The sequence below is a fragment of the Netta rufina genome, assembly GCF_964035555.1.
Source record: "Netta rufina genome assembly, chromosome: 11".
NCBI classification, from domain to species: domain Eukaryota; kingdom Metazoa; phylum Chordata; class Aves; order Anseriformes; family Anatidae; genus Netta; species Netta rufina.
In genome coordinates, this window is record NC_140134.1 from 4,203,035 (window position 1) to 4,347,213 (window position 144,179).

The 144,179-nt window shown below is 38.6% G+C and overlaps 2 protein-coding genes across 3 annotated transcripts in view; both read right to left on the reverse strand.

Annotated features, from left to right (window-relative positions):
- Positions 1-534: 534 nt before the first annotated feature.
- Positions 535-79,484, reverse strand: PRTG (protogenin; the record flags this gene model as incomplete). The annotated part of the gene is made up of 20 exons (XM_084293652.1): positions 535-924; positions 1,965-2,069; positions 2,968-3,133; positions 4,071-4,191; positions 5,373-5,555; positions 9,084-9,254; positions 10,010-10,137; positions 11,607-11,793; positions 12,213-12,308; positions 35,258-35,446; positions 36,171-36,476; positions 37,521-37,685; positions 41,595-41,842; positions 42,513-42,672; positions 43,232-43,390; positions 44,522-44,659; positions 44,964-45,097; positions 46,133-46,277; positions 78,299-78,601; positions 79,418-79,484. 20 exons carry the CDS (start codon positions 79,482-79,484, stop codon positions 535-537), a joined length of 3,561 nt encoding a protein of 1,186 aa, XP_084149778.1.
- A 15,699-nt stretch (positions 79,485-95,183) lies between these two features.
- The window catches only part of NEDD4 (NEDD4 E3 ubiquitin protein ligase), a gene marked incomplete at its 5' end in the record, with an annotated part of 54,458 nt that continues 5,462 nt past the window's right edge, over positions 95,184-144,179 (reverse strand). The window contains 28 exons of one of the 2 annotated variants that reach the window (XM_084293062.1): positions 95,184-96,832; positions 96,910-96,982; positions 100,239-100,335; positions 100,963-101,070; positions 101,174-101,233; positions 101,802-101,862; positions 102,002-102,075; positions 103,160-103,255; positions 104,840-104,910; positions 105,008-105,129; positions 105,746-105,975; positions 107,430-107,495; positions 108,299-108,357; positions 108,448-108,502; positions 108,776-108,853; positions 110,007-110,213; positions 110,643-110,762; positions 111,397-111,462; positions 113,220-113,387; positions 113,529-113,646; positions 114,279-114,448; positions 115,313-115,415; positions 116,187-116,248; positions 118,979-119,029; positions 136,089-136,142; positions 137,725-137,763; positions 138,835-138,913; positions 140,616-140,689. In XM_084293062.1, the coding sequence (XP_084149188.1) occupies positions 96,730-96,832; positions 96,910-96,982; positions 100,239-100,335; positions 100,963-101,070; positions 101,174-101,233; positions 101,802-101,862; positions 102,002-102,075; positions 103,160-103,255; positions 104,840-104,910; positions 105,008-105,129; positions 105,746-105,975; positions 107,430-107,495; positions 108,299-108,357; positions 108,448-108,502; positions 108,776-108,853; positions 110,007-110,213; positions 110,643-110,762; positions 111,397-111,462; positions 113,220-113,387; positions 113,529-113,646; positions 114,279-114,448; positions 115,313-115,415; positions 116,187-116,248; positions 118,979-119,029; positions 136,089-136,142; positions 137,725-137,763; positions 138,835-138,913; positions 140,616-140,689 (2,664 nt within the window). In that variant the 3' untranslated portion in view covers positions 95,184-96,729. Of the gene's footprint in view, positions 96,833-96,909; positions 96,983-100,238; positions 100,336-100,962; positions 101,071-101,173; positions 101,234-101,801; positions 101,863-102,001; positions 102,076-103,159; positions 103,256-104,839; positions 104,911-105,007; positions 105,130-105,745; positions 105,976-107,429; positions 107,496-108,298; positions 108,358-108,447; positions 108,503-108,775; positions 108,854-110,006; positions 110,214-110,642; positions 110,763-111,396; positions 111,463-113,219; positions 113,388-113,528; positions 113,647-114,278; positions 114,449-115,312; positions 115,416-116,186; positions 116,249-118,978; positions 119,030-130,365; positions 131,924-136,088; positions 136,143-137,724; positions 137,764-138,834; positions 138,914-140,615; positions 140,690-144,179 lie in introns of those variants that run through there. The other variant, XM_084293061.1, reaches the window with a different exon arrangement.

Consider the following 144,179-nt stretch of genomic DNA (forward strand, 5'->3'; position numbering starts at 1 on the left):
TTACACTTTATACTCTGAGATTTCCTTCTTTTCAAAGACAGAGCTTCAGCTAAACAATCTTGTTCATCTACCTATACAACTCCCTGATCACTGAGCGCACACGCACACACACACACACTCATTCTACACACAACTGAAAAAAAAAGAAACCCAAAATAAAACAACACTACTAGGAAGTATCGTCAGTTCCATAGCTGAGACCAACTAGAACACAAACGAGGTAAAGCAGTTGTCATTCAGAGTTCACCTCTCGGCAAACTGAGGTAGATAGTCAGCAAAAGGGCCTAAAGCCTTCCCTTTGCTCCAGTGACATATTCTTAACTTTAGTCAGAAATCTTCACTGTCCTTTCACATTTGTTGACCACTGAACATTCAAAATGAGTGAGTTAAAATAAACAAATATAAAACATTCAACAGAAACTTGGGATCACCTGCTGGGTTTGTCAGGCTTTCCACAATAAAACTTTGGCTTCCTGTTCATTGTCCTTCGAACAGACATACACTGCAAGAATGTCTGGTGTGGTCCTAAGGATGTCAGTTTTGCACTGCAGAGTGTATCTGAAGAGGTGAGGTAGCAGTCTGGTCAGTAGTGAACGGCAGAGGAGATTCTTTGCAGTTGCTGATGGCAGGGCTCATCATGTTCGTACCCAAGTCACTGCTTACAAAATGACTGGTAGCAGGAGGGGTGGCACTTGCCACGGAGGAGAGGTGTATCTCATCATTGGACTCATGAGAAAATCTTCCAGAGTCACCAGTCTCGTGACTTCCTTCGCTGTTGGCTGAATGCTCTGTGTCGGCAGCAATACTGAATGGCACCTGGAAATTAGACTGCTGGCCAGGAGAGCTGGGGGAGTCATCCTCACTGATCAGCACAGTGGTACTTGGCTGATACAGACACACTGCCTGGACAAATCTTCTCTGAGGCTATATAAAAAGCAGAGAGGAAAAGGTTGTTCAGCCTCTGAAAAGCTGAGCTATAGTTTGAATTTTTTACTGCACTTCCAATCTCCTATTCCGCCAGAGTGCTTACAACAGCATTGGCTTAGAGTAACAGCCTGGGCTTTCCTACAGCAGGTTAAGAAGAATCAATCTCAAGCCTTGTGCATACTTTTCTCTTCCATACTAGACGAAGCAATCCCCTCTTGCCAAGCATGGCTAATCAATAATGATTTCACTAAAGAGACCTTAATGGTATTTTAACAATATACTTGATAGAGCTGTCTCCCATCTCTTCATGCATATTCTTTAAGCATTACTCCTTGGGTGGTAGCAAGTATTTTTCCCATAAAGGCATCAAAAATAAACAGCTGCTCAAGCTTTCCTATTCCTTAAACATACCAAGAGCACAATATAAGTTAGTGTTCAATAAACACCAGTCAGATGCCCCATAGATGTGAATTTGTACTACAGGGTTCAGGATTCGGTTTAACGTTTCAGTTTTGGATTGAATCCAAACAGAAATTACAGGCAGAGCAACAATTTCAAAAGCATGACAGTCTTAGCTCAGATTCTAAATTTCTTCAATACTTTGGATAAATCATTTCACTTCCCTCTTTTGGTTTCTCTTCAGCAAACATAAGGTGTTAGCTATCAGGGTAGCAAGGGATTCTTAGATGTTTATATTTAATTTGTGTTTATATGTACACAATGTCTCTGCAAATGTACTGTAGACGGTATGCACAGACTATACAGAAATCTGTTTGCTCACAGATAAAGGGCACAGGCAAGAAAGTTATCAGTTAATTGTAAAGAGTTAAAATATTTGACAACTTGGGACAGAAAATTAAAATTCCATATGACTATGCTACAATGTAGAATACTGTCAACCCTAACAAAACTGATATTATTCCATTAAAACTTAAGCTACTAATTACATTTTCCCATACATAGAAAACTAAGTATCTTCCTTTGCAAACATGGTATTACAGCAGAGATTGTGCACCTCTGCCCACTATGCCAATTACCTCCTCAGCCTTCACCTTCTTAGTATCCTGGAAGAACAGCCACCTCTTCTTGCAGTTGGCTTTTGTGACAGGCCCATAGCTGTTAATAATTAGATCAGACCCCCCCTACAATAGAAAGAGAGAGAGAGAGATTTTAACACACTACATTTCCAAGATATTTGAAAATATTTTTTTCTATTCCAACCATTGGCTCCATACTGAAAAGAAAGACAAATGAGGTTTAGCGATCAGTTAGTTTTTTATGGTCAGGTATTCATCTACCGCTTGAGACTAGTCAAGACCATTTCCACGAAATCTGGCGAGCCCACAGGCCAGACCTAACAGGTGCAATACCACAAACCCAGAGCAAACAGTTCCAATCACTGCTCCTGTTCCACCCTTTGGAATGTGACATAGTGCCTGTACTGAGGTCCATTTCCATATTTTTCCAGCTCTTCCATATGTCCTGAAGTAATAGTACAATGCAAGTTTGCAGTATGTACAGAACATGCCTTAAATCAGGATGTCTATCTGTGAAAATATGTCCAATGTGTTTTTGTCATACTAAAAGGTTCTATGCATCTACTGACACATCCTGCCATCTAGATTGATCTATAATTTGACTAAATATGAGTTTTTAAAATGTAACATTGTCTTACCAGTAAAGATAAAGAGAGATATTTTCTTTATTACTTGCTCTAGTGCCACACTTGACTAGACTGTGCATTGCACTGACTAAACTAGGTGCTTGACAAGGACTCTCTTGGCTATCTCCTGCTCTTAGAATAGAATTGCCAAAATTGGCAATCTACAGAGTAGTGTGTATTAAATCAAATCTCTAGCTGAACTTTAAAAATGAGTCTTGAAAATTTGTTCCTGGATTGCCACACTTGTGTTTGTCCATTAAACAAAACTGCTGTGAATTTGCATTGTACATATTTTAATTTTGATAGGGATTCAGATGTTGTAACAATGAATTCTAAAGAAACATTTCTGTTTTGGGAGTGAGTAAAGCTCACAGTACCTTAGCATCGATGAAGCTGTTTCCCACTATCATTGGCAACAAGGATTCTGCATTCTCTGCGATTCCTTCAATACTCTTCTCTGCCTCATTAGCGCTGGCTAATGAGATGCTGGTATGTGACAGCTGGTCAGTACTTTGCTGCACAGGTTTAGGGGCAGATGTTTTTCTACACAATGTTAAGCAGAAATAAAATTGACCCACAGGAAGAAAATACATTGAATCAAGTATAAACTTCAAGGCTATTATTAATCAAGTAATATTAGTATATTCTTAGCATCTATATTTTATTATATAATTCTCATGAAACGTGTATTATTGCTTGTCATAAAAATAACATCCGCTTCCAGTTAATCATGTGCAGTAGGCTACAAGCATATGTGCAGGCAAGAATTCCTTATGATTACTAATAATACTTGAAGGAAGTAACCGCTAATGATATTAGGACCTTCCTACTATGCTACACAGAGACTGTCTCCCAATCCATATTTTCTCCTGCATGTGTGCTAAAAAAGCCTGTTACTAAAATATACTTCCAGACAGCTTTAAAAATGTATTTATTTTTAGTAACTTATATTTGTTCAGATCCCAAAGTTATGGGCAGAGTCACTAGGGCCAGGCTGGGCCTCATAGCAGCTGATGACAAGAAAGACAGACAGCGGCTTGCACTAGTGCAAAGAAATTGTATCATAGAACTGCTTCATGTCAGAGTTCCTCTTGTCCAGCAACATCAAAGGTTTAAAGCCTTGTAAACCAGGGCTGGGCAGACTGCAGGGCTAAGCAGGAGGAAGAGATGATATAAAGCAGCATGTTTATCTGACTCAAAGGGCTTTTTTGTTTGGAAACATGCCTCATGCTTAGTTGTCAAAGCACTGCTGACCCCCTCTGTAGGTTCTTTCCTCTTTTCATTGTAGAAGGGGTTCAGGTAGAGTAGGAAGAGCCAACAAAACTAGGAACTTTGCTTCCATTTCTGGCTGAAACAGGTGAAGAGACAAAGCACTTCAAAGAACTTAGCACTATCAGAGAAGAACACATGTCCCAGGTGACTTGTGCTCATACAGAAACAGTGTTGGGAAAGATCTCACTCTTGGTGAACAAAAACATACCTGGCTTTACTGCGATAAATTAAGATCAGGATGCAGATAAGGATGCAGGTCAAGGCTATGCAAACTCCAACAACAATGCCAGTCATTGATTTCTGGTCCAGATGGTAATAGTCAGAATAAGCTATAGCAAAAAAGAACAATTAAAGGCTCAGAAAATAAGAAGAGTTACCTGAATAGGGTTACAGTCACAATCACACAGACAAATGCTTCCTTTTAATGAGATTTCTGGACCTTCTCTGTCATACATTTTGACACTTTTGAAAATAAAACTTCTAGCACAAATGGAGGACCATATGCAGCCATAGCATGGGAGGGGAAAAAGGGACAGCCCCACACTACAGCCTTTTCAGTGACACACAACATAGAGCAGAGGAGCCTGCTCTAACCCACTCCTTACAGGGTGCTACTAAATAACAAAGGGAAAAGGCTTGGAGAATTCCAGCTGCTGTCTCCTAGGAGAGTTTTTCTTCGTTACATCAAATGCCTGTTAACCTAATTCTGAGGGCACAACTTCAGTTATTTGGCCTGAAATACAGCTGGAGTCCAGGAGCGGAGAAAACCTGAACAAGATAAATCCCTGCATGAATCACAATTCAGCGTGCAGCAGCAGGGAAAGGTTAAAAGGTTCATACACCTGAATAATTACTATCTCTGGTCTCCCCAAACGACTTTAAAATCTGTGAGAAGTCACCAAGATAAATCCCTTTCTGTGACAGACAATTTGTTCTTCCATTCTTACATGGAAAAAACACTGAAGTCACCTTGGTTTCCCCAAGGTAAAGCGTATTTTTCCCTAAAGAGCTGCAGGTGGGGCTGAATTCTTTGGTGAAAACATACGGTGATATATCACTGACTAACAGGTTGATTTGGGTTGCTGGAATTCTAGAAGCCACCAAATTTCAACAGATTTATTTGAGATGCCATCTCATCTCTGCTGGAATGTCTGGTTCTAACTGACCCAGTGCTACTGGTATCTTAAGCCAAATAAAGGACTAATAGGAAATGTCTTAGCAGAGGGGCTGCCAAGATAGTACAATTCACAATAGTCATGTATTCCCAGTTGAAAAGCAAACTTCCAACTTCTGAGCAAAAGAATTAAACTAGTTCTGAGTTGCACTGAGACAGAAATTCCAAAATGGTTGCACTAAAAAAAAAAAAAAAAAAAAAAAAAGAAGCGATACTGTTAGGACTGCCTCATGTGGAATATGGTTTATCCAGAAAGCAGTTACCAGTTAAAACAAATAGGGATCTTTTTTTTTTTCTGGTATTTGTGACAGCACTAATCAAAATACTGCTACTGACTTGTGGAATCTCCTGAATCCAAGCGTTTAGGCCTCTGATTAGACTCTGATGTCTCCTTTGGCAGTACAGCAAGTTCCACCACATTTGAGAAGGGTCCTTCTCCCACTTCATTGGAGGCTGCTATTTTCACCAAGTAGACATTCCCTGCCACGAGGTTTTCCAGCAAAGCCATAGTCATTGCTCCTAGGAAAAGATGAATATACAGTTGCAGTTAGACAAAGTCTCTGGAAACAGACTGAGATTTAGACACTGGCACGTGTGCTTTCTTTCCAGTGCCACCTCCCAGTCTGGTCCGAGGACTGTGATCACTTTTACATGTTCCAGCCTACATATACAGGGTGTAGAACACTCCTGTCTTTCTCTCCATACTGCTTGAACACAGCACAGTGTGAAGTGCCAATACAGTTCAAAAACAAGAGTCAAGTATTGGCTACAATACAGAGCACACTAATCCTCAGTCTAGCACTAGCTTCATTTCGGTGCCTGACCGTGTTAACGTTGTGATTCTATCTGTGAGCAATGCTCCAATTGTTACCCAGACTTTCAGCTGCAGAAAGCAGAACATGAGACATCCCTAGTATTTGCGTGCCTCCTAGACGCTCTGTGGAAATGGCACTGTATCATGAATGTGAATTAAAAATGTCATAACAACATCATTCAGGTTTGGCTTATCGCATTCCAGGTCTATTTGGTAAAACAAACAGGACAGATTTGAAATGTACATTATATGATGCTTTTAAAATAAAATTAAACCTTATTTAGAGATGTGGAGGCTTCCTTGATTACTGTTCATCTAAGCTGTGCTACAAAAATATTACATAAAGCATCTCTCACATGTTAAGGATTCTTTTCCTAAAATCCCTGAAGGCAGGAGAAATACATTAAGAACATAAATAGGATTCACTTGCATCATCCTTAGACAGGCAAAACTCCTATCAAAATCAATGACAGTTTTGCAGGTCCGGGAACTGCAGACTGCTGCTTAAAATTCGAATTGCTTTCTAAAATGCCCGTTTCTTCCTACCATAGAAATACATTGCTTTCCTTTCCAAAAATAATGGCAGTTACAGGACCAAATCTATCCCCTGCTCTCTGTCACAAATTCCATTCACTTTCTCAGGCGTAAGTCTAAATTTCAGCCTTTCAAATCAGTTTCAGAAGTCAGAATTTATAGCATCATGGGAGCGTATGAAATATAAGGTTGTTTTGTTGACAGAAAAGATTATACATCTGGCAAAAGAGAAGCTACTTCAAAAGCTATTTCAGCTCTTCCATAAAAAACACCCATTAGCTGAAAGCATTTGAAGTAAAATGTGAGGTATCTGTAACCAAAGGAGCTGTAATATTTAGCACCAGCAAGGGCGGAAGGTCAGGTTTCGATATTAGAGGCTCTTTCCCACCAGCCCCTTGCAAATCTGTTGCAAAGCTAAAGCAAGTAAGCACTTTGTACTGATTTACTGCACCGCAAGTGTGGAAGGGCTGGAGCTTCTGAGCCACTTGAAGGGAGCTAGAGAAGAGGGGGGAGGTGGCTGGAAGCTAGCTCACACCACAAACCAGCAACAGACTGCAGTTACATCCTAAATCTGCCACGGCTAACGCAAACTCAGGCAAATTAAAGTGTTGGGTTTTTGTTTTTTAACTTGGTGGGTTGGCAGATGTTTTCATGCATAAACTAAAACCAATGTTAGGACTTTTATAGGTTTATTTCATAAATCTTCTGTAGAAGCCTGGTGTCAAAACAAAAGAATCCTCTTTACTGTACAGGGTTAGCTGATCTTGTCAGAATAAATGCATTTTAAAAAAAAAAAGTCTAACCTTGCTCCTGCCTGAAATTACCTATGAAAGGACTGGCAAGGGACTGGCTCAGTATTTGCCCAATCTTTCTTCTACATACTCATTTTCTTTCACATTTTCTCATCTGTACTTTAAGTAGGAGTATTACAGATTGTCCTGAATTCCCTGCCACCCCTCAAACCCAAATATATCTATCCAACTACGAAATTCGTGACTAACATTGATGGACACAGTAACACAGATTTATAGTTTTCCATTTGCTCATCCCATCCAACACTTCCAGTACAGGAATACGTGCCTGTGTTTATTGTTACTGCCATCCCCTAATTTCAACTAGCTATGGTAAAAAAAAATTCTGAGATGCTGTTCAGTTGCACAGTCATGGCTGAGCTGAAGGATATACCTGGAACAGCAACTCAACTGCTTTGCTGCACATAAAATATGCAGTATATTATCCCTAAAATTACAATTATTCTTCAAATAAAAGCTCTCTGTGAATTTAAAATTAAATCTGCTGCATTTTAGTAAATTAAAATTAATATTGGATTGGTCCTTTAATATGAAAACTTTTCTGTTTCCTTGAACAGTTTGTAACAACTCTATATTACTGTTTCTTTGAAACTTTTTTTTTTTGGTGGGGGAAAGGACTCAATCCCCTATAGTTACAGCTCTTGGATATTTCAAAGACCAGATATTTTTCATAAATTTTGCTTAAGATTGAGAGTCATTTCACTGCTGTTCTTCTGCTGTGTGTTCTTCTGCTGACAATTTCTGTCAGAGGTCAGCCTTAAAAAAAATACTATTCTGCTTCAGCAAAGACAAAGTGGGACTGCCACCTTTCCAAGTGGCTATCAGTCCTTTATCTTCTCTGTAGGAGCAGCACAAGGGTCAACCACCAATTTTTAACAGACAGTTCTGTCTCACTGAAATTGGAAAAAAAGAATCGTCCTCTCTGAGTGCACTTCTAAAGCCATTATGTATTGTGTATTTTCCTATAGAGAAGATTTAAGGCATCACTCTCTGCTGGCAAATAAGCTTTCAGCCACAAAACAACAACAGAACGATGAAATATAAGTCTTCCTAGGCAATCTTCTTAATTAAGCTGCTCAGCACGACTTTACTCTGTAACACTGAGGTTCTTGCTTTAGTACAATACATTATTGGAACATTATCTATTCTGAACTGCCTCTGTCTATTTTGAATACCAACATAAGAATAAATGTATTTTGCTTTGTTTTCCTGGCTATAATATAAATCTATTCGTAATGCAGCTCTTTAAATCATAGTATTATTCTGGAAAGCACCTATGAAAACGTAGACTATGTCTACGTGTATCCCCAAAGATATGACTGCAGTTCACATTACCATACCTGACATACTGTTAGATTAGCTAGCTGGGATTCAGCCGTCAAAGACAGCCAGAGAGTTAAAATCAATTTGCACAGCTATTTACTGGGAGTAGGGTAAAGTTCTTCAAGTCAAACTGAGCTAACTGGACTGGCAGTGATCAAAAGAAACATAGAAACACACAGCCACATTTGTAAATCTATTTCTGAAGAGCAAGGCATCTTGGAGACTTCAGATTTGAAAGCGCACATTCACAAAATAAAACCATCACAATCATTGTTATCCAGAACTATGATGGATGTAATTGCATTTATGAGACATTTTGGTTCACATGCACACTCTGAGCTCCAAAGCAACATAGACAACCCCTCTCCCCTCACCTTCTGAGGTATTAATTGGTTTTTAATATGTTTTCATCAGATGGGAGTAATTCTAAACTAATTGTGACTTTCATGTGAACATTTATATGAATTTCTTTCTTGCTGTAGTTCAAGGGAGCTGAAAATAATGAAGCATCTTACAAGTAGCATCACTGTTTGTCCAGTTCATACATTTATGATTTTAGTTTACCTTCTCTGTGCAACACTTGCCATTCCCCAGCAATCCAAGACTTCCTGGATGCATAGAGGATAGTATATCGTGTAACAACTGTTTCAGGACCATCAGGTGGCTTCCAGGAAACCAAAGCAGTATCATCCTCTATCAAAGTCACCTTCACTCCTACTGGAGGGCCAGATGGTGCTGTGAGAACAGTAACACAATACTATTAGGCTAACCTAATTTGCATGTAATTGAACTGCTCAAAAACAAACTGCTGTCTAGAACCAATGGCTATTGCTACATCCCAGGTAACATAAACAAATCATATTCACTGCTCTTCAACAGAAACTCTTGTGTTAACTCTGATCTGGTTAATAGCTCAGATTTTGTAAAAGCAAGTTCTGTATTTTTTCCTTCAAAGCCAAAATTTTAATAAATAAATAAATAAAGATTCCCTGTGAAGAGGTACATCCCAAACATCAAATATTGCTATGCTAAGAATGTGAAACTGAAGCTTTTGATTTTTCACTGACCAAGCTGACAGAGAAACAAACCAGCAGCTAGGGTAGTAGAAAGGAAGGTATATACGTAATTGTCTTACAGTTTCTAAAACTGTTGGATTTTAAAATACATTTTCATAATACCTGTGAATTAACTGTGCCTCTCCTATAAACATTCTTTTTTATTCAAGTTATTTCAGTGGTTGCTAGTATCACATTTTATTTTAAAATGGTTGATGGTTTTACGTAGATTTTGAAAAAAAATTTCACAGTTCCAAAAAAACGCATCTTCTTTAGAGCGTTTTTCTGTCTTCCACTGAGAAGAGCATTATCTGTACATTAGAGGAAAGTCTTTATCTCTCCTGCAGACAGCTCCAAATTAATAAGCAATTTCTCAGGTTATTTGGCTTACAAGTTTTTTTTCAGAACACTGTAGTCTTCGCCTAGTGCCCTTACCTTCCGGAAGGGTAGTATGATAGACAACTGGACTCCAGGGACTAGAGAGCTGGTCCACATGCAAACGAACTGCAAATTCATACATGGTTTTTGGTTCAAGACCTTGAACTAACATGTGAGTCTCTGACCTGTACAGATGAAGAAAAAGGAAACATAACAGCAGATGTTGACTTGAAGATCCAGAACTCAAATGATATCTCTTAGCCATGGTGAGTAGATTGCTGCTGTCAGTTCAACACAGAACAAACCAGTTCAAGTCCAGACACGTGAGCCATCTGCACTGTCTACCTAAAATGGTAATTCTACTAACCCTGGAGCTCCCTGGAGCACACACTGTTTGATATCAGTTGATTTGAGCTCAGGTTTTTACAGAGCTTAGTTGGACAGCTGATGCATAAGCAAGTCCAAGAACATCATGGCCCAGACTGCCAGCGGGTATCCCAAACTCAGCTCTTCCCATGTTCATCCATACGACACTATGCTTTAAACTGGAGTAACACAAACTACAGCCACTGCTGAAAAGGCACTTGCTGTTGGCTCCATCAGTTATTCTTGGTTCTGTTCTCAGTTCACAATATACAGGCTATGCATGAAATTCCTCCTTCCATTTATGGCCTTCTATCACCCCCACGTTTAGGGGATCTCTGTGGAATACAAATCTTCCCTACTTAAGTCTCATTTAGTGTTTTCATTTTCCATAGTGCAGTCAGTCACCAATACGTGCAATACTTTCATCTTATCACAAAAAGCAGTATTCACTGCTATGCTCCATAATATATGCCAGGGATTGTACATGGTGATTGTACTGGGTCTACGTGTTGACTCCTACAGCAGGTGATGTGTTCTTTGAAGAGAAAACAATCAATGTCAGGATGGAAGCTATCTTTTAACACAGCGTTTCTTCTCTTTAGAAGACCTGAGTAAGCCCAAATATTGAGAGAGCTACACACATATGGATTCCCTCAACAGCACCATGGCCCCCACTGTACACAGTCACAATAGAGCAAAGTCTTCTGCTTTCATATGACCAGGGCACAGAGTTGAACGTTGAGCTCAGGCAGGATTTCTTCCCTGTTCTACTGTTCTGTGGCTCACATGTTGCTTCTCTGAATAGCAAGCTATAGGTCTACTTAGCTTTCTCCTGGCAGGATGCCACATAGGAACATGGCATTCCCACAAGGACACACTCAACCCCTCAAAACTCAAGATTTTTTGCCTCCAATGTTAAAATCAGACATTGTACCAAGTCCCATTTTTGACCAGAGAAGCTAACTACAAAATAGTTTATAGTTTTTGCTTGGTTGAAGAACCAAAGAATGAGTTTAACATTAAATTCAGCTTAGCTAATAAACCTGTTAAAAATTCAAGAGCTTGTCCAGAGATCAAACACCAGGACGTCAGGAAGAGAACTCAGGTGTTCTACAAACACATCTTATACAACCAAAGAAAAAGCAGCCAACTAGCAGCCACTGGATAAAACACACAGCTTTTTGACTGCAACAACTTTTATCCCTCTTAAAGTGAATTAAAAGAGGACAGAAAAATTGGAAACTGGATCTAGAAATGGGAAATGAAGATGCAAGAGCACTGCACTTACGTTTGAAGGTAGAGAACCAGAGATGCATTCTGCAGTCCCACTGGGTTGCAACGGATGGTGTAATTAATGACCTGTGCAGATGTGAAGGCAGGCTTTCCCCAGTGAAGGTAGATAGAAGATGAAGTGTTAGCTTTGGCATAGAGATGGTGAGGGGGCGGGGGTGGTGGCACCATGCGATCACGGACAGCTTTAAAAAAAAACAAAAAACAGCAGCATACATTATTTAATGAAGCATACACAGACACTGCTAAGGTTAAGAGACAGGTCTGAACCCATAGGTTTAGGTTCATATCTGCTCCCACTCAGTATTACCTGGCATTCAGACCCAGGAATCTGGTTCAAGACATTGAACTGATAAGATATATGACACGTCACTGGTTAGATGACACAGACAATCCAACAGGGAAGGAAAATGTGTTTGGTAGCTATCTTGTTTCCTCAGCTGCAACTTATTAAAACAAGAGACTGTCTCTGACTAGAACAGTATTTGTCACACATACAACCTTTCTGGTTCTCTATTTTACATTGAATTAAGTGTTTATTTATAGATTAAAAAGAGCTGCTGGAATCCTGGAACTAAACTCTTAATACATCTACAACACTTACAGACACATCCTGGAGTGCTGACTGTTTGGTCTGCCTGATAACCTTCTTCCATATTGTTATATGCCAGCAGCCTTACGTGGTACTTTCTTCTAGGATCTGCACAAAGAGAAAATGAATAATTAGAATCAAGACAAAAAAATAAGGATTTTCAGACTTCTACAGGCAGCGAGATAACTTGAGTGTTCTGCAAATTCAATTCAAAACTTGTCTGCTATTGTCAGCAGACCAATAAAAGGGTTAGATATTTGGAAGACTGCCTTTTTTCCTCCAGTCCTATGAACTTCTGTGAATCTTTGCCTAGGCTGCACTGGAATCAGTTACATCTCCCAGTCTTGCTTCCAGTAGACTGAAATAATTTTTTTTGGAACAGATATCAGTGGGAGGGGAGTGGGATAAATATCACATTTCTATTTGAAACAAACTCACACATTCACAGCTATAGAGCTAGATTTTTTTAATAGTTTCATTCAGCATAAGTAAAAGTGCTTTCAGTCTGTAACAGAGATCTGTTGAAAAAACAGCATGAGATCCATAGAAATCAACATTTTTTTCTGGATAAACAGGCTGGAATGAAGCAGGGCAAGTAAGGCAAATGCAGAAAGACAGGATCCAGCACAGAAATGGGAAATGTTTTGGTTCAAGCTTCCTAGAGGATATATAATACCGTGAAACAACAGTCATTGTTAATAACACCTTTGACTTAAAACTACCGCTTCCATATGTTTTCCTGAAAGCTGATTCTGGCATTCTTAGAGGGTCACTGCTCCTAGCTTGAAGGGTCTCCCTGCTTCCCTTTCTCTGGCCATGTCTTTGGGTCCTCATATTACAGTTTCACAGAATCACAGAATTTCTAGGTTGGAAGAGACCTCAAGATCATCGAGTCCAACCTCTGACCTAACGCTAGCAGTCCCCACTAAACCATATCCCTAAGCTCTACATCTAAATGTCTTGCTGCTACTCTGGCCATGCCTGTGGGTTCTCATATTGCAGTTTGCTGCTTCCCTCAGTTTTGTTAGTGATACACTGGCCTTGGTCCAAGTGAAAAAATTACTACCGGGAAATAAGTTAAAAAAAAAAAAAAGGGGGGTCCTTAAGCATTTCAGAAATGAAGATGGCATGGAGTACAAACCACCAGGATGGCTGCAGTGCTAAAGCAAGCTTCTCTGCAGCCTTCTCTCTTGATATTTGTAACAAATCCCACCCATACAATGGATGATTTGCAAAGCGGTAGCATATATGAGCTCTTACAGGCACAGCTAAACTACATAGCAGCACTGATGTACGCATAATTTTCCTCTTCCACTGCAACAGCTAATGAATCTACTACTTTCTATTAATGTTTTAAGAAGGTCTAGGCAGATGTCATATGGCTGTGTTATACTTGATTTTTTCCTTGCACTAAATACCATGTTATCTCTTTTCAAAATAAGCTCTCCTCTTTCTCATTTTAGCCAAGATTTGACATGGCCTTTCTCCTGAAATAAACAGGAACCCATTTCCCTGACATTTCCTACCCACAAACTGGACTTTGGCTTACATCAGATCCTTAGCGCCCTCTGCAGTCTCTGCATAAGCAATACAAACTCAACAAAGCTGGATTTTGTTCTTCCATAGATAAGGCACAGTTGCTTCATAAAAATGCATTTTGTAAAAATGTTTTCATGCTTATTTTGAAATTTTGTGATTTAGTTACTAACATCAGCCATAATGCAATACCACTAGATACAGTTTACATCTAGGTTTATTTTTAAGATTATTTTACCAAAATCTACATCTAGGTGTAGAGCAAAATGAGCTCTTAAAATTGGATTTCAGTTATTTCTTTGACATATTTAGCATTAATGTTAGAATAGGCAAGAAAAGCCCATTCCCGTTTTCCAGGCAGACCTCAGTGTCGTGAGAAAACAATATAAATTGTAAAATGTTGGAAAATGAGTTTTTAAACATTTTTTCACTTTACAATGTTACTTTAACAACAGATGAAGTCAGTTGTTACTAGTCAGCAAAATCACAATCAGACAAAAGGAGATAGACACAAACACCAAGAGTAATGTTAAGCACAACGTAAGTGGAGATACGGAACTTTAACATGGAAAATTCAGAAGGATAGCACGATATTATATATATAAATCATTACAATCTCTTAGAAGTCAAACAAACAAAAAAAAAAAAAAAAAAAAAAGAAAAACAACTCATCTGAAGGGAAGGGGCATTTCAAAACACTGAGCCCAACCAAAAAGATAACTACTACACTTCAGAAGTACCAAGCGACTTTCACACATCCAAATGAAGTTATGGTAACTTTCTGATGTGAATTACAATGCGTGTCTCAGAAAAGCAAAAGGATCCACCTCCCCAGACTTCCTACTTAACCTGTGGTAGGAATACGTGTATTTAGTACAGAACTGCAGTCTTTGAAAACAAAGGCAAGATTAAAAACTGAGGCCATCAAAACATCTTGTGTGTGTGATCTTCAAGATCTCTTTAGGAGTATGTTTTGGAGATTGTTATACTTGATTTTCTCATCCATTCTTAAAGTAAACTTGAATTCAAGTACTATTTAGCAGACCTTTGACCTAATTCCACACAAACAGGTGGCACCCAACCAGCCCAGTGTCACAGTCTGCATCTTTTTCTTTACAAGTTCCTGCAGAAGAGGCCCCTGCTGCATTTCCACAAGACACATGATGACAAACATGACAATTTATCATCCTGCTGAGCACCTTCAAAAACTCCATGCCCTTTGAAAGTGGTCACCCAGAACTGATCATCTTCACTGTGAAATAAAGAATAGCTAAGGTCTAGTGCCCTGCTGAGCTGAATGAGGAGCCTGTGAGGTCTGTTTATCCTCATTGCTTTTTTTTTTTTTTTTTTTTTTTTCTTGAATTCCTCATTAATGCTTGATTGGGGAGAAAAAGAATGTGATGTGGAAGAGGCAAATCTAACTCCCACAGGAAAAAAATAATAATAATTCACGTCTAAGGAAAGCACTTTTTTGATCCAATGTATTTTACTTAATTCTGCACAACATTGAATACCATTCATCTTACTCTTGTAAGAAGTTTCAAAAATTCTTGCAAGAAGTTTCAAAAAATTATCTTCATATAGAAGAACCTGTTTAAAAATAAAGCCTTTCAACTAGCTTCTATCATCTAAAACCCAAGGTTATTTCCACTTCATACACAGGACATCACTGTTCAGTTGGCAGCAAGACTGGTTTAATCCAAATGGGGTGTCACAGTTTTTGAGCTGTCATACCATACAGCTTCTATGGCTGAAACAGAATCTGCTGGTGGTATCTGTAACTGAAACAGTATCTGAGCAGGGCTGCATTATGTACTGGCCTGGAAAAGTCTAAATACTACAGAAATCCAAAATGGAGAATACAAAAGAATTTTAAGAGGACAGTGTATTAAGCAGCTAAAAAAATAAAAAAATAAAAAATTATATAAAATTTGCTTGGAAAATATTGGAAAATATTTTTTGTCTATAGAAACCTCTCTTCTGTGCATTATTAACAACTATTGGTTTTGTCCACAGGCTTACGGTATGATTTACTCCACAATGGCAATCCCAACACAAATGTGGCGTAAACACTTTTATCTAGCAATTCATCAACTGGATCAAACATTCAAAGCCAGACATATCCTTAGAAAACGAACTTCAGGAGCTTTCTCATCTTTAGCCTGCATAGGTGTCCTGAATAGTTTACACATATATCACTGATAAAAGATTGTGGATGGCATGGCCACCTAGGGGTTGCCAGTCTCAAATTTAGTGTACACCATCCATGCACATTATACAGCAACAGGAGGCTGAGAGGCTCAGAAATCAGGGGAGTGAGCATTGAGGCCATCATTCACACCCATAAAAGACCCAGAAGTAACACACATCTTTCCACAGACAATCGCTGCTATTCAGAAACAAAACGGGCATGGTGATTCACTCAAACACTAAACAAAAAAAAAAAAAATCAATTTAAGTCAAATAGACAAACAAACAGCATCTCACATCAAGATTTCACCTGTGCATTTTCAAAATCTTCATGAACAGCCTGGTAATCATTTCATTTAATTCTCCTGCGATTCCAATTGTTAGCATTTGTGTAGTGGTTGAAGGTTTGTTCCCAGACAAGGGGTGAACAGGAGCAATTTTCTAGCCTACATGTATATACCAACCAGATTCATTTTGTTAAAGTTATTTTGTGCCTGTTCAACGTGTTGTTTGCTTGTTTTTTTTTTGCTCACTTGTTTGTTCCGTTTTGTTTTAATGCTGCTGGCTATGTTAGACTGTTATAAAATTAAGCATCACGGCACCCACAGCCTTTTTATGGGCATTTTTATTGTCATTACTTAAATCAGCTGGTGGAAAGGACACAAAACTACACTGTTCATACAAAGCAAGAGGCCAGCACTGATGTCAAAATAGACATGACAGAACTAATACATAGATTTTATTACAGGAGTGCCTCTGGAGTATATAGACTGTCTTTTAGAAGACATTAGAGACTGGATGTGATAAGCTGGCACAGCTTCACACAGCACAGTGGATCTGCCTCTTACAACCATTTTATATAACCAAAGCCTGGCAATATTTAAAACACATGAATAGTAGGTTCAACCAGGGTCATAAATATCACCTCTAGTAATAATATTCCTATAAAATACATTTTGGAAGAAGCTAAATATGCTTTATAATGATCAATATAAATAATTTAAAATGATCAGAAATACTGTTCCAAACATCGCTGTTTTGCCTTAAAAAAAAAAAAAAAATTAGAATCAGCCTCATTTTCTTATGACAGTTTTTGTAGGTAGGTCACAGCTCCCTAGTGATACTCCTCTGGCATCCCATATGCTGTAATTCACTCTCCCATAAAAATCTGCAGTGAGCCCTGCAGGTTCAACCCTGATATGTCTTTCAGCAGAAAGACACTTGGGGGAGCCTTCTCCTTCTTTTACAAGTCAATAGGTTTAGAAACTTCACGGTAGGACTATGGCAAAGCTAAATACTGTAAGTATGAGCTAAAAATACATTGAACTATCATTTAAAACATAGATTATAACTTGGAAAACACATTTAACATTTCAGTGGCCGAAGCTTGGTAAGAGTTCAAATGAGAACACTTCCCTATTTTATTGTCTTACTGCATCATTAAGGTGTAATTTTAGAGATTATGTTTAGCTTCTTGGCAGATAGAAAGCTCAGAGCAGTTACTGAGGCTAGTGCTGTAAAAACAGATTCAGCAAGAAAAGCTATAGTGAACTCAGATGTTCCAATCCTGATTTTATGACAAATCATTTCATTTCTCAGGATGGAGGGAGAATCAGATCCGCTTATTTATCTGGATGCAAGATACTGACAGAAACTGCAAAAACATCATGAAGAACTGACACTTAATTTCTTACCAGTTCTATTGCTCAACAGCAACAGATGTAGAGAACGGCTGTTCTTTGGAACTGCTATATTTTATTGCATCAGCTCAGTTACTATTGCCATCAGCTTTGCTTCTGTGCAATTCTCCCATTTCTTTTATTGTGCAGATAAGCAGCATTCAGAAGTCCTCATATGCATTTTTTCTCAGTTTATCTCCAAAACTTAAAATTGTAAAAAGTTCTAGTTATATACATGTATATTTCTTAGTTAGGCAAGTTTTAAATGCACAGAGACTAGTTTCCAAAGCTTGGAAAAATATAAATGGTCTAGTAAATAGACAGTGGCAGGCAAAGTTTTAGTGTGGGTGGGTGTATTAATTCCATGGAATTCCATTAAGTCAGTGTCTCAAACTTAGTATTTTAGAAGAAATGAAGAGCTTAGACAAATACACACACACACAAACATAAAACAAGCTGGGATTGTTCCACAACAAAATAAATGATGCTCCTGATGACCCTTAATGGCCTCTGAAATATATCCACTGAAAATCGAGGTTTTCTGGGTTGACTGCTATAGCAGCTATCATTATTTGGAGGAAAGGGAAAAAAAGGTTCTCTGTTTGGAAGACATTTCCCTAATGACAAAGGTGACATGCAGAGAGGAAGGAACATCTCTCTCCCACCAATGTGTTTTGGTTCCATCTGGTAGAGTTATACCTCATTACTGCCAGATGGTGTCCTCATGCACCTCCAATGAACGCAGCTGGAAAAACTAGAGGCATCAAAGATGAAATGCCTGTATTAGCAATTAAACATCTAAAAGAAAAAAAAAATGTGCTTCTAATCGCTTAGTTGCATTAAAAAGTACCTCACCAGCTGCTATCTCATTCTTAAATTATCAAGATTGCACAGACTGAACTTTTACTAAAAGTTACTAAGAACAAAGTCACTTCCATATTCAAGATGGAACAAAAAATCCATTCTTGAGACGTTCTGTTACATAATTAAAACTCTCTCAGCTTGAAGGACACCAATCAAAAATCTTAATCAATATATAATTCCATCCTCCCTCCTCAAAAAAAAAAAAAACAAAACAGAAATGCATATGTCCTGATTACATTTTAACACTATCTTCAAATCAGTTTCTGCAGAAGACCAAACAATGTTTATCCCACTGAGATTTTGATCCTTTGTCTTCGCACAATTCTTGTATTCCAAGTAAATCTACGGCATTAAAGATAGCCATAAAACATGTACCAGCAGGTTCCATCACCATATTGTATCAGCAAATACAGCTCTGTAACACCTTTGATTTAGAACTACAAGTTTGGATTCCATATAAGCTTCAGCTGAATGAACAGTTACCCAAAACGTGTCTGGTGTGTACAAACAGCCAAAATTTTGGCTTTCTGGTAAATGCTTCATAGAAAGCATCTGTTTACAGGCTACTTAGTCAAGGTTACAAGAGAGTGTAATATTGCAACCCCTAAAAGCCCCGTCATTGTTTCCTTCAGCTGCTGCATGTTTGTGAAGCTCTGAAGGCCTTGAAAGGAGGCAGAGCAGAGCCAACAGGTCAGGGCTAGATAAAATTAAGAAAGAATCCGAGGTCAGACCATGAAAGAACCCCCCCCACCTCCACCCCCTTTTCAACCCTCCAGAACAGTGAGTCCACCTCTAGCAGCCTTTCATTTGTCCTGATAAGAAGAGACAGCAATCCTCAACCTGGATTTCAGACTTTTTAAGTCCTTTCTGGGGAGAGGAAAAGATAAGGAAGCCCAAAGAAAATGGACATTTTACTACCCTTTACTGTTGACTCGTTAAGTCTGGATACTGAGCATACTTTCATACTTGTTTTGAACATCCCCACTCTCAGCACTTTAAAAGCAAAATATTGACAGAAATAAAAGTATTTGGGGCTTTGTTCTGGTTTCTAAAAGAATTAGGACTGCACAGAATTTCTAGGAAACAAGAGTTGAGCGTCTTCATGTCCTGAGTTGAGCACAGTGGATAGAAACAACTTTTTCAGCCGCATTTAACCTGGTGGTTCTGACAGGTGGGAAGGAGATAAACAAAGTATTTCTCTTTCAGTCCATCATAGGTACAAATTGTAAATACTACCTTTTTCCTTTCAATTTAAATGATCAAAACAGTACTGTACCAAGAAGGCTGACAAAACGGTTGTCCTAAGGACAAAACTTCTGCGGCCAAATGTCCATTTTTAATTTAATCTTTTGTGCCACTGGATTTTTTGTGTAACCCACAGGTCCATTGTTGGGTAGTGGTCCGGCTGGATAGCTCATTGGTCTGGCTTTCCAGGGTGAGTGCGCTGCCCCCAAGCCCATCCCTTCAACACAATAAACTCCAGATAATTATTCAAAGAAGAGGCCAGCAGCATGGGCTGCTCTGACATCGGGTCATGGCCTTTGACATCGAATCTGGGGCTAGCCGAAGTCTGCTCCAAGCAACAGAGGTCCAGGGGAATTATTAAGGGGGAAGGGTGGGAAAGGAAGAGCACTGAGAAATACTATCCTTAAAAATGTACTTTTGAAGCAAAGTAATGTAAATACAGCAGAAACTTATTAAGAAAATAAGCAAATACATTTCAAATATACTAGACAAAAGGGCCAGAGAAAGGCACATCAAGCCAAACAGTAACATAAAGCTGGGAAGTAGAAGGATGACACAAATTCAGGTCTTTTCCCCTTAAAAAAAAACAGGTATTCCCTCTCAGATTTTCAGGACTGGATTTAATTTTTTTTTTTCCCCTCAAAAAAATGCCTTTTTACATTGCTCAGGTACATATGATTAAGCAAATAAACAAATTTAGCGATCCTGTTATATTATGGCTTTTAAAATCTCGTCCAGGCTCTGGATATGTGATTTCCAAGCATTCTTACAAGTTTCAGATAATGATATTTAATGCCTTTTTTCTTTAAAGGAGTTGGAATTTAATTTGATCACACATTTTAAATAATAACTTTTTAATAGCAGATTGAAGTAGTTTCTGAAAAGTTACAAATCGCCAACATTTTACATCTATATGGCTTGTTCTTCAACTTAAAGGTAACTTTAAACAGTTAAAACAAAGCCTGTCTGTGATACTGATGTTTTCCTTTGCAAACCAAATAACTGAAGAGGAAACTAAGCAATTTGTTCTTTTTACAACATTGTGAAGGTTTATTTTGGTAGAAACCAGAACGTATGACATATATGAATTGATTCAGCTAAACGGTCTGGCTTTCCACGGCTTTGGATGGCTCTCGCTTATTTGTCTAAATGTGAAAAGGGTCTGTATCCCTTTTGTAGCTCCGCGCTATCCCCTTCGAGGGCCCCAGGACAAATAACACCTCACACCCCCTTGCAGTAAAAACATCACCTCTCCTACTGCCCACAGTCAGCAATGGCAGCGTTATACAAAGAAGTGAGGGGAGGGCCAGAGGATAAATTCCCAACATCCAGCATTTGGGCCTTTTAGAGACCACAGAAGTGACAGAAAGATTTAAATGTCCCTAATCTTTTTAAAAGAAATTAAGCAAATCTTAAGGACTTCAAATTGGCTCCATTTTTGTACGGGCCGTGTCACATTACTGCTGTGCCTGCACAGGTTTTGATCAGTCTCTGGGCTTCTCTCATGCTTTAGGGAACTGTTAAATTACACCAGCAAAAAGCTCTCTTCCAATATTATTCTAACAACACACTCTAAAACTAGCAGACATCCTTATGTTAACTAGCCTGGCTCACCATTTTCAAAGTGAGCCCTCAAAAGCTAACTTGAAAGCAATACCAGAGGCCTGGACAAACACCTAATTTTGATCTTTTGTGCTCGTCTTTTCTTCTAAGAGACCTTTTCTTTTGTTACTGCCCAGTGGAAAGCACATAGCTCATTGGTCCTGCTTTGAAAGATGAGAGCACTGCCCCTCAGTCCACCCCTCGGAGCACAATCACTTTAATGGAATTATGTAGAGAGGCCATCGCTGGAAGAAGAAAGGGAAGGAGAGGGGGAGGGAAGGAGCGTCCGAAAGAGCCAGCAGAGCCTCCAATATGCCCAGTTACTAACCCAGATATGTTCACCGAGAATTCATACGCTGCTGCAAATAGGACGTGCTACCCCATACAACAGGACCCTTACGTACAGCTGTATGTAAGACCTGTACACGAGAGACAGAACAGTTAATTGGAGACAGACGTGAGAGAGGCTGATTTAATAATAATTATAATCCTGATACAAGCACCCTGAAGAAAGGGGTGGGCTACAAATAGTTTTTTTCCATAAGACAGAGACTGAAAAGATGGTCTCCCCCTGCGAAGACTGGCCTTTCTGTGTTGCAGCAGGAAAGGAAGCATAGACAGCATGTCTGACCTTCGCACCAAGAGGAATGCTTCCTGAAAATGCATCTAAGCACAGTGCAGTGAGCAGTCTGGCAAGTTTGGCTTAACAACTGTTTAGATACCAAGCACTATAATATGTACGCACTGACTGCCTGACATCCAGCATCACCTTACAAACGACACATTTTTACACAATGACAAAGGAAATCTATTCACAGCACCCACACTTTCCCCTGAAGCTATGAAATAAATTTTCTTACAGAACCAACATTTTCTACTGATCTGTCATGGACTCCCCATGCCATTTTGACCCTTCTGAGCAGCAAAATGAAAACACTATCTATCATTACTTGCACCACAGCGACTTTCTAGGAGGTGCACAGTTTCATTGCAAAAACATCTGTGTTCTGGTGACTCATCTTGGATCTCAAGCTTTAGGAGTTGTGCTGTGGAAGCATGACTACAGCATGCAGAATTTTCAGGTAGGGCAAATAACCATCAGCCTGGAGCTCTTCCTTACCAGGGCAAGGAGGAACTACACTAAAACAGTTGCAAATTGCTATATGGAAAGCAAGTCAGTCCTAAAAGGAAAACAAGCAATGATTAAGCATAAAGTATGTAAAAGTGAAACCATTTTATTACGGCAAATATTAGCTACACAGCCCCTACCAGCTACACATATACGTAATTGGAGTCCAACCTTCAGTGGGAAGTTGTGCTTTTGCAGGCGTTGAGGGCCACACATGCTCCCGCTCTCAGAGCAATCCCCTGCATTTGTCACACACCAATACGGTGATGCAGTATGAAGACAGAGAAGAGCTCATCTCCACTTCTTGTGCACAGGATATGTGGCATGCACAGTTATTTGAGAACTGAACATTTGCTATATACAAAGTGGAAGGGCAAGTTAACCTTGAAGACTAACAAGTTTTAGAGCAAATTTGCTAAACGGATGCATTTGTCCTAGACTAACAGTCTGATATGCATTTATTGGTTCTAATATAGCAGCTCTCTTATTTACTTTGCTGAAGTTATATCCAGATGTATTAAGAATGGCTAAAGAAAAAAAAGGCTGGCATCAGGCTGCCTTCAGGAAGACAGCTAATAGCACTTGTAAAGAGTCCTCCTCACGTGCCTTAGCTCAGCAGGTAATTTCACCTTAAGTAACGAGGACACATGTCTCTGCTTCCTCAGCCACGAGATGCATTGTGGTATCTCTCTCCACATATGAACGTGTCTGTTACTTTCCCCTCGCTATCTTCTTAGCTGCCTCATTTTCTAGTCTCACTGGTTGCACGCCTTTGACATTTAACAAGGGTATTCATTTTAATTACATTTAGATTATGCTGAACAACCTCCCTAGTGGTTTGGCACAGCGGGGTTATTTTTAGCTTTCACATTTTCATACAGCGACATCCTGGACTTGTAAAACATGCCCTAAAGAAAATTTCCATTTGTAATGATCAGAGAAGTATCCAAGACCCTACGATGTCCTTGGCTCTAACATGCACTGCTGTTATATTCATTGGCACAACGGCATGAGCTATTCATCAGCAGTTTTGCAGTGGGAATTTGCAGAAAAGTTTATTAAAAGAATACAGTAAGTGACAGCTCATCTCCAGGCAATGAAGCCCAATACACTACACATTTCTATTGCTTCCTGTATGATTTCAGTGAGCATAAATTTGGTACAAATCCTCATCTTGTTTTCATGTCTTCCCAGGCCAGGACTCCGTACTTGTAAGATAATTCACCAGCAGGATTACTAAATCTATATTAGTGGCAGCAGTTGTGCCGGTTAATGCTGCTTTTAGTTAAATAGATGTTAACGGTTTATTTGAAGACTACTTAATTAAGACCAAACCTCTGGATCAGTCTTCCTGAGAGCACCACAGACTGCCCTTGCAGGTGGTGTAGAAAGAAAGGGTCTACCTGCTCATGCACATGGTGAATTTCACCCTAATATTCTCAAAAGCTCAAATGCTTTAGTAAAGAGTAATTTTTTGAACTGTGTTCTGAGTACTACTACCCTCCTACAAAATGTTGTTTGCTGTCTGTGCAAAGAAATGTTTGAACAAGAAGAGTAGCCTGAAAATTTTCAGGCTTCCTACAACTTCTGAAATTTTTTTTTGCTCTTCTGGCTGAAAACATAGCCCTACTATTTCTTTATACTTTGTGATGTTTTGTGAAGGAAAAAAAAAAGTACATGTATTTTTCCCACTTGGAAATGGATTATAAAATGTTTGAATGTAAATACTACTTACTATAGGTAAGTGTTACTGTACTTTAAAGGATGCTCAGAATAGCAATAACAACATGGAAAAGTAAATTGCATCCTCACAGGACCTGGAACAGAATTTCCACAGATTGTGTCCCTTTTTCCAAGGATGCTTTTATACATTTTAGGTATTTTCTGTAATTATATATACAGGAATTTGGCCTTAAAAATGTTTTTCTTTCTTGATTTTTTTTCCAAACAAAGTCACTTCTCATTGGAAGCAAAGTAATTGTCAAAATGTTTGACCACAAACCAGCTGTAATTTAAATCTTTCACCATACCTGCTATATTTTTTAATTAGTTAGTTTTGTGAGGAACAAGTATTGAATACATGTCAAACACTGCATTAACAAGCTGAAAGGTAGTAAATGAAAGACTGGGAGACTGCTCATAAACAAGGTTACTTTTGTTATCTTTCTTAACCCGTTCAAAATTTAAATCCAAGCTATATTGCTTTCTTGATTGAAAAGGGGAGAACAAAACAATCTTGATGTAATTCCTCTGCATATGAGGTTTATACAATACTTGGAAAATAGAAAGCAGTCTGGCTGATTGATTACTTCAGTAAAATAAACACAAAGCTACTTAACTCTTAGCTAGCTATCCTCCTTTGCACAATTAAAAGGTTTTCCCATCATTAATTCAGTTTTATAAAAGCTAAATTGAGCCTGCAGTTTGATGAGCATTTTAAAGCAACATTAGCCAACGATGCTGCTGAAAGGAGCCAGCCTGCTTCCCCTCACCCTTCGGGCACTCACTCCTGCCACAACCTCCCCTTGCTGAGTTTTCACGCAGGACAACTTCCCTTCCTGTCCTTGTGCAACCACACAAATGTTAGCGCAAGCAGAGGGTGGCAGCACAGACAGGTACATGAGGAACACGGGGTATTTTCTTCCAAAAGAGTTTTTGCTACTTTGTCGGGCTCCAAACTGCGTTCTGATGAGCTCAGAGAACGAAGTGACCGCCCAGGCGGCATAGCAGGCAGAACCCCCTTGGTACTGCCAGCTGTGGCCAGCTGGGTGGGATGCAGCGTGGTCCCTGGGAATCTCCTTCATTTTATACAGTTCGGAGAAAGCGTGAACCCCAAACCCATCCACACAAAACCCTGATGGATGGAACAGCTATGTCATGGATTATTAGTAAAAGACATTTCCCTCAAGGGGGAGCTGTTATACAATAGACTGAATGCAAAGCCAGCAATCTGGAAACGTACGGGTCAGTTCTGGCACTGCTTTGAGGAATATCGTGCCACATTCAGTTTAAAGCATCAGTACCTGCTCCAACTCCACCAAAACAGCCTTTCTCTTCCTTATGTTTCAGCACAAATAACTGACAGGGAGCACTACAGCTATGGGTTTTCCAAAGCATGTGGTTGTTGCTACTAAGGTGCTAGGGCTGATGGGAGAAAAGTTAGATAAAGGCAGGGCATGAGCAGCAAGGTGAAGACTAGAAGACACGGAGGAAAGCAAAGCCTAGGTTAGGCCAACATTAGCAAGTACCATGAAAATGAAAAGTAATACGAAAAGACCGATACAGTAGGATGTGTATTTTTGATGAACAAGTGCTGGGCTAGACTAAGACACGGAGCCAGGTCAGGCAGCCAGTAGATATCCCATTTTCCCCCTAGCATCTTGTACACAAACTTGCAAATATAGACACATAGATACAGAGCCAGGCAACAGGGTGCGAGCACACTTCTTCCCATGTCTTAAACATGGGAAGGATAAGGTGGGAACTGATGGGCAAACAGGCACGAGGCAAAGAAGCACAACACTCACCTATCTGCCTCTCTTCCCCCTTACACATCCTCCTACCATCGGCCCTGCTGCTCCTCAGCATTTCCAATTCCACCGCCTTTCTAGAAAGCTCTGGTATCTGGTGTGCAGACCACATTTTTGAGATGTATTTCTAAACAATATTTTACGTCTGCTCCCTTGTCTGAATATATAATATGGCAGTTGCACAAAGACCCACTACATGCATAAGTGGTTGCACGGAACAGACAGAAAATCCAAGTCTTCAATTGATCTACCAAACTGGATGAAAAAAATATTCCCCTGTCATAGCTTCTACAAAAACGTGCAGTAGCAAATGTCTTGATTTTGTAATTATAACCAGCTTGAGTCAAGGTACAACATTCAGCTACAAGAATGGCAATAATACTGTGGAAGCGGGTATAAATGCTGAAATATGCTTTCTAATGCAAAACTTATTTCTACTAAACTTTTTTTTTTTTTTTTTTTTTTTTTTTTATGTAGGAGAAGAGGTCTGGAAGAAAAGCTTCAGAGCAAAAGCTTCATCTTCCAACACAAGATTGCTTTTTTCCCCCCCACTTCCCACATACCCGCTCTTCATTTGCCACAAAAGCATGACTCCAGACAGCCTGAAAAAACATTGGCTTTTCCACAACTGCATCATTTCCCAAAATAGAAAAACGCTTCTATTAGCAGTAATGCCATGGCAAATACACTCTAACCAAGGTGTTACTCTGGGCAGGAAAGTTACCAGAAAGCACATTAGCTCAGCTTTAGAAGTGCACTTATTTATCACTAACACAGATTTCATAAAGAAACCCCACTGTTAACTTTCCCATACAACTTTATCAAAAGCAGTGACATAATCCCAAAAAGAAGTTAAAGAAAAAAAATCAGGAGAAAATAAAGTTAACATTTCAAGCACAACATCTGAATTTTTGCTAAACAAAGGAATAAAATAACAATAATAATAATTAAAAAAAAAAAAAAACGCAGAGGAAAAAAAAATAAGAAATGTAACTAGCCCTGTACAGCAAATGTTTTCTTCTGTCCACTCTGAAGTCTCTTTCATGTGCTAATGGTGGCATTTTTTTAAACTCTTCCCCTTTGACTTACTCAGACCTTTAAGGACCTCACACATCTAATGGTTCCTCACATTCACCAAGAACAATCAAGCAAGGTCTGGGGGTTGACATGCAGTATGATTAATGGACAATGTTGATTTAATTTCCTATAACAGGAGTTTTCTCTAAGCCTTCTCCAAGGAGCAGTTTCTTTGCAATCCAGGACTTAAGTATTTTACTAATGAAGTCCAATAAATAGCAAATTAAATAATGCTGTCTCCCAGAGACAAATCCTCCCACTTAAGAAAAAGAAAAACTACCGTATTTAAAGTTCCGTTTAGATCTAAAAAGATAGGTTGTATAACATAACGGACATAGTTGGGTGGGTTTTTTGTTGGTGGTGGTTTGTTTGTTTGTTTGTTTTTTTAAGAAACATAAGCAATTATCGGATCACGCCTGCCATTTTACCTGCTTGCTCTTTTCCTTTAAAACTGTATTTTCCAATTCCAATAAATTACTCTTTATTTATTGGTAACATTTAAAAATATATCTATTAAAAATATGTTATTACATATTGGTTGTAATAGTTAAAACATTTCAAAAGCAAATTTGGGAGTTTTTCTTTACATCAAGAAAATTGTAAATTACTTCAAATAGTGATCAGCGTGTCCTTTTCATCAAGCAAATTTTAACCTTCAGCTCAAGCAAATGAACAATGAAACACTATTTGCATACATCCTAACTGTTACTCAATCAACGTGACACAATTTCCCAACTGAATTCCCACACAGGGTTAGCTTTAAATGGTGGAATTTCTAGCCCAAGAGCACAGAGCAGCAGAGAGCATTTCCTGCAAGCATTTTCCTTTACCACCACAGAAAACTTTCCTTTGAAATACTTTGAAGAAGACATACAGTTGCTGTACTAGAAGCTGGCACATTCTCTTGCCTGATTGCAAATCACATCCCCTCCAATTTTCAGTGCTTTGCCCAGCCCCCTTGATTCCAGTTCTTAGAGTTGCAACACAATTAGTGTGATGTGCAAAATAATTAGTCTGATGTCCCGAGTGAAAACAACTGCACCCAACTCAGTGTCAGGGACAGCTGATAAAGGGAGAGTCTTCCCAAAATACAGCCAATAACCTTCCAAGCTACTGGAGCAGGCCCATGGAAGATAATCTCTGATGTTGTCTTAGTAAAGCCTTGATGTTTTTAATCTATAAAATTGTTGCAAGGCATCGTCCCATGCAACAATGAAACTTCCTTCACCCTGACAGCTCCCACTATCTCTTTAGAGAGCCAGGCTTAACTGGTCTTAACACTCTCTTTTGTTTTTTGAAGTACAGTACATTCACTCTTCAATCTTCACTTGGCTATTTCTTCCCTCACCCTGTCCCTCCCCTTTAAAGTGCGACTAACTTAGGAAGTTAAAAATGAATCACTGCAAAAGTCAAGGCATGTTCAAATGAGGATGTCAGGACTATTTTCCCAGATAAATGGATTCAAACAGAGTAGTTCAGGGAGCACATTTGAGAAGGTTACATTAAAAAAATGCTAGGCAATCCTTCCAACGCAGAATCTACCAGTTTCTGAAAGATCTTAACCATCTAAGAGAGCAAGAGTACATCTTTCTGACCCCAAATCAATCTTACCATGTAGACAAATAATTCTCCATCAGTTTTAAAACTATTTCATGACTACATTTAACTCATAGAAGCCCAGAGATTTCTCTTAATGAGTGTTTGCCCTGTTTTGTCGTATGTAACACTTTAATCGACACCTAAACAGTTATGCTGCTAATGTAGATTTTACAGATTTCAGTATTTCAGCACCCATTAAGTTTGACTGCTGTCTAAATCAGTAAACTATTGAGAGACTTGGTGGTGTAATTTCATATTGTCAAATACACTAAACATTAATGAAAGCTTTCCATTACAAATCAACTGTGTGGAAATAACATTTATTTTCAAAAACAACGCAGGCAGATGTTCTTATGAAGTAATCTAAAAAAAAAAAAAAAAAACAAAAAAACAAAAAGAGCCAATAAATCAAATTTATTTAATAAAGGTTGTAGTGTCAGAAGTAATCTCTTTTTCTGAGAACAAAAATTAAGCTGAAAGTATGTAATTATGAGACAAACGTGACAGAGCGCAGTGCAAGAGGAATATAACCACAGAACTGCACAGGAAGGCAGGCACTACATTTTTATAGATGTGGCACTTGAACTGCACAATAAGTATGCAGCATTAGCAGCTGATAGTTAACTGGCCTCTCTTGAGCAAATCTGCTCAAAAACAAGCTGATATTTATCCAGGATTCCCACTCCGTCATCTCTAGGAGTGCTTAAATAAAGTGGAGCCAGACACACAGTTGTTGTAATGGATGCCATGCCAATAAGCTCCAACAAAGGGACATACAGTAAAAGCGAGCTTCAGTTTTGCTTGGTAAAAATTCAATTTATAACCCGAGTGAATCGATTTTTCATCTGAACAGAGCAGTTTATTTTTCTTCCATAAGAGAGGCAGGAATTTAAGGAAGCGGGTCAGTCTGTGAATCTGTTTGTCTGGGCACCTCATCTCAGTGAATTTGCTCTAAAGCAGCCTCCTGCTGCTCCCAAACCGCCTTGTCCTGGCACACACCACGCTGCGCACAGACCAACAATTACTTAGTCAAAAATGCTGCACAAGACAAAGGTTTCACTCCTTGCCTGCCCCTGGCACCCAGCCTAGTTTTCACACATCCAAGAATAAACCTGAATCAAAAGGAACTCCCTGCTACAAATCTAGCTAGAGAAACTGCTAGCACTGACTGACATTTGAAACAAAATATAATGCACCAGTTTGTAAATACCAACCACAGAACAGGAAAAATAAATAAATAAATAAATAAATAATCACTATTTACACTTACAGCCCGTAAATGCAATATAGCTCTGTACATAAAAGGTACAAAAGCTAATCAAAGCAGCACTGGCTCTGATACTTTACAGGTGAAAACGACTTCCAGTGTAGCAAAGCCCCCCGCCCACCTTTGCGTCTTTTAATCATAAGGGTTTCTCCCCTGCCCCTTCTAAATCCAGAAAAAAGAAACAAGGAAAAAATGATATGCAGATATGCCATGTCTGCCTTTGGAAGGCAGGCTCATTTAAAGTGGTGACAGGTCTGCCTTTCATGACTATGAAGCAAGGAATGTGCCTCTTGTTTATTGACGTGTAGTAGAAACATATCATACCAGGACTAGCCCAAGAGTTTGGGACTGTTAAATACAAATACACAAACTGCCACGTCTGCAAAAGAGTAAGAGGCCACAGCTGAGGAAAAGGCTGCTTTAAGCACACCCAACCTACTTCTTTGGGGTTTATTACTATGCAATTCAACCAATTCCTCCTCCCCTTGCTCAGCAAATCCCTCATGTTTTAGCTGATAAGTTGTAGTAGCAAGCCTGTTACACACAATCAGGAGAATTGACAGATAAGAGGTTTAGTTTAAGGATGTAATCAGTGTGAGTAAACACTGGACTGACCCAGCTGTAAACAGTGGTAATAAATGATAATATTTGTCCTGGTCACCTACTGAGCTATTAGACACTTTTCACTACGCAACCATGTAGGTATAATGGCTACAGCATACACAGCACACAGGACTCTCATCTGCTATTGTAAGCAAAACAAAAAACGAGCTTTTAGTTGTTCTTTATTAAGAACTGACATCATTTCTGATTTTTCTTTATTTATTTTTAAAGACTGCTGCAACTTGTGCAATGTGAATGTCTGACTTGACATAGAGTATCTCAAGCAAAAATAAAGACCTGCAATACTAGAAAATACTTTATCAAATTGAATTTGAGCATAATTAACTGAATTAAAAAAAAAAATGCTGAAGTTGTAGGTTTTTTCACATCATTTCAGTAAAACATCCAAATGCTTGGTTGCTTGAAATTTGTATGTGAATCCCAAGCTAAATTTTCACAGTAACTTATAACCATACAGTAATATCAATTCCCACATATGCAATTTTGGATATCCCAAAATTTTCAGATACAAATATGCAAGGCTACGTTTTGACACAAACAAAACCTGGGATCAAACTGAAATTACACAGCCCTAGCTACCAGAAATAGCTATCTTGACACACCAATAGTCATGATCTGAAATGAAAAAATAGACAATGCTCTTAGAATATTCCTTCTCCATATTACAACATTTGCAGCTCTTAATGAGAAAGATGGCATTAAAGCTAAAGATTTTAAGATGTACACTTCCTCATGCATACACCCGCAATATGTTTGGGAGAGAAAAAAAATCAAAGCACTATGTCATATCAGACCATTATATCAACTGCTTTATGAAACTTCATAAGCACTTCTGTGAAATTACTTCAAAAGGCACTTGGGTGACATGCATCTGACAGTTCAGTTGGAGTAATTCTTTGTGCTGACTCTTCTTTTATATCTTTATTCCATTTCTATAGATTGTAGATTGACCTTGTTTTTGCTGCTCTTGATTAAAACTTAGCTACAATCATGGTTATAAAGCAATATAAATAGATCCAGGGGAAATTAAACAACTGAAGGCCAAATCTCTGGGGGAATGGTAAATGTAGTAGGGAACTTGTTAATTCTTCTGCACAAGCCCCCTGTGTTTAGAGCAGAGTGTTATGCAGGGTCACAAAACATGTCTTTGCATCATACAGACTTTGACAAATTCTTCACAAAAGCACTTAGATATTTTGTCCAAGTGAGGGGTGAAATACACTTTTCCTCATTTCTCCTCTCTGTAACTAGAAAAGGGTAGGACAAAGAAGAGTTTCAGGGAAGCAAGGAAGTTCTGCTGATCACTACTCAACTTTTTGATAACACGGAGTATATTGCATAAATGAGTCTGTCACTACATAAGTATTTTTCCAGAGGAACTGGACTGAGTAGGAGGACACCAGTAGATTATGTAAAACTGGAGTACCAGGAGAAGCAGCAAGGGATTGTGACATCCCTCATGCCACACACCTTCAGGTAACCCCGGTCAGCATAGAAGCAGCTTTCGCAGACAGAAGACTTGCAGGCTCTCCAAGCCTCACAGAAACCACCAAACAATTATTATTATTATATTTATACATACACATATGTATGTATGTGTGTGTGTGTGTGTGTATATGTGTATATATAAAACATACCCACACATATATATAAAAGAAACAGCTGGGCTCCATTTCATGGTCCTCCAGTCACCTGGCAAGCCCTGGCCAGCCCCTGCAGCCTGCAAGTGCCCCCGCCCGGGGAGCTCCTGGGGGGCTGCGGTGCCCAGCATGGATGCTCCGCTCCACAGGCTCTCCTGGGGACGGCCCTGCGCCAGGGCAAGGCCCAGGTATGTGTGCTCCCATGCTCAAGGTGTTTTCAAAGCTAACAGACCAGTTTTTCCATCCCCTAAGGTGTTTCTGTCTGAAAACGGTTATTTTGCGTGATATCTTGTATGCAACAGAAACAAGAGAGCACCTTGGGTGTACACATTTCTGCCACAACCTGCTTGCCTCCTGGTCTGCATGCATTCAGTGAGACCCTGCGTTGGCTTTGTCACCTAAGAGCAACTTTCTGAAACCCTCACTGTAACTACATCACACAAGGTGGTAGAGCTCTCAGTGAGCAACTAAAGAAGAATGAATTTGCAGAGTGAATTCTTCCTTCCCTCCCTCACTCCAAGTGTAAAAGGCACTAATGGCACAAGAACACGTTGCATTCCCCCATCACCAGAGGCATCCATTTAATTAGTAAAACTATTGCTGCTACTAGCATAAGAACTATTATTTTTCTTTAATTATAATTAATTCCAGGCAGCTTTAAGAACTGTGTTCTTGTGTTGCAGCATCATCATGGATCACATTTTCTTGAGTCTGATAAGCAAGAAGCTGCATGATTTTCATCTCTCTAGATGCAGGTTGCAGAAGGAGGTTCCCATCAGTCGTGCCACATAGTTATAAAGAGTTCCTGGCTCCAATAAACCAAATAAGCCTAAAATGGGTTCTTCAGAGCCACTGCTCGTCTTGTATAGGCTCTACCCTCCTAATGGACATATATTTGGCTGTGCAGTGAGCTGTGGCAGGCAAATAAATACCTAGTGCAACAGTGATTACTGGTGATCCTGAGGCAGGGATATATATGCACATGCTTAAAATTCCTTAAGAAAAATTGATCTGAAGACATTGAAAAGTGGGAAATGACCTTCTCTGGACACTCCCTTTGACTTTTGAAGCCACGGAAAGAAGTTTCCCAAACAAACCCTTCCACCAACCAAATTCACTTCAACTTCTGAACACACATTCTGAAACATTATCAAAACAGAACCTGTAACAGCAGATTCATCAAGTCTCGTAACGAAAGACTTGCTGCTAAGTAAAGAGTCAGAACTTTCTAGAGCAGGAAGAAGCAAAGGAATAATTAAAAATAGAGGCAAAAATGCATGGTATGCACTCAGGAGTCTGTTCCTGTGGCAAATTCAAGTGATAATGGAATTTTACACTTGTCTGGGAAATGGCCTGCTATTGAAAAATAAATGCCAAGACCTTTAACACAAACAAATGTATACGTGAAACTGTGAATACTTATTTTGAGAAAGGCAGCCCTGACACTGATCAGATCATTTAATTCTATTTACATGGTGACTATCATGCTAAATAACCCAGTTAAAAAATACACAGAAATAACTGGGGAGACATAACATTGGAGTAAGTGATCACTTTTCAAAAACATACGGTAGGAACCAACAAGAGATTAAAATGTGGCATAATATTCTTATTGATGTATTTTATGTTCAGGCAGTGTAAAATAGGTTTCAGTGACATTGCTGATTCTGATTTATCATCCTTATCTTTCCATCAGGAGTCCTGTAACCATTTGAAAGTCATTTACAGTAGTTACATCATCAATGCTACCAATCACCAATGCGAATGTCATTGTTTCCCAAACTCACTTTGCTTTCGTTTTCTCCTCTATGTGCTTAGAAGGGAAACCCAATAAAAACATACAGAATTCTTTAAAACTATATTGTAATCTGAGGAAAATTAGTATACTGAGAAAATTCACTTTTTTTTTTTTTTTTTGGGGGGGGGAAGGGTGCCACACAGTTAATGAGTTTGCCTGTGTGAAATTATTGTTTAGTAACTGCATAACAAGAAGACCAAAAAATGTATTTATGTCCTAGGACACAGACACCACATCCTTCCAACCCACTGCTCTTTTGTCTCACAGCTCGGTTAAACAGTCAGCTGCTGACAGATGCTCTGGCTAGGAATGGTCACAGATGGTCAGTTGTCCAGTTAACAGACCAGAATGCTCTCCCCTAAAATAGTATCTCGACTGTATGCAGCAGATGAGAATTATCTAAGCATGGTCAAGAGGCCATTTGACCTAGTTAAGACTGCAGGTCAATTCTGATAATTTAGTAAAGATTAATTCTCCACACTACCCCTAATAAACTATCTCAACACATTTCAAATACTAAGTGTCAAGTCCTATAATACATTTCCTGATTATATTATAGATCATATATTTTATTAAAAAAAGTCTCTTTTTTTTTTTTATATACAAACAGAAGCACCTTCTAACTAAGGGTGATATCAAGACATCTGTACTGATACACTTGGCAAGAGCTACAGAAGGAAACAGAGCCTGATGATCGATGGAAAGACTCCAGTGGGACTCAGAAAGCTCTGTACTCTAATCTTTGTGTTCAGTCCTGCAAATATTTACTAGTACCACTTAAAAAATATATATAAAAGAAATAACATTCAGAGGGACTACTAACTACCACACCATGCATGTTACTATCCCATTAATATTTTAAGATAATTGTAGTTCATTTTTACTGCAGTATCCCAGTAAAATTTTCAAGGATGTACAGTAGTGCGTCCTACAGCAATTCTGCAATGACAAACAGTGCCTGTAGAGCAGTGTAGGTGTGAAAAAGGCTACAAATAACAGAGACATAAGCTAGGAACACCAGACAAAAATCTTTGGTATTTTTTCTTCCAACTTATACAAGATTTACAAGACCTCAATATCCAAGCACTGTGCAGCATATATTTAGGGATAGGATTATTCCACCAGCAGCATAACCCAAGCTTGCAAACCTTACTGCTGGGAAAATACACGGCCATACCTAACACTGTTGCCTTACATGTCTGAACATTTAAGATCCCTAGGACATCCCTTGGTTTTGTTGTCTTCCAGAACAGTTAAGGAGTATTTTATACACTCACCTAAACCACTGACAGTATACTCCAGATCACTGGCATCCAAGAGAATTGGTCCGTTTTCCTGTTGGCCCTCCTCCTTATAATACAGCTTGTACCCTTGGATAGCTGCAGTGTCCTCAGAGTCCTGCTGCCACTGTACTGTAATGGTTGTACAGTTCATTGGCTCCAAGCGCAGCTCAGGCGACTTTGGTGCTGGTTTTAGAGAAATATACTTATCATTATTAATATGGTATTTGAGAAAAAAAATCTATGCAAAAATGTGGTCGTCCCTCACTCCTAAGTTCACTCAAGATTTTCATTCTAGTTCATTCTTCTTTATTAGGATGTTTGATTCCCTATAGCTAATCTAAAAGCATAATTTATGATAAATCAGGAAAAAGACATTTTTGAATTCAGCCTCTCCACTGTGTAATGTCCAAAATGAAGAAAAGGGTTTGACGCTGAAGAACTATGCTTTTTGATTTTCATTTTTTATTTTTTATTAAACTCATGTAGAACAGGAGAAAACTGTGTTATCATTGGAAACAAGGCTACAAGCTAAAACATTTGATTTAAAGTTTCCTGCCACTGTGTCAAATATGTTAATACCATCATGCGACAAGAATCAAAGATCAACACAAAAATAACAGCTTTTCTTCCTACTGTCGCATGTAAAGCACAAAACAGATTAGCTCCTCACCAATATTTGATCCTAAAACTATTAACTGTGTTTAATTTATTATTCTAGGAGTCAGAAGTTTGTGCAGACTACGCACAAAATCATACATAGAGCACTATTTTCTAGATCATTAGAATAAGAACATGTAATGGGAAAACCTATTTCACATTCTTGTGCTACGTGTCAGAAAAATGTGTAGCCCTCAGATGAAGCCTGCAACTGACCCCACCTCCAAGGTGCCAGTAACATAACAATTACCTTTCACACTTGTAGCTTTTGGAGTCCGGTGGGAAGTCCACAAAGATGCCTCTCCCCAGCCAATCCTTGTTGCAGCAGTGATACGAACCAAGTAGACACTGTCAGGTCTCAGGCCTTCTAGGAGATATTCATCTGTAGACCCTGGAAGCTCCAAAACTTGGATTTTGCTCTCTGTGCTGAGGCGGAAAGACAGACGGTACAGGACCACCTGACCTCTCCTGTATTTTGCAGGAATGGGCAACCAAGAGATGAGAATATCTGTAGGACTCCGGCTCGTCAAACTAATTTCAGGAGCTCTCAAGGGAACTATAAAAGTAAAGGACAAAAGCTATTGAGCGCAGGAAAAAGATGTAAAATTCCCATCCAACACCTTAACCTATGATGAGGTACTTGTAATAAAAAGAGTAAATAATCTAAAAAGTTTTGTAGAGTCTTGTTTATTTTAAGAATAGCTTGACACTACTCGTACTTCTCACCTGCATACAGCATAGACTTAGTATACAGTGTCGACTTCATACAGTATAGTCCTTTCTGTAAAGCCCTCAACATTTTCATCTCTTATGCTGCCAACAGGAATTGATGGCAATTGGCACCTTACTGCTTTGCCAAACTGACAGTCAAGGTTAGATGGAGAAGCTTAAACTAGGAATCTAGACAATCCCCTGCAGTGCTGAAGACTCTGTGCATATTCCCTTCCACCAACCGTGGTGTAAGGGTAGTATAGTAACTCCTGGCACAGCGACAGGCAGATAACTGGAATGGGCAATGTGGGCGCTGCCAAAGCTTAACACCGGCAGAATTTGTTAATCAGTTCCAATGGGATGTACTAAACAATTTGTTGTTGACATGATGTTCTGGATAGTTAGACCACTGCGCAGAAATAACTCAGTATGTTTTTTATGAAACTCAGATTCCACTAACAAGCACAGACACCACCCCCACACACACATCAAAAACTACCACCTTATTTTTTTTTTTTGGTATGTCAAATTGTTATTCCAAATTTTCCTTCAGAATTTCCAGAAGACACACTGGGTGTGCAGTTCAAAATCCTAGGCTTCCAACACATTCTCAGCACTGAGGAAGTTCTCAAAGATCTAGAACAATTACTTACTTGATTTAATGAAACATCTTTCAGTGTAAAAAAAGACACTACGTAATATATAATGCTGTCCTGTCAGAATGTTACCTTATTCTCATTCCTTTCATAAGCTAGCTCAGTCTAAGACTGCATGTATCCAGAAGTCTCACTGATGTCACTGGATCCTCAGGGGATGTTAGCACTTGATTGCACATTTCTATTCAGTGCAAATAAAAATGCTCGCTTAAAACGAGTGGTATTTGTCTTACCATCTTCTAGGGTGTGCTGAGTCACATGATCTGACATCTGACTGGCTCCCAGAGGCATATATGCCACAATATAGAAGGTATAGTTGCTTGCTGGATCCAAATCATCAATAATGTAATGGGTTGTATCATTTCCAATGACCACTTGGTACTCTTCATTGTTTAAACCTGCCATAAAACAAGGGTTAAAGAAACAAAAATTTCTGACAATCTCTAAACATCACGGTACTTGGATTTGAGATTTTACCAAGTTATTTCATGATCTTCTCCAGCCTACCTCTATTTTTTCAACCTACTAAGTAGAGTTCTTTTATGCACAGGAGTAACTGTGCCTTGCTGTGGTGTAGATTATGGTGTTTCAGGATTTTCATGAATAAGGGACACTGAATGCAACTCTAAACCCCTTTTTAGAATCAGTCACAACAAACTGTGCCCAATGTACAGTAACACAACACACGAGCTCTAATAGCCTTATCGTTCATAGCAAACTTCCAAATCTATTTGTTTAGAGTCAGGGAGGTTTTTTCAAAACCTATTTACAGAGCTTTGACTATAGCAGACTGGGAGGAATGCAAAGCCTTCACTCCATCAAAACAAAACAAACAAAAAAAATAACAAAAAACCCCGCCCCACCCCCCCCAAACAAAACCAAACAAACAGAAAGAAATTATTCAGTGAAAGGATCTTATTTTAGCCCTGCAAATTCTAGTACATTTGATTGACATTTTTTTTTCTTTTATTTGGAAAAAGGCCAATAGGAATAGCCTAGAATGAACTTCAAAAGTGTTTTGCTCTTTGATGAGTCGTTAAAAAAAGGAGAGAAAAAAAGAGACAGGAAAAAAAAATCTCAGCAATTCCCATTAAAATATGCATAGCAATGCAAGCAGCAGTCTTGTCTTTGTGGGGCTTTATTCCTATAGACGAAGGCTATAAAGTGGAATACGTGTGGTGAAGGCTGCTGTGCTAACGAACAATTCACCAAATGCACGTCAACTTAATCAAAACGCTGTAAGAGCCAGCTCCTCCTCTTCACAACTGAATTTATAAACAAAACGAAAGGCAAATTCCACCATTAAGTTTTCCCACATTTATGAATTAACTTGATAGCATTTTAATTAGACAAGATTACGAGCATCTCACAACAGACTAGTTAATGGCTTGTTAATTACGAATTGCAAGGCACGATTTCTGACCTGCCAAACAAGATCCTTGAGCTCAAATTAAAAGGACTTGTTCTCTCATTGAATGGATTGCTAGGCCTCATGCAGAGGCCCTAATGAAACAGCCATAATAGAGAACAAGGCTTGCCTTCCACCACAATCAGTGTTCCCTTTGTGCCTTTTCTGAATCCCTAACAAGGAATTAACACACTCCAACATGCACGCTCATCAGACCCTTATTCTTCTTGCTACTATGACCCCGATTTGAATGCAAAATATTCTGCTTAAAAGAAACAAAAAAAGAAAAAACAAAAAAGCAAAAAACACGACAAACCAAAAAACGCCACACCACCTGTTAGTTTATTCAACTAACTTCATTAACACCTTTTTTTTTTTTTTTAATTTAAATAAGGAAGAGGACCTGAACGTCTTTTTATAGGGAAGCAGCAAAATGCTCAAGTTGTGAAATTAAACGATGAGTGATGCTATCTTTTGTATTCAAAGCACCTACCACATTGTGAACTCTACAGAAAATTCTCAGGAACTGCATATGATTAGTGTATTGTCCAGGTTTCCTTTATGTTTCAGACTTATGGAATCATAAGCATCCGTAGGAGACTTAGCCAGCATTTTGTTATTTTTTGTAATAAAACCTTACCCACTCACACTGACAAATACGGTTCCTAAATAAACCACAGAGCAATACATAAAGAAAAAAGTTACACACATAAGAAGCTTTAAGCAAGTCAGATATGCTCCAGTTAAGTTGGAGACATCTGAGGTTCTTTTTAATATTAATTAGGGTCTGAAATTGTGAGGGTGGACTGAGGGAAGACAGGCTGAAGAAAATGATGACAGCAATACCTTGATCCAAACCACTTACACAAAGTACCCAGAATTCTTACAAAGTAAGCCAGACACGGCAATGTCAGTGAATTTTAGCAACTCTGAGCCCAGGTATTGTGTGAATGTCATCTCACTGAATCAAAAGATTATCCTTTAATTTACATTTCTTCAAATATAGTTGCCCTAAAATAGATTACAGAACTAACTAATGCGATACTTCCTCGCAAAGGCATGCTTTCTAGATTTTTAATAATGCCTCTGACGTGGGCAACATCCTCTGAAAGGTTGACAGACTACCTCTTAGAAAGTAACTATTTTTACAGGAGTGCTGTCCACTAGCCTTTGAACACAAATATATTTTCTACAATACAAAACAAGCCAAAAATGTTTTAATGCCCTGATGCAGAACTTCTGGTACCAATTAAAAAGGCACACAAATCACCCACATTTTGACTCCCAGCACTGAAATTATTCTGCATAACGTAGCCCCTCCCACTCCCCACTGGGGAGTTTTTAATGTGAAAGGATACACAACAGCCTTACGTGAAATAAACTTCACAAGGCTGTCTGGAAAGATTAACAAAATGAGTATTTGAGAAAGCAAGTTTAAATAATACAGCATTTGGTGGGTTTGGTTTTGTTTTTATTTCACAAGACACAACCTTTGTATACGCAGGACGCAGCGACTGCAGAACAATTCTGCAGAATACAAGTTTTAGATTTTTCACTACTGTGAAGGAGTATTTCCTGCACAAATACAAGCTTCCCTAAGGACAATTTCCCAGTTTTCTTTGAAGTTACCCAGTCTCTGCTCTCTACGCTGGCACCGGACATACAATTACCCAGATAGCTTATCTAGTGTGACTTTATTCATATTAGCTTTGAGTGGGGGTTGTGAGCACAATACCTCAGTGACTGAAAGTGTAGGGGGTAATTTCCCGCACCCCTTGTCCTCATTATCTTTTAAAACTCTTTCCTTCCTTCCTTCAGACAAAATTCTCTTGTGTCCTGAAAAATCCCACTTGCAAAAGCAAAGGCAGCTATTCCTGCATCAGTATTAGAGTAATTAAGCTGTCCTTCCTGTCCTCTGCTTAGCAGATGGCAGACTGGTATTCCACACAGAGCTGAGCATCTGCAGTCCTGTCCTTGAATAAACTAGTTACTGAATAGAAATTAAAAAAGAAATCAGTCCTCCTAGAAAACAGAGCTGCATTACAGCTTAGTTTAAGCCACACACCAAACAAAATTTCAGGTCCTTCGGCAGTCACTTCTCTTACTTAAGAACAATGCCTGTTTTCTATCACCCTAAAGATTTCCTTAACTTAAAGGAATCGCATAACAATAAGTGATTAAAAATGTCTAGTTATTCATTTTTCTTGTAATTATCCATTCCCTGTTACATAGGAATTTATATAATATTTAAGAGGCTACAGTAAACAGTTCACAGCTATTTCCACATATTTTGAAAGTTTGTATATTTCTCACTGTAGGAGAGCAAGGGGTGAAAGGAGAGCAAATTTTCTCACTAAGTCAATATTCTAAGCGATAATAGCTAAAGCCAATAACATGTCAATTATTCTCCTCCAAAACACATGGAAATCTGTAAAGTCACAAGAACTGGGGGATATAGACAGAAGAGCTGAATCTAGTGAAAATTTCAACTATGTAAGCCTCCAGGACTCTGGTATATGTTCTGTCCTTCCTAGCCAAGCAAACACATGGAAGAGAGCTAGGCAGAATTTCCCCCTGAGGACAAATTGAGGGAAACCTAGACATTAGTAGGGAGGTCCCAACTTTTAAAGCCCATTGGTGACTTCAAAATCTGTTCACTGGAATGATGAAACAAAGGTGAGTTGGAAGGCCAATCAGCCCCACAAACGAGATGATTTGGCTAAAGCATTTTTGCCCATGCACTTCTGTTGGTTACAATATGGATTTTTATGCTGTTATGCTCTGATGAAGCCCTGGTCATGAGCCATTCAAATTTGGCACCTCTTGGACAGACATTCAAGTTCTTACTACATGTAAGTATATAACAGTATACGGAAACACATTAAATTAAAGTGCTTACCTTCTGCTTTCATGTAATGCACAGAGTATGCAATCACTTTGTCTGAATTATACAGTGGCCTCTCCCACGCTAGCAGGATTGCTGAGCTTGACATCGTTTCAGCATGGACATTGTAAGGTGCGCTGGGTCTGTCTTCTGACATAACTACAGTAAGTCTGGCCCTGGAGAGCACTGATCCCTGACTGTTCTCAGCCATGCACTGATAAATGGCATCATCTTCAGGAATGATCTGGTTAATCACCAGTTTACTGAATCCAAAAGGAAGAAAAAAAGGAAAACAAGAAAAAAAAGAAAAAAGCTTACATCTTGAATAAATGTAGATCTATGGAATGCAACAACAGTTACGTTTCCTCTATTTCATGAGTTTAGATGATTTGTACTTCACAAACTTTTCAATTAGAAATTAACGTGCTGTTGTGAAATTTAGCAACCTATAGTGTTACTCAAAACCTGCCATGTCAGTATTCGTGTTTAGGCCTGCAAAGCCAGGCACAGTGAAAATAAGCCTGTAAATCTCTTGCTCCCTGCAAATAGCATAACCTTAGGGTTGTTATTTCTTAACCAAGTCTTTAATATGAGCTATTCGCTATACAGGAGTGAAACAGGCCTCAAACAACTTGCAAGATTCTGGTCTGTACTACACTACTGTAAATCTAGAGTAACTCCATTGTGAAACCACTTCAGTTTCCTCCCTGGTAATGTAGAGAACACAAAATCTTCATTGAGGATTTTAGGTATTGGCTAACATGCATTCCTTCTGCCTGTGCAGTGTCCATAATGTTACACTTAATTTTGTTTACATGAGTTATATCTTGTTTGGCTATATTTTGTTACTGGAATCTCATCCTTCCATAAGAACTGTATTCTTCACAGTCACATCTCTCATACACACTTCTCATGCAGCAATGGATATCTTACCTGTTGTACATTTTTATTCTGCCATTGGAGTGTATCCTCCTTCCATTTTTCAGCCATGAAATTTTGGGGGCAGGAATTCCTTCTGCCTGACAGGCAAAACGAGCAGTACCAGCTCTAGGCCTTGTTAAACTTTCTGGCCATTCCACAAATGAAGGTGGAGCTACAGGTAAGTAACAAGCAAAACAATCAAGCCCACATAAATGCCAGGACAGTCAGACTAAGAAAGAACTTTACCACACACAAGCCCCTCTCCTCAGACCACTCAAGCATAAATATACCCATGCAGAAAGCTCATTTTGTGTGAAAAAAGCATGTTTAAAAACACATACTCCCTCCACAAAAAAGCAACACTGCTACACATTTTTGATTTTGCATTTATAAATACAAACAATAAATCAAACTCCAGTCTACAACAAACTGCTAATGACTCACATAGGTGTATTACAAATTTTTACTTTGTCACTAGATTTTGTTTTGGAAGTCAGCCTTCCCAGACGAAACACTGCACCTGCCTCTCTCTAAGTGCAAATGAACTATTAGTTTATAACTCAAATGTTGAGTGCCTGGCGCATCTCACGTGAGTCAAGAGACAAAAGAATGCAGCCACAGATCTGTGATCTGTTTCACCTTGGCAACCTCCCTAAATCCAACCCCCTACAAAGCACAGCTCGAGCCAGAAGCATGATGTTGAAACAAAGCAGAAGTCAAAGCAGGCTCACCCAGCACAGTGAGAGTTGCCATTGCTACTGTGAAGTTTCGTGTGCCAGGAATAGTGGCTCGACAGACATACACGCCTGCATGCTGCACCTTCACGTCAGAGATCATGAGGTTCCCATTTCCAAGGACACGAGTATTGAAGACATCAATGGACTTATGGTCTATTTGAGACAGTGGGAGAAGTATGGTTAGGAAGTTGCTCAAATAACCCATCTGAATAACGTTGCCTAAATAGTAATGGCATGGATTTGAGTTTAAAGGTCAAAAAATGCAAAGGAAAATCACAGATGAGTTTTCAGAGATTGCCATTTTGTATTGGCTTTGCACTTAACTCTTAGTTATCTGACCATTCAGACAGTTAGGTTACTCCACTTAGTAAATTGATATATCTAATATTCTCCATCACAGCTAAAAGCTAATGCCATTTTCCCAGTTACACTCCTCATCTGTCTTGCACTAAGATTCAGTTCATCACTACTTATGGGGATCATCCACCTCCATCTGAATTATGCTGGGGATAAAATAAACATATTTGATAACCATATATTTTATTTTTCTAAGGAAAAAGTCCTTAAGCTAACTGTCACACTTTTTTTTTTTTTTTTTTTTTTAATAAAACTTGTTTGTCCACAAGAGCTGCTGAATCAACCAGGAAACACAGTTATTTCTCCCACTTCTAGAAACAGAAGGTAGGAAAACTTATAGTCTTGACTTTCCCATTTAGGTATGTATAAAGGAGACGTGAAAACACGCAATTTGCATAGCAAAAAGAGGTTCCAGTGATGAACATTCTTACTCCTATTGCATTCCCTCTCTTCTTTTCCTCTTCCAGTCAGATTACTTGGGCTCTAAGGCAATCCAGGGTCTGAACAGCCCATTAATACAAAGTCCAAATCCCATTCACATGCCGCTTCTAAGGAGAATAGGGGGAGAAACATTTACAGGATTGTTTTCTAGGATGCAGTCTCTCCAATCTGCCCTAATTTACCAGTGATTCTATTCCGATTCACAGGTTCCTGGAGGTCACTGCCCCACCCGGCACCTTGTCCATAATGTACTGGGGGCAACTCAGGACTGATAACAGAAGCAGGCAAGCCTCAGGAAACCTCAGGGGTTCTCTACAGCAGTATGGAAGTACGTGACAAAGCGTTTCACTTATCCTACCCTAACCTACAAATCATTGCTTACTACATGAAGCCTCAGAACAGTAACATAATTGCTGAAATCCTTTCTTTCCAGTTTCACTTCCTCTCCACAGGCTGAATGTTGTATGCTGTAATTTTAAGACCTACCTAACCGGCTCCATGAGATGATTGGCTTTGGATTCCCTGTGGCTACGCACTCCAGTATGACAGTTTGATGAAGAGATGCCGTAATGTTTTGAGGACCAGCTATAATAGCTGGCTTGTGAAAAGGCTTCAAATCTGAAGCTTTGGAGAAAAATAAAAATAATAAATAAAAAGAACAAAGAAAACGAGGGCAATTAAACAAAAGCTGAGTTATATATATTTTTAAAGGATGCTTAAAGTTAAATATACATCAAATACATATTTCAGTAACTGTAAAATATATATATATATATATCGAACAATATTTTGGCCACAAGATATAAGTAAAATTATGATTTTGCAGAGTGGTTCAGAGGGCAGTTACAGCCCTTCAATGCAATTAAGTGTTTTTGCTACAGTACTAGGACAACTAAAATATTGTGGAAAAATCTCACATGCTGAGTACCTGGAATAACACTCAGTGTTGCCTCAGTGCTCTTACGTCTACTGCCTATTGTTGTGGCAACACATCGGTAGTTCCCAGCATCCTTCTGTTCAACACCATAGATTTGAAGAACTCCTGTAGGTAGAGCGGTTATTCTGTCAAAGAAACAAAAAAGAAATGTAGATAAATGTTCCACCAGTGAAAGGAGTATTTGGTTTATAAATAGCCATTGCTACACTGACCTGGAACAGCAGGCTGGAGACTAAAAAACATTCTCTATACATGACTCACCTCTCTCCATTCCTCAACTACAGGCGCGATTCCCTGACTAACACCAGCATGAGAGCAGAAGAATCTGTTTTAGCCAGAAGATCTTTCTCATCCTCAAAAGTAATCATCCCAGCCTTCTTTAGCCAGCTACCATGTCCATATTATTCAAGTTGGTGGGTTTATTTGGCAGCAATTTCTGCTACTGTAGCCTAATAAACATAAAATTTCCAATAAACCCACCTATGCTTTCAACTTTTATGTTTCTCTTTTCACCTTCCTTTGCATGCTAGGTGTCTTTAACATGTTCAACAAAAGTTACATGCCAAGAAGGATGGGAGTAGGTTCAATGATCGTGGTCTGGCCAGGGAGAATACCCAGCACAGAACGGGCTATAAGCTTCAAGTTAATGAACTCAAAATACAAGTCTCCCTGAGCAGAATTTCCCTAGTATGAAGTGTTTTAACTCAGTTTTCTACATACATCGTTCTTCATAGGGTCTTAAAAAAACAAAAAGGGAAAGAAAAAAATATCCACAGGTTCAGCATCAATTCTTCTACATTGCACCTGTGAAAACAATCCCACTAATTCAAACTATCCCCACAGAAAAAGTCCTCTTTTTCTGTATCCCACAGCAATTCCCATTCCTAAGAATGACTTGCATGTAAAATTTGTGAGTAACAATTCACAGGTCAATGGACATTCTCTCATTCTATGTTTATTGCACACACAACAGCAAGTGACTGGCCTGTGCTCTTGACTCTAACCACACAACTATTACTGTCTCATTAGTAGTGAACATACTACACAGATGGAACCTTTTTAATGTACTGTCATTGCAAGTATTCAGATTTTATTCTTGTAGTAGGCCCAAAATTATCACAGAGAATAAATGACATTCTAAAACGTGTAAGTTTACTTACCTGTCCATGGCTACAGGTAAAGTTGTTCGATTCACTTCCCATGTCACAACGGCAGGAGGGTTTGCTGTTATTTTACAGACAAATCGAGCTACTCCACCTTCCTGAACCTCAGCTGAAAGTGGCTGGACTTCAAATGCAGAAATGGCTAAAAATAAAAGGAGATGTGAGTTGAAGGAGTCAAGTGGGGAAAAAACATTGGCTAAACCAAACTCCAGATCATAGGTCAACTTGAAAGAATACTCCAAAATACTTCAAATAGTCCTCTTTTCTACATGGAAAGAAAGACTGGTCTAATTACCTTATAAACTTTTCTCAACACCTGTTTTCATTGGTTGCAGGTATATTAAAAATAATTTTATTTTAACTTAATTTGGTTTAAAAATATATATATATCAACCAAAATTACCATGAATCTCTCAAATAGAATGAGGTGAACAAGTTGACTGGTGTGCAACTAAAAAGCATACCTGTTTATTAAACTATTGCAATTCACATTGATACAAGAACCTTGGGTCCCACTACACTTCATCAAAAAAAAAGTCTGACTGCAATAGAAAATTTCTGGAACAACACTTGAATCCCAGTCATACTTCAGTCATTTAATAACACTCACTTCAGTAAAAGCATTTGCAGAGTTGGACAAGTTGACTTGATTGAAGAAAAAAAAAAGAAAAAAAAAACAGAAAAACCCTACAACAATCTCAAAATTTTAACCAACACTTTCATCCCAAAGGTCCAAGTGAACACACATTCCCTATAAAATTTCAAGCACTTACGACTTCAGGAGTAAAACTGAACCAACTCAATTTTACAAAAAAAAAAAAATAAAATTTATTTATATATTAAAATATTATTAAAATTTATTAAATGTTATTAAAATTGAGCCAACTCCTTTTTGCTCCAAAAAGGAGCAAAATTGAGCCAGCTGAAATGTCAGATCAATAAATACCTGCCATCTAACAGGCACCTAAGAAATTGATCAGGAAATAAAAGCTGAAGGGAAAGGAATATAAAAGCCTCTAATTAATTGCTCTATTTACTGCTGCTCACTACATAATTAACACAAAGAGCATCTATTCAGCAGCAACTCATTTTGGATACCTCACAACATGAATAATTCCACATGCATTCACATTCCCTGTAATTGCACAGGGCACAATCTCTGTAAAAACTCCATGATACTAATTTGTTTCTAAAATCAGATTTAGAGTAAACTTCTACTCTCGTGTAAATTCTAAAACAACACAATGTAGCAGACAATATTAGTAAGTTACCCATCTCTTAACTTTCAAGTTTTGTGTTGAAAGAATTCCTCTATGTTGTTTATTAATTGAATTTGGTTTATATCATATTAGCTGTAAGGTGTTCTCAATAATGCCCTGCTGTATATGGTGCATGTCCAGCACTGATGCACACCAAGCATCTTAATGAATGCTTCCTCCCACCAGCACTACCCCACAATTTAATACTCCTGCATAGCATCAATAAATTACATTTTGGAGTGTGAAGGAAACGTGCCATCACTTGATTGCTTTCCCCTCCATGCACAAACTAACTCCTAACACTGACTTAACCATGTAAGTCAAAGATTCCTATTACTAGGATAGCTATTTCATACCCCTGGTCAGAATAAATCTTTTCTTTTTTCCCACTGCATTTTGGTAGTTCCATCAGCACTATGGGAATGAACAGTCCTAATGATACCAGCCGAATCCAAGTGTTGCAGTGTTGTGAGCAGCCCTCCCAAAAAAGCTGGCTAACAAGACTACCAAACCACCCTTTCCAGCAAAATCACCTGAAAGCACTTGCCACCACGGCCATTGGAATCCAGGCCTGGCACCTTAAATGTGATTGAGAACCAGGACACATGCAGAGATGCTCTGGTATCTGTGCTTAAGATCAGCTCCATGCTTGGCTGTGGCTTTTGGCAGCAGGTCCCCACAGCCCCAGCACAGCTGGCTACTTACCCACCTTCACCACAGAGAGAACCAGACTCACTCACCAGCAGAATTTAACCCAGTTCCCTATGTTGTGCATTCAGTTATTCCTTTCACTTTTGAGCAGTAAGAGATCCATAAACCTCACAGTTAAGTCCTAATTAACCACTTAATTAAAAAACAAACAAACAAAAAAAAGCCACAACATACCACAACATACATTAAAAGCTGCAACAGAAGCCTTACGGGTGGATGGGGTGGAGATGGGACAGGGAGAGGAAACATTGGAGCAGTTTTCTCCCTAAGTAGATATTTTCTTTTGGTTGCTAAGAAATCATCAGAATGAAAACAAAACATAAGAGTTCTTTTCTACAGACCAAAGTTCAATTTCACAGAGCTGAGATTCAGTGCAAGGCAAACTGCATGTATACCAGATTGCTTCTGTGACTCTAAACTTGGGGGATTTGCTTTCTGCTGAATTTGATGCTGTCCAACGCTACTGTAGCTTTCCACTACAGAAGAGCAAAACAAAAGCATCCAAACTCGTCTTACTTCCTCCCTTCCTCATCCATTCTAATCCCTGTAGCATAGTTCTTTGCATCCATTACCTATTTATTGAAAGCATGATGAAGCAAGCTGAGCAAGTCTGCTTAACTTTCAAAATAAAATCTCTCGGAATGTAATAAAGGTATAATAAGAACAGCACAAATCAACATAACAGCAGTCTTGGAGCCACTGTGCAGTGCAGTGCAGACGTACCACACAGCCCGTGAGGTAAGAAAGGACCGTTCTGACAAGGCAGAGAGGTCTCAGAAAAGCAAAGCTTGTACAGACTTCTAAAAGTTTTGTCTCTAGAGGAACTATAAAATCACACCAAAGATTTCCTTATAGCACTGAGATTATTTAAAAAGACAGTGTGAGAATACAAATCTAATATATGGCTTTTATTTATATATGTGTGTGTGTGTGTGCCCTATATAATAAATACTACAATATATATTATATACACATAAACATATATAATTATTTATTCCAATGCACCCTGTACATTACAGCTAAAGATTAAAGACAGAAGAGAGCTTCTCAAGAACTCCACAAAATTCAAGAAAATTAATAATACAAGAATAAAACAATGTTACAATAGCAAGTAAGAACAGACTCAACTATGTTATTTAGAAAATACAATAAAAAATTTTAGGCTAATATCTAAAGAACATTTTTCCACCTGAGCAGGACAGAGGTATTGCCTCCAAAATTTAATCTTTAATGACAGCAAAAGTCAGAATTGCAGAGAACGGCACAAAATCTTCAGAAAAAAACTCATTAACATCACTAAATGTCATTTATGAGAAAAAAAAAAACAAAAAAAAAACACTTTTGTTCATCTCCCAATCATTCTCAATTTATAAATTGTTTATCAGTTTAGCTCAATACTTGCTCCTTCTGTATCTTGTTTCCTTACGCAAAGCTGTGGTTTCTTCTTAACTCTGACTTTATTTGTGCCAGTAAAATCTGTTTTTACAAGTCTATTGCTGTCTCATGAAACCTGACCTCTTTGTAACAGACTTGTTTTCATGGCAAACGCTGATACCAACTCAGAACCCCAAGAACAAGTCATTAAAGCAGTGCTGTTAAGAGGCCAGAGCTCTATAAAATGGATAAGAAACAAAGTCTCAAGAGACTTGCGTTGTTCCTGAAAACAACCCTGCAAAACATAATAAATGTAAGTGCCTTTTTATTTGAGGTTTCCCCCTCTTCTCCAGTCTATTTAATCATTTTGTTCCCAGGTTTATAGCCGAAAAAAAACCACAAAACAATTAATGTTACTCCAAGAAGCTGGTGCTCCCACCTTTTTTTTTTTAACTTGCAGGGTACCAAATGCTGCACACAGAGGAAGAAAGCAATTATTATAAACTCAATTACTATAAACTATATTTAATTTTTAAAATTATTGCAATTTATGTAAAGGGAGCAGATGTTTGTATAGTTACTTTTGAGTACAAATATTTGTGATGGCATAAAACACCCAGTTCTGGCCAATATAGTTATCCACACAGAAGGGAATCAGAGTTCAATTCAGGTATGAGTTCCCACATTCACCACTTAGGCAAATATCCTCAGGCTCAAATGACAAATGATGACTTTTCAACACACGGTGATTAAATATTACAGAAACACTGCTTCTGTCTTCCATGACATACATGTATTGAAAACTATCCTGCACACACAGAAGAAAACTGTACTTAAATTCAGGTTTAGCTAGATTTAACAGTTATGTTCCAATAAAGTCAAAGACTTAATGAAATGCTCACCCCTCTTTTTTTTTTTTTTTTTTGTTGTGCTAAAATACAGCAGTCCTTTATTATTTTTAACAATAATAATCATTTCCTTCACTCCTAAGTGAAGGAAATCATGGAATTAAGTGAAGGCAGATTGCTCATGCAAACTCAAATCCAGATGACTTTGGATGGTCCCTTACATCCTGCACTTTCTACCTGTGTACTAAAACCAGATGCTGTGGGCAGGTCAAGGCTGCCTCGTGATCTTTATGTCCCTAAGTTTTTTTCTGAATGAGCCTTCTTGAAAGGCAAAAGAAATTCCAACAACCTACGTATTTATTACTTCTAAATCTTGCTGATTTTTTCACACATACCAGTTGATACTAGCCCAAGACTGAAGTGTAATTGTATAATAAAGAAATTGAAAGAATGGAAGACAAAACCCCTGAACTGAAACAGCAGCAGAGAATTGGGTTTCACCTAACCAGACTGCAGCAAATATTGTGAAACTCTTCAAATCAAACACTTGTGTGTTTCTCAAGAGATAATGGCCACTCAGATAGATGAGCTACTCAGGTGGAAACAAAAGTGCCTAATGGCATCATGCCATTTCTAGAACTTACGTGTTAATAGTATTGAGAATTAAACAATAGCCCTAACCTGCAAATGAAACCTTTTTTTTTTTTTTTCTTTTTTAATTCTCAGGTGAAGAGGTTTCACTTGAGAAAAATAAGCTTGTATGTTAAGAAAAAGCTACGTCTATTTCCTGAGCAATGTTTCAGGATAGCATGTGATAAATTTAATGTGTTTTTCTCCTCTTGATCTAATTTTTGTTATACTCTCTCCCTGAAACAGTTGATAAAAAATGCAACAAATACATAGTGTATTAGATTTTAGTACTGTAGCCAACTTGCACGTATTCACCTTGAGTGTAGTGTGATTCCTCCATCCTTGCAGGAGTGAGGCTTACAACTGATTACGAAAGTTTTGCCATTCCTGTTAGCTGGCTATATGGACACATATTTCCAAATGATATGTCACTCAGGTGGCCACTCTAGTCTGGATCAGGAATAACACATGAACACTGACAGATCCAGCTGTGGCAAACCTACACACATGCAGATGTCCTCCCCATTTCTGATGCAGCAGTTTGAGTACACAAAGCTGGGGCTATCACCAAGTGATCTGATGGGTGGGTCTTTGCCAAATTATCCACGAGATGTCAGTGGAAATTAAATGAAGTAGTTAGGTGTATACAGTTAAGTGTGTGTGTGCATATAAACTGTAAGTGGGTACAGTTCAGAGGTGAATTTCACACAAATGGAGCACTGTGGGTACAGTTATAAGTAACTGTATGTGAAAAGCATTCTGTATGGGCTACCACAAGCACGGTGATTTCTTACATCCACCCTTAAAATTTTGATCAAGTCTTGTTTGATCTACAATTATAATGCATAAAAATGTTAGATTTCATGACAAAATGGAACCTGACCCACAAGGAATGATTAAAAGAGCTAGGACCTCATTAGTCCTGGGAAAGGAAACCAAAGAGAGAAACAGCTGCCTTACAAGTATATAAAGGAGGTATTAGAGAGGACAGGGAACGATGACTCTCATTAATCACTAAAAACAGAAAAAGAAGAAATAGGCTTTAGCTGTAGTGGAGGAAGTTCAGATGAGTTTGATAAAGGAAAAGATATTCATGAGGTGCAGGCAGGCAAGGGAGGCAATACAACAATTACCAAAAGGGGTGGCTGGGCTGCTACCCGCCCACCCAGGGGACAGTGACACTGCTCTTACTGTACCCTCGCACTAAATGCCCTTTCCCAAAGGGTCTCACAGTAAACACCCTTTCCCAAAGCACTTTTTTTTTTTTCTCTCAGAAAACTCTGGAATCTAATAGCATGTTGCTGTTTTCCCCAGGCAAAAAGACTACTCGGAGCAGACTAGTATGAAGAGGCTCTTGAAATTTTCCATCCCTCTACCTCCTCCCACCTTCTCTTTCACTCTTCTTTGCTCTTCAGAGCATTATCAGTGTAGCACATTTTACATCAATAGGCCATAAAACCTGTGGAGATAAGATAATGAAGCTAGTACATAAACAAAAGGGTATGTAAGAAAGAGTCAGTGTCTGAAGAACCCTTCTGTAGAACCCAAGTGTCAGCCAGAGGTTCCCTAAGGTGTAAGAGACAGCTGAGGTGTGCCACAGGTTCAGCATAACTTGGACTGCCTGCAGTTGGACAACAACTTGTACACTCTTGCTATTCAACAGCTAATGTATTGGAACAGCTCTGTTAGCATCCTTCCACATCTACGTTCTTTTCAAGCCAAGAGAGTCAAAATATTTCAGAGAAAAATGTGACAAGATAATCAATAGCTACAGAAGGTAGCCTCTTTGATGTCTCAACAGCTGCTCAATTACATGGGAAAGAGGAGAATAGCCTTACTGGCTTTTAGAAGCCAACATCAACCTGCTTATTTACATTTTAAGTAAGAATTCAAGATTTGAAGTTGTTCAGTCGAAAACATACGTAGTGTCCATAAACTCATCATGTGCCTCTCCTCAAATACATTAATCAATCACCACACTGTACTCATACTATAGAGCTCTAGAGATGTTTTTTCTCGCTTACATATTTAGCAACACCTGGAGTACAAAAGGGAGGAGGAATAATGACCAACCCTGTTCCATCTGTTTGCACACACTGCACACCCCTGCAGACTTGTAGAAGAGCAGAGGGTTTGTACATTATCCTGATCTGATACCCAAGAAAGCCTTGTTTACAGGTTCAGTCCTTCAGAACAGCATCCACAGATTTGAATACACTTGGCCTAATGTAAGTCATACACAGATCCAGTACGAGAAAGGCAGTATGGCCTTAGAAATCCAATTGTCTTATAAATCTGATTGCCTTTCCAAGCATTTCAAACAAGCTTTTCCACATCATTTCACTTCCAAAGATAACATATATTATAAGAGATTATTGAATGGGTTTAAAACAACTTTAATATCTATACAGATATATAGTATGACTGGGACAGTCAGAGAAGCCACAGTCTTCAAACCATTCCACTTTACCTTACTGATACCTTGGGAATAGTTTTGCTAGAACGGCTCTTTGCACCCTTTAATCCCAAATTAAACCAATTCCTTTTTAATGTGAAACAAAGAGACTGCTTCTATTAATCCCTGGATTTTAATGACATACTAACAGCAAACAGACATGACTTTAAAGCAGTATTCCCTTGAATTGCCTGGAAATGTGCTCATCCCTGTAAAGAGTACCCTGTAAAGAGTTCCCTTTACCCTTCTGTTCTGTTTTTCACTTTCATACTTCACCTTTAATTTCTCTCTCTCCTTTATTCTATCAATCCAGTCACTAAGAACTCACTCTTAGTTCTGTAACTTGTCTTCTTCCTAAGGTAAACACTTTAGCATGAAAAATATGAACTCGAGACAAAACTAGAATCATGGATAACAAGTCATGTTTCCTCTAGTCCAAACTGAAACGAAAAGTGGTCACAGAAGTGCAAATAATGTTCCCTTTTTTAATAAGTTCTGTCTTCATTGTTGAGGAACATGCAGAACAAAAACTCTACAGGCTGCTGTGTATACTGGAAATATCAGCAAGCAGGATAACATTTAGCCTATCACTACACTATTTGTTAAACAGATTACACTGTGTATTTTCTCAGATATTTCTCAAGTTAAACATATTTCCAGGGTAAAGCTAATACACCAATTTTCTATTCCTAAAATTAAAACAGAAGAAAAGAAAATGGTCCCTTTTGACTTTACTGATATTAAAAAATTCTTACGATTACAATAGTATGAACACCATAGCAGCAGTTTTGAAGGAGACAGTTCAGAAATGTATTGGAAAAAGAATCCAGTCTCAAGCAATTACCTTAGAGCAGTACAATTAATAGGGAGGTTAAATAATACAAACTGCTGCATTGATTTGACACTATGAGTAATTGTGTGGAACACCTATTAATCTGCTTATCCCAAAGCTTTTTCTTTGAAATTTGACATTTTGAATCTCCTAGCAGGCATTTTAAAGGAGGAGGATTGGAATTACAGCTTGTACAAAATACAGTCATATTCTACAGTGATCACTGTTATTCTGGGGCTTTGCAAAAGTATCCAGAGTTGCATTTAGTTTCTTTGGAGCCACTAGCTTACTACAACTTGAGTTCCTCTTTCCTTCCTACCTTTTTTTTTTTTTTTTTTTTTTTTTTTTGTAAGTCAAAGAATAGTTCTCATCAAAATGGGATGACAAATTTTGGAGCTCCTGGCATAGTGTATTAGCATCCATGCAAGATATGTTAACAAATCCAGAAAGAGGGGATGTTTAAGACTGCTGACAAATATTCCTCCCCACAGCAACACCATTTCAATGGGCTTTGAGTCAGGGCCTTGTCTTAGAAGTAAGAGACCTTTTATTGTGAACATACTGTACCTCTAATCAATTCTCTAAGTGATGTATGTATTAATCCAGACCTATGGAACATATTACTCCATTAGGATCAGAGGGAGAGCAAAGGGGGTTGTTCTGGTTTTAGTCATCTTTTTAACTTTTTTTTTTTTTTTTAAATGAACATTAAGTATGCCACATCTTCATCAGAAAACACAAGCATAGACAAATAAAAATAAAAAAAAAAGCCAGATACTGGAAAAACAAGATTAGAAAAAGTGTGAAAGACCCAAGCACAGAGAATGAACGAGCCATGTTTGGTCACGAAATCTGACATTTTCTATAGACAAAACTGATCCTTCACACCACTTACTCCTCACGTTTCAACTCCTAGAGTAATACTGGCAGGTTGTAGGCAAGAAGCAAATCTTTCAGATGAATTAGTCTGTGAGATCCTTTCAAAATCACATTTTGAGTTTTGAAGAGACCAAAATCTGTCCTACATGTAGGGATAATTAGAGACAGCTTTCACTGATAAATACCAAGGAGACCCCTGATGAGGTAATGAGTGAGGATTTGGGCCATCTGCCTTTCTGCTATCATCAATTCATGCTCTGGTCAAATCTTCAAGTCCTAATTCCTAAGCTAATGGGTGAGCGCCACTGCACAGTTTACTGCAGTTTCACCGCCAACAAACCACCAGTCAATTACATCTAGGAAACTGTCTGCTCCTCTAAAACTTATGATCACCTTATTGTAAAAATATTTATTTCTAGGCCACCATACACTTAGCTCTACCACCAAAACTAAACAAAGAGAGGAAGGTGCAATAAAGAAAGGAACAGAAAAGGATAGAAACAATGTTATGCTTTAGTTTTTCCTTTCCTCCCTCTTACTCTTGCTAACTTGCTAGCAGGTACCTAAGTAGTGTAATTTTACACACTGATTTCCAAACTAAGATGTAGATCACTAGGAATTATCCCCCAACCTCTGGTAAGAGGGGAATAAATAAATAAATAAATAAATGATGGACTTCATATATAAAGAACACATTTTTTAAAACACGAAGCAAACTGGTTTCTCTGTGCATTAAAACCTTTGCACAGCAATGTCCATGGAAACCCTGTCACCCTCCACCCCCCCCAAAAAAAAAGGTAGCATTTGCAGAGTCACAAACTAGCCGCTATTTCTCTGGTACTAAGGAATACTATAATCTAAAAGCAATGAAATGGAGAAGCAAAGAGGTCAACAGCCTAAGCACTCTTGAACAAAAGTTCCCTTGGAGATGTCAGCTGCGATCTCATTTGTTTCCCCTAACACTTTCATGTCTCCCTGCTCCTTTCTTTAAAGCTCCTAACTCAGTGGCTGACAAATGATCACTTTAAAAATCTCTGTACAGGAATAACCAAGTCTGAATATGCCCACTGAATGTAACTAAGCTCTCCAACCGCTCGGACTGGGGCTGATTCTGTAAAGCTGTTTCTGGCCACACACACAGCAACACAGTTTTAACCATCAGCTTCTCAAAATGAAGCAAATTACGTCAATTTTCACATGTAATATCATCTCTTCCTGACAGCGTTGAAGTCAAGTGGACTATTCTGGAACAGGTTTTTAGGGAAATGCATTCATGATTTATTCTTTCTTTCCTACAGTACCCTCAGAAAATAGCAAAGTATGCTGACTTCTCCACATACAGAAGGGAAACTGTGTTAAGGGCAGGTTTGCAGATATATCCCACTGCAGAAAGTCAAGAGAAGAGGAGGACCCAAATGGATGCATGCAGAAGATAGTTGACAGGAAAGGAGAAAAAAACTTGACCAGATAAGGAAAAGAAATTTTTTTTAACCTCCTACAAAGAAGTGAGAACAGTCTTTTCCTTCAATTTCCTGATGTTTCAAGTTTGTTTGTTTTCCCTCATTAAAAACAAACCTTCTGTAAGAGCTCTATAGAAGTGAAGGTCTGGAGACGGCCTCAAAAACAGCATCATCTTTGGCTGCTCCAGAGAAAAAAAGCAAGAGAAAAAAAAAAAAAAATGCATTTGGTATTTGATTCTGGAACCCTTTGGTGAGGAAGTTTTGAAATTGCAACCCACTCTTACATGGATGTCTGAAGGCAGAAGCAAGCCCTGCTGCTGCCATTTATTCTCAGAAGCATTCAGTCTTGTAAATATTTGTTTCCTGGGCACAGAACAGATCATCAAATGGAACACCAGGCTTTCAACATTTAAACATGTGGCTGGCTGTTTAAGTTCTCCTTTTACAAACAAACAAACAGAAAACCTGTGGATTCACAATTACTATAATAAGCATCACAATGGACCAGGAATCTCTAAGATAATTCATTTTTCCAAGAATGGAAGCAATCATCTGAATTCAGGATATATGCGACTTTTTGAAATATACTATTTCCTTTTGCTGCATAGGTGGCATACACTCACCATAAATTTTGGAAAGCCTCAGCTTAGGAGCTCATAATTAATGTCTGTTGTATATTAAAAAGAACATCAAACCAGGTGAAGAAATTTGGCCCCTCAGAAATGGACAATTATCCTTCTAAAAGCTCTCTTTTAAAGGCAGAAAAGTACAACCTGACAGGATGACTATTAGACTATTTCCTCCTTCTACTGACCATTCGAACAGAGAGAGCTTTTTATTCATGACATATTAACATAACTGTGACAATAAACAGGATCCTAGGCAGCACCAACATGCTACAGAAAATAACAGGTGGATCCTACCTGACACCCTACTAACTCATGAGCACCTCAGATTCCAGTTGGTTATCCTGCCCATCGGGTGCTCTTAGAGCCAGGCTGAGATGGTGCTCCAGGAGAACTGCAACACACCAATAAACATCAAGACTCCCAACCTGAAGGAAGGTGGTCTAGGAACGATTCGCACAAGTCTTTCTATTTTACCTTGTCAAAGCAGTTAATGATGTTGCAACAACAGCACTTTCCAGCTCTCACAACTATATATAAGCTATATATATAACTATATATGAGCCATTCACATGGCTACACATAGTGCATTACCCCACCTCTATCGCTTAATACATGGCAGAGGATACATATGCACTACTGCCCTTCCGAATGAAGCCAGACGTGCAAATCACCACAGGAGTTATAGCACTAGCGTTGTTTTCAAAGAAACAAAAGATTGAGGTTTAGAAATAGGTGGTTCTGTATAGTCAATAGTTTATTGATAGTACAACTAATACACCCTACTGAATCATGTAAACAAGCATGAGACTTGATCTTTTCACTTCCGAAGGCTTCCCAGCTGGGGTTTTCCCTTCTCAGATTTATCTATCATCCAGGCAATAGTGTGTGGCCACAGAAGTGCACAATAAATGCTAACGCACTTATCAAGGAATTCCCCTCTGCTTTTCTTCAGACAAGAAACGCAGGAAATAGTACAGAAAAGGCACACAGTAAGCCACATTAACCAGCTTCAAAGCCGTTCAACTTGTGTGGCTGCATGCATTCAGGAGAAAGAACATACCACTTTCTCCCTTGCAAGGACTGCTTTCCTTCAGCAGTTTGCCAAGTGATTGCCTTCCAGTATCTGTGCTTAATCCTACAGATGCCTTTCTTTGGAGTTGTTGCCATTCTGTGAAGAATTAGTTCTGCTTAATAACCCAACTGTTGCACGGAGAACATCCAGCACAGTTTTGCACTTTACAACATGAAGGATCAGAACACAAGCAGGATTGTGCAACAAAAGACATGTCCCTTCACAGCCATCCTCATTTGGCAGCAAAAAAAGAAAACAGGTAGAAGAATAGAAGTAGAAAATTAAAGATTGACTGCTAGGATTCAAAAGTTCCTCAAAGAACAGACCCCAAAAAGATCAATGAAAATGTGATAATTACTCAGTGAAACACAGAGAAGCCAATTTCAGCACTATGCAACAAAAGCCTCTGACACTGCAAGTTCTAAAGCTGCCCTGTTCTGATCAATGAATGCCACCGCAGATGCCAGCAGGAGGGTAAGACCTCTATTTATCAGTCACACACCTTTAAAAATAAATAAATGCTATTTCTGGCTAAAATAAAACAAGACTCTAAGTAGAAAGCAATACCCACTCTTCCCCTCACCCTGCCCCGCTCATCAATCACGGGCAGCACTGCAGAGCGCATCCCAGGACAGGAGCGGGGCCCCACACATTCCTCTGCTGCCGCCCACCACTGCGCCTTCCCTCACATCTGGGGAGAGGCGGAGGAAGAGGTTCCATTTCTTACAGTGGCAAACTGACACCGTCCACATATGAATGAGTGTAAGCTGATATGGCGGTGCTGCAAGTCTTCAGGCTGTCAGAAACGCAACCCCTGAGAGTTATGAGCGCTCTGCATGTCTCGCTTATAGTGGTTCAGAAGCAGCGTTCTAGAATAAAACATAAAATTTCACTGCAAAACGCTGGGGAGAGATGCTGAGAATTCAAGCCCTTCAGCCCCCTCTCCAAATGTCAACATTGCTGCATTCCCGCGGGGAAAGGGAAGGAGAGATGCCTCCGCTCTCAAGGACCAAACGCCTTCAGCTCATTCCTGTCACCAAATGCCCCCCTACCGCATTACACAGCCCAGAGACCTCCCCAGGAACAGCCTTTCTGTGCAGCACAGTAACTAACAGCAAAATTCAGAACGGCTCTGAGAGCAGCAGAGGGAAAAACAGAAAAAAAACTTCACACATCAACAAAAAAGTAACAAAAAGCATTTTCAGTACTGTGTGTTTGCTGAAAACTATTTAATTCCTCTAGTTAAATGCTTATCTGCAGTATTTCTGGAGGTGGGGAAGGGCAGGACCTTGTAACAAATCAGAGGTACAGCTTCCAGATGAAAATCACACTGCCTTCAATGCCATGGAAATGCCTGTATTTCCCCCTAAGTATATTTATTTCACTCCCTTATCTGTCTGGAAAATAATCTGCAAATTTATTCTGGATTTACCATAAAAGCCCTCATATCAAAAGCAAGCAGAATAAACAAAAAAATGTCTTTAGAGGAAGTCACCTCATAAGGTGACCCCTTATTTTATGCTGCTTGCTACGGCTGTCGACTTCTGGGGTGGGAGGCAAGAGCTGGATTTCCAGTTTGCTCGGTCCCAGCACAAGCCAAGAGTGATGTCCTACTAAGTAGGTAATACCTCTGCTTATTAGATTTCTTATGTGCTCTAATACACACTGACAAGCCATTTTCTATCCCCATGATTTTCAAGGGCTCATTATTTACCTTCAGCTCAGGGCCATGAGTCACAGCTACCCCAGGCACCAAGGTTATGTTACCTGGAGCACAGAGAAGCTGGTACCCCCATCCCAAACATCATACTCCAGCCTGAAACAACCAAGCTCCAAGAAACGGGACTGATCCTCGGGAAATGCAAGTGTAGACATGAAAAGAGTATCGCCAAGCCCCCATGAAATAATATCTGCAAGTGGCAAAGGAGGCCTACTCAACAGATGTTGTACTTAGCCCAGATTTCTGCCACATCTATAGAGCAGTGTAACAGAGAATAGCTAAGCACGGTTAGATTAGCTCAGAGTTCCTTCATCTCTTGTGCTCTTAAGATAGCGTAAGCCACTCATTTATCTCAACAAATACAAAATTCTCCCATTTCCCTCAAAAAGAGGAAGAGAAAAGAGTAAACAGGGGAAGTCCCACTGTATTTTCTTGTGCATTATGCATTTGTTCTTCCATCAGCAGAAGTTTAACACCTTGGCCTGAAGCCAATCAGAAATCCCTCATAATGCGTTCAATAAGCCAAATCAAAACAATACATAGTTTATACGAGTGGGGAAAGAAACTTGAAGGTCATATTTCATCTGCTGCAGCTCATCGTGCTCATTCAAACAGATGCAGAAGGTTAACTAGCAAGATCTGCTCTTAAATGCCTGCTATTTCCAGTGGAAGGAGCTAAGCAACAACACTCTTTCCTCAGTACGTTATGTAGAGGATCAGCAGGAAAAGAAAAGAAAAGAAAAATCTTAACGCTAAGGAAACCTGGCCCAGATGAAGGGAAGATGGACAGAAGGGCCTGGCAAAATACTTTCATAGTGCAAATCAAAAGTTAGTTTCTGGGTGCATTAACTACAAAACTGAAAACATGACTCAAATTTTGTAAAGCACGAAACACCTCCCTCTGTTTAACAACGGGGATTCTAAAAACAGAATCAGACAAATGGAGAGGTGGCCCTCTTGTCCATTTGGAGAATGCTGAGTTTGTACAACAAACTTTTGTTTTTCAGGTGAAAATGTGTACTAGATAGAAGATACTATCTTCTACTATCTTTACAGCTGCCTGAGGTGTCTGTAGGTAAGCAATCTATTAATTAGATCCCGTACAACTTGTCCTCTTCTCAGTTTTCTCTGTATCTAAAACGGAGGTAACTCACTAATCTTCTTTTACGTGCTTTAGTCTTTTCTGGATTGCTTAACACCACCTATATGAGAGGTATTGGAAGGGTTAGAAATACAATATTCATATATTTTACACATTAAAACTAGGTAAAAGGTTGATAAAAATTACTATTCTCGACCCTGTTACATCAACTGATCACAAAAATCTATTTACTTGTTGGCAAAAAACCTGAGAGGAAAGGAAGAAATCACAGGAAGGAAGAGGGAAAAAAAAAAAGCCCTATCACACTGATGGAATTGAAATGATCTGTCCCTCTTCATGAGCATCACACTGTGCTGATAAACTAAATCTCTCTTTGATTGAAGGCCGAATTAAAACAGAGCGAAGCAGGAACTCTTCTGACCCAAAAGTAATCCACTCAATCATATAATGCATCCCTTTCCTTTTAGCAAAATGAATAGCCCTCCACAGAACCTTTTTCTTCCTTGACAAGTCCTTGACAGAAGAATGTGAATCTGGACAGTTAAATGAATCAATCACCAGCTGCTAGTCTAGGGCCAAGATGGTGAGCCGAGGGGCCTGCCAGAGTTCACTGACCACTGGTCAAAGCAGGACAAAGGCTTTGCCTCTATGAATAGCCCGCTTCTGGGATCCAAAGGTCACTTAGCTGCCTTGGAAACGGTCCCCTTCGGTTATTTAAAGTTCTCAGGCTATTCTGCTGCAGATATTATTGTTTCAGGTGGTCACCATCTTTCCTCTTCACAAGTTTGTGAAAGGCTGGGCAACTATTATCTAGGTAAAAGCAAGAAAATGGCAAACACGGCAACAACTAAATAATAGGGTAAGGAACAATTAAAGTAAGCAAAAACAATGCTTAACATTTCCTCATAATTCCAGCTACTGAACATGCCTGTGAAAAACATCCTTAGAGAAAGAAGGTAAGGCACACAAAGAGCCAGATCCCCAACAGGATCCAGGTGCACCAAAAGTGCAAAGTGCTGATTACTTCACTGCTTTTGAGATACTTTGCATAAATGTGTTGGGAAGAGAGGGGGGGGAAATAAAAGGATGGGCTGCTCTCTAGTCATGAAAGTCATGAACACTGTGAGCTACATTTTCAGAAAGGCACCCTGTGCCTCCAGATAAGATCTACAGCCTAGCAAGTACATGGTGCTCTAGGCTATAAGCCGGAGCATCGCATAAATATTTGAGGGAGAAAAAATTTAAAAAGTAATGGACAGACCAGATAGAGGAGGAGGTGCGACCCACAGGTGCTAATTTCTTCGCAGCACTGCAGTTCACAGTTCTCTCTGGCACCGACCTAAAACCACTCACCACAAAAAAAGCTTGTCTCCCATACACCAGGGGAGGAAAACCAACCAACCAAGCAAAGCAAACACACACAAAAAAAACACTATTTCCCCTCCGAATCAGATCACAGAGAGAATAAAAGTTGCCCTGACAAACACTAGAGAATTATACAGCTCAGTGCTCATACAAGTCCTGTCTACACACAAGCTTAAACTGTAGTCAAAAGTATAAATCAAATGTGGGGTTTGTTAGTTCTGTGTTATAAGGCTTCCTAAGTCAGCTTACTTTGTGATAAGCAATACTACCAGCAGGTTTACAAGTCCTGCTACAGACTTCTACCAGATCTTCACTGGTCAGTAAAGCAGGGCAATAACAACCCACTGTTCACCAAAATATTTTAAACTAAAATTAAAGCTATTGTTAAATACACGTACACGCTGACACACCAGTCCATGCCTTGGTTGGATCAGACAGTTCTGATATTTAACTTGTCTCAGAACTGTAGCAGGAGGCAGGTACTCTGCCATCACAAGGCTTTTCCTGACACCCTGCCTAAATAAAACTTGTATTTTCAGGTATATTTATTTCTTTTGTTGCTGCATTACATACACGTTAGACAAATGAAGCTAACCACCAAGCTTTCCAACTAATGTAGCATTCAGTTTATCTGCCTCTCACATGTGTGTATACACACACGACAAAAATTTGCAAACTCAAGTGCTCAGAAGTCAGGAAACTGATGAAGAAGTTGCTCATGGAAGTCCATTTTTTGTTTATATACGTGCCTTAGCAAACAATCCAACTTTGCACAATCACACTTCCCCTACTATTCATGGCACCAAATGAATAGTGTTCATGTAATGAGCAACTATTCAATATTTTGTTTTCCCCTCTCTGTGCAGTGTGTGGCCTCATTCCTTATTTATTGCACTCTACTAAGCCCTGCCGCGAAGACAGAGTTATTAAATTCCCTATGGCCTTTTCTGCAGGGCTCTGAACTACAGTTCTTCACAAATGGAAACGCGTTTACTTACACAACACCTCAAGGTGAGGTTCTATTATTATTTTAATTTTACCGCTGGGTACAAACAGTCGGATGGTGGCCCAAAACATCACTAACTTTAGGAGTCCAAGATATGACAGTGATCCTTCACAGCACCCCATGTGCTGCAAGCACAGCTCCAACTTGTTGCGGCTCCAAGAGACCGAAACACAGAGCCTCACATCAAGCACAGAGGAAAAAAGCAGCACATCATGACAGGCTTTCTGTGACCGGTAGGGCCAACCTGGTTGTGGCACAGAACACAGAAACTCCTGGTTGAAGCAGTGATGCAATTTCCATCCTTCGCAGATCCCCTCACTGCGAGGTTATTCTTTGCCTTCCTGAAGTGCCTGCGAAAAGTCCGGGACTCCCAGGTCCTCACTGCAAGTTGCTCCGACAGGCACACTCCTCTCTGCCATTTCTCTGGAGCCAGGCTTTGGTAGCCCCCCAGTGCTCTCCCAGTCCCACCCTGTACCCATGGTGATCTCCACACGGAGCCAACCCCAGGCCTCCCTCCGCAGACCTTTCCCCAGTTCTGGTCACTTCCCACCAACGCGTTTCTCTTCCCCTTCCTGACCTCTAGACACATGAGGCCACTCACACCTCCACCTCACCCACTTGCTCTCCCAAACTTCCTCCCCAGGTAATTAGGCCATTGTTTTCGCTGACTTCAGCTTTCGATGCCAGCTGGTTTCTCCAGGCAGTGTTAGATCACACTTCAGCTCCTCAGCAATTCAGAGCAGGAGAAAAAGGCAAGTCCACAGCTGCCTGCAGCTGCTTGGAAGGCAGGCCCAGCTTGGCTTTCCCAAACAACATGCTCAGCACCAACAACACCCTCGGTGTCTCTAGGCGAGTAAGGCCGTGCTGAATGCATGCAAACTCAGGATTTTTCCTCACAATTTGCAGGACAACCAACTTTGGAAACATCTTAATAGCAACTGAAAAAGCTACTCACAGACCACTTCCCAACAAATCCTATGTCTCTGCTCCCTAAATAGACATTCCCATGCTTTCCTAGTGGAAAAAAAAAATACAGAAAAAGCAGTTTTACTTGAGATTTGTGAGTGAATGGGATAAGCAGTCCTGCAGAAGTCTACTGTATAAAAAGAAATAGTAGTAATAATTATTAAAAAGACACAGATATTTAATAACAAAGAGATGGATATTGACATGACAAATTTCTATTCAAAAGGTTAACATGTCAGAAACTTAGTAACCGCAGTCCTACAATAGCGCTATATATTATTGTTACTATTATTACTGCAATATTGCTGGGATATTACTGTTTGGTAAGTTTACTGGCAGACAGTGCCACCAGTCTGCTCAGAATAAGACCATCATTTGCACAGATCAACAGACCAGGAAAGGTGACTGCTGGTATTTTTAGCAAGATTCCTGACTGAAAAACAAACAAACAAACAAAAAAAAAAAACACAGGTTTCATCTGTACTATGTAAAAATAAAGCTCAGCAGCCAATTCTCTGTTTTGGGATACTTGATAGGAAGGATATTTGTCTTCTCAGAAAATGATGTTTTTCCCATTGACATAACTCTAGGCTCTGCTATTCCTTCAGAAATAGTCCTGTTATTGGGATTAAAGCCAAAGGGGAAAGAAAAAAAAAAAAAAAAGATACAGGGCCAACCCCTGCTAACATTCCAAAACTTCCACCTTACCTAGCACAGACGTTTCAATGACTCTAAATCAGAACGAAGTTACAAGAAACAGTCTGCAGCTCAGACTTACTCAGTTGTTTCTTGAGATGGTCTGAGCTATTCTACCAGTTGATAGCTCCAAAAAGTTGAGACAACCCTTCCCAGATAGTCCCATATCCCAGCTACTCCTTCTTGCTTATATCCAAGCCAGGTCTAGTACTTGTAGGATCCCAGAGGACACCAGTTCAAATCATCACAGCTAACTACATTAGTTCAATAATTTACATATCCCCAAAAAAGGTGTTTTTTCTGCCATGTTACCAATCAGATGAGCACCACAGACTGAACAAGAGACATGGCATTTACTGCATCCTAATCCCTACACTTCCAAAACTTCAAAACTAGTGTCAGCCACCTTTTGTTTAAAGCATGATTGATTCTTCTCTTTTGGATAGATTGAACTTCTTTATATTCCATTGCAGTTTCTTTTTTAATAGCTTCATGATCACGTCGTCAGTGGAATTTCATATCCAGTATCCACCTAAAATCCCATAGGCTACCACTAATGAAGGACATTAAAGTAAACATCAACATTACAAATGCTTTTCTTAACACAGAACATGGGTTTTGAATGCATTTTATTCTCTCAGTAGGATCTACCTCCAGTATCACCTCCGGTGCAGAAAGTATAATATGTCTTTGACTCAGCTCTAAAAGTAAAGAAGCACTGTTTCTAAACCGAAGTCCAATGAAATTCTTCACGAGAAATGCTTATCATATTCTTAAAACGAAATATTCTCAATATAACCTATGACCTTAAACAAAGCCTAGTATAATACCATGTATCTTATAATGATACCTATTAGCAAATTAGATATCTTGCCTTGTGTGCAGAGAAATAGTTTCCTGCAGTTCATTTATGATACATAAGGATAGATTTTTTTAGCGTGCATATTTTTATTATTTATTTTACATAAAGTCATGAAATCACAATCATTCTATGCAGGTGCTATGGATGAACATATAAAGCACTGTGTGGATTTCAGGGATTCACCATCTGAAAGCTTTTATTCTTCCACAGTGAAGGAAAGTTATGACCTTTGACATGTGGCTATGGTGCCAAAGAAACTGCTCATAAATGTGTGTCAGTAAAGAAGCAGAAATCAATAAATTCATTTAATCCAGTGAACTATTATGTAGTGGGACACAATATATTTTAAAGAGCCAACTGCTCTACTCTTTCTCGCAAAAGATGAACATCTTACCTAACAGATTTTGGGATGTTCAATTTTTGGATGGTTTTACAATCTGAACCTTGTCTTTAACCCATTAATAAGCATTTTAGTCTGATATGCCACAAATTGTTAGCACATTCATTCCTGCTCTGAAAAATCCCAGATACAACTGGATCCAGGTAGCACAACAGGAACACTAGCAGGTGGGCAGATATCCTATTAACAACCTCTACCATTGCTGGAGATAGCTATCCACAGGAATCAAACACAGGCAGGTGTTAAAAGCACATATTTTTCACACCAGGTGCTCAAGAGCAGAACGAATAAGATATCATTCCAAACACTGTAATTTCAAAAGACCAAATGAATCACTACCCTACAACATATATTATGAAGCTTTTCAACAAAGCATTTGGTCATCTACCATATGTTTTATGTGAATCAGCAATAAGCAATATCATGTGAAGGTGATGACCATTAAAAACAAGTACTAAATGCCATGTGCTGGGCATGTCACAAACTCCAATCAGTATTACCAAAAATTCCATGCACTGCACACCGTACCAATGCTTACCTCTTCTAGTGTTTATCATAGCCAAGAATCCCAAATACTAGAAAATAATTATTGCTAGAAATAAGGTTCACAGCCTTAAAACAAGGAGAAAAAAAAGTTTACCAGCTGGAAGGAACAACAAAAATTATGTTTCAAAAATGAAAAACAAACAAAAATCCTTGCACCATATCCACTTCTTAAATAAACAAAACATTAATTTTGAGAACACATAGAGTGATTCACCAGACTACAGACTTAGATGTACCGGATGCATGAGCCACAGTGCACAGAGCACTGCAGATTTGTATTACGCCACATATGCTGTATACAGCTCAGTCGTGATAAAATTGAGCTGCCCTCATGGCACGGACTGGCTGAACTAATAAAAGCAGTATCCAGTTTCAACCTCTACAGAAGATCAATGATAAATCTGCTTGTAAACTGTGGGTCACAGGGCTGTTTGCATAAAGGAGCACTAAAAGGAAGATGGGAAAAAAAAAAGATTGTCATGTGCTCATTTACACTTTGGGGGGACGGTGAAGGGGAAGGAAGTTTCACCCTTGTAATTTGGGACACACCACATGCAAAGTTTCTCTTTCCTCAGGCAAAATGACAGAGTCGTGCCAGAACTCCTGGAGAATATTTCCAGTTAACATCAATTTGCCGGATGTCACAGACAAGTTTAATGAACAAAATGATAAATGTCTGTCAATGGCTTCATAAAGTCAATGAATTCTCGTTACAAAGAGCATACATAATGCACAGCTCTGCCTGAGGCACATGTTAGAGTTATTAGAGGTTTACTAGAATCTCAGTGTAGACAGTGACATGGTAATTTAACAATTTACACTAGTTAATCTGCTGATAAATTACCCAAACAATTATTAATATGTTCAAGATTGTACTAGCAAGAGAAAGCAAGAAATTATTTAGAACTCTTCTGCGTGTTCAAAGACGTTGAGTCTCATTTTAAAGTTTCCTTGAAAACATGATGGCTTATTTGATAACTTCCAGTTGTAACAAAACATGGAACAAAAACCAATACCAGGTAACACTGTCCCCTTGTTATTGTCTATTGTAAAGGCTATCAAAACAGCTTTTTCTTAATCATACTTATTATCTGATTTTGAAATGACAGCCAGACCACTTGAGACAAGATATTACGCTTCTGTCCAATCATTTTTACCTCATCTAAATTTGGGCTCAAAATTGACCTTTAAGTATCTTATGACACTTCCCTCCTTTGCCACAGCTGTGAAAATAAGCTCCACTGGAAAACAGTACCTCCTTCCAGCCACCAGACAGGAATAAGGAGGAGGAGGGGATTAGCAGAAGCAGTTTTGCAAGTCCAAAGCAAAAACATAGCATATTAAAAAAAAAAAAAAATACATGCAGCAAAAACTGCCTGTGACACATGAGAATTAGAAAAGGGTGGGAACACTGGACACAAATGCAGAGAAAAATGTGAATATTAGAACAATCAACAAACAAATGAAAAGCTTTTGTATTCAATGCTTCTCCTGTCCAAGTTACGTTAAGGTGTGCAGAAGTGAGTGCATCACAATACAGCTTAAAAAAACAACAAGCCAGTCTGTGACAGGCGGATAGATGGCCTTGGTGATGTTGGTGTAAGAAAAGGCAACTGATCATCGCTACTTCACGTGAGAAATTAATACTGCAGAGGTTGAGGGGATACAAAAGAACAGATTCTTTTTCCAGTCCTATTCTCTTGTGTTTTTTTCTCTTTAACCTGACATGGCTCAAATGGGAGTTATACATGTATCTATATAAATAACTCAAAACCCTCACCTAGAAAATTCAGAAAGATATTTAGTGTAATGTAAGACTTGAGAAGTAAGCCGTAGATATCTACCAGGGTATCTCCAGATTAACTGTTACACATGTCGTAAAATTACAGATCAATTAAGAATCCAGCATTTTTTCTTCTATAATTCTATTAATTTATGATACCATAAGGACAGGTGGGTTTTGCACAAGAAATTCTGACCTAATGAAATGAGAACAGACAATGTAATCAGTCAATATGAACAGGAATCATATCTAAAGATGCTTAAACAAAAAAAAAAAAAAAAATCAGTCTGAAGTTAAAGAGTTGCTGCTGTTCACAAAATCTCCTCCAGCTTCTAACATGCAGGCATCAGTGGATCCAAGATACAAATCACAAGCTGCAAAGACTTAGTTTAACTGCCCCCTAGCTATGTATTAAAAGAACACCAGAAGACATGTTTAATGCCTGTAGTAACTTTTGTGAGTCCCTTCCCACTGGTCAACTTGGTGATAATTTCTTTCAAAACTGACTCTCACATTCAAATAACTTCAGAATGGAACAACAGCTAATTTCCATTACACATACTTCTAGGATAAAGGAAAACATTGCTATTTTCAAATTCAAAATCACAATTTTAGCCTGTTCTGAGACTAGTGGACTAGGTAACATCTACTTAAGCACAGGCTTGGCAAAGACATTCCCCGTCTAAATACTGATTTGATGAACTGCAGGGTTTTGAGACAAAACCCATCCTACCACCAGGCCCATTATATTGATTCTAGGTAGAAAGTTTTCTTCTGAAGATTTTACAGATGAGAAGGTATATCAAGACCCTCTCCTCCAGTTAGATTTGTGCTTTTCACAACAGAATTCATTCATAATTCACAAACAATGGAAATCTTATTTCTTGCTGTCCAAGAGAACTTCACAGGGGCTCTAATGGTAGTCACTTGGCAAAGGCTGGAGACATAATTTGCTCAGTAGCATTCTACTACTGAAAAAAAATGATAAAATAGAAGTCAAAGTAGAACTGTAAGGTCTTGAGAGGAAAAGTGATGATCATTACTTTCTATGCTTTCTATGGAAATGACTGCTGAGTTCTTTTGGTTTTGTTTTTTTACTACTGACCTGACTGAGCAGATGGCTCACCTGTATTTTCTTCTGCAGCAACATCCCTTAAAAATGGCCATACCTCAGCGTTTCCTGAGGTATCTAAACACAGGGTTTCCACACTTGCAGATTACTAATCATTTTTTGCACTTTTTTTTCAAAAAAGAGTACCTTTGTCTCTACCACCTGGTCTTTGGATTTTCAATTTTCCAGTGTTCTGTTTGGTTGGTTTGGCTTTGTGTGGGGGGTTTTTGTTTGTTTGTTTTCTTTTTCATTGTGTATAGAAGCAATTCCTTCATATATGCTATACAAGGTCAAATTACATGACCTGGTTGTTTCCTGTACATGCTCATGAGTTTTTAGATAGTCAAAGACAGGTTTCCAAAAGGAGTGGGGCTGGGACCGAGTGCATCACGCATTCTGCGAGCCTCACCAGCCTCCATGCCCATGACTGCCAGAAACTCCACTTAATGAGGTTCCTACTCATTTTCTATTTCTGTAATGAACATTCTTGTCCGTTTTCAATTTTGCTAGGACATCTCTATCAGTGCATCACTCATTCCACTTGTTTCATATTCCAGAAGTCTTGTCTTTCCTCAAAGCATTTTCTATGTGCAGAAACAACTTTTTAAGATCATTTTCAAATAACTTATGGGAATATATGTATATTGTTACATTAGTCAGAATAAATTAGTTTATACACATGTAAACCCAAGAACCAAGTCTACAAAAGACTAAACTCCACTCCTGGCCAACTTTCTCCCCCCCCAGTACTTAAGACACTCATTCCTAGCAGCCCTTCCAGAGATGGTGAAGTAGTATCCTGGTACTTTGCAACTTTTGCCTCAAAGTAATGACTAAATTCTAGTAACAGCTTTAGCTATAAAACTTGTCAGCATCTTTTATAACATGTTGGTTTTCAGTATTTCATTTCTCATGTTGCATTCTACTGCTCTGACACGTAGTGAACAAGAAGATCCTCACAAGTTGCTATCGCAGTTGCTACAGTGAAACATCCAAGCTAGAAGAGAACATCACTTCCTCAACAACTACTGAAAAACACACTGATTTTTCCTATCAGCCAAACTCGGGCATCCCCTGACTCTAGCAGGATGTTAAGAGCTGGTAGTATAACAGTGGCACAGAAAGACTCAGACACCCTGAAATTTCTACCCTCTAAAACACAAAGACTGTACATTGTCATTCTGGGGGGGTTGATAAGGAGAAGAAACTAAGTGAACTTCACAAGCATATGGCAGACCTACATGCACCTGGGAGTAGGGGGGACTGATACCTAGATGCTATTCCCCTGCGTTACAGATGCACTGATGTGTCAGAAACCTCCTTCCAGAAGCCCAACAGAGACAGGCAATTGAGAAGCAGGGCCTTGAGATGATAATTGTATTATCCAGATGCCACTTTGGTTTGTTGTTTTTTTTTGCCTTCATGAATGTTCACATTGTTAACAACAGAACAAAACTTTTCCTCCCTCGAGAAGATAAAATCCTATTTCATTAAAATAAGTAAATAAATAAATAACTGCTGAAATTTAGGAAGCATCAAGATAAAAAAAAAAAAAGGCAGCAAAGAAAATCTGTCTAGTACTACTTGTTTACATTTTCCTCTAAAATATAAAGAAGGCCATCTCCCTCCAAATCTTTACATACAGAAAAAGCAACACAGAAGAGAAGGTTATGATTTCATCACTTAAGTCACAGTTAAATCCTCCGCACTCTATTGGTTTCATACCCATCTCCTTCCCATGTCTGATGCTTATCTCCATCCAGTACCAATTTTATCCATACAAACAAAAAAATGTTTTCAATACAGATGCAGGTCTTTGAACACTACCCACAATGGATTTCTTAGTGCCCAGCACAGACCTTCTAGTTTGATTTTTTCTCCTCTAACTCAATTGCCAAGACAATCAACTTAAAAATGTAGATGTTGCTTAAAATTCTGCTGCTTAAAAGCAATGTAGAGGTTGACCCTGGTAACTAATGTTGACCATACAACGCACACTTGCTCAACAAAATGGGAAGGTTTGACGTTGTTGATTACTTTTTCACTTAGGTGGTGATTACTAGTTATAAAGACTGGAAGTAATCAATCCCAATTTAACAGCTGGGCCTATTGATGGGACAAAAAAAAAAAAAAAAAGAAAAAAAAAAAAAAGAAAAACTAAACAAAAGATTATGTACACAGTTTTGGATATGAGATGTAGAAAAATACAAAACGTTGAGCAAAACACCCAAAAATGAAACACAAATATGTCAATCGATGGACAAATCTGTAGGAAAGTTATTAGTAACTTAGAAATTCTTCCTCCAAGACTCTCTTTTGTCATGTCTTAAGTTGTCCTGCACACCATCAATAGCCACAGCTGTTAAATTGTGAAGACGTGACAACAAGTCTCCAGGCAAACAACTGCTCAGAGTGAGATCCTTTTCTTTAGGATAATCAGAGCTGGCTGACAAAAGGGGGCCTTACTGAATGCCCTTTCAACAATGTCTACACCAAGAAATGCAGAGAGGGAGGGAGAAGAAAGGCAGGGGTGGGGGGAAGCACCACACTGCAAGAACAGAACAGCATCCTTTGCTGCCCTGCAAGAAGAGAAATCTCAACAGTTTAGTACGTGCTTCACATGGAGAATTTGCATCAGGTAAGAACACCTCTAGTCGTGGCTCTGAACAACTTGCAGCACGGCACCACGTTTCCCTTTGACATTTCTCACACAGGTGAGGGTTTTATTAGCTACAGAACCCACTGCCAGTCAGACTGAGCTTCCCTTTAAAAAAAAGAAGCTGGTAAAAACTTTATATGTTATAAAGATAAGGTGATAAAAAACAGTAAAAACCATCATAACTTTGGCCTCACTATTTTGGAAGAACAGCAAGCACATAAAATGCCTCAGGTTGACATTATGCTTGACAAATGTGAAACTGAGACGTTGAGGAAACCTGTGAAAAGCTCTCTTCTCTACTGACATGGTAACGCAAACAAAGACTGTTCATAGGTGCTAAGTAGAGTTTCTTATACTTGTTGTCCTGGAAAGTATGTAAAAGCCCCTTCCTTAGCCTGTGGAAGACCTGTTACACGTGCAGACCAGTTTCTGCTGAAAGAAGAAGGAATGCCCTAGTGCAAAAGAATAATAATAAAAAAAAAAAAAAAAAAAAAAAAAGGTAACAATTTGTTATGTCTTGACAATTTCTTCTGTAAATATGTTGCAGAAGCCCAGGTCAAAAAATGTCTGGGGGAGTTCTAGAAGAAATTTCTAAAAAAGAAAGAGTTAAGAAGGATAAATTTCTCTCTCTCTCTCTTTTTTTTTTTTTTTTTTTTTTTCTTCAGTGTATCTGAATTAAAGTACAAAAATACTACAGCTCTTCTTCACTGTTATCAGCTAGCATTCCCAATTGAACAGCTGGGCCTATTGATGGGACAAAAAAAAAAAAAAAAAAAAACATTAAACAAAGAAAAACTAAACATTAAACATCTTCCTCCTGCCTTAAATACTGGAATGGAAATACACTGCAGATCAGCCACATTCACTCAGCTTAGGAAGCAGTTCTCTTCCCAGGGCACTCAAATCAAAGCAATAGCAATAAGGCAGCACTTGTAAAAACCTAAAACAAGCGCTTCCTCAAATTGTCTGTAACCACACTAGTCCTACAGCATTAAGACCTTGCTATCTCTTTTAATACAAGACTATTGTCTACAGCAGCCATTTGCCACTTCATTCCATCTCAGTCAGAAAACACTTCTGCCCTTCTGCTCCCCACCCCCATCTCAGAACTTGTTTCTCCCTTCATCACTATTTAACATAATTAAACATACCTTTGAGATCTATAAACATTTGGAGGATACCTGAGATGACAGATTCCACACTGAAAGAAAAGCATTAGACCACAGCTATTGACCTCCTCATTTAAGGCAAGGCACTAAAATTAATTTTTAAAAAAGTAATAGCAGAAGGGCAACGTTTCTGCATCTGTACACAATCCAAAAAGGCCACACTTGAAGAACATTTATTTTTGTGGCAATCTAAGCTTTGGTAGCATTCCTCCACCAAGATTTTCACCTTCACAACACTCCTCTCAGTTACACCAGTACAATCAGTGCAAGGGGCTCCATAACGAAACTCATCAGGGAACTCATTTGGGTTAAAAAACATCTTTTGTTTTAATTCTATTATTTTAACCCTGATCAGTTCCCTGTTCAGTTAGCCACACGTGTAGCTGTGCCCACAGGAAGTAGGGCACAATGCAAAAGTGGGAACAAGCAGCTGGAACAAGCATGGTTTAGTACTAAGAAAGCGTGATTGCCATAGCAGAGGATAATGCACAGCTGGATGCACTCTTAAGTAATCAAATATTTGAAAGTAGAGCAAAAGATGTAGGATATAAAAACAAAAACATTACCAGTTCCCTGCCACATGGACTAGGCCCAGCAGTTCTCAAACTGTAACGAAAGCGAACAGCTTCCTTAAGGAGCATGTTCCAAGAAATCCTCTGCTCGAATAACCTTTCATTCTGGTGTAATGCAGAAACCTGTTCACGAAGAATGGGCTTAATGTTTCTTGTAATTCGCACGTAAGACATTCAGCCAAGTTACAAGAGGAGAAAGGGTTCTCTAGGGATACTTCTACCAGCTGTATATATCCCTTCCATCCATTTAAGACTTCAATTTCCACTTTTTGTGAAAAGGAAATAAACAGTGAGCATCCTATCCAATCACTACTCAAAGCCTGTGTTACTAACTTCAGAACAGGATTGCCCTTTCTCCGTTTTTCCTCAGCATTACCTTACTGCAAGTCTAGCTGTATTTATGGACAGAGTCTTAGTCAACTGTGGTTAAACTTTTATTCACCATTTAAATTGCAGAAATACAAAAATCTCACTTTATTTATTTTTAGCTGATTATTCAAATTGTACCAGAAGTGCTTGGACTTCCTCCACGTTGTACATGACTTTTATATTCTGTTTAGAGAGATCTCTCCTAGTAGCAGTGGCAGCAATAAGGGGAATTTTGTGTAAGTCGTTTACTCTTCACTATTAGCATTTTACCCCTACATGGTGCCTCACAAAGACCCGCACAGGAACCTCCCTCTCTCCCCCCTACATCAACTAGCCAGCTTTGGATGCAACTATAAGCATGTACCGATACGAATATTTAGTTTTACCTAAGCAATACCTCAGCTCCACAGCTTCCTTTAAAAAAGTGGGGGGATCTTACAAAAAAAAAAAAAAAAAGCCCTAAATTAGTCAAATTCTTTTGTGCATGGATGAACAACAGGAAAGCAAAGCCTTGGGGCCTCTGGGGAGGAACCCTGTCCCTGCAGACCTACTCTGATGTGCTCGGGAGATAAGGCTCCATAGTGACACTTAAGGAAAGGCCTGCTCACATTTGAATTTCTGCATTCCTCAAGAACAATTCATGGCAATCACTAACTTTGCAGAGGAGCTACATGAAAGCTTTGGCCAATGAATGAGGGTCATCTGCTCTTTATCACAAGGGTAAACCTCATCCTGGCCAGTTTCTAACCTTTTAACCCTGTGAATTCTTAATTTGCACATGAATAATGGAATTCTTGCCAAGAGTGCAACCTTCAGCTTCCAGTTCCTAACTTTAGAAACCAAGACCTGATCTCCTTGTGTGTTCAAATCTTAAACTCTTGGACAGATTAAAGTTTTTGGTTTCCAAATGCAACACTAAACATTACAATTCTGAAGCAAAAGATAAGCTTACCAGCAAAATCTCTGATCAGGCAGAGTAAAAGAACATCCTTGCACCCTGCTGCTACCAGAGACCTAAGAGAGCATTTGCTTTTTTCCTCCCAAGAAAGAATGCCCATTTAATGCCTATTCTCCACCTGTTTAATATGTATAGTTCTTTCTGTAGCCTGACCACAAGGTAATTTGCTTTTGCAGCAACCACAACTGATTCTAAACAAAAGTTACAAGCCTAAAAAAAAAACCATAACTTCAAATTTCATTTCCTTTAAACCTCTGCAAGTCATGACAGCCAGTAGAGCCACTGGAAAATGAGATAGAAAAGCAATTTTGCATGTGTTTTCTGGACGTCAGTGATACAAGTGGTAATGACACCAAATATTGCCTTTTTTGTAGCTTTACAGTAAAGATACGACATTCTGAAACTCAGCAGATTGGAATACGACAAAAAGGAATAAACTGCTGCATGGAATAATTTCACGTCTGGTCACTAGTTAACCACTTAATCTCTAAGTCAACATCACCTACTGTGACCATTACAGATCCGCTATCTCTTCTAGTTTTCTCCAACAGCCATAAGAAACCTTTTTAAGCATTCAAAGAAGAAAAAGAAACCTTTTGTCATAGTCTTACGGGAAGGAGAAAAAAAAAAAAAGGCAAAAAGGCTGCAAAACAAGAGTATCATTCACAACACACAATCTATTTGCTTGTGTGTCTTCCCTGGTGGTAAGATTTCATTATTTAAAAACAAACCAAAGTGAAACCATCTTTCTGGTGAAATGACGTGTATGTGAGAAACAAACATTTACGGCAGTTCAATCCTGTCTGAAGAAAAAAAAAAACAAAACAAGATCATACCAACGTATTACTATGCTCTACTACTACAGTGCTCCATACCATTCCAGAAGCTCTCTCACATGGAGAACACAGAGCTCATCCTGCAATGTCTCATATTTAATATTGCCCTAATTTTTCCCTCAGTCCTATACCCTGAATCCATCATCTACTGCTTTGCTTTATGTTTGTAACAAATGAGATTCCTATCCTCTTAAGAAAGGCTTTCTTCAGTTTGTTTATTAATGGTGCTGACACTCTGAAACCTAACGTTGTGAATGTAAATGTCAACAATATTAATACTTCATTTTTCATCATTTAGTCAAAAGTATCCAAGAACTACCAAGGCTCTAATCCTTAAAGTGAGTAAGATGCCATGATACAAAGTAATAAATAGCCAGTTTTCAGAAATTGAGAGTTCACAGCCTCTTGCAGCATGTGAAAACTCGTAACTTTCCTGGAGCCACCTGCTTCCACCAGGCTGGTCTTCATGCCGAAGCTCCAGATCACTGAACAAGGTATTTCACACCTTCCTGAGATACCTTATGGACAGCTTTTATATTCAGTTCAGAAGCACACGGGGGGAAAAAAAAAAAAAAAAAAAAAAGTTTAACATTCAGACTTTTTTAATGCCTGTTAATGTACTAACTGTATTAACTAATTAATTTCAGATTGAATTTGATAAAAACTTGCAATTCACAGCCAAAGCCTAGTTTCCACAGAGGTATCAGTGCCACAGTTTACTGCAACTTGCCACGAAGAACAGGGTTGAAGAGGTCAAAGGGAGCCTTTTCCTATTAGATTAAGTTCATCAGTTAAGTCCTATTAGAGAGGGAACATGAGAGGACTACACAAACTGTGTACTCTGTGTTATACTCTCTTTGAAATGACCCTAGCCTACTGGCAAAACTCTGCACTGTCCTGGAAGAAGGCATGGCATTCAGTTCCCAACGCACATCTCTTGCTCAATACGTTTAAAGATGCTAGGAAAACCAAGGGCAACACACGCTTGGGGTCAGACCATTAAAGCCATAAAGGCACTTACACGCAACAATTTCCCTCACCACTCAGGCAGCAGCAGGGCCTGGAGTGCCCACAAGTGTGACTCCCCCAGTGGCACTGTGTAACAGGTCCTTATGGCAGGTTCCAGAACCCTAAAGCAGTGGCACCAGGTAACAGGTCCTTATGGCAGGTTCCAGAACCCTGAAGCAGTTCCAAAAGGGACAGTACCCATCCGCCTGGCTGAAGGTAGACAGCAGAACAGCAAGGACTTGGTAATTTAGGGACATGGTTTAATGGTGGGCTTGGCAGTACTAGGCTAAAGGTTGGACCAGATGATCTTAGAGGTCTTTTCTAACCTAAATGATTCTCTGATTTAATCTTCATGATGGCCCTGAAAACCTTTTCCCTCTCCTCTCCCAAAGACAGCCATCTCTATTATTATTGTACTCTGCCCCAAGATATCCCCAACACTACTCATCACAACATCAGGCTATTGAACAAGAAAAAAAAAAAAAAAAAAGATTTGTAGATAACCCTTGCAAAGTTTCAAGAACAGGACTTGTGAAATGAGACCCAGAAGGTTGGTAGCAGCATGGCTCTGCATCATCTGCAACCACTCTACCAGCACAGCTTGCTCTGGTGAGCGAACCACATACGGCACCACCGATCACGAGGGCTCACAGGTGGCTCTGCCACTCTGGCCACATCACAGACTTGAACGGAGGCATGACAAGATTTGTTCATAATGTTTACACATATAGAAAGAAACAAGTGTTTTGCAGAATTGCCTCGCTATTTGCTTTTGTGATTTGTCTTTTCATGCGCACAAACATCAGAACAATAGGTTGTTTTGTGCTGGTCAGGAGCTGTTGCCACAGACTTGGGAGCAGGTTAACAAACAAGAGCTGGAACTTACTTGCTAGAGTAAGGTGACTTTTTTGACTGAGAATGGCTCCATGCTTGTTCAGAGCTAAGCACTGGTAAAATCCTTCATCTGACAGCTCTCCTTTCTTTCCTTCCACCTCACTGATGTATAAAGAGCCATTGGATAAAGTGTAGATCCTTTCATTTTCAGATACTTTGACTCCATTTTTCAGCCACGTAATAGTTATAGGAGCTTCACCACGGGCCTGGCAGTCTAAAACCACCGGATCCTTCCTTGAGACCGTAACATCTTGAGGCTCCTTCACAAAAAACAGTTCACTAAAGCACCACACTCCTAAGGGAGAGAAAAAGATTTTGACTGTAAGTACGGCCGTGCTTGTTACCCAGAGCACTTGTGAGCAATCCCACACGCACGAGGCAGACCCGTTACTGCTATTAAAGGCTCCGAGACCTCCCGGCCCTTCCAGCTGCACCCCGGCCCCCTCTGGGAAAGCTGCACCACTGCCTTCCAGCCGAGTAAAGTCGTCGGGGTCCAGGCTGCTCAGCCTCTTGCCTTCCGGCTTCCAGACGCATCCCGGTGTGGGATGAGTGTGGGAACGGGTGCCTCCAGCACAGCCCCGGCTCGGCAGCGGGGTGCTGCAGGCAGCGGGGTGCTGGGGTCCCCGCCGTGCCCCCACGCAGGTGCCAACTCCTGTCCGCCGGCAGAGCTCCGCCAGCACCCGCCGGGCGCCCGAGCCGCTCGCTAATTTTACAAGCCTGTCACAGGAGCTGGGGCGTCGTAAAGGGCTAATTTTACAAGAAAGCGTTAAGGAAACCCCTCACTCCGGCGAGCGGAACCTACCCTTTACCCCCCCGCTCCTCCCGTCCCGTCCCCGCTGCCCGGGCGCCCCTCACAGCGCCCCTCACAGCGCCCAGCCCTCGGGGGCGCCGGGCCGGTTAACGGCACCCAAGGGCCGGTTAACGGCGCCCAGGGGCCGGTGCCCAGCGGCCCGCTCCCGCCCCCTGCCGGCGGGGCTGCCCGCACCCCCCCGCTGCCCGCCCGCCCCGTCGCGGGGCGAACAAAGCGCGGAGCCGCGCGGCCGCCGGTGCCGGCTCGGTGCAGCCACGTGCGGCGGCGGCACGGACCCGGCCCGGCCCGGCCCGCACTCACCTGGCAGCGGCAGCAGCAGCGCCCGGAGCAGCGCCCGCAGCAGCGGCGGGCGGCGGAGCGGCGCCATTTAGCGGGACGCGGCTCGCGTGCCCCGCCGGCCGCCGCCAGAGAGCCCGGTCAGCGGGCGAGGGGAGGAGACAGGGGGCGGACAAGGAGCGGCCCCGGCGCGCCCGTCCCGGCCCTACCCTCCGCATCCCGTCTCCATTGGCCTTCGGGGAGGCGAGGGGCGAGGGGCAGGGCCGGGGCCGGCCGGGGGAGGGCCGCGGCTGGACGGGGCGGGCCGCGGCGGACAATGCCCCCGGGCCGGGCGGGGGCAGGAGCCGGAGCCGGCCCCGCACGCGAGGGGCGCCCGGCGCCATCCGGGCCGACCCCCGGAGCTGCCCCGCCGGGACCCGAGGGCGGCCGCCCCCCGGCCGGGTCCGCGCCCCGAGGGCGCCGCCTCGGCCGCTGGGGCCGGGCCCGCCGTCGGGGGAGCGGGGCGAGGGTCCCGAGCTCGCTCCTGTCGGCGCCCAGAGAGGGGCGGTGGGCAGCGGAGCACCTGGAAACGGGGCCGGGGGTCCGCCCGCAGCTCTGCGCCAGGCGTGCGGTGCCCGCCGCAGGTGCCGCGGGGCAGCCCCGGGAGCCCCCGGCGATGCCCGCCCGGCGCCCACAGCCCCAGCGCTGGGTGCCAGCAGGGGCACGAGCGGGGGAGCTCGCCAAAAGGGAGCCGAAACTGCAACCATGGGGCTGGAGAATCAGGGTACCAGCATCCTGCACGCGATGTGTTTGGGAGATGGCATCAAAGCAAAAGCTGCTGTTAGAATTTAAGCTTTCAGCTTCACCCCTGATTTTACACCACCCTGGCAGCCAGTGTGGAAACGTGGTTTCTAAGCTCTTTTTTTGTCTGTTCAGAGCGCTAAAGTTACGACCTAGGGAAGGCATCTTCTTACTCAGCAGATTTGCCCCCTGTTTGCATTCATTGTGATAGCTGCTGACTTCAGTGACAGGCAAGTTTTTACTGCTTTTTGTTCCTGCCAGCGCTGCAAAGTTCACAGAACCAGGAGCCAGCAGCTAAACTCAGTCCCTTCTGCTGCATCATCACCAGGACTGGCTACAGCCTCAGTTACTGACTCCTCTAAAAGCCTTCAGGAGAAAATCAAAGCCATAAAAATGCAACGTAAGCCATAGTTTGACCTTTCTCACTTGTCAGAAATACATGAGCAAAAGATTCCAGATTGCTATGATCTTAGCGTAAGTTTTTGGGGAAGGTAATTAGCAAAGATTAGCTTTGCATGCAAATCACAGTTACCCAAGAGATATCCACACAGTTTCACTCTCACTTTGCAGAGCAGAACCGAACATCCACCATTTTGGTGTCTGAATAGGGGTACATACAGCAACAGGCTCCCCTTAGCACGGTATTCTTGAAATTTCCTCACTGTTTTACTTTATCCAGTCACTAAAGATAAGAGTGTGAATTATGAAAAAAGTATCATTTATTAGAACTCAAAAATAACCCAAAGAAAATTGCTTATGAATTTATTCATAAAGTTCATTCTTGCCTGTGGCAAACTCACACCCTCCATCTGCAGCTCATCCCAGTACTGTACTCTCTCCTGCTAAACTCTGACTGCTCAGAGTGACCAGAATTCAAGATTTGCTAGATGATCTCAGCACATCTAGAAGACAAACACACCAACGGGAAATACACCTGAAGTGTCTGGTGTAAAGCCCCATGGTCACCCTCTCACTGGCTGCACGGAGACAGTGCCAACAACGAAATATCAATACACTTCTATCTGCAATTTCCCCTTCTAGCTATGTCCTAAATTAGGTATTATCTTTGAACTGTGTGGGACACATCTAAAGATTTGTTTTTTTTCCTCAGTGGTTAATGACACACAGCATGATGCTCCTGGAATGCATTGGACCTCACAGAACAGGCGTACCAAGGAATTGTGGAAAACTACTTGGGTGTTAAACAGAATGCTTCCAAATAATGCTAATAAAATGAGAAAGTTGTATTTAATATTTCTGCAATTCTCCTTACTTAATTTGAAAAGTCGATGTTAAGGTTATATTTAAGGCATTTAAAGTTGCATAAAGGTAAACAAATAGATAAAAATCAATGGTTTTGAGACCTTCATACATTGACATTTCCAAAACAAACAGCAATTCAAAATGCATTCCAAGGCTTGGACAAAACATTTCCACTTGTTAAAGCTCTTTGGAGAGATGCCAAACATTTCACCACAGCATCTTACCAAGGCAAATCTGATCAAATATGTACCTTCAGTCAGCACTGCAATTCCCACCCATTAAATAAGACCAGGAAACCCACACTTTCATGTTGTGACAAAAACAGTGCAGGCATTTTCAATGAGTATCTAACAAATATTTATCAGTTAGCTTGATTTTCCATATGGATTTCCCATTACTGCAGATGTAATCTGAGATACGTTTCTGATCTGTTCTGATTTGACGTATTGCTTCCAGGGGTTTCCCCTCCACATCCTTCACTAGTGACAGAGCAAAGCCCCCCCATGCAGTGGGAGTCAGGGCCCCTTGGAAGACTTCTTGCCTGTGTCTGGGGCATCCCTGTGACACTGCTCACACACGGGCTGGGTGCGACCTCCCAGATGGCCAACAGCAGCGAGGTAGAGAAGGGACACCGCTCCTGGCAGTACTTTTGTTTCAGAACCCTGGAGGTGCTTTTTGTAGGCCCACACTGTGATTACCTTGGTAGGGTAAGGACCCACTGAAGTCCTCCAGTGCAATCCTATTTAAAAAACTCAGAGTTTCCGCTTGCCCAGAGCAGCACTTCACAAGTGACTCCTGAAACCACCTAGAACTCTGTGGCAAATGCGCTGCTCCAGCACTGTGCACGTTGCAGAGATCTTACCACAGGCTTCTTTTCCAGACAGGATACAGGAACTCCCCAGTGGGTGCTGATTTGAAGGAAATACACAGAAAGGGAGTGCCATGGGTGTTTAGCATCATAGTTTGAGGCAAAATAATATTTTTTCTGACACTACAAAGGGATATTTTTGCTCACTTTGCACCGACATTTTCCCCTTTAACCTACCTAACATGCATCACTAACACAGCAAAATTAACACAACTCTGAGTTATCCGGTAACATTTCTGCATCATGTGCTCTGGTTAGTCGCTGGGTAGGATGAAACTGTCCCTTGTTAGACGTGGTTACTTCCCCCCAGCCCCTTGTTCCGCACAGCCTCAGGCAGGGTGCTGCTTCCTGCGGGTGGGCGGCTGTGCTGCAGTGCTGCCCAGCACAGGACACCGTCCCACTCCCCATTCACCAGCCCTTTTTGAGGCAGGCATGGGTCCTAGTGGGCAACACGGCAAATATGCCTTCAGAAGGGGAGCTTAGACCAAGCCGTAGTCCCACATGTGGGCTGGTTTCCATTAACTGTGTCTGTGCTGGCTGCTGTACTCAGCTGTGGCAGTGAAGCTGCTTTACCATCTCCCTGCACTATGCTGTGCCAGCAGGAGGTTTGGACTCCTGAGATCAAATACGATGTTAGTCTTAAATGGCTTAGCAAAGAAAAGCGCGTCCCTTTGGAGCACTCCTTGTGCCTGCGTCCAGGCATCTACAACACCAGTAGTTCCTTTTCCATATTTCTGTAGAGCAAAACAAATAAATTCCTTAGAATAAAGCAGTGCTGTGACTAGATCAGCACAAACTCTCCCTCCTTAATTTGTTGGATGTCATTATTTTAACACGTGTTCCAGTAATTAATGGGATCAGAGATAGGGCAGACTTGTGATAACATATGTAAATTCATACTTCGCCACTAGCTGATAAAGCCATTGAGCCACAGCTTAAAGGCACTGCCAGCTAGAGCTCTGTCAAAGGCACCGTGTTAGTGAGCACGGAGCCAATAAACACAATTATCTACTTGGCTAACAGTCTCACAGAAGCATTATCATGAGAAAACCACGACAGTTCAGGATGGGTCCAAGATATTGCCAGCCAATATAAACAAATCTATGCCTACTTTGCTCCAGGGCAGCAATTTTTCTCCCACCAACACAGATTTTTTCACTTGCCTCAATCTGTACTTTTGGCATATGTGGGAAGCTATGTAAACTTCCCAGTTTTGTGGTTCTTTTCAGACCACGTAAACCCTTTTCTGTGCTTTCTCTTAGATTTTGGGGTCTGCAAAGGAGATTATTTCTTTGAAATGTGTGCATAACTTGTGACTTGTGAAGTGGTGACTTCAGCAGTCACCACTTCAATGCCTTAAGACCTGAGCAAGACCGCTTTTAAAGTGCTACCAGCAGCTGGAAAGCCAGCACACTGTCCAGGTTGCTGTCTGTGAATTACCTGATTGACCTCATGATGCATTTCGCTCTCAGCTCGAGCCCTAACAAGCACAGCTTATGTTTCCTGAAAACAACAATTTAAAAAATCAGATTGACATTAACCAATCTAGCTCAGGTCTTGATTCTACTTCTCTTCTGTGTGTGTGGTTGCTAAAATCCAAAATTTTGGCCACATCATGATCCAGCAAGAAGAAAGAGGGACTTTCCAAAGGTGAATGAAGTCTCATGACCATGATGTTTATGCACTTTGCCTGAAGTGCTGGCAACAGTTCTGGAACAGAAGCTAACAGGCAGGACTCTTCAGTGGGATGGCAAATGGCAGCCTCAGGAAAAGGAAAAATTGAAAATTCACCTGCAACTGCATTTCCCCTTGGTGAACTCCATATTTATAAGATCTCTGTAGCCACGACGGGCCCCAGGTCCAGGCCACAGATGGAGAATGTGGTTTTCTTCCAGTTTAATATATATATATATTTATTATTATTATTATTATTTTTTTTTTTAAACCACTTACATTTCTTTCATTTTGAACCAGAAATAGTTCAGTTCTTCTGTGGACAGTTTTGTACTCGGCATTTCAGCTCAGTTTACCTTTTCCTTCTCAGAAACCAGAGACGAAGGAATAGCATCATGGTAGCTGTCTCATCCTGGCTGTCTGGGAAAGGCCGTGACAGAATATGATTGGCCTGGACACAAACTGCCTGAGCTGGGTACCTGCAGTACCACATCTGCCTGACCCAAGAAGCTCTGAGACACCTGGGGAAGTAGATTTGCTCCATGGGAGACAGTCCCCTGTTTACAGGAAAGAAAAAGACAGGGAAGAGCTCCTCTGGGTGGAGAATAGTATCTGTAAGAGTCAGTAGTGCAGCCCTGTGGCCCACACCTATTTCTGAGCCAGTATATAATCATCCAAACTGCACTCCTGGTGCTCCCATTGCTCCCAGCCCCGCTCAGCCAACCCTTCCCCAGCACCAGCTCCTAGCTCAGCCTCTGGCTCTGCCAGCAGGGCCCCACAGGAGCTGCTGGGGTCTGTCTGGTACAAGGGAAAGTGTAGCTACAAGCACCCAGGGCAGGGGACAGCCAGCACGAGCACTTTAGCACAGCTGCTGCTGTATTGGAGCTGCAATCGTTTTTCAGGGCAGGCTGAGAGCAGTGGTAATTGGCAGAGCCTTATTAACTGCAGGGGAATTACGGTGATTTGCACCGGTTCAGCTCTGCCTTTAGCCAGCAGAGCCCTGAAAATCCAGCTAACGGGCTGCGTCTGCACTCCTGGTGCAGCATCATTAACCCTTCTGCTCAGGGAAGCCCCTTTCTTCTTTAGTTCTTGTTCCGAGTGTTTTTGATCTGGTGTCACTAGAGGCATGTGTAGCCACTTCCTTGCTGCTCATGCCAAACTCCTGATCCAATTACCACTGTATTCACAGATTTACAATATGTTAAGCTAACTCCATTAAGATCCACTATACAAATGTTTACCTTCAGCACATTTGGTCACTTAGTGGTTTCTTGCTTCATTTTGAACCCGTGTACAGTTACCATCTTGCTTGCCTTCTCAAAGGAGATTCACTCCTTCCCTGAGCAGATGGGCAAACACACCTTGGGCTGAGCCCTTGGGATGCTAATGAACTTTCTCTCCAGGGAGCCTTCCTGTACAGGAAAAGCACACCTCCTCGACAAAGGGATTTTAACACAGATCTCATACGGTTATAAACCAACAAACACCAAAGTGGAAGAAATACAATTATTTGCCACACTAGCGTGTTTTCCTTTTTTTTTTTTTTTTTTTTTTTTTTTTTTTCTCCTTCCAGACACCCTCCATGATCCCAATCTGCTGGCCTGAATCAGTGGGTGTGCCTCTGCCACGTTGTTTCGCTGTGCCCTGGAGGCAGCCTCCAGAAGTTCACCCCTGTCCTGGCCACACCAGGGTGAAGATGGGCTCTGCTGTGAGCTTTGCCAGGAGAAAGAGGACCTCCTCTTGGCGCTTTTAACAAACCACACAGCCACAGCTGCATAAAGAAAAGGCGCACACCTGAGATCATACCTGATCCCAGATGTACTCCTCTCTTACGCACAGCACAGAGCTCTAACAGCGTAGGGTTTGGGTGCACTGCAACCCCAAGCTCTCTCTTCCCAGCACTTGTGCCAGAGCCAATGCTCCACTGCCTGCAGTAAGGTCCTCCAGCTCCTCCAAACACCAAACCTTCCAGAAAAATCTTTTTTTTTTTTTTTTTTCCACCCCCTGATAGGACTTCTTTCCTCCTGGTTTATCTCCCTGACCTGGCTTATCATAGCATAAAATGAATGGAAAATCACCAAAGTTTGCACCACACAGGTGAAGGTACAGCAATAGCACAGAACAGCAGATATGGTGTCTGTGCACCAAAACACATGGAATAACTTCATTAAGGTTTTATGCATATGTGGGAATTGCAAGGAGGAAGAGGAACAGCCAGCAGGTGGAAGAAAACTGCCCCATATGCTGCAATCATGATATTAAAATAAATAAACAAATAAATAAATAGCATAATACAGGCTTCTCTCTCAAAACAAAAGTAAAAATCCTGAAAATGCAGAACTGTACTCTGATAAAATCTATAAATCAAAACATTAATACACCAGGTTGGTAAAATAAGTCTCAGATTGAGAAGAAATGAACAGAAAGAAATTATCTCCTAGGTTACCACTTTCTGTTTGAATCTACAAAGGAATCTCTCAAACCTTCTAGAGAGAGGCAGCTTTTTGTCAGTGTCTTTCTTGTTTATCATGACAACCCACTGTTCTGCAGCTATTTGTTTAGCAACAGGCATGAAATATGGTCTCTTTTCATCCCTGTGTAAGTTACCTTCATTCTGCTGTTAGAACAGGAAACACGCAAATCATTTCTGTCTTTTTTCCTCTATATGTTTGCAATCAGGAAACAATTACTGGAAATAAAATAAATGAAAAACAAAGCAAGTCAGAGGCCAACTAGCAGTTGGACATATTGCTGAATATACCCCACTACAGATACCTATTTATTTTTGCTGTGAAAGACCACAGCTCTTTTCTTTGTCTTAGCGTTCTCAGCTTACTAACAATGCTGCCTTTCCTCTTATCTACTATTTATCCTGAGGAACTATTAAAAAGAAGGATTGGAGGAGGCTTCCTGCTGCTCCTGTCCCATTTCATCTCACAGAGACATAAGGAATTGCTGGTCAGGGAGAGGCCACTTGGCCAAAGCAGCCTGTGCCCTGTAGGTTTATCTCCTCGCTGCCAGCACAGCTCCCTCCAGCGCGCTGCCCTGTCACGGGAGAGCGATCGCCTCTCAGGAGTGTGAAGATAAACAGATTTGAAGCCTTCAAGGCATGTTCCCAGCACCTCCTCCCCCTCACACGCACACAGGCTCATCCTGCAAGTGCCCCCATGCATGACGTGGCTCTGGGGATGGATACGGAGATGTTTGAAGGGCCGCATGAAGCTGTGACTTACAGCAGCACGCCTTCACCAAGAATTCGGGCCGAACCGCTAAAGGCAACACCCAGGTGCAAGGAGTGAGCCAAGGGGAGGGGGGTGAGCTGAGGGGAGCCAAAAGCTGGGCAGCACAGGGGGTGGTTCTTTTGATGCTGAAATTACCACCCCCATCACCCACAGTCACTGGGATTTTATCTCAGCGAGGCTGCTGGAATCACTTGGGATCCCATGGGGACTTCTCATTTTCTGGAGGCTCTGGAAGAGCCAAAGACAGGAGGCACGGCTGGATCGCGGTGCCCTGTGGGGCAGCAGGAGGAGATCAGAGGCAGGAGCACTGCCGTGCGGCTCTCCTGCAAGCACAGCCACAGGCAACCTTGGTTCATCTGATGCAGTTCAGCGCCTTGCAACACTCTGTGCCTGTACCTGGGTGGCACAAGGGCTTGTGTGGCCAAGCAAGGAATCGGATCAGTCAACTGAACCTGATGGAAATAACACTGGGGGGAAACTACAAGCATTTTTTGCTGGCATTAAGTCCCTGGTTCAGTTTAGCATGTGGCACACACACATGTGCCTGCAGAGCACGGAGACCAGGAGAACAGCCAGCAGTTAAGGCTGCTGGTAGTTTCAGCCGTGCTGCTATCCAGGATCTAATAATTACCCTGGGATTATGTTTCCTAAATAGTAAATAACGTTTTGCTGTTATTCATGTTCTGGTATCTCTGGAAGATCACAGTGGCCAAATGTTAGCACATGGCAGAACTTGTTGCATCAGGCAAATAACGCATGTACAAAATACACACCTTACGCACATCCAAATGTTCATCCTCCCTAGGTAAGTAGGAAAACTGTGTGTGGAATGGTTTTCTGCCAGGCAAGTGAGCGAAATTGGCCTGATGTGCTCAGCTGAGCAGCAGGCCAGTGCAAGTTATGGCCTGGAAAACTTAGCATCCCACTCAATGTCAGCATGCTGTTGCAGCTGCTAAACCATCATGCTGTAGACTAACCAGATGAGAAAACCCTCACCAAGCAGAGAGCCATCCAAATCTTCCTGAGTATTGAAATTCCTGCCGATTTCAGGAGAGACGGAAAGGGACAAATGCTCTTTCTGAGGTGCCCTGAGCGAGCTACAGCCCCATCCCTGTTAGCACCACCAGTGTGGGATGCCCTGAGTCACACCCTGTGGCTCAGCTCCCCGTCCCCATCTCATCCCGCCCCTGCTGAGCTGCAGCCCAGTCTGCAGCCCCCAGTGAACAGATTCAGCTATTCAGTCATCATGTTAGATAGAACACGACTAGGATTAGTTTCTTCACACAGTGAGAGACCAGCTGAGCCAGCCTGTTTGCACCTTACGAATCAATTACATAACTAGACTTTTTTCAATATTAAACAAAATGTAACCGACATATTTGCTTTCCTAATTCTGAAATTTTTCATGTACTTAAGTAATTTCATTTTATTTCACTTATATAAATGTCTACATTTTTTTCAAGTGAAAATTAGGTTTTAGAAGTGTTTACAGTCTTGACAAACTTTGAATTCTCACCGTGGAGAACAGTAAAAATTAATTACTTTGGGAAAAAAAGGCACAATTTTTAGCTCCATGTTAACTGAGCTCAACTATACTATTTTTGTCTTGGATGAAGCAGCACCTCTTATTTTTTAATAGTTAACTTTGAATTACACTAACAGAAAAGCAGTTGTAAGATTCTGATTAAGCATAGTGAATTTTTTTTTTTACTAACCTGTAAAATAATTAGTCTGTGAATCTTCAGCATAGGATATATATGATTGCTTAATACTGTTAACACAGGAGGATGCCCACAATTATTGGACTGAGAGTCTACATACAAATGAACAGTTTCCTCATCCCCTCTTTTTTGGTCCATTTCTATAAGCTGACAAAGAAAGTAAGGCATTTATTTAAAAATTTGCATTTTAGCAAGCAATAGTAAATGAAAAATAATTAGGAATTAAATTATTAAGGATGGATGACTAATTGTTGGGCAGCAATTCATAGAATGGGGGGAAGAGTCATAAATCCGTCAAACACTTTCCGCAACTGCATTTATTGTATGTCATAACCAGAAAATAATGTGCGATAGCTATTCAGCATGAAGAAAATATATTCACAGAAACTGCAGCTTCAGGCACTTCCAAGCTTTTCTATATAGCAACCACCCAGAAACTGAATTACCTGAGCAAGGGAAAAAAGCAGGCTTTCAGGACAAAGGGATGGCATGGCATGGAGAGGGTAACCTCTATTAAAGTGGCATAGTTTGTCATATCTGACAACCCACTGAAGAAAGTTATCACTAGTTAAGGGCCTGACCCTGCATTCCTTAAGTAGACAAAAATCCCTTTGAAGTCAGTGCAGCATCCTGCTCAGATAACTATATCAGGATTTGGCAATTAATGAAAACTTTTAATTTCTTAAGCAGCTTATAGAAGGCTTTCCCTGAAAACAAACAAACAAACAACCCTGTTACTTGTTACTCCCAGCAACTCCTAGGCAACGCAGGTTTGTTTCCAACAGCTCTTATAGCACAGTAGCTGTTTCTTACTAACTAGGAATTACCAAAAGTCAGAACCACATTGTTTTCTATTTGCATTGATCTGCCTTAAGTGTTCTTCTCTAGCTGATGTCTAATTGAAGGTTTTGACAGCTTTGCATTCAAAAGGTCAGTAACCAGTCCTCAGGGCAATTTGATTTAAACCTTTAGCATTTTACTTACTCCCAAGCAGCAGTGCATAGTAAGACATGCGTATTTGCAGCCTCTAAAAGGTCATACTTTGCAGCCCTTGAAAAAAAAATCTGAGTAAGAAATATTTCAACTTGTAGAAAATATCAGAAAAGCTATCAGACAATTACAAAAACATTTTCCGTTAAACTTCCACTCAAAAGGGCTTAAGAAACACAAATTGTGATGCACGTTTTAGTCTGTGGTATATTTCAGCTGAAAGTTTTACACTATCACATTTAGGAAGGCTGCCTTATCTGTCTTTCCTCAAGAGGCATGCTCACTTAATGTTTGTTCAGGTTTTCCAAGGCACTTTGCTTCCCCCCTCCCCCCGAAATCCCAAGCCTCTCTCTGGGACGAAAACCTGAAACCTACAATGCAGAATTTGTTTGAAGTCTCATTAAGCAAGAAACCTCAAATTAAGGACAGCTCAGCAAAACAAAACATTTTTCTACAGAGTCACGTGGATGTAAAACAAGTATTACATAGAAGTTCTCCCTCATTATCCCCTTTGTGAGCTGTTTGTATTCTGATTAGTGTGCTAATGATATATGTTTCACACAGAAAAAGCAATTAAGTCTCTACTTCAAAGCAAAATGACTTAGTATAAGAGTACCAAAGCTTGTGCTTGCTTCTCATGCTGATTTTGTGATGACATAGAGCAACGCAGCAGCTAGTTAAATGCTTAATTCTCATTGATAAGAATGGAAGATAGTAGGTATTGGTTGCCCTTTAAATGTACAGACATTTCAATAAGGTGCTTCTGTGGCACCAGAGGTATGGTTTTGTTGTTGTTAGTGGTGGTCTAACTGCAGATAAATACATGAGCTCCTCTCAGTTCACATCCTAAGAACTGCATGTTGATTCCTTTAAAGAAATGGTTCATTAAAAAAGGAGATGTTAAAATAAACTGCACCCAAAAAGCAGAATCTCATACAAAGGAAATCATTTGATAAGATCCTATGTGAAGAATCCAAGCACCACAACAAACTAATTAACAAGAAACAGAAAGGAAAACACAAATAGACAGTATGAAGAATGACAGACAAAAAAAAACCAAACCAAAACAAAAAAAAACACTAGTCTACTGCTTTAACAATCTACACTATTTTTGACCACACAAGAAATGAAGAAATGTGTGGTCAAATGTAAAACACAATAAAATGAAATGAAAACACTATTTAAAAACACACATCTTCAGTTTTAAATATTTCATATGTGTTTTAGTATGTTCTCATTCTAATAATGTAATTTCCACTCTGGGGACTTGATAAAAGTATCATGTATTTACTAAGTAACGTTTAAGCTACACTGGAGAGAAAAGAAAAAGAAAAAAAAAAAAAAGAACAAAAGAAAAAAGGAAATCTGTGCTGATCCAGGTCACGTTTCATGCTGAAGGTATGCCAGAGACTTCTGTGGATTTCTATGAGACACAAACAGATTTTGGTAAAGACAGTCAATTAGTGAAACAGCACCACAACTGTGGTATGGATTTACAGAGTAAATCAAACCCCCAAGCAGCTGGTAGTTTGCAAAGTAAGTTTATGTATGAAACAATGAAGTTAGAGAGGAGAAAAACAGGGTAAAGAAGGAAAATCATTTGCCTACATTCGATGCATGATATACTTAACCATGTCTCTAGTTAAAAATAAAAAAGTTTATACATTAGATACGACTCGTTAATACTATTCAAACGTTTTAAGTCACGTCTCCTTCAAGTAGCACACGTGAAGCCTCAGTTGCACTTCAAATAAATTGTTTTAGCCTCCTAAGAACCCACAGTTCTGCCTCACGATGCAGTAAGAATGCTGAGGTTACGGATGATCACACCACTTGATAAAAAATGAAAGATCTGAGATAATAAAAACCTAGCATAAAAAGAGATGAGTTTTGAAAGAGAAAAAATAAATACAAAAAAAAATCCCTCCCCAAATACTAAGTTACTGTTGGATATTTCTTATTCACACTTAAAGCCTCATTTCTGTAACACCACAACACAGAACTTTTACACATATATAACAATCCTTAGAGTAAATGAGAAATTTAGAGAAAGACAATTCTAGAGAAAGACCAAAATACCAAAAGTCAATACAAATCAAATTACTGATATAGATTGAAAATCTAAGAAAACCTCACTCACAGTAGTGAGTAAAAACCTTGCCTATGTAGAGCTTTGAATTAAAACCAGTTTATACCACAAGCCCTGTGCATTTCTTAGTTGAGCTTATTTTGTACTTTATTTTACTTTAAGCTAAATAATTTAGTTGTTTGCATTACATTTATTTATTCAGGCTTAACATTAAACAAAGTTAATACAGATACACCAGTTGCTATATAACTATAGTAACTAACAAACAAATTTCACCAGTCATCCTGGTTAAACACTGAAACAAATGGTTCAACTGAGCCAGAAAAGTTAAGCTCCTGAAAAATTTGTAAGAGGTTTTATACTGTGCTTGGAACAGCTAACCACATCTTGTAAGAAGATTGCTGTATAAATCACTTTCCCGTTCCACTTCAGGTAACAGGAATCAGATTTTCTCTTCCTATTGATGGGATATCAAAACCAGGATAAAAATAATAATAATGGGATAGGAATTATTAAAAATATCGTGTGTGCATCCTTCCCAGTCCAGCACTCCCTCAGCCGCGGCGGCAGGCGCCATCTTGCGGCCTGGCGCCCAGCGCTGCCGGGCCTCCATTTGGCGGCGAGCGGCCGCCCCGGGCCGTGGGCAGCAGGAGCTGGGGGGAGGCGGCCGAGCTCGGGCTCTGCGTGTTGCTAAAAACAGACGAGGTAACGACTGCTGAGGAAGGAAGGCATCAGCCAGGGGGCTCAGCATCATTCCACAAGGAAAAGGTCAAGATTCTCGGCCATGTTTTTCAGATTCTATTAAAATCGGTTTGAATCTGTAATTCTTTGCAGAAGCCGCTATCAGTGACAGTGAACACTACTGCTTACAGCTTGCACCCTTGGCAAAGCCCAGAAAAAAATATCAGAAACACCTACTGATTTTCAGGGCACTGTTTAAATTTAAGTAAGAGAAACCATTCCTTTCACAGCCATCCTATCCCTTGCTTCATGCTCCATCCTCTGCATCTTGCTCAAGTCTTCCATTAAAAGATCTTTACAAATTTATGCTTCTTCATCAAATCCGCACTTTGTAAATATCAACACTCTATACTTTTATCAATGGATTGGTATATTTAGCTCAAGCCTATCTGGGAAATGTTTTCTGCCTATCATCTGGCACTGTTGGGCGTTAGAAGTAATGGAATTGTGAACAAAGGTGGTGAACGTACAAGGAAGCAGTTTAGGTGTAGTCTGTAATGCTCTGGTAAGGGGGCTGCAGCTGGCACACAGACCCATACCTGGAAGTGTTTCTGGTGACAAAATGTCCTAAGTGTTCACAGTGGTATCTTTAGAGTCACCCTCCAAAAATCCGAGTGCATGTTTCAGCGAATGTGGATGTGTCAAGTACAAAGGGACAGGCAGCAGATCCAGCACAGTATTGCCCCGGTTGGTCAATCCAGCACCTTTTTTTTTTTTTTTCTGCCAACCCTCCAGAAACCTCCCAGATTCCCTGCATCCCCATGTGGTGGCCTTCTCACAGAGGTTAAAGAACCTAGTCTCCTGTAAAAGCCACAGTTTGCAATCTTAGGACTCCATGAGATGCTTCAAGACAACAGTACCACTTCCTTATAACAACTGGGTGACCTAGACCAACTCTTCACCAGGATATTATTACCCATAGGGATGTCTTTTCAGATCCAGAACACAAGGCTCTGTAGCAGCAGCCTCTTGTCCTTTCTGAAGATCTCCATGCATCCAAGCACCCACAACCATATGAGCTGTCACATTGTTCCTTGTTTTTATCTTGTGCCTGCATTCCCCCGGTCTCCCCCTGCCTACCTGCAGTTGTGTTCAGGCACCAGAGTTGGGTTGCTTTCAGGCTGTGGCATCCTCCAGAAGGGCTGTGTCCCACCACCCTGCCTCAGTACTTAGCATCGTTGATCCTGTTCTCACACTTAACCGGCTGTTATTACCATCCCTCAACAAACCTACTTTAAAGCCTGCAGCAGGGGACTCTTCACCTTCTGTTACCCACCACTTATCAGTGTGAACACTTGGTTCAGGCCCAGCTGGCTACAAACCCTCCCCTAACATGTTCCTTTATTAGTCTGTAACAGCACCAAAACAATTCTGACAATTCATACCTTAGGGTGGAGAAAAAGCCTTTCTTCTGCTGCCAGAAATCACATGCTTCCAGCTTTGCCCATCTTGGGAATCTCCATCCAGTCCCTACCCACCTATGACTTCCAGCTGCCCCTTCTTACTCTCACTGCATGGTTTGATCATCTGCCTCCACAAGGTCTTTGTGAAGACCTTGGTGATGTCCTGCTGTTCATCCTCCTTGATGCTGTGAAGTCTGCTTACTTCTCCTATAGCTCTTCCATTGGGCAGCTCAGCACCTTGCCCACAGCACAGCTCCTGTGGGTAAGGCCAGCAAGTCCTCAGCTCCCAGAAGAGGCACCAGGCACTCCATGGCAGCAGCATCCTGCCCCAGGAGCCCCCTCCCTCTGGCACACTAGGGTGCTTTCCATGGCTGGCACTGGAGACCATGTCCTGTGGCACATCCCCAACACTACTGGGCAGTCCGTGCTGTTTAGGACCAGAGTTTTGGGCCCTTTTCTTTGCCCTGCTGCACTCACCACTGATGTCTGTCAGCTGTGTGCTTGTGACCAGCTGAGAAGGGTGTTCCCACAGCAGGTGAACAGGGCCAGACAATCAGCTGGAGTTTCTGTGGGGAATCCACCTTTGCCTTTCTGCTGTGTAGTGTTTCTAGGCTGACAATACAATGAAGGCTTGCAGTTAGCTACAGTTTTTATAAAAATATTTCTTTAAATTTTCAAAGATTCCATGTCCAGGAGCAGAATGCAAGGAAACACTGTTTCTGCACCTCAACAGCTACATAAATGCAGTACTTTATTATGGTGAAACTACTGCCCGTAATGTACTTATCAGTACTAAAAAAAAAATAATAATAAATCAATCAATTCCTTTTAGTTCAAGACTAGTGACTTGCACTTCAAATAACCAAGCCACAACTTATTAGAATAAACTTTTATTTACTGCTCTCAGGATCCTTACTTTATACTTTAAAGTATGCAACAAATACTGCTACATTCAAATCTATACAGATTTACTGATATATCATTCATGTTTTTACAAAACTGCATATAGATTTGGGAAATCTGTATAAGTTACCTCTATTTACATGTAGTATTTTCAGCTCTAACAACCTAGTCAAAGAATAAAACCAAGTGGGATTTTAAATATCCCGTAAGACCCATTATGTTTGTTACATAATTTACATATTTTTAATAGAGATGTGCTACACGTCCTTCTTGCATATTTGTAAAGACTGTGACTAAACAGAAATTTGCTGGCCAAAGCTAGGTACTGTCATATCCTCAGATCATATTGGTAACAAAATGTTCAAAGTAGAGCAAGACAGGTATATAATTTTTTTCTTTTAGAACCAAGTTGGCAATTCGTTTTAACCAGCACTTGCTCAAAAACAAAAAGTTAAAATTAATACAAAAAAAGTCCACATTTACAAAAGAAATCAAACTGATATTTATATGACAAATTGATCTACAATAAATTGCACATTGTTGGTTATGACTTTGGTTATACTGTATTAACAAGTTTGGTTTCTAGACTAACAGTGGAGAAAAAATATAAAAACGCAGCTATAGAAACTAGCATAACCTGTAAACATATTACAGAACCAAATTCTGCCCCTGGTTACATGTGCATAACCGCTGTACAGTTCTGAGAAGTTTGCACATATCAGACTGCTGAACTTGGCCCAGAAAACCCTGTAAACATGTTCTTTATTGTTATGTAGTGCAATACTGCAAGAATGGATAATAAAGGCCTCTAACTACCAGTAACTAATACTCTGTGATACTCATACAAATTTTGCTTTAAGATTAATTTGTTGCAAAAAGGCTGAATTGAAAACATTATCCATCATTGAACTACAAATTTATCCAAAAAAAGTGATGAACACTCAATAAACCAATGACAGTATACAAATTCAGACAAAAAAAGGATATAATTTCTCATTACAAATCAGACTTATGCTGCTTGTGTCTTATAAAAAGTCCTGATTTTGTTACAGTTCTAACAAAAGCAAGATAGAAACAAATTTTTTTAAAAATGTGTAAGCAAGTCAGTGTTCTGCAAACTGATAGCTGATGATGCAAATAAATGCTTTACAATGTTTTACCTAATATGCTGAATTATAAGGTGCTTTGGACAGATCTGTAGCAAACAGCCTGAAGCAGCACAGATGATGATATTGCATTACACCAAGTGTGTGTGTATTTTTAACTGATTAATAATTTCAGTTGTTTCTCTTAAAGCAGCAATTCAAATTTACAACCTCTGCAAAGATTTCTTCACAGTTTTACTTCAGTAGTTTACTGCAGGACAGTCTGTCAAATACTGTAAGAGGCAACTGCTTAAAAACATTTTAGTTTTTGACTTACTTGGTACTGGCCCATCCAATGTATGTACTGTAGTTATCAGCAAAGTACACAAAATTGTGGAAATGGCAATATGCATTTTCAAAAGTTAGTGTTTTTTTAATACTTATTTTACAAGTGATATTATGAAGATTTAATATCCACGTGGCTAAATACAACGGTAGTCCCTGGAAAATTCAAATCTGTTTGTAAACCCTTAAAATGAAGTTGCAGCACTGGACCGATATGATTTTTGTCTGTGGCTTAATCAACCCCATCAAAACCCTGAGTATTTTCAATCGCTAGAAGAAGTTTATCCCATAAATCTTCAAAGGAGTCATAAGGAGGCAAATCCAAGCGATTAAAGCTGAAAAACAGAAGAAAACTCTTTAAGTATTTTTACTGCTGACTTACAGACATAGTTTACCTAAATTAAATACTCACCAGGTATGAGCTCTTGGCAGTTTTTCTGGGGTACCCCACTGTTCAACTGTAAACAATTGTGGTCCATTTGAACCTGCAGGGAAGAGTACTTCAATTCTCACCTGATTATAAGATTCTTTTCTTAATCATTAGAAATTCAAATTATGAAATATATTGTTATTTTGTCATCCAATTCTGACTTTAGTACAGGAACTACCTGTGTGAATCAAATGCAGTGTATACAATGGTCATCAATCCCAATTTACTGATACTTATAATTATTTCTTGCTACATCTTAATTTCAAGAGACTTTGACACTTTTAACTCCAAAGTCTAAGAGCTAAAAGTATATGTATCTAAAGTATAAAGTATACTATAAAGTATACTATAAAGTGTCTAGCATTGAAAATTTTACACAGAAGAGAGTTCTATAAACACATTTTTATAAATATATATTTTTTCATGTAAAAATTCAGACATGTTTATCATAAAGTGCCAAGCTTTAAAACCTGGCAGAAATTATTTGGTATCTACCTTTACCTAGGCAACAGCAGAGCCAACTGAGAACTTTCTGAAATGCAGAGACCGTACATGTGACTCCAGAGATGTAGATAGGCACCTGAGAGAACTTGTGGCTAGCAACTGTAGCTTCTGCTACACCTGTGTCTTCAGCAAGTGTCTTTCAGCATGTCATAACTGCAAGTTTCTTGAATCTATCAACTAGCCCCAAGTGGATACAAAGGGTATTTTGTAACCACTTCCTTAAGATGTTGAGAGCATTTGTGTGTCTGAAAAAAGACCATGTAATACCAAATCACTGCTTTGTCAGAGAACAGGAGATGATCTCTGACGCTGGGTACTATTCTACAAGAAGACCATGGATACAAATAGGAAGCTCCCAAGAAGGAGTAGCCCTCTGCCTCTAAAATGGAAGATGTGAAACGTTTCAGATGAGTAGTAGTAATGACAGCTGATGTATATGGCTAAAGGTACTCTACACAACACCTACAAAGTATTTCAGGCTTAGAATTCAGATTGTTACCTTTCTTTTTTTCATGACTCCTCCAAAATGCTTTTTTTTTTTTTTTTTTGACTATAGAAGTTACAATTAGCAGTTCAAAAAGATTTCATTTGTGGTTTTATGAAGAAATGAAAAAAAGAAGTATATACATAATACACTTCAATACAATATACAATAAGACGTGTATTCATAATAAAATGAAATGATAATGCTAATAACAAATATACACAGTATACCATTAATAAATAAGATTACTGCACACAAAGTTGCAGAAGTAGATTTGGAAGATATTAGCCAACACATATCAAAAAAAAATAATAAACGACAGACAATACATCCCCGAAGTGGAAATAAAACAAGAGGAGGGGAAAATCCTCCCACTACTATTAGCATACACAAAAAGGCAGGAAACAGCAACCAGTGCACAGAAACTACGCTACATACAAGTTTAGTGAAATAATTTGACAGACACTGAGCACTTCATCCTAAAATATCAAGTGGGATGGATAGATGAGTAGTTGTGGGAATATTTCCAGCTCCATGGTTGTTCAGCACAAAGGGCTGGTTAGAGAAGGCAATGAGAAAGCATGCCCAGAAGAAGGATGAAGCGGAGAAGCAGCTCTATATACCTGGCAATGCATTCTACTATGCGAGATGAAGATTAAACTCCCTTTTAACAGCTACGTGGGAGTAAGCCTGTATTTTAGCTGTCCAACTCATAAACTGAAGGCTGACAAGGCAGAACAGGGGCAAAGACAAGAAATACAAACAAGAAAGCCCCATCTGTTTTGTTCCCTAGATCTCGAATGTCGGTCGATGAGCAGTTTTTCTGAGCAGAAATCCCTCGCTTGGCCACCAGAGGGAGATGTGCCGCTAGGAAGCAAGCCCCACGGAACAGCCCAGACGTGGGGAGCAGGAAAAAAAGTGGCAGCCCGGCAGCAGCAAAAAGCCACGTACCAACACGGAGCGCTGAAGAACCACCTACAGTTCTTCAAATACAAGCAGGTACTGGAAATGTGATTGTGCTCAATATTGGGGTTTAGTGAGGCTGGCATGCTGACCACAGTAAAGCAGAAATAACTGTAAAAGAAAGAAACAAAAAGCACTGTGCAAGACAACTGCTCATCGAATTTTTCATCAGGAGTGAACAGAACTAGAGAAATGCCAGAAAACTGCCTAAGGATATTGCAATCCCTGGGCAGCAGGGAGCTAAGAGCTTCAACAGTTTCTTTCCATACATCTTTCCTTAATTCTACCTCTGGCAGTATTTTTAGATGAATAAAAAAAAATCCCAGAGGCAGAATTTTGATCAAGTTCCTTTGTGATAAACATGTACTGCAGCTCCAGCAGTACCATAGATCAGGTGCAACAGCAGACACATGGCTCAAGTCCACTGCAGACACTGTCCTTCTTATCGGAACTCACAAGTCATTCACTGATGGAATGGAAAAAAAAGTAAACCAAGTATTTAAGACTGAAATGATGACAGGGTCAAATAGGAAAGGTGAAATAACAGCTGGTATTTGTTCATAATTCTGCTGTTTCATAAACAAATCACCGTCTTGTTTACGAAGAAGGAAATGTTTATTCATTGTTCACTCATTTGCATTCACATTTTAGCCTTAATAAAATAGTCTAGCAGAAAACATAGTAGCTGATGGCAGCTGAAAACAGATTTCCCAGAAGCAAAAACATCCCCACCCTTTGTGGGCTGTTCTATCTGCTTGCCCACAGTCTTACCACAGTGGGCTTTCTGGCTTTGCTATTAAAGTCTACTCCCCACAGCCATCTGCTTATTCCACCCTCCGTATGGTAGGCTCACTACTTCTCTTTTGTCTTTATGTTTAACTCATGTCATTTCAGTAGTCCAATTCACAGTATATCCTTACAAACAATTGTATCTAAGTGTGGCTTGTAGGCAGATAAAAGCAGTTAGGGAACTCAAGAATCTGCAGTTAACTGCTGATGCCAGCACGTCTTTGCACTTTATGCAACAGAATCTTCTGTAAGCTGAATAAGGTGTTAAACAGGGATTTTTGCAGCTCTTTAGAGCTTCAAAATCTAGATTCATTGGAAAAGTCCTATACATTTAAAAACTTTCTGAAGAAGAGAATTAAAATGAAGTATTTCTAGAACATGGGAAATGTGTGTGTGATCTAAGTGAGTCTTCGCTAACTCTTCTTATACCTGTCAGAATACATTCATTTTAAAGCAAAAATTGAAAAAGAAATGTTTAATGTCAAATAATGTCAAATAATATCAAATTGTGAAAGTATCATTCAGTATCATGTTTTATTAATTAACTGTGAACACAGTCATAAGTACTCACCATACAGCTCAGCAAACCCATTCATAGGTACACGTGATGTGCCAGTAACAAATTGCAGTAATCTTATTCTCTTTTCAGAGTCCATCATTAAGACTGCCTATGTATGATAATAATTACAATTAAAGTTTTAGTTGAGAAGTTTAAATTATGATTTTACACAGAAGATTTTTTCTTTATTTTACATATATATAAGAATATATATATTTAATGACATGTCGTCTACTTTGCCTATTGCTAAATAGCTATTAAGTCAGCAATTTTTAATGTGGCACTAACCATATTCTTATATGGTTACTCATTTTGCAAGTTGTAAAATACTTCCCTTGAAGATTCAGCCTCTATATTTTTTTATTTTAAGTTTCTTGATGTGATGAACTAGCAGCCAAATTCCTGTTTTATCAAACAGAAGACTTTAATGCCTTTTTAGTATAGCAGTGCACAGAAAACTACATGGAAATATTCAACCCCTGACTTTTTTTTTTTTTTTTTTTATAAGTAAGTTATCAGTAGCATATTATGTTTTTATCGTGCATCTCATGTATGGTTTTCTTACCAACTTTCTCAGGGGTTTTAGCGTACAAATATTTACCTAACTACTAGTGAATCACATGATAGCCTAACATAGAGGAAAGCTGAAAAGCCTAAGCTTTTCAACAGGTTTTCTTGATAAAATTAAAAAAAAAAAAAAAGAGAGAGAGAAGAAAATAAAAGAATTTCATGATACCTTCCAGAACCACTGTATTACTTGATGGTTTACATTGTAGCCATTTTTGTATTTTGTATGTAGTTTCCAATCAGCCACATCCACATCTCCCAGTCCACACATTAACAACTACATAAATAGGAAAAAAATAATAATGATCAAACCAGGGAAAGTGTAAGTCAGTAACATTAACTTCCAGCGTATTTTGTTTTCTTTTCCGTGATATACTTACCTCCAGCTCATTTTCATCAAAAATTTTAATCAGATCCTGAGGTATTAGTTCAAAAAAGCCCTAAAAAAGGTGAAGGAAGTTTTTAAAATCAAGTTAACATTTAAACATTTTCGTTTACTAAGAATTATATTTCAGTTGTAGTAAATAGAGTCTAAGCTAAACATCAAATACCAATCTTTGGATACCAGCAGTTCCCTGTGTGATTATAGGACACTTAATTCTGACATATTTCACATTTCTTTACTGTGCTCCACTCAATGGTGAACATGTAACTTTGAATGTCATATATGTAATATTACTTATACAAATATGGATAAACCAACTAGTTTAATTTAATCCTATTAGTCTGATCTCATTTTTATTTTTTCAGAATTCATTAAATAATTTGCGTTACTGCTAAAGCTGTCAGCCAGGATTGAGAAAGGAGCCAACTTTTCAATATGAATTAAACATCTCAGTAAACATTTACCAAAATTACTTAAGACTGAGAAAATTCAATAATTTCCACTGCCTTTTTTATACCTGTAACAAAGCTATCTATGGGTCTTTAGGATGCCACATTCTAAAATTTTTTCTTAAGATTATATGCAACAAATTCTAAAAATGCCTTTTGTATTTATAATTATACCTCTTTAAAGGCTGCCATTTGTTTCTGTACTCTGCTCACAAATCTCCACTGTATTACAAGACTGTAAAAAAAAAATTGAACATTTTAAATAAAAACAATTTATACACAAAATGACTTGATTTTGTTACTGTAGCCAACACATAACCCCAATTATCAAGGGGCTATCCAGCAAGATACATTGCACGGTGACCAGTACTTACTGAATATAGTCTCTCTTGTTCTTGTTGGTTACAACTATTTCTGATCCACCACTTTTCAGTTCATGTTGATGGGTCTAAATGTGGTACATAGAATTAGCCTTATGTGAGATACATATGTAACAATTCATGCATTAATATTAGGTAACTTAGGTAACTTTGGATACAGAATTTGAAATCTATGAGAAACAGAACCAGTTTCACAGGTCACGTGAATAAATGGATTTTTTTTTTCCTAATGTATTATTCAGGGATAGCAGACAGGGATACAGTGTGGCAATGTTGATTTTCTTTGACCTGCTTCAGTGATTGGAGCTGCTCTTTAATTTGTACACAGGTTTTCAGTAGTGCTGGCTTCAATAACTGCACATCCAATGACCAGGACTTTTTTCCAAATTTCCAGGAAAAACACTTACAGAACAGTTCCAGCCATTGCTCCAGTAAATAAGTGAATCTATATGCGTATCAGTTACTGAATGATTCATACCACCAGAACCTCAGTAAACAAATACCTGATTTTCCAATTTATTACAAATGCACTTTTTCATGCTCCTACTTGGGCTGTACTTTAGTTACACAAGACCGCAAAGGCTTAAATCTCTCTGGCACCTGTAAGTTAGAAATACTATAGGTATTTCTATGTGACCTGCATCTTAGGCAGCATTCTACGTAACACTATACTGGTTTATTCCATAGTTATCTTGCACAGCTTAAAATAAACAAACAACCCCCCCCACACACACTATTATTACCTCTGAGGGAAATTTACAACTCTAGTCATTTCCGAAAGGGCACATACTTTCAGTGAATCATGTAAGAACAATCTATCCCCTAGATTAAGTAATGGGTATATGGATATTTTAGTCTTAGTTGCATTCACAGGAACAGCAAGCTACATTTTAATGCAGGTATTAAGAAAAAAGCATAAGCTATTGTTTTTAAGGCTGTGCTTATTTCCAAGTCACATCACTGCCAGAATAACAAAGCACTGAATGAGCATATGCCAGCTGAAGGAAGAAGCTGAGTAAACAAACCAACATGACTGAATTGTGAATTATTTTTTTTAAGGTATTCTTAATATCATAAAGATAAAATCAGCTAATTTCACAGGCCAAGTGTTTTGTTTCATTTGTCTGTTCTGCTTAACATAAGCATACTAACCTGTCCAAAAAGTTCTTCATCAACTATAAATCTAAGGTCCAGCTCTGCTGGATCATTTTCAAGAATCCATCTCAGAGAATTGTAATATTCACTATCCTAAAAGAGAAAATGACAAGTTTAATGAATGAATACAGAAGATTTATCTGAAGTAGGCATAGCAAAATCAGTTTTTCTTAAATTAAGACCAACTGGATTAAAAAACTTCCGGTCTTTTGCAGACCAAGTGCGATAGTGATTTCATTGTATTTAACTGTCAAAGCCAACAACAACTACTTCTCTACTAAAGGGAGAAGAATTGTGTTTCAAGGACCTTGAAAAGCAGATATATCGGAAAGCTTCTAGCAATGAATCCTCAACAGAATAGCGTGTAGCTTAAAATTTGGGGAGAAAATGTGAAATAAGAACATATTTAAATGCATTTTATATATGACAAATATTTTTCAAGAATAAACTATAGAGCAGATTTTCTCCTGTTTCTTTCATTCACTATCGTCAATATTCTCATGGGGACATGACAAACTAGAACATAACATTCCCTTTCCAGATACAGTACTACATCATGGGGTCTGGTCTTTTGCATTAGGAAAAGCTTCTGTTTAAAGAAGCACAGATGTACAGGACAATGATGGGAAACCTTTCAGTGTTTGGTGTCAGGTTTAGTTTTAGAAGAACTATGACAGTCTAACTACTTTGGTGCCAAAAGGTGGCACTAGTATGAATGGTGTTCCAGCATAGGCCTTTGAAGAAGCCTATGAGGTTTACAAACTGATGTAATGCCTAGCTGGTGCCTGAGTATTTATTTTACGCATATTTGAGCTCACATCTTCTACAGCTCCTGCTACAGTACAGCCCATCAAAGAAAAACGGCCAAATAAAAAGAAATTCCGTCAGGATTCGAACTGGATGCACAAGCTAGTAATTCTGAAAAAGACTGCTCAAATTTAAGTATGAGAGGAGTGCTGCCAGTTTGACAATAATTGTATTTAATCATTAATGTCTCAGCCTCAGGAATTGTTGAGAAATATACTTAGTTGGTTCATTATTAAAACACAATAACTTGCGCTTCTTAAAAGCACAGTTACTGTAAGCATCAGGAACAAAAAATGGAACAATTAAATACTTGTTTCCTTTACCAGATACTAACTGCTCAAATTTGAGTAACAGTTTAAAGAGACTGAACAGAGAATCACTCTGCCACAGCTGCTCCAGGTAAGAACCATTATCAGGGAAACAAACAAATAAAATTTAGCAAAAGGCTGTTTTCCTCTGAAAATAGTATACTGAATTACTAGTAAATATTTTCAACCTCTGGAAGTTTGAGTAATATGTTTTTGTTTAATAATCAAAATACACAAACTAATTTAAAAAACATGGTGGCAACAGGGATCCCTGAGATGTTAGTATTTATATTTAATTCTAAGAATCTTACTGTCAAAAATACATTTAGCAATATCATAAAGTTTAGCATCAAGTTTTCAGTACAGCGTAACTGACTTAGAACAGAGTTTAGGCCTGTCTGTTTTCCACTGAAAGTTTTAATTCCTATGCAACTTAGTTTTTTTAAGGCTGTATCCTAAAATTTCCTTGAATTGTGCACTTTCAACTTTCACAATGTCATTAATGATATATAGGAAAAACTTAACATGAAAACCTAATATATGAGATAGGTAAATTACATACCACAGACTCCATATCATGAAGTGTTATTGGTTTTTGTAGCATCATCTTGTAAAACGGACGAATAAAAAAGGCTTTAAAGAAGAACAAATAAATTGAACAGTAGGTAACAAAATTCAAGATGTACACAATATTAATCTAAACATCATATAACATAAAATAAATACTAACCATCCAAAAGTTTGCCATGATAAACAGCCATTCCAGCTACTCGACCTATAAACTTGAAATATGAGAGATGATCTTCATTGCAGAGTCCAGAGTTTGGGTTGATCTGCAGAGTATAGTTATCTCTGAAGTTGAGAGAAGCAGCAGGAAAGAGAAACAAAAACACAAATTTTTGTACTATTAGAATGGTCGCACATTAGAAGATCTGAAAGGTATCATTAATTAAATCAGATATAACTTTTCATGAAGTTAAAGAAAAAAAGTATTTGGATTAGGAAATAACTAACCTAATAATTAACTAATACTCACTGGAAGATTCTATTAGCTTAGCAGAAGTAAAAGTTTTTAATCACCACAAACTACCTTTGAATGTTAGAGATATATCAAAGAGAAGTGCTTAACTCCGATTAATTTTAAAGGAGTAAAAATAATATTCTCAGCATTATATGTTAAATATTGGCTCTTTTTACTGTAAATAGTGGATGGTTGCAGGTGTACCTTTGTGTATGTAAAGATGACACAGCTTACAGCTGAAAAAAACACTGGTATTGTTTCCACAATATTCTTCTGACAAGCTAAGACCTAGTTACAGAGTATTTCATTTATTATCAACTAAACCCTCACATGGTTTAGGAGGGAGAAGAAAGGAGGAAAAAAAAAAAAGTAACTCAATTCTCAAAATACACAGGAGAAACAGAATCGATCTCCTTAACTTAAGTCTTCTGGACCTGCATTACTTACGTAGCTGAATATTCGAACAATCCATAATAAGGATTAAACATTTCCTTAGAGAGAAGGAAGAACCATTCCCTGGCTACTCCTCCATAGTCTAAACCTTTTTCACCATCAAATTCAATCCAGAGTCTTGCTTTAAGGAAATCTGCTCTCTTTACAGCTATAATTCTTCTATAAGAATCCTCAAGGATTGTTGTGCGATGAATTTTCATTTCAAATCTGTTTGGAATATCACTCTAAAAAATAAGAAACAAAAAGCAATAAGAAAACAGAATAATGAGACAAAAAAGTATTCCTACAATATTAAAAGAAAAAACAACCTACTTAGCATTTGAAGTCACAGGAACAAGCCACAAGGTTTCTATTTACTTTCATATACGAAAATGTTTAAACAAAGAAATATCCAAGGAGCTCATAACTTGCTGATGAGCTTTCAGATCAAGCCCCCTATAAACCTGGGATAAAACTTTGCTGAAGTATTAAAACATTACATGAGAACAGAATATATTCTTGATATCACTTGTTTTCAGCCAGTTTACTTTAGCAATTACTTTAGGCAAAATTCAGAAATTCATAAAAATGGAACAAAGTTTCAATGCATTTTGCCAGATTACAATGATGCAATGGAACTCAATATATTTCAGATTTCACTAGTCATATGTTGGATAGAAATAGTGGATTTTTGAATGCAGAAATGCCCAAATTAGGGAGAAAAAAAGGGAATGCTGCCTTTAAACCTAATGCTTATTTATATCCAAAACTTGCTTGGTCCAAGATACAAATAAAAAATAATTAAGTTGGGGTGATTAGAGTGCATTATGTGACATTTTCTAAACTGCAAAATAATGTACAATACTATATATCAAATTTACAAAGTGGCTGAAATACACAGGTCTTTTTCATCATGTCAGAAAGCAAAAGAATACAAACATCTTATTTTGAGTTGCAAATCAACGTTTCAGAAAAGAACTTCAAAGAATAGTAAAATTAATTTCTAAACCTAAATGTAACTGATTAAAACAGTATTCAATAAGTCAATCTCAATTTAAATCAACTTATTACTTTAATTACCATTTAGATATTTGTGAATGTTTAAAATGCAATGGTAACGTACGGTTTACAAACTACACGTGTATTTCTTAAATTGCTACAATTATATTGTAGGCACGAGCTGTCTATCACTTCTCAGATTAGGGTAATAACATTTGAATAGATGGTAAGCTTGTTTTAATTATGAACACAAAAAAAATAAATGTGTATGTAATTACATACAATTTACAGGTCATCTCAAAGTGTGTATGTCTCAGAAAGGCTAGAGACAAATTTGGTAGAGACAAATTTGGTAGAGACAAATTTTGACTTCCAAAAACTATTATATGCTGTATCAGAGATTTCCCAATTCTTCTGCTGACAGGCTACTTCTAGGCTAACTTTTTAATCTTTTAAAATTTCTGCTTTTCAATTAGATTGCTTTCAGTCTCACGGCTCCATAGTCAAAAATCTCACTGTTAGATTAAACACTAATTGTAACAAGTTGTTGCTTCGTAAGTGTATTTGCAATCAGAAAGTCCTTCTAACATTCTCTAAGCAGGTTAGAGAAATTCAACTTATTTTTACTGTAACCTAAGCTTTCCTATGTGTAGGGGCACACATCTCTTAACCTTCTCCTAGACTGCTGCTGATTACTAACCTGTTTCTTCAATTTCTTTCTGAAGAACTCATATTTCCTCTTATAGTCTCTGGAGTAAGGCACAGCCTTCAAAAAAAAAAAAAAAGTGAAGAAAAAAAATGAAAAACTGCTTCAGATACTCTAACAATTAATGTAAGAAACCAGTCTATATTTGTAAAACATACAAAATATATTTAAGTTATGAGAAAACAAGAATACATATTTTTACTAAGTATGAAAGGTATTTTCAATGTATCAATCTATGGACAGCTCAAAACATCTGAAATGAAAAGTACTGCTTTTTTCAAAACATTTGTTCTATCAGTTCCACAGAATTTATTCTGTACTTCACTATTAACTGATGTAACTGATTAAAATCATTGATTTGCCTAGATCAAAGTGCCCAAATGTCCGGTGACTTATATAACACATAATCTTTCCTTGCTGTATCATGAGAAACCTGGCTACAAACACCTCTATTTTCCATGGACAGAGAAGATTGTTTACATATGTGGGCTATTAATAAACACAGATATCAGTTGAACACTAAAACCCATCTATAATTATAATGTGTACCATCTTTGCAATTAGTCCTGGTAATTTTGCACTTCAGATTAAGTATCAAGGCTACATAATTATTTTTCCGTTGGAAATTAATTTCATTATTTTTACAGCCATTTTCTTGTTGAAATGATTTTTATTACTAGCATTTAAAGACCACTTCCACAAAAAGCCTTGTGAACAGTCTTTCAAGAAATAAAAATGCCTTGTTCAAATATCATGGAAGTTTTGTCTTCTAGACCAGGGTACCTGATAAATGATAAGTGTTTGTTTGGATTCTATTACGCAGTTTTCAAGAGTATGATTAAAGCTATGTAAACAGAACTTACTGGTCCAGTTATTGCCACATTCTGCAGTCGAGGATCCTCCCATTGTGTTTTCTTTGTATCTGCAAGGTATTTCATAATTTGTTACGCTAATTTAGGTAACATTAACTAATAAAATTATGAGTGGTAGGAAAACAGTACATTGTACATACTGTGGTTTATGAAGAATACTCTTCCATCTGTGTGAGTTCTCTCTTCCCAACCTGGCTGTAAAAAGGAGGCACTTTTAATATAAATTTCTAACCATACAGTTTGCATAGAACCCAGGTGATCTGCAGTTGTGGGGATTCCCCCTGTCCCACATTCCCCCTATTCTCAACAGTGGAATTCAAAATTTAGTGTTTTTTTGTTTGTTTGTTTGTTTTGTATGAAAAAAGCAGGCTGCATTTTTTCACGTACAAGTTTTGATAGTACTAGTTTAAACTAAATTGTTATACCTGAAAAACAAGTAAAATGTTTTGAGTAAAATGGCTTACTTACTGGTAATGGCCCTAGATCTACTGGATCTAAGGAAGTTTTTCTCCTCAGATGAGCAGGAATTTTCAGTCTTGGATCTTCCTTTGAAAGCAAAATAACAAGCATGTTAAAACTGTTTTGAGGTTTGTGTTGTTTTAATTTTGTTTTCCTCCTTGCTAATATTAATGTAAAGAACATGCCTATGACCAACAATATAATTCTTGCATATTCTACAGCTAGGCGATTCCCTGGGGATTCTCAGCCTTCTAGTACTTTACAATCATAATCTTTTACTAAAATTTATTCAAATTTTCTCACTTTTCTAAATATCAAAAATTCCCTCACTCAACTCAGTTTTCACGTAATTGAGAAAATTAATCTTTCCAAAGGCTTTCTGGGACATCTTGTGCTTTTATTTTATTTATTTAGTTAGTTAGTTTTTAAATTTTATTTTGTGGTTTGTGTTTTGGGGGGTGGGAGGAAAAATATTTGTATTAAGTGATGTCTTTCCATAATACTGAAAAAATTAACTTTCACTTTGAATCAGTTTCACATATTTCTTTATATTTCCCTTTCACCCAACAGTAATACTGACCTACTTTTCAAATGCTTAAGACAATCTAATAGCACTGACTAGTGGTATGCAGCGCCACTCCGTGGAACCGTAGCTGTACAACACCCTCATCCATATTGCAGCTGCACCTGACCTGCTTCAAGAATTCACAGAAATTTGCATTGTGTGCTATACTGCGTGCGACAGGCTCAAGGTAATGGATTTCTTGCTGGAAGATAAGTTTACAAATCCCATTTCTATGAACAGTGCATATAAGCTATCACAGTTCTACTGCTATAACAGAGATGTCATTTAGGAGATGCATCTGCAAAACTCATTCCCATACACGTTTTCCTCCTTCCAAGCTAAACTTTCAAGTGATAATACAGTCTGTAAAATTCATGATGTTCTACTCAGGAAAAGTATTTTAAATGACTTTGCATTTTTGTCACATATGCTCCTTAACAGAGACAGCACAGCTATTTTGCCTGAATGTGAGATGTCAGCCTCACAATACCATCTTCGCTGACAAGTCACATCCACATTCGTAGTTTTTTTTGTTTTGTTTTGTTTTTTAAATAAAAAAAGATGCCAGCAATGAAATCTTGACACTGAAGAAATCCACACAATCTTGCTGAAAGCAGCAAAACTTTGAACTGAAAGGAACTAGAATTTTGGTCCATGAAAATAATTTTCCATTACCCATGTTGTAGTTTTGGTGTTGTGGTCAATAAAGAATGGTCTCCCATTGGGTGCATGTCGAACTTCCCAGCCCTTAGGGAGAAAACCTTGCTCCATTTCAGGCTGCTGATTAGGAGACTGTTGTGGTAAATCACTTGATGTTGCTTGTGGTTGTCTTGCTACAGAAGTACTTTGTGCAGTTGACAACTGACTCGCTTCCACAGCAATCTATGGATAAAAGACAAAAAAACATAAGCCATTTAGGAGCAACGTATTTTTTCTGTTAAGGTACCAATATTTCTTGACTCATGAAAGCAGTTGCATAAAGCAAATGCCAGACAGTACACAGATTTGTTTATCAACAACATTAACTAACAATTACAGATAATGCGACCAGAGATAAAGTCTTCCAGGCTTCTCCAACAGCTACCACACTCCAGAAGGCTTTCCTGGTACATTAACTGTAGAGTGACTTGCTGTAAGTATTACTATTCCTAGATCTAGTTGCATTCTCTCAGATATTTTATGTGGTGCTTTATCATTTTATGCCTTTCAAATATTTTATTTCAAAGAGATCTCTAAACCTTACTTCTATTATGTAAGGCGTTTAAAAGGTTGCATGAGTGAAAACATTAATAATTAGAATACAGAAAGTACCTGTACAACTGGTTTTATCCAAGTAGTAGTTCTAGAATTGTGATCTATATAGTATGACCTCCCTTTTTCATCTTGTCTTTCTTCCCAGCCTGGGGGTAATCCAGACGAAGTAGGCAGTAACTAAATAGTAATGATAACAGAAGAACAATGGTTATGAAAACTATGAAACTGACTATGAAAAGGTTTTCCTCTACCGAATTAAACAAAAAACAAAACAAAACAAAACAAAAAAACAGTAGGCTCATGATTCACTATCAATTGGATAAAATGGAAGAGAAGTACTGAAATCCTTACTGAAGTATGAAGTGACCGAATCATTTTACTCATTTGTTTTTAATTCAAGCTGCTTATCTAAAAGGAGTAAAAGAGTAAAAGGATTCGAGGTTTAGGCATAGCTGATCCAGCCCAGTACTTCTGGCTATGAACTCATTGCAAGTTTGCAGTGTCACCATGAAAACGTAATAGAAGAATGGCGGTACAGCTCTTATTATAAAGCAAGCAATTTTAAAAACAAAATGTCATGGGAGGATGACTTCCTTCTGCAAGCTCAATTCATGCATTAAACTAATGTTAAACTGAAAACATGAAGTTGGAAGAAGGAAGCTTTACCAATGAACTACAATCCTGCTAGACTCTCATAATTGCAATTTGTACAGGACAGCTACCAGAAGGACGTTATACATAGCTAAAAAAAAGTTTTACATCCTCCAACTTCTGTGCTACACAAGCCTGTGTTTTTTGGACAATGACATACCACTGGATGTGCAGGTTGCTCTTCAACTCGGTATGTTTGCAGACTACCTCTTCTGCCAGAATGGTTCTTGAAGTATGGGAGAGAAATGACATGAGGTGTTACTGTAACTTTAAGGATGACAGCAAACAGTCAACAAGGAATATCACACTTAAGAATGTTATAGTTTTCATCTCGAACAAAGTGTCTGATTTGTTTTGAAACATCTATTTAACATTTTGTAAACTAATACAACATAACTAGAAATATTAAGTTCACAGTGTCTATTGTAACTTCAGAGAAAATTTTTTAAAAAGGTTTGTGAAACTTCTGAAAACAATAGCCATTTCGGCATTTAAAACATTAGTTACTTGCAACTAGTTTTACTCCAATTGAATTTACAATATAGAACTTAGTGCATTATCTTGTAGTAGACTAAAGCCTACAATACATGAGAGCCAACACAACTTTACAGAGAGCAGATTAAATCCATAGTAAGATATGAGAGTCTGAGATACCCACTTTCCAAGAAAGGTGATTCAATTCCTGTAGTTTGCATAGGCACATGCTTTTCTGCCTAGAGGTGTTTTTTAGATCTCATCTGCAACTGTACTTCATCTTGCTCCAGAAGTTCCAAAATTACTTAAAGGTTTATTCCCTATCAATGTACCCTTTTAGGATATATCAAAGAAAAGGCATGTTTTCAAATTTCTTTTTTGGGGAGTGGGGCAGGTGGTGGAGGTGAGGGGATGCAAGACTGTCAGTTCTAATTGGCTGTTGCAAATAACTTGAACATCTGCTTCGTCCTGTGCTTAAGCTACCCACCAAGCAAGCTGAAGTAATATTTTCCATAAGATTCTGAGTACACATCAAGTCTTGTTGCTCTCATTTTGCTATTGCCAGAAACACTGGAGACGCCTTTGCACAATCTCACACACACACACAAAAATTACCTTCAATTCATACTAGGAATGGCAATGTGAGCATCACAAAAACTGATGATTTCACCTCTGTAGTCTTTCCTCAATGAACAGTGGTTTTCTTAAGTCATGTATTTATATATATCAGTTTACAAGGCCGTTTGTGAGGTTCAAGTTTCACAAGACAGCTGAGCTTATTTAATTGCTTACTGCCACCAAAAAGACAAGTCTCGCTCCTTGCTGTATCCTCCTGCTACTTTGCCTTTGCTGGTATAGCATTTATTAGACAACCTAGGGTGCTGTTCCAGCTTGCTAAAACAGCAAAAAAACAGAGTTGGAGAGGAAAAGTGTTTTCTGCTGGTTTAGCCACCTGAATGGACCCACTAGGAGGTCAGACAGGTTTCACAGTTGGAGCAAAGGTTGTAGAACTGTAAGAGTGAGGTCCCCTTTTCACTGCTATGTAGTCCTCAGGTTTACTCAGCCCAGTCATAAAACTCCATTCCAATATTCATAATGAGAAATTAGTTATTTTTAAACTTGTCCTAGGGGAAAAAGTTAACAGTGCAGAACTATTCCCCTAGATATCAAGATAATCATACACAGCTTTCTTTATCTGTGCTTTTCAGCAGTAATCAACCCAGCACAATACTAGAATAAGAGCTAGATTTAGAAGCTGAAAAATAGCTGACAAATCTGTTTTAGTTTCAGGCAGAAATTCCTATTCCCTATAAGTGAAGTGGTAAACAATAAAATGGTTGCCTAAATGGGCTTCTATCGTAAAATCACTCTTAATTTCTCAACATCTGTGATAAAATTAAGTATATATTAATTAATACACAGTATTCATGCATCTACTTCTAGCAGTAGTAACGTATTGTGTAAAATATTCTAAACATTTCTATATGAACAACAAGAAAACGAATTTACCATGTAGGCTGTTGACTGGCCAGTAGCCGAACTTCCAGAGGTAGTAAGTCTGGTATTCAACTCTTCTGCAAGATGAGTCTGTACATCACAATTATTCTGTGGGAGAGGTATTTGAGGGTTCTCATTGCTATACATTGTTGCCTCATCTTCAGTTATAATTTCCCAGCTCTTTAAATAGAAAACAGAGGAAAAAAAAAACAAAAACATTTTTAAGAGTAGGTATAAGTTACTGATATTTAAAGCAAGTTTTTTGACTAAAGTTAAAAACCTACCTGCATTTCAGAAATATTCAGAAATATTTGTTTTTACCTCAGGGGAATCTCTGTTGTCTAGATTTTCAGTATCCTCTGATATCTGTCGCCGATGAGTGAATGCATGCTGGGCTTCCAACTGCATGTTACCCATATCTGCAACAGCTACATTGTCCCTATTGGAAAAAAAATATTATAATATATATATAATAATTATTATATATATATATATATAAAAATTATAACAATATATCATAATATAATAAAAATTATTATATATATATAATATATATATAAACACACACACACACATATATATATGTATCAGCATACATAATAGTCATTTCATCTTCCGAAAACGAAAACATACATTATAGTCATTTTGGAAGAAAAAAAGAGAAGCAGTCACGAGCTATACAGATTAATGTAATCTGTTTAAAGAGAAGTATTCATGTTGATAGGAAGCGTAAGTAAAACTAAAGAGCCAGATAGCATTTCAGGTATTGTTTTTGTAATTCATATGCTAAGGGACAAAATCTGGAGGGAAAAAAATAGAAGTTCTTTCCATTACTATGATTATGTCTTACAATTGTGACCAGTTCCAATTTGAGTATCAACTTCCAGAGAGCAGGAAGGGTGCTGTGCAGTTAAATTGACCACTAGTCAATGACCATTACACATCGGCTTGAAGATTAAAATGTCAAAAGGTCTCTACTAATTTTCAAGTTATATATTTTCCAGTTCCCCTTGCTTTCAGTGTAGACTAAAAATTAATATGAGGCTTGAATTTTCAGGACAAAAGGCTTACTGAGCAGTTGGTCTTTTCCACTGTGTTCTCCTGAATTCATGATTGACATAATAGGTCCTGCCGAGGATGTCTTGCCTTTCTTCCCAGCCTGAAGGCAGTGGAGGAGATTCCTGCTGCTGCTGTTGTGGCTGGTTAGCAGCATCCGGTTGGTCCAATATAATCCACCCAGGCTAAGAGGTACAATATTAACAACTTTTAATTAATATTGACAAAGTTGAAAAGTGTTCCAATTTATTAAGTCAGCACTTTTTTAAGGTGAAGTCCTACTATATCTTAGGCTCTTAGTTTCATTGTGTATATTTCTCAAGAAATGAGAGAACAGGTGATGTGTGCAGAAGTCATATTCTTAAAAATCAAATTCCTTAAACACATTAGCATTAGGAGTTCAGGAAAATAAACAGGATTCATGGAATACTGTTTTGTTTTTAAATAGATTCATACACATGCTGCAACATACTAGTCAGATGAGCATAATACTTTGTAACAGCAGAAGTGATTATGCTAATTAGAGTAATTTAAGGTCTTGAAAAGAGATCCACTGATCTAAACTGGATGTTCTTACTAGAGATTCCAAAGTAAAACAGTTAAGATCAGAAGTATGCCTATAAATGGGAGAAAGGTGAAATTCTAAAACAAGCAAGATGTCAGTGTCTGGCTGGCTACACTTAAATTAAAACAAAAGAACGTTAAACAGCAGTAAAAATAGTGGGCATTGATATTGCCATTAATTCTAAAATAAGAAAGGTTACATGGAAATATGGCAACACAGTATCAGAACAAAATCAGAAGTCTAAGGTGTTTTCCTTTTTAGATACACTGACAAACCACTCCTTTATTTAGAAAAGCTGCCATCAAAAAACCTATTTTATGCAGATTTAGAGCAAGATACAACCAATAGGATTTAACTGGTTTGTTTATAAAAATAATGTTTACAGCTTAGTGATTTCTAACATTCATTTTTATGGTAACTACTCTGACTGTCTGAAGACCAACCATTTGCTAGATTTCTCAGCAATAAATACATCTTTTCCCACCTCCAATTCTTCGGCCTGTTCTGTGGTTTCTTCTTCAGATCCGTTGCTTTTAGGTAGGTAAGTCATTTTTAATCTAAGGTGGCCTTTAACTCTTGACTTATGGCTGCAGGAGAGAAAGAAAAATAACTGTTCTTACTGTGCACTTGTGAAGTTGTTACCTAGGAATAAAATAGCTAAAGAAAACACAGCTGGAGGATTATTCTGAAGCTTCTCAGCACAAAGTTGACTTTATATAGTTTTTCTTCAAGTTCTGTAATGGTACCAAATTTTCAAAGCTTCAAAATACATTCAATCTAAAATCAAAAAATGCAGAATACTTTAGAATTACTATTTCTGCTAACAATGTGCCTGACAAAGATCTACAGATTCCCGTATCTTCTGATCTTATTTCTGAATTGGAAAGCAGTATCTGAAAAATGTTGACAAGCTTTTTATATATTTTTTTCTAACAAAGATTGCTATGAGTTCCTCAGATTTAAGGTTAAGAATATATATTTTTTTTAAACAAACATGAAGTGTGCAACACTTAACATGGAAGCATTACATATCATTTAAAAATTCCTTGATTCAAATCACAGGATTCTTAAAAGTGAGCAGCTTTTCAATTTGAGCTTTGTTATTTAAGGTCACATGAAACTGTATGTGAAACAGGCAAAGAGAGACATCTTTTAAAGGAAAGCAAGAAACAATTTCAAGTTCAAAGAGGATCTAAACAAATGCCTTTTAGTAGAATCACAAATATCTTGCCCCATTGATTTTTAAATTTCATTAATGAAAGCATGAAAACCTTGACAATATTTACGTACATACAAGAACTTATACAATAGCATTTTTTACATATGAAATTAAGAATTTTGAGGTGGTATTTACTTACCTTCTTGGATGAAGAACAAAATCCCTAAATGTATATGGTCTCTCCATACTTGGATTTTCTGTCTGGAATAAGAGAAGTTTTTTTTTTTTTAAAAATCTGTATCAAACACTTGTTTAGGAAAATTATCAGAAGTTTTTAATGACTTCCTTAAAGGCTGTGTAAGCTTTTACATTTAAAGTATTGGTTCAGTCAAAGTTCTGGCAATCATCAGCTTTAGTCTTCAGAATAAAGATAGATCCCCACTTCAAGAAAAAATTACCTTCCAATATTTCTAGCCACTGAAGCATTTAGAATTTTTTAGTTTCTAAAGCACAAGATAAAATAACTGTTTAGCCTTAAATTGGTAAATCCTTTCTCAGTTTCCATATTTAAAAGATCCACCATAAATTTTTTTCCTACCTCGGTATTTTCACATATGTTTAATACAGAAGAGATATGAAAAGCTTCAGGACTTTGATGAAAAAAAATCACAGATTAATCCACTCTGAGATCATCACTGCTCTAATTCATGAAAGTGAAGTTGCTCAACAGAAACAAGCACAGTGGTAAACAGACAATTTTAAAAATACATGTCCCAGGTCAACGTAGAGAAATATGCATGAATGACCATTAACCAAAAATATATTTATTTTTCTGGTTAATGTAAATATTAATATCCTAGCTGCTGTTCTAAAATTCTTACAATTTTTTTTTTTTTTTTTTTTTTTTTTTTTTTTTTTTTACAATACTGTGTATTGAGGAACATTTGGAAATCTCTTTTCTTGAATCAAAATGGATTTTGTTATTTCAGCTGTTTGTGAATTCTGGGGTATAACTCTAGACTCCTGTTAGTTAATACATTTTAACCATTTCAAAAAGTAATAATAGTTATAATAAGAGGAAATAATAAGAGGAAAAATAATAATAAGAGAAAAAACTGCACTTGCTATATTTGTAGGACTTACGGAAAAATGTTAGATTAAGGAATTCTTGAAGGCTGAACTGATTTCATAATGGTATTTTCAAAGAATGTCTAATGTGTGTCAATATTTGATTGGAAAGAGGCAAAATATTCCAGAATCTAAGGTTAGCCATTACTACATTAGAGATTTTAGAATTTTATTTGGAAAAGGCCTGTGTCTTTATCATGAAAGATGTTACGAAATGGAAATTTAACATTATTAAATTTTTACTGAATAGCTATTACATTGAACCTCAGAAAAATGCCACCTTGCATTACAGACTTCTTCAGTGTAAACTATTATTAATACTAAGATAAATACTTCTCTGAAATTAAAATGGAACTAAGCTGTCCTTTTTTTCCACTGCTGAACAGAACACACTAAAATACTGTGGAACTACATCAGATGAGAAAAAAGAAAAAACATTGTCTTCTAAATCTAAGTTATGTAATTACTTCTATGACTTGTCAAAAAGAAGAGTTGCCTTGGATTCAATACTAATTAGTCTTGGATTAATAGAGTTTGGTTTTGGAAAGATTAAATTAATACCTCTTCACTGTCTTACCATAGAAATGAGTTATCCTTTTAACATGTCCCTGACTACCAGCTCTTTTGAGTTATGAACAGTTGCGTTTGCATAGTCTCAAGGAAAATGAAACGGGAATCAAAACCACGTGCAATGATGAGTTTATAACAGACTGATAATTATTTATCTGATAATTTCATTTATCCGATAATTTAATTTATCCAAGATATATTTAGTTATTATGTAAATGAAAGACTGTTTCAAGTAAAACAAAATCACCTTATGCTTGGGCCAATAAAGTACATTAGATTTAGATAGCAAAACCAAGTAATTAAGAACCAGGAAGACGGAAACAAAGAGTAGACAGGGAGAAGTTGACTTTTAAGGAAGGTAAGAAAACAGACATGAAAATATTTAAGCGAGACTCTGTAAATTAGTTTTTGCTTAAAAAAGATAATGCACTGATATCCCCAGAAGTCTGTGACACTGCTGTCCAGCTTCTTAGTGGGAAGGGAAAGAAGAAAGCAGACAGTCCTGTGCAGAGGGGCATTATCATTAGTCTCTCCAAACTACCTGCCCTGAGGGAGAGCAGTTTGTGCGATCTCCCACCCCAGTTACAGCAGGTAGCAGGACAGATCTTTTACTACTCCTAACACGGCTCTTACTAGAACAAAAGGAGAAAATTGCTCTTGGAAAGTTTTTTTTGTTTGTTTTTTTTTGCACTAGAGTTGTTATCCTGTCTTTACATCAGCTGCTGATAAAACTGCTACTACTCTAATGTTTTGAAACCTCAAAAGAAAATGAAAAGTCTTACTTATTTTGGAGTTCTTGGTGATCTTCCTTGCAAATTAACAATGTGCTTTGCAAAAGGAATGCAAAAACAAACAAACAACAACAACAAAAAACTGTAACAAGCTCTATTTCCCACTTACCCTCTTGTGTATTTGTTTATGGGAATAAGGAGTATTAGAAGTAATTTTGCTTAAAATTTTAAGCAAGAAAAGTACTTTAAACAAAATATTTTAAGAAATGTTGTACTAATTATAATCTCTTCTTGGCTTTTAGACAGTTTAAAACTTTTCATTTTTATTCTTGAAAAAAACAAAAGCATTTTTAACTCTCATAGCAGCAGAAATCCTTATCTAAATACAAGGTAAACTTTTTGATAAATATCAGCTGTAAACACAGCCAGAACAAGAGAATTCAAGCACTTATATCATGAGTAAGGTTTACTTTCTTAGATAACTAAAACAATTGTTTACAAAATCACTTTTTCACAGTCTTAAAACAAAAATGAATGAATAAATAAATAAATAAATACAAACCGGTAACTGATAAAGAGGAATATCCACTTGTCCAAGAAAATCATCTCGAGTCTAGGGAAAATAAAACACAAGGAAAAAGCACAAAAACCTTAAAGTTGTGAAATATTTAAAAATACTGTTTCAACCCCCTGATAATATAGCAATGTTTTTTTTAAGAATTTCAAGACACTCTTGAAGCATAGACAAGAACACTTTTTCTGTGTAGAACAAACTCTGATTGAACCAACTCTCAGAGCCTTGGACAGTTCTGTCTTTCTCAAAATAAATGAAGTTTGACAAAGCTGGGGGTAGGGACTTGGATTTTATTTGTTTATTTAGATCATATGGAGTAGTGCTAATGAAACAGAAGAAGAGTTGTTCAGAGTCAGGACTGAGATCCTCAGCATCTTTAACAGAAACATCATTTTAAAGGGCAAAATGTAAAGGCACTTCCACTAGCTATTTCAAGTAAAATAACTGTCTTGTTTTATACTTAAACAACTAAGCATTTCTCACAGAACAATACAATTATTTACAGACCTTCCTCCTAAATTTGTTGCTGTACCATAAGCTTTTATTCTAACTCATCACCCAAGGATTTTGATGGTCTTCTTCCATAACTTTCCATCCCCAGTTTCCGCATCTCATTGAAATCTATTCCCTTTGCCTCAGGACAAAGCTGTGCATTTCACCTTTTTGCAAGCATGACTGTATTTTTAAGTTTCAAGACACAAACTCCCATCCAATTCTACCCAATCTTTTTGTCTCATTGACTGCATTCTCCATTTGAACATCTGGCTTTAAAGAATATAGGTGTTTCTCCCTTAATCCTTCTAGTACCTCTTTTCTTTAGGTCTGTTGTCCCAGGTTTACCCATTTCATCTTTAAATTGTACGTGTATGAGTAGAAACAGTGCCTCATACCTGTATGAGTTACTTGACAATACTAACTTAAAGCCTTAATTTTTATACCTCCCATAAAGCACAATATGCAACTGGACTGCAGAGCTTATCATACATATCTCGCATGCCAGAAATCTACAGATACGTGCTATAAATTTAACTTAAGGTTATATACGTCTCATATTCAGATGGGAGGGAGAGGAGGGAGAACAACCAAACACAAAGCAGAAGTAAATTGCTTTTCAGTTCACAAACGGGTTGGGTATAGAAAGCTACAACAGGTTTTCATACCAGAGGAGTCTGAAGCTTCCCTGACCGAGTAAAGGAAAATTTTCTGTATTATTACAGACCACAAGCTTCTGGAAAAATATAGCTATCATTTCTGCCTATGAGTTTCTTTTTAAAATGGCACAGCACATACCTTAGACACGTTAAAAGACTTAGTATTTGTAAAGTTCTTGGCAATCCTCAAGTGGAACAAGCCGCTCAAATAAATTACTGGAATGTGGGACAAAAGTCTGCTGCATTTTAGAAAACCGCAGAACATTGTGTTTGTTACCAGCATTATTTTAGTACAGGCTCCTGCTATTCACTTTATTATTCTGCTGTCTCTCCTGCTATTTTTAGTAGAGCTAGCCTCGATAACCAACCTTTAACAGTACTTTCTCCTCCAGCCAGCGAGTAAAATCCTCCAGCGGAGATTTTTGTTGACCTCCAAACTACTAATGCATAGATCAGATAGCAGGAATGCTCTGAAGCAGAGTGCCTCGCTGACTAACTGCCTTCAAAGAAGTGCCAAAGAAGCTTTGAAACAGACATCACACACATTAACAATTAAATGTCAATGGAGTTGAAACTGTTTGGATCTGTTTCGTGAGAGCAGGCATCCCAGTTTCTTTAGGAAAGACAAGTGGGCCAGTTGTTCTTGTCAACTTTTAACTTCTTGACAGCCAGAGAACTCAAACTTTCCGCTTGCCAAACCGTAAGTGCATAAACCTCTATTAATGATATATTACATTAACAAAGAGGCCTTTCATTTTACTGATTCAGTGGTTTAGTCTATAGAAAGTTATTAAAAACATGCAAGGACAGACAGCTGCTATATACAATACATTTGAAGAACTCTAATGCAATGCCAAAGTGAGTGCTCACAGAGTAAAAGCACTGAAAAAGTAATCCAGACACACCTGAAGTCCAAAATTCATTCCTATCTATTTTATAAATATACACACACACACACACCCCTAATAAGCCTTAGCACTTAAGATGCTGGATTTTTTTCCTATCATAAATTGGATACAGATTTTAAACTGCTACCAGACGTGATTATCTGAGTGTCCCAGTGTCATCGTACTGAGTCACACATTAAAGAGCAATACTTAGAACATGACCATGATTTATCAGGTTTGAGCAGTTATCCGAATTTCATGCCTTTCTTAATTGTTGGATTCATCACAGTGCCATGTGAAACAGCTTTTGTACAAGACCATGGTGTTGAAATAACATTTTCTCTACCAACTTTTGTGATTACGTTTTTCTTGGTATTAGTGCATGAAGCATATTCCCACTCTTTTCCTGAGCAAACAGACAACTAGTTGTACATGTTGGTCTTCACACACAAATCTACAGCTGTATGGGAAAAGGAGAAAATACACAGCTTTTATTATACAGAATATAAAGTGTCAATTCAAACTGAAAAAACAAACAGTGATCCAGACTATCGCTGCTTAAGAAAACAAGAGCTCAATAGATCCCTTATAAAACCAACATTCTTCTTGCTTAAACACTCAAACATCAATGTTAGTTACAAGCTTGATGAGAATGAAAAAACACTGAAAATAAAAACAAACTTCCCCAAGCTACACTAGCAACTTCAAGTATTTTTCTTTTCATGCTGCCTGCCCTGACTGTATTATTTAGCTATCTTGAACTCTAAATAAACAGAATTGAGCTTTTTTTTTTTTTTTGTACAACATACAACTCATCACAGGAAAATAGACATCTGTACCTGTATTTTTATGGGGCAGAGGTAGATGGTGAGGAGAGATTTTTTTTCTCCACAAAATGCAGGCATCTCTTTTTAACTGGCCTTTATGATCAAATACAAGTTGCCAGTTACTGAGGTATAAGAACCCACTGGCATTTTCAAAGAAGAGATAACAGCTAGTGTTAGATAGATGGTTATTACACAACGTGTGTTTCTGCAGGACCTTCAGCCCCACTGGCTGCTTCCAGAGAAAGGTGTCAGCATAACATGCCTCAGCAGTTTTACCATCTGTTTAACAGACAGCATTTAGAAATGACATGAGTTATTTTCACTAATTCTCCCTCGCCTTTAAAGATATTTTCAGAGAATTCCTGCTCCACAAAGACCAGAGCAAAAATATCATGTTTCTCCATTTATAGTTTATACTTCTTATACAGCACAAGTACTCTATAGGTAGATTCCTTGAAAGTTCCTATTTAGCCTACAGGTATTTTGACACACCATTCATACTACTCCGTTCAGCGTTTGCTACTTGAAGAACCTGGGCTTGAATTAACAAAGTAATTCAAGATAGGTTTGGGTGGTTTTTTGGTGTATGAGAACTCATTTTCACATGGGTCACAGGAAGATAATTTCATGTCTAATATAACTGAAGCATACTTAAGCACAACATAAACAAAGAACAAGTCAAAACCTAGTGAAGGGTGTGTTTTATTCATCAGGAATTTGAGTTGGTTTTATGGAAAGATGTGCCAAATAAGCTACTATATAGAAAAGCAGGAATATTACAGTTTATAACTGTCAAGAGCAAATCCAAATTTGCCCTTCTGTATTCAAGCAGCTAACGCTTTAAATAAGCATTAAAAAAAATCAGAAAACAGTACCAAAAATATTTGATAAGTTACTACTTTGACAAGCTGCTTCTCATATCAAGTCAACTTTATAATAGTATAAAAAACATAAAACTTTTGCATCTATTTGTGGGAGATTCTGTGCCAAGCCTTATGACTTCAATTAAAGGTTGAGAAAAACACTTGTAGTGACAATTACAGGTGCACTTTTACCTGCACTAATTAACAACATAAAGGTTAAAACACTTAAAACTGTAAAAACCTATCAAACATTTAAATGCACGTGTGATTTTCTTCCTGGTTTGATCTGTTTCTTATTTCAAATGTCACAGATGTTAATCACACTGGCTAATAAATACACTCGTACACTTAATACACACAGTACACTTTTTGTTATTCAGCGCAAGAAACATAATAAAACAAAATAAAATTGGGGGGGGGGCCTCTCCCAAGCCTAAATCTACTGCTGCCAACCCCTAAACATAGTCCTCAGATGACCTGGCAACAGCAGCATTTACTGTTTGTCTTAAGCTGTGCTATGCTCAAATTAATAAATCCCATCAGGCCTGAACTGTCCTGCCCAAACTGACCTTGGATGCCTCAACCTCTATGACACAAACAACCCACCTGCAATCATTTCTACAACAAGAGCAGTGTAACAATTTACTTCAGATCAGCTCAACAGTTCTTATGAAAGCTACTTGACACTTCCCACATGAGATAGTTTTCAGAGGCCTATAATTTGCAGATGTTACCCACTTAGGATATATTCTTTCTATTTAAGTATTTGTTATTATTATTCCTAGTAAGTTTAATTTGGAACAACAGCAAACACAACAAATAGCTAAGGCAGAAACTAAAAAAAAACAGTAAGCACTGTTCTAAGTTCTGGAAACCTCTCTGGGACGCCGTGCTTTCATGTTACTGAATGCAGCCTTCTCCCTTATGCCACGAAAATCAGGCTGCCAGAGAAGCCATGCAGGTCTAGGAGAACTCAGTTCTGCTTCCTCTCACATTCCTCTGCTTGAGTTGCCATAGTGTCCCATTTGCATTTTAATATGCCTTATCCTCAATGACTCCAGTTAAAGCTTGAATATCATTTCAGCCAGGAACTTGCTGATGTCCTCCTTAAATTCTGTTTGCTTGTGCTCCAGTCAATACAGCCCAAAGCAGCCCTGGGTCTTAAATGATAATTGCATCCATCTGCAGACTTGCAGTTTACCTTGAACTGCCACAATGCAACAAGAGCGAGTGATCTCTTAAAATGTGGACGATTACGGATCCATAAAATAGCACTGAAATGAGCTACAAACATTTTGCTGGCTGCATTCCCAAAGCAGTGCGTTCTGTTCGTCACAAGGAGCAAGGAAGAAAGTTCATTTGAAACAGACACTTAGCAGAAATGCAGGGCAGTCCCCTTCAGACAAGGGTAAAAGGCAAGTTGTAAGCTACTGACTCGCTTGAAAATGCCAGTCAGCTTCACTTGCTTGCTCAGTCTGTGAAATTCATTCACTTACAGAACACAAGGAAAAAAAAACGTGTTGGAACACAGAAGAAAACTCTCAGCCCAGGCTGATGCGAGAACTTTAAAGAGCATTTCTACCATTTGATCCTAGGCGTCTGCAAGGGCTGGGCGGCACCAAAGAACCCAGGAGTCTGATTAATGTTACGTAGCCTTGTATCCTCTCCCTAGCAATGGCCAAGAACAGATGCTAAAGGAAATAAGAGCAGCATGTAAGAGTAGTACTTCCCCCAATATATCCTCCAGGTTCAAGTAGTTCATCAGGGACATTTTCTATATCAAGAAAGCAATATATTTTGATGGACCTTCCTTCACTTGAAATCCGTTTCTTTTTCGATACCCATAACTTCTTGCAAAAGCAACTCAGAGAATATATTTACGATACGAGAGTAAATTCCCTGTTAATGTTCACCTCCCCTGAACTATAACTTTACTAAACACCCTTTACATCATTTCTCCCCTCCCTCCTCCAAGCTGAAAAGCTGTTGGTCTTAGTCTCCTCACAGAAAACTTACACCAATCTTGTGACCTGTATTTTTCTAGTAGCTAGACATGCTTTCTGAAAGAGGATGACCTGAAACTTGTATATCATACGTAGATTTGTTCAACTCCATAACAGTGTTTTTAATTTTTTTCCTTTATTCCTTTCCTAACAAAAATGAACATTCGATTTGCCTTTAAGCTGTCAAGAAGACTTGAGTTGACATTTTCAGGGAGTCATTCACCACGACATAAAATACTTCCTGACCAGTATGGGAGACCATTACTGTGCATGCATCATTAGCTATTTTCCCTGTGTGCATTACTCGGCATTTATCAACACTGATTTTCAAATCATCCACTCTGTCTAGTTGCTCACTACCATAATTTTTATTTTTTTGTAATTTCAGAGCTGACAATTTAATTCTCACTTCTGTTTCTTATCTTTCAATTACCTGTTACCAGTGAGGAAGCATTTTCTACACTTACGCCTTGAGACTATTTTTCAGAACTTCTACTAAGGGTTCTCGGCAAATATTTTGAGAATTTAAGTGTCCTGTATTAATCAGATCACTCATTTTCCTATGTTGCTGGGTAGTTTTATCTGTGAGACGTAGCTTCCTTTTATGAAAGCCAAGCTCGTTCTCCCTTCCCTGTAAACAAAAAATCCTGTCACACCTAACGAGCCTATTCTCTATATTCTTCCTTCCAGACTGGCACATTGTAATATGCTTGTAATTCCCTTCATTTCCCTTTCAGTCACTTAAAAACACTGGCCACCCTCCTTCAGTAAGACAACCTAATAGATCAAAAAATATCATCGTTAGTATTTTAATAATTTTCTAGTTCACCTTCTTGACAATTCTTGGACGAATACCTGCAGGTACAGTTCGCTTTGTTGTCTGATGCCATAATGCTTACAGAGACTGATTTCTACATCGCATTTTCCAATAAATATTGGGTTAAAAACATGTGTTGTGGTTTCAATTTCTCACAAAAAGTGAAAGTGATGTACCACCAAACATCGACATCAAAACATAGCATTGATCACAGTCTCGTATCTGAAAGCCTCAGTTATTTGGCTAGTCAGGATTGAAGGGAAAAATGTCTCTGTCTTCCCTTGGGAGTAAAGTTTTACTTTATAACACACTCTTTATTTTCAGTAAGCCTTAGAGACAGTAACTATAGCTTATGGCTATATTAAAGAAGCCACACTATGAATTTTTTCCCCACTCTTGTGGTAGATCAAAAGGACATGAATCAACCTGAAGACTGGGTAATTAAAAATTTATACAGCTGTTTCAGGAGCTCTGCTCCACATGGTTTTGTGGTTTTAGTCTTCCCTTTGGTTGGCATATGAGAAACCTACCCCAACTCAGTTCAATTGCAGACTATAAACAGAATGAGGTTAATTATAATTTGTGCAGAGCACAAACAAGAAAAAAATCCTTTTTAATATGTACATGTAATTTTCACTGCTGACTAAAAAGCTCTGGAGCTTTAATGTACAGAGTTATTAAAGTATTCTGCTAGAGCCAAGACAGTATTGTTTTCAGGATGACAATATCCTGAACATTACACATGGTTCATCACTGCCAAATGGAACTTTTAGTTCTCCTCGACTGAGCTGATATCCCACAACACAGAATGGGCAATAGGCAGCCCAGTAGCACGATCCTTCAAGATGTGCAATTCTGAACAAGATGAATGTGATTAGGTGAGAAGGTAATCAGCACATAACAGTATAAAGAGAGATTAATTTGTGCAGAAAAGACAACTCCAAGTCAAGGAACTGGCTGATGTAGTTGCCAAGCCACTCTCCATTGTATTTGTAAAGTCCTGGCAGCCAGATGAAGTTCCCCATGACTAGAAAAAGGGAAACGTCACAGCCATTTTTAAAAAGGTACGAGGTAAAACCATGGGAACTACCAACCTGTCAGCCTCACCTCTGTGCCTAGGCAGATCATGAAACAGAGCCTCCTGGAAGCTATGGTAGAGCATATGGAAGACAGGGAGGTGATTCGAGGCAGCCAGCTGGGCTTTCACCAAGGGTATGTAATGCTATCTAATGGCCCTCTGTGCTGGAGCAACTGATATCAGCTACTTGTACTTTTGCAAGGCCTTTGTTTGACACAGTCCCTTGTCTCTAAATTGGTGAGAAAGGGATTTGATGGATGACTATTTGGTGGATATAGAATTGGCTGATGCTATTCAAACAGCATCTCCTGTTACAAAGCGAAATGTAAAGTTCCAGAACCTGATGAGAATAGCTGAAGAATTACAACTTATTTTTTTCACACAAATCTGACAATATAAAACAGTTTTGTTTTTTAAATCAGTTCTAATTTTTTTCTTCAATGTGAGTTTCATTCAATGAAGACAAAACTTCAGCAAGACTACTCGTAAGCAAAAAGATAATTCTGTTAATTGTGTAAGAAATTATGTTAAAGACATACAGTTACTAACACATTTGCAAGTACATTTATGATACGCACATCTTCTAACCAGCAGTGATACTGATTTGGAAGGAAGTGCTGATATCAACACGGATGTCACCATAATAGCGTATTTGTGGAAGAGATTAGTATAGCTTTTTTTTTTTTTTTTCTTGTTTCAGAAAGTTTGTTCATGGCCAACAAGAAGTGGAACTGTAGCCACTGCCCTTCTGTACCTCCTCATGTCTGCATATGCAGCATGTAACCTGGTCCCTTACTCAGCCCTACCCTCCCAGTTCACACCATTGACATCAAAGTGCTCTAGCTATAGATTTACATCCACCCCAAGAGACATACGCACTGAAAAAAACACATTGAAAACATATATACAAAGTCAAGGGCAACTGTCAATGATGCAATCATGCACTTGTATACCTCTTCCTCCTGCTTTGCATAAGCGAAATTCCACTCCCTACTGCAGAACCTATTCAACATATTTCAAGTGAAGATCAGCAGTGCCATGCAAGGCCATCACCATTCCCCGTATTTTTTAACTTAATTAAAAGTAATCCAAGGCCAGTTGTCACAGAAATTATGTTTTGATTTTTTGATTTTTTTTCTCTCTCTCTTTTTTTTTTTTTTTTTTTTTTTTTTTTTTTTTTAAGTGAGCCTTTAACAAGCTGTTGATTATAGAAAGCAGGAAACCTGATACCGGGTGGCTGAAGGCTAGTAGCTAGGCACATAAGAAAAGAATGCTTAGACCTTTCACTGCTTCAGACTCTGCAGTCTGTGACCAAAGCACTGATTTGATTTCATGCCTGCTCTGTACAGATAGCTGACATTACTAAATGCTACTCCAGTATCAACTTGTTAAATTTGAACTCAGACTCAGCATATCAATATACTAGGCCAGACTAACTGGAGTCAAGAGAAATATTTTGGGAGTTGTTTATTTTTAAATGAGTCACAACACACCATGATAATTAATTGGACTACATAATTAAATGATTGCCGTAGAACCTATTATATTTTTCAAAGGCTGTAACAGCAAACACAAAAATACTTATCTAGTTTATTCTGGTGAATTACTGAACTGCCATAAAGTCACTATGGCTTTTGCTTGGTTTGGTGGGAGAGCCTTTAAATTTTTATTACATAGGATATTGTACAAAAACTGATTTTACACTAAGATTGATAAGGGCCACTTCAAGAGCGATATGCTTCTGTGCCTGTCAGAGGAATCCAAAACAAACATAGTACTATAAAACCTTTAGTGTCCAGTTTTCTGGTATCAGAAACCTTTTTAATTTGTATGTGGTCACGGGACAAATCAAATATTTGGCACAAACCAAGTATCTGCAAATGCATGAAAGGTACAACGTAACCACAACAATTTGGGATTCAGACAATCTTTATGTTAAACAAACAAATAGAAAAGACTCACCTCTCTCATTTTCTACATGGAAGATAAAAAAAATTTAAGAAATTGGTAAGGTTAAAATATGTTGCCACATTAGCACAGCAAAGATGCTCTCCTATAACAGGAGCATGCTCTAAAGTGCTTAAAAAGTTAAATTTAGCCTAGATTTCATGATAATACACTGTGAACACCACTACTGGGAACTGACACAAACCTGTCAGTCCACTGAGCTATGAGGTTCTCTGGAAATGTTTACTAACAAACTAATCCTGAACTTGGATTCTAACTGGACGGAACATAATTAAATTCATTCAGTATTTAAGCATTTTGTATTTTACATATCAACTACTGACATTAAACACAGAAGCTAGCAGTGAAATGTACTTGAAGTGCATGACTCAACGTTTTCCATTCTTTTTTTTTTCTTTTTTTTTTTTCTTTTTTTTTTTAAGAATAACTAGGTCCAGACTACTTAAAATGTCATAATCTGTGCTTATTGTGGAATTTGCCATTAACAGTTGGATTTGGGGATGAGGAACTGCCAAATAATATACATAGTGGTTACTTGTGATCCACCACAAGCTTTAAAATGAAGCTTGAACTGAAAACACAGTTCTATAAAAAGAACATGTGTTTGTTTGTTTTTTTTTTTCTTTTTTCCATAAAGCAATACACAACTTGAAAGAAGCCAAAAAGAATAGAATCATCAGGTACTACTCTAACTAAAGGCAGTGACAGAATGAAAATTGCAGGGTATTATCTTCAAGGTAATACAATTTCTAGTTCAGAAAGGAGATGTCACTAATATAGAACTTTGGCATGAATCTCGTTGCTTCTACAAGTAAATTAATTAAACTACAGTAATTCTAACTCATGGAGAATGAGGTCTTAAAACTTGAAATAACTTTCGTAAATATTAGTTGTTGCTCTTTTATCAGCATTCATAATTAAAACCAATAAATAATATTCAGGTTGTTCATATCTTCACAATGTTATTTGAACAAATTCTAAAATCCACATTTCACATGGCTTATACTTCACTAATATAAACTGCTTCAAGAGTTAATAAGAGCAAACACACTTCTGAAGTTTAGTTGGACATGAGTTTCATTACCAAAAAAATATATTTATCTAGAGCGAAGTACTATAATTTGGACAGCAATGTTGTTGGGAGAGGTATTAAGTTACAGTGTACTGCTCAGACTGAAGTAGTGGTTGGAGGAAAAAAAAAAAAAAAAAAAAAAAGGAAAGGAAACTCTGAAAATTCCTGTGGTTCAGGGTGTATACAGAAACAAATGGTATTTACAGTTTCTCTGCTCAAATATTACTTATCTTTAATTCTATATAGAGTGAACTGTACTGTAAAATAAAGCCTATAAGAAATAAACCTGAAAGTCTCTAATCTACTAATTTTTACCCATTTTATATGCAATTTTAATAATTATTATTATTAGGCAGTAAAGTTATGTATTTAAAACTTTACAAAACTGAAGTTTAAATACCTCCAATGTCTGAATAATTAGACAAGAAAATCCCTTCATGTTATGTAAGCTGGAAATTATAGTTTATAATACATGTTATATACAGGTATTCCACAGACCTATTCACCAAAGGAGTACCATAATCTAAGACACAAATCTAAAAAACAAGATATAAATCATATAAAAAATAACTCCCTAATGATGACAGTTTGACACCATTAGGAAATTCTGAAATAGCAGTGCTAAACCTCGATTATGGATTTTATTATTTTCCAGTTAAATTTCAGCTGTAAAGTACTGTCAGATTTTCCTATAAACCAGAACACTCACCTTATGGGGCCTCCACAAAGAAGTGCTAGATATTTCCCTTTTAGAGGTTCCATATCTTTTGTTACCACCACTTGTTTTTCCTTCATTCCCAGGCTTGAACTGTATATGCAACTGAGACGTCCTTGCACTATGACACTTGTATTTAAGACTGGATAAACAGCAAGAAACTTTTTGACGTGATCCTTCCAATGAAACACTTCTTTGCAAAACATGGTGGGTTTTGCTCGTCTGTGCATTTGGTCTTTCCAGTTGATTTATATTCATCTGGTATTCTGAATCTATTTTTGAGGGTAAACATGCAGATGTGCTACGTGCCAGTTTTAAAGGAGGGTATTTTGCACTGGAGTTCAGATTTAACTCTGCACTGCAACAGCCATTAACCATTTCACTGCTTGATGCAAATGCTCTTTGAGTCAGATGAACTGAAATACAGGAGAAGCCACCAGCTACTTCTTCACAAGTTGCCTGCTCAGAACTGTTCAGAATTTTACTTTTGTCCTGTAATGATGTATTCAAGGAAAGCGGTCGAACATCTCTAACTTCACCAGAAGAGCAAACTGTTTTAGACAGTCGAAGTCCATTGACTGCTGTTGAAAGGAAACCCTTGGAAATGGTTTGATCTTCTTTATGTGATGGCTCACTAGGAGAAATAATTAGTTTATGTGATGTCTGATAGGCACCTCTGTGTGGCAGCTGACCTGAGGTTATGGGAGAAGCTGGGGGAGTACTGGAAGGACTCCTAGGGAAAATTACCAATGATGAACACCGCCGCAGTGGAATTTTAGTTTTCTTCCTCACTGACAAAACATCTTGGTCAAAAGTAGTATTACTTCTACACACTTGTACTTCTTCCTGAGGTGAGTTGTTTCTATAGGGATTACACTTGCTAGAAACATTTCCATATGAAAAGTCGCCATGAACAACACCGCTACAGTAAGTGCCATCGCTCGTCGAAAGAGTGCCACTACCACTGTCACTGATGACACTGTTACTGTATGAACCTCCATCACTCGTGGTACTTGTACATGATCCATAGTCACTGCCAGCGCTGCTCAAGGATCCATTGTCACTGGCTGCAATACTGCTAAGACTGCCACTGCATGCAGCGCTATTGCTCAGATGGCTGTCATTAGCTGGATGATCAACCACAATTCTAGTGCCACAACTTCCTTCATTCCCAATACTGATGAATGAAGTGTCTTCGCCATCACCAGACCGAAAATATCCATTATGCTTTCTAGACTGTAGAGAAATATGCAGTGAGGTGCTCTTTTTTTTTTGCAGTGAAGAAATATTTGCCTTTCTCTCTTGATTAATTATTTGCTGCATTACAGGTGCACAAGCAACTTGTCTAGGAGTCAGGTTCATTTGTGCAACATTAGGTTCAGAGTTCTGTATCCTTTTGAAGTACATCCGATGGTTACTATCCAAAACATCTTCGGAGGTTTCTGATAGCGGATCTGTGTTACTTCTTTGAGTTGCAAAATGCAGTCTTAACCGTCGTGCCATTTGTTCTCATTTCCACGCATGTTAGTGAATGAAAACCAGAAAAATCCTTCAACGGGAAGGCTACAGGCAGCTGCACAGAACCTAGAGCTAGTACATCACAACAGTAAAAGCTCATAGAAGTAGCAAGCTTTGTCCTAATTTCTACAAGATACTAGCGTTAAAAAAAAGACTGTACCTCTTGAAATAAGTCAGCCATTCGTTGAACTGCAGTTTCTGGACCGTCTTTGATTGCTCGTAGTCAGAAAGCACTCATTTATAAAGCACTTATGTTCCAACGACCTCAGCTGCAACACACTGACAAACACTACCAACCTTGTTTCAATTATACTTTCTGTAATCTGCATAAATGAATATAATAAACTCCCAGTATTTTCAAGTTTAAAACAGCAACGCCTGCTGCAGCTGCACTAGCTGAGTCAATGTGTCCGTACTTTCCTCAGCAGCGTATGACTACTAATATTTTTACCCGTAGGTTTAGAATTACAGGAAGTTGGTAGGAATGAAATCCCATATAATTGAGTATCAAGTCTAGGATTGAATTTCCAAATAGTAACCATGCTAGCAAACTGCTGAGGTCTGACTTATGCATAAACCAGGGAAATAACCCTTCTCCCCTAAAAAAAATAAAAGTTTTTCTACTCTATTTAAATAAAACTTGAAAGAAATCTGACATTATCTAACAATCTACATGTTGTTAACCAATCACAGTTTGTAAAGATTTGCACACGTTAAAAAGCTCTCCTGCCAATTAGTTAATATTTTTTAGGGAGATGCAACTGAATTAGAAACAAGTTATCCTGATTAATAATTCAGCACTGACTTTCAGCCTACCATGTTAAATAATATTTTAACCTTTCCAAATTACAGCCGTTAAAGGTAGAAAGAAATAAAAATATTCTTGCAAGCTACCATCTTGTTTGCTTGAAGTCCAGATTAAGTGAACATTCATTACTGTTTGATAATGACATGCAAATATATGGCCAGCTACATAAACTACGAAACACCAAGAGAATTACGTACTAGGATAAATATGGTTACAGAGCACAATTACAAAAGAAACCTATTCTGTATATTATAAACAAACCACTTCATATATTCATAGCTAACTACTAATTTCTTTTCCAATAAAATTACCAAAATGAACAGCACAAAGAAATGAATATATTGTCAACTTTTGTAAGAATAATGGTACTGAGAATTCCTACAGATGTTTCACTGTCTTATATTATCTGAAGAGGTCCTTTGCTGGCATCTAGTGGGACTTTTGAAAAAACACAATCTTACTGTTAAGTGTATTTTTTTGTGTTTTAAACATATTTGGTTATGAACGTACTTTTGAACACAGAAGCCATATATGATGCAGTACTAAATGCTACCACACTAACATGAAATTACTTAGTGCCGCTGAAAAAGTGCAAACAGAAGAGAACACTAGGCCATTTATACTTTTATAGGTCATACTACTAGATTTTTTTCTGTTCCATATTTATTTAACCTTTGCTGTATTTTAAGCTAGAAGGCAATAAAATTAACATTTAAACCTCCTTCCCAAATAAGAGCCAAGAATTGAATTCACAGTACTCTGTTTGCAAGCAACAAATTTGTTTTCTAATTATACTCCAGGGCTTACTTAACCTCCATTACCTGAATTCCATGATTAGAATGCAGCAGTAAACGAATACTAGCTTATTCATAAAAGCCAACAAATACAATACTTCATCTATTTCATTATGCTTCACCAACTGGACTTCTTCTAACGTTATGTGCTGGAGAGGGGTTGGGGCAGGAAGGAAAGTCAAACACCATAAAACCTTTCTTGGTCACAGATTTTAAAAGTCACATTTGAACTACAACCAATATACTAGAAAAAAAAAAAAAAAAGTGTGCACATGCTAAGATGTGTGAACGAAGAAGAAACAATGCAGTTCTTAAAGCCCCTTTCTGTCCTGACAACACATTTATTAGCAGCAGTTTGTAGCATGCTAGTGTGATGCACAACAAATTGCAACAATTTTATTAGATACAATACTTTCAGTAAAAAAAAGCAACATTTTTGCCCCCAACAGATAATCTGATTTTTTTCCCCCCCAATTTTCCCGAGAAATCCGTAAGTAAATGATAAACTGACATATTTTGGCAACTCGGAGTTAAGATTGCAACCACATTTCTCAGCATGTCATTTTTCTTTAGCTATGATTTTGCAGGTATAACCAGCCAGCTACAGCTTCCTTAATCGCTCCAGAAATGACTTCTAAATGCAACATTCTGTCCTACTGAATTAGAGTTGACATAACAATAATAAATAAATAAATATTAATAAAAAAGGAAGGACCTATAACCCCATGCAAATCTTAATATTATTTAGCTCTTCATTACCAAATAACATAGGCTCTGGTACTTCATTTGAAATATGCAGAGCTGGGACAAGTTATTGTAAGACAGGAAAAGACTTCAAGATGTCAGCTAGGTCCTGCACTGGCCCATCTCATAAACGATCTCATTCTCCTTCCTGACTGATTTTTCTAATGTGCTTTTAAAGACAGCTCTAACAGAGCATTCCACAAACGGGTCAAGCCATTTATTCTACTAATGGCTTGCATCAAGTCAGCAAAACAAATCAGTTTCCGTGTTCCCTTAATAAATCAGATCCAAACCAGGTGATTTTTGACAAGTCTTAAAGCTAGTACAGAAAGATGTTAAATCACCAACAATTGGAGTCTTAATTAATGTTGCAGGACTTGGAATTGAAACAGGACTTTGAAGAGTTTTGAGCCCAGTTTTCAGGAAAGCAACATTTCTTAAAAGCATAACTAAGATTTCAAGGTTCAATTTCTACCCAAAAGTCACCAGGAATAAAAGCACACGGGACAAAATTCTACAGAGGAAATCACCCATTAGGACAGTCTCACAGCTCTAAAAGAATTCCATCAGCTTGCTCACATCTAGATTTTAAACAGTCATCAAATAGGCAGAAGAAATGCTGCTTAATACTCAAGCCAACTAAAATCATGAAAGATGAAACACCTTTTGATCATAGGTACACATCCTAGTGAAAAAGCACAAGGCACCCATAATTTATGACATGTGAAAATAAATTAATGGAAGTGGGGGAGTCTATCAATCCCAAACTCTCACAGCTAAGGCAACGATATGACTGACTTAAAGTAGTTCAAGACACGTGGGACAGAAATTTAGTCTTCACCACAAAAGAGGAAGCTAAATAGAAATAGGGAGGCAGCCTTTTCCATTGACCAAATGATGAGATGGGAAAGAAAAAAAATACTGTTATTGTAGAACTATACAGTGACTGATTAGGGCATGCTGCTTTGATCTCTAAATGCAGTCACATGTAGGAAACAAAGCACCTTTTCCAAGTTGATCCAGTAAGATGTTTTTTTTTAAAAAAAAACAAAAAACAAAAACAGGCCAAACAGCTCATCTACTTTAGATCAGAGAAAGAACGGTAAGGAATTGAGAAAGAACGGTAAGGAATTTTCTTGGTCAAAACGAAAAAGAAAACATTGGCCTTCCCAAAATTAGGGATCTGATTTTCTATTCATGCATCCTGACTTCCACAGGGTGGCAGCAAAGCTCCAATGACTAATTACAAAGTACTTCTACCTCACCAAGAATAACCATAACCCAAAACATCATTTTGAAACACACATTTGAGCATCCTGAAAATTCACATTTAACCTAACCTGCCACGTGAACTACAAATTCTGATGACGCATTTTAAAATTGCTTTAAAAAAATAAAATAAGACACCATATACCTGGGATAGGCATCCAGGGTCTGCTTGTTGAGATTTTCAAAGAAAGGGTACACCATTTTTTCTGTGCTACTCCTCACATACTGAAGAAACTTCTCACACATGTACACAGATACCTACATTCTCAATACTAATTTGTAGTAAAAATAAACATTCATTGCATAGTATTCAATATTAGGGAGGGATTTGGCCATATCATTTGAGACAAACTATAAAAAAATGATGCTTTTGAGTTGAAACACATCAGAAGTTAAGAGCAATAGTATGATTGCTTCAGATCAAAGTATGGTAATGTCAGACACATTAACAAATCAGGTTTCCTTTAAGTTTCATTATAGATGTCGGTATGCTTTTTTGTTTGCTTTTATCTTGAGCTTAGAATCCAGGTGAACTTAATTTCATTCAAGCATTTAGTAAATTGCAATATTAATGAAGGACCTACCAAACGGTTTTCATCAAACACTTCAAAAAGGAGTCTGTGTTTTTGAGGATTAACCTAGGAAAAAGCAAGATGTTAACAGTTAAAATATACACTGAATTCCACTATTTGTTCTCAGGCAAATGCCATAATTTCTTTTCTCTTGCATAAACACAGTAAAACTAATAAAAAATCAAAAAAAAAGTTTCTCATAGAACTTGGTATGCAAGTTCAGGAACGTATCATTGCTAACATTATATATACATACATATTTACACAGCAAAGAAAATAAATCCCTCATATCTCTATTCTGGAAGATGAACATTTTCAAAATATCCTTGGCTACAAGCACGCACCCCCGGTCTTCCAGTTCTCCACAGGAAGCATTTGTCCCAACAAAGTTAAAAGATATCTCACCTGTTATGTGTGTCAACACAGAAAAGTATCAGGCAAGATTTCAAAATACCATGGAAAAAGGAGTATGCCAATACTTAAAGACCCATAGGTGTTTTGAATTTTCTGAGGAATTATTTCTTAAGTCCACTAACTTGCCTGCATAGTCATTTTTGCCAAAGATGAAGAAATTGCTCCTTCATTTTGAGCACGTGTATTAGCAGTTACAGCTATCAAGAATTGCTATTCAAAAAAAGCAAGTTACGTGGAAAATTTATGACACTTAGTAGACGGTACCATGTATTTGGTAAAGAATGCTTACATAAATCTTTGTTGACAACAAGAAATGCCTGGACAAATTTTCTGACAAAGCCTAAATGAGCTCTCCTACAAGGTAACACGCAAGGATAATTTAGTTTCTGAATCACAGAAAACAAATTAAAAACCAAAATATTAACTAAATGATTTTGACTTCTTGATTATAAAACCGATTCTCTAATAATAGCAGCTTAGAATGAATGCAAGTGTATTGTGTTAACTAGAGGTCTGAAAGGACCAAAAAGGGGCAGAGGATCACTTTCTAGGACTAACTGTACGTATACAGGTATCAGACAGTACAGGTTTTTTTAATGTTGCAGAAAAGCACATAATAAAATTTGGTGACTGGAAGCTGATGCTACACATTACTTTACATAAAGTCACAATTTCCTCATAAATCAAGTTTTGATTTGTTTATAAGAGGAGGGAAATTCACCATCATTTTGAATGTGAGAAAGTTGCCTTTATTAGGCATGCTGAAAAACACAGAAGTCTGAGCCCTTGACTAGGCACTTTCTCAACTGGGGCCTCTAGGTTTACGAATTTCTCAACAATACAGTACATGTTCTAACGGCTTGTGTGCTTGTTGGACAAGTAAGACATAAATTAGACATCTAATCTACACCTTGCTCCTAAAATAGAAGTAATACTATGCTTTTTATGCCAGAACCAATAAGACAAGATTGGCGCTATCCCAAAAATGTTTTTTTAAATTTCATGGAACAAAGAAGCTAAGATTTTTATTTGTGCTGTATTTAAATTCTCAGTCTTGAAAATAAATGTATTTCTAAGGAAAGCAGTCTGTTAGCGTTTGAATATTAATTCTAATGTTTGCATTTCTGATCTTAAGCTGTAGAAGCAAGAAAATATTTTTCCTACTGTTAACATAACAACCAACACAGGTAATAAGACCGTAAAAAAAAAAAAAAAAAAACGGAAAAACACTTACTCTAAATAAAAGTTCTTCATTCCACTTTGGGTTTAAGGACTATATGTAGGAGGAAGAAAAAAAAAAAAGACAACATGGGTTATGGGAACAATTCTGTACAGGTATCTTTTGTTGTTTTACTTACTTGTTTTATGTCTGCTTTATCTCATATAACAATACACTAAAAGCACAAAAGCTTTAACACTGCTATTGCAGATAAAAGTCTTAGGAGCCTTACACTGTTTATTGCAGGGCAGAACGGAGACAATTTACACAAGTATTCTCAGATTCTGGCTGATGCCAAGGATGCAGAAAAAGGCATGTCATACAATCCAAAACAGTTATTTCACGGTATGTTTTCAGGAACAGTCACTGCTTCCCCTTCAGTCCAGATTCACTATCTGTACTGCTTTCACACAAACATAAACTAATCCTGAAATTATGAACTGTTACCAAATGCCAGATCTCTCACCAATGTAATCTAGAAAAACCAGGCACAGATCGACCAAACAACATAATCTGCTCAGCCACACACCTTTCTCAACTGTGGTTATTTTCAGAAATATTCTAGATGTTTTGTACTCTCACCATAGCTAAACTAACAATTATCAACAAGAAGAGAAAACGGTCAGTCACCATACAAATCACAGCCATTATCTGAAAACAGCAGTTTGGAAGAATATTTTATCTCTCAGTTTTCCATTTTTAGTAGATCTAATATAAATTATCACTTCTAACACTGACTTTTGTCTGCAGGTATTCTAGAGAAACCAGGACTATCACGGTTCAGGTGAACTGCATGATTTAATGTACAAAATAGAAAAGTTGTACAGAAAGAGACATTAAAGACCCAAAACAAACAAAACCACCCAGTATGTCCATGAACTATTCAATTTTGGATCAGTACATACCTCACCTTCTTTAGTGGTTCTCTATCTTCCACAAATAAAATTATTGAATGGAAAATACTAAAAATAATACCATAAACAGAGAAATAGGGTAGATTGTGGAACACTCCTTTCACTTGAGGCATATTAATCCTTCTATTTCTTGTATTCTTACCTCCCCCTGAGAGTCTGATCAAAAAAATAAATAAATAAAAAATACACCCACACAGACAAGAATGCTAACCTTTCTAATAGTTTTTGTCTGAACACTGCTAAGGACTCCAGTCACTGGATCATACACTGTCACTTTCACGTATGGGTCACTGTTGGGGGAAAGAGAAAAAGATAAGCAAACTGCTAGATATAATTTTTTATTATTATTTATAGCATTATTAGCAGTTGAGTTTTAAAAAGCTTAAATTAACAGAAGCTATGAAAGTTACATTTAGTTACAATTTATTTACAAACACCATATCCATTGCCAATAATAAACATTTTCTAAATAGTTTTAGAGATAATCAGTAGTAATGCTTGATTAGTAGTAGCTACTAACAGTAGCTAGTACCATAGTAGCTATGCCATTTTACATTCTGTACATCACTACAATTTGATTCTCTTTCCTCTTGCACAATTCTAATTGCATGAGAAAAGATTTAATAATCTTAATGCATTTCTACAAGACATACCTGAACAAAAATCAGTTGTGATTGAAAAATCTTAACTATTAAACTTCTTGTTTTAGACAAAAAGAATTTTGAACATCTGGAATTTGAGGTACTTCCTTAAAGACTTGGTATTTTTACTAAATGTTCTGTTTCACAGACTTTAACTTGAATTTTTCTGTTAATGAAAGTGTCTAATATGACAGCTTAAAATAGCCTACTGCCTCAGATATTTTTCCTTCCTGTGGTACAAGAAACATTATATGAGTAACTACTTTGCATGAACAGAAACAAGGCATTCAATTGCTCAAATAAACTATTAAAACAGGTAATGAGGACCATCTGCCATGCAACAGAACATACAGTTTTCACATATTAAATTAATGAGAAAAGTTGATTTTTTTAAAGTAAGAAATTTGCATGTGAGAAAAAATATTTTTAATTATTTAAATGTAATTATATTTGATTGAATTAATATATTTAAATTTAAATATATTTAATTAACAAATATTTATTTTTAAGCCAGATCATCTGGCTTAAAAATATGAGTAGCATGAAAATTTTTTCTAATGCTAAATTGATGTCACATGTAAAAATAATACTGCTAGAGGTAAAATAACAGCATTCCTATATATATTTAAAAGAAAAAAGCTGACAGCAGAACTAGTATTAAACTCACCAGTACTTTTTTAGACACTCCGTTCATGGGACAAAAAAAAAAAGTAACTTTACTACAAGCTGCATGCTACCACTTGCCAATTCTACAAGATCTTGCAATACATTCCAATTACAAAGTCTGATCTTTACTGTGGTAAATGTTAAATCATTTTAATTGTTTCTTTCCTTATACAGATTGTTAACTTTTAAATTTGTACATGCCTGAAGCCACTGGCATGGGTTTACCACATCTGTGGAATTGGTGGATGCTGTTCCTCTGCACATAATTGGAGTTAAAGTACTCTTGTTGCTACCACTGTTTAGTATGGTATTCACTCCAAGTCTTTAAAGTACAGATGAGACAATTTTGATTAAAACTGAACTATTGTTGTTTTAGCTGCACTCTAACTGAAGTAAAATATGTTCCTGTATCCATCCTCCAAGACGGAATTATTTTAGCGTGCAGAGCCTTCCCACATGTTGTTTTGCCAATGCATAGATCTGTCCACATGACTTTTGGGCAAGAAACTAGACGCCTTCATGTTTATATAGCCTCTGATTATTTTTATAAGGTGCCAGTTAAAACATTTTTTTTTTTTTTTTTTTTGGGAAGAGGCATAGTAGCATTTACTAAGATCTAAATAGCTATGGAAACAAAATAAAGAATCAGCTGTCCATTAAGACATTAACCACATTTTTTCCTTACCTGGCTCCTAGAATATCCTTCTTGGCCAGACCAATTCCAGCTATAACCTTCACCCTGACAATTCGTGTGTTCTCCTAAAACATAAAATTCAGGGTGTATTCAGTCATTTATTTTTCAGATCTATTTTTTGTTTATAGAACTAAAAAGCAATTCTTGGTACAGTTCTGGATTAATACTGAGAACTACACACAAGTAATGCAGGTATTTCATCTGATAGAAACAGCCCTAAAATTCAGTAGCAAGTTTATTCTACTTTTAACCTCTTTTCAAGTATTATCACCATCCTTCAGGACAGAATCGTTAACGCAGCATACAATTGTTCCTGCTAGCCTTCCTTCCTAAAAACCCCTCAGAAACAAGATGAAGATAAATCAGCCCAGCGGTAGCAGTCACCATTTCCCCCAAAAGCCTCGCAATGTACTCCCATCGGTTTGCACATACTGCACAGCACACCCACAAAGACCTTCTAGAGCAAGGGCAAGTAAGAGCGAGCTGCTGTTGCCACAATTTGCAGAGCCCAGCGGCTTTCACCACCTCCCAGCTGCTCACGGAAAGGAGAGCATCCAGGAGCAGCTTCCAGCCCTCTGTTTCTTTGCAGGCAGCTCCTGGCTGCCCTTTACCAGAGCAGGCAGGGACCCTGTGAGAACACACCGACCACTGTCACGACTTCTGTTTGGAAGGAAGCAAAGCACTGTTTGTCACTTACACCTCGCTAGCCATTTAAGCCACTTGGAATATGCACTTAGCCAAAAACATGCGGTTTTTACCTAATAGCATCCCAGCATTCATAACCGGGTGAGAAATAACCCCTGACGATAAGTTTATTTTCTGGGAGGATGTAAAAGGGTATCAAATTTGTCAGAACAGACTGATAAGCAGTGAAGAAAAAAAAAAAAAAGTTAAGAATGAAGAACTTGGGCATCTATTTTTTATTTTATAGCACAGAGAGGCTAGGCCCCCAAAAAATGGCATTTTTTAAGTTGTGTCAGCAAGTTGTGAGATCTTAAAAACAAGAAACAACCCACTGTTTCAGCCACGCATTATTCAGATTACAGTTTGACAAGGACACATAAGTTCGACTTGCAATTACACTCCTGCTAATTAACAAAAACGCACAGACACAGTCGTGCAGGGTTCCTGTGGTAAGGTGTGGAATTCAGGAGCAAAGGCCCAGCTGCTCTCAGGGGAGGAGAGAGCACCGTTTCTTGGGAAAGCAGAAGGCTTGGGAAAGACAGAAAGTGCCTTCAAAAGGAGACACATAGGGAGCACTCAGGGGAGTTTGCTTTGTCCTCAGGCTCCCATATAACCGCAGGGCTGGACTCCCCAACCCACACCAACGAGAGGGGCTCACAGAGCTGATGGACGCAATTAGAGCGCTAGTCCTGAGGCCTTCTCCCCCCCTCTGAGCTGATTGCCAGGGGGCTGAGAGGAACCGTAGCCACCTGCACAATAAAATGGTCGAGCAGCCCAGACAATCCCAGCCAAACCACAAATATATCCCCCAGATTCACCTCAGAGAAAACTGTCTCCTAACAGGAAATGTAATAGGCCAGAAACAAGAGATCTAGCAACAACCACCACACACGTGTGGTTTTTTTTGTTTGTTTTAAATGTGTGTTTTTTAAACTGATGTGAGCTCACACCAGGAGCTGCCCAGTCTCTGGTCACACCACTGAGCAGGGCAGACCATGAGAAACTCAGACAGGTTGACCCAAAAGCAGTCAGGAAGACATTGCCCTGGAGTGACTCATTCTGCCCTGATCATCTGGCAGAGGACAGAGGTCTGCTGACAGGATACAGGTCTGCAGCACGACCGTATGACCTCTTCTTCCCCGTGTACCAGCAACTGGGCCTGGCTGATCACAGTCGAGCTGTGAGATATTAGAGCTCCATGCAGTACACCACACCTGTGCTTACTCCACTCTCCTTGAAACAGCTATGCCCTACTCAGTGCTCAGACCTGCCCTGTTTCAAGGTCTGAGGGAAAGAAAAATAATAATAAAGGGTGTAGTTTCTGTTTTTTTCCAGCATCTCCTCACTGGCACTGTGTCCCAGCCTTACTCCTGACATCCTTACTAGGCAGCTGTGTGCTCCCCTAGCAGACAGAGCTAACTTCAACACATCTGCAGGGACCAAGTTCAAAACCAAGATTTCAAGGCTTCAAAAGCAACTTTGAGCCTTGTCTTCTTCATTCACCACACTGAGGAAATCAGTATTTGCCCACTTCGCAGCCAAACGTGGGAGAAATGGTGGACCGGTAAGCGCTTCTGTAGACCCACAGGCAGCTACAGCCTGAGAGTTTTCGTGGTCGGAGCCACAGTGGGGCTGCAGCAGCACCTTGTCTGGCGTGCCTGCAGTCACCTTTAGGCTTGCCTCTCTACTCTTCCCACTGCAGTGCTTCCAGCGGTGCTGCAGCAGGAGGCAGCACAGGCAGCCAGGCAGGAACATGCCAGCCATGCCTAGCAGCACTGCAGCTTCTCAGGAAACCGCTCTCTCGAAGTCCAATTTATCTCCTCAACAGCCTCTTCCGGGGTATAAACGCCTAACAATGCTTTTGCACTCCTGAAATTAACTAGAAGGGAAGATAAAAAGGTGAGCAGGCCTTTAAGATGGCCAGACAGAATAATCTCATGACACACCCACTCTCAACTTCTCCTTTGCACCAAGTCCAGGATGCACCAAACGCTTCCACAAACTCATCCAAATTGTCGAATTAACAGAAATTGAACCCAACTCGTTCTGTCGTGTCGCTTTCACATTCAATAACAATTGCTCTGTTTACTAACAGATTGCATATAACAAAAAGAACATGAAATAGATGGTTTACATGCTGATCTGTAGACAATCAAATAACATAAAGATTTAAATGCCTGCCAACCTGCCATACTTGGATAGCAATGCAGCATACATTTTTACGTATGCCTATTAAAATAGGTGTCAAGTAGTTTTTAAAATGCATTCTGTACATAGCAAAGCAAGAGTCAAACTAATAAAGATAAAATTTGCATTTCTAAAAGTAGCGTTTCATTTCCACTGAAGTCACTATGAATCTACCTAGATTCCATTCATACAGATTAAGGTGAGAAGGTCTCAGATTTAGTTTTGGACAAGAAAGGAGCCTTTAGAGAGAAATTGCAAGTATTTAAGAAGCTGAAAACCTCATCACTGCTTTACCAGAATAGAATGGTTTTACCAGAATAGTGTGGTTACAGCACAGTTAGTTATAATCAATGACCAGGGATACAAATATTAACACCGTCCATACCCACCTCCAACTTTTCCAAATTCATGTGGTAGGAAATCAATCCTAAAGACAGCTTGGAGGAGTGACTGGCAGAGTAGCAATCATTTTAGTGGTTAAAGTCCAGGACAGAGCTAAAGAATGACCATGAGACATATACAGAATGAAAGGGTGAGAAAGATGGCACAAATGAAGAAGTGATGACATGGCAATGACTGCAGCACAAGATATCAACTAATCCAGAGAGCGATGATAAAGTGTAAGCTTAGTACAAACCCCCAAAGGCAAATTCCAGTCCCTGAGCGTGGGCATGCACGTGTGTA